Genomic DNA, 144,179 nt, shown 5'->3' with positions numbered 1-144,179 from the left:
GGCTGCCTGCAACTTGTGTCTAACAGAGATAAAACAACCTAATCTGCTACCCACAGCTTGACTGTCATGTCATACCAGACTTTTTGCTGCTGTTGAGCATGAGACAGGTGCTTGTGAGCCATCCCCTTGAGCATCATAAATGTAGACCTGAAGTTCAGGATGTACTCCACAACAGACTCCTTGCAGCAATCACACTCCCCTTCCCCTTTATCATGAACTAATACCAGAGACCCCTCACCCTGTGATGCTGCAACAGCTCAAAGGGTAAAAAACTATTGCTTTCTAAGACACATCATTATATTCAAAGGGAAGATGAGATCGGTACCTTTCCTACTACCTCTTTAACTGGTTTACAAATGCCCTCAACGTGGTCTTTAGTGTACCTGTCCACCACAATATTGGTCTTTGGATGGTAGTCTTTAAATGATGTCCTCTAAAGTGCTCCCACAAACAGGTCAGCAGGTCTGACAAGAAATTACCACCACTGTTGCTCGGTATTTCACTAGGAAAACCTACCCAGATAAACATGGCTAACAGAGTATTTTACCATTTCAAAGCTTCAGTGAAAGACAGAGTCACTGCTTGTTCTTTTCTAGTGATATAATCCACCATCACCAGCATTGGAATATATTTCTTACTTGTGAAAATTGAGGTACATAGAGGTTTCACAATGTCCGCATCTACTCTCTGATATGGTTAGTCAGTAGCAGACAAAGACATCAAAACAGCTTTAGGTTTGTTTGCAATCATGCATGTTACAACCTTTGCAGTACCTGGCCAAAATAATTCTGCATAAGCCACTTTTTATGTTGCTTTATGCCCATGTGACCTGAAAATGAATATTCATGAACTATGAGCTGCTTGTCAGTAAGCCCTAAATCTTACCATCTGCTGTATTACTTCTCTTTCTATTTCTTATCTATGGGTCAATTTACTTGTACAATAACCTTTTGTCCCAATATATGGACTTCCCTGCCCCTGTGTATGAGCAGCCTCCTTGACTGCCTCTGTCAAGTTCTGTATAAATTAAGCCTACCACATCTTATTCATGCCCCATCCCAGCTTCTGTTTCAAAAGAAGTCTGGTACTTTCTGTCAGTGGTGCTTTGAATTTAGTCTTACTTTTACTAACTACCTCTCACTTTGAAATAATCTCTTCCAGTAAACATGCTATGGCATAGAGAAATAAAGTCGAAACTACAGCTCAGGTGAAATAGGTTTTGTTAGTGGTGCAGAAATCTACAGCAGGAGAAGGATAGGCATGCCTATCCTAGGAGAGAGGGCCCACACCTAGACAGTTCTCATATTAGATCCCTGACAGAGGCTGAGAATGTGTAGGGGAGAGTTGTCCTAAGAGTTGTCCTGATCTAACCAGCATATCCTATAACTGAAAAGTTCATCTCTACTTGATTCCCAAGTAGACTATTCTCTATCTGTAAAGCCTAGCACTTACTCCTACAGTACTTGCACCTTGATAAAGCACTCTTATTATAGATAGTACCCCACCAGCCTAAAACCCACTTCCCCCGGAGTCCTTTGAAAGTCACTTTATCTACTACTTCTAGTATGTCGAGGGATCAGTTGCTAGTGTCCTCTCCAGCTCAACTGGTGAACCTGGGAATATTGAGGCAATGTTACAACTGCCTCATGTACACAGACAATCCTCTCCTTCTCCCACAAAACACAAATACATGCGAGAGATGCAACTATACGGCCAAACTGGAGGCTGAGCTCTCTCAACATAGGACTGGCAAGACCAGACAGGAGGAGAAGGTAACCACACACAATACATACCCAGTCACACATGGTACCATCACAACTTCAAATCATACACATACTCACACAAAGACATACTCGGAGGCTCTGATCAAAAATTTACCTAAACAGCAGAGGCCACCAAAGCAGACACCCAAACAACTACCACCTCACGACCCAACACATGCAACACATAGACCACACAGTCAGAGTGTCAAACAGTCACAGCCCTTAAGGCCAAACAAAATGCCAGACACACTTGTCATTGGTGATTCCATAGTCAGACACACTGACCGAGTAAGCTCACCAGACTGAGTAAAGAGAAGGTCACAGTAAGCTGCCTGTCGGGCGCTAGAATCCGCCACATAACGCAAGCACTCAGGTCTCTCAACAGCAGGTACAAGTACGACTCAGTCATTGTCCACGCTGGTGTCAACGACCTGAGACGTACCTCTTTGGACTACATGAAAAGGGACATCGAGGAGCTCTCTGATTATGTAGCCCAGGCAGGTATGACCCTGACCTTGAGCAGTATCCTACCTTCACCTAGAATGATGCCACAATACAGTGATAAGATGATCAGCTTTAATAATTGGCTTAAATTCTGGTGTCATTCAAAGGGGATCCAATGTCTGTCTGCCTGGGATGACATGCTGGACAAGCCACGCTGCTACACAAGGGACGGCTTGCACCTGTCACCCTGGGCTTCGGATATTGGCAAAGGCTCTTGCCACCCCATAGTGCCTTTTTAGGCAAGGCTCAAATTCTAAACCTACCACCCTAGAACACCAAAAGGAAAAAAACTAAGGGTAATGCTGCTCAATGCCAGAAGTCTCAATCTCAAGATGCACTTTTCGAGGCCCTTCTCAATATGGAGAACATCGATGTCTGTGCTGTGACAGAAACCTGGTTCAAGGCTCCTGAGAGCACCCCAGCACTAACAGGTTTCACCTCATATCATGCGTTCGGCCCCAAAATCCGGACAACACCAAGAAAGGAGGGTGTCCATATTCATAAAGGACACCCACACCTCAAGGTTGGTGGCAACGCACGATGCATCGGAGACCATCCAGGTGCAATTAACCATAGGCAAGACTGCTCTGCAATTTGTAGCATGTTACAGGCCACCCTCTCAAACTCAGGAACCTCACATGGCCTTCCTGAAAACATTGGAGGGGATAAATGTATCTCCAAACACCATCATACTAGGTGACTTCAACTACCCTAATATAGACTGGGAACACTACTCAAGCCCGAACACTCTAACCCAAAGATTCCTGGAGTTCATAAACTCAAATGCCATGGAACAACTAGTCACCATCCCCACAAGATGAGAAAACATACTTGATCTCATCATCACGAACATGGGATCAAAATGTTCAACACCGGAAGTATACCCCTCACTGGTGAGATCAGATCATAAACTAATCTCGCTGGAGGTCCTCATCCCGCCCCCACCTGAAACAAAAAAGACCACAGTGAAAAACTTCTCAAAAGCCGATTTCACACTTCTAAAAACTAGTGTGGTCTCCTTTAAGGCCCCTGAGCCAGTGGTAAAAATTACTCAAACCGCTGAATCACTTACAAATGCCTTCTACCAGCACCTACAGGACTGCATGGATCAGGCAATCCCAAACAAAACTAAGACTCTCTGTACCAAAGGCAAGCGTCCAGTCTGGTGGACCCCAGCCATAAACAAGCTCTACAACAAAAGGAGGAAGCTACTACAAGATAGAGCAAAATCCTTGAAAGGTAAGACACCTTTGATCATTATAAGTAAAAACTAAGAGCTCTCATAAAATCATCCAAGGCAAATTTTGAGAGAAAAATCGCCAAGGACTCTAAAGAGAATCATAAGGCCTTCTTTAGCTATGTTAGAAACCTAGGAGGAAACTCCCAGATATGCTCAGAATTAGTTCAAAATGATGCGAAAATTACTGAACCTACACACATTGCCAACATACTGGCTGACAGGTTCAGTGCAAACTTCTCCCCTCCCCAAAAGGAGAGATATCTATTCCAGAGGATTGTAGCCCCCAAACATCTCCAACGCCCAGGTGAGAACTGCCTCACTAAGGCAAAAACACAGCATCCATGGGACCGGATGGTGTCCCCGGCTGTGTGCTTCATGAACTCAACGAGGAATTAAACCCACAGTTAGGACAGCTGTTTAATCTTAGCCTCACCTCAGGATACGTACCCAAGGAGTGGCGCCGCGACTGTGGTCCCACTTCATAAGGGCGGTGCCTCCACAGACCCTGGAAATTACCGCCCATTAGCTTGACAAGCCTTATCTGCAAAGCCATGGAGAGGATCATAATGGAACTCATAAATAAAGACATAGGGAACTTGCAGACTTTGGATCCAACCCAGTTTGGCTTTGTCAAAGGCAGATCCTGCCTCTTAAACTTGGTTGACTTTTTCGAGACAGTCACCAAGGCCATTGATGAGGAAAGGCAGTCCATACAGCCTACCTCGACCTGGCAAAGGCCTTGACACAATACCCCACTCAGGTATCATCGAAAAACTCATCAGCTTGAATGTAAACCCATACATCACAAGATGGGTTGCAAACTGGCTAAGTGACAGAACCCACAGGGTCAGAGTTGCTGGAGCCATGTCAGACTCAAAGCCTGTCACAAGTGGTGTCCCACAGGGCTCAGTCCTGGGTCCACTCTTGTTCGGCATCTACTTTTCTGAAGTACAAGCAAACACAGGAGGGTTATGGCTGACAAAGTTTGCAGATGACTGCAAACTGGGCGCCATAGTCGAAAACACATCTGACACAGATATCCTCCAGAAGGGCCTCACAGAAACGGATAACTGGTGCCAGAGCCATGGCCTGAAGTTAAACGCCAAAAAATTCATAGTCATACCCTTCGGGAAAAACAAGGTTACCCCTAGCTACCATATAGGTGGCAATCCACTGAGCACAGAAAAAGTCATCAGAGATCTGGGGACCCAGGTTGACAGTAGCCTTCGTTTGACACTCATGTTGCTAAAGTAGTTAGGAAAACCTTCTATATCACCCACCTGATCATGAAGGGATTCACATCTAGATCAAGGGAGGTCATCGTCCCCTGTACTCATCACTCATTAGACCTATGATTGAGTACAATGCCCGTTCGGAATGTATCTGACCAGACACCTGCTGCAGCTTGAAAGGCCCCAAAAGTTCCTCACCAAAAGGATAAAGGGTCTCAAAATATGTCTTATGCTGCCCGACTGAAAGAACTCCAGCTCTATTCAGTCTCATACCGCTTGCTCAGAGGTGACCTGTGCCTGACATATAAGGCCATGTCAAACCCAGATTTGATGAATATGCTTCACCTCAAAAAATCTAGATCCCTCAGAACCACAAGGGCGGGAGACTTAAACCTTGACACGGTTATAAATAGAACGTGCTGGAGGGACAGATTCATCACCCAGAGACTCCCTATGCTGTGGAACAAAATCCCGGTACATGTGAGGCAGAGCACCTCTCTGGCCTTGTTCAAGAGGAATCTTGACCAATGGATGGGAGATTGCAGATATACCCCAGGGATTACTTCAGTGTCACTGCTTGACAGAGGCACAGCAAAATGATAGGCATAGTTTTTATTCAAACTAAAGGGGTGGCGAAAGCCACATAACTATGGGCTAGGCTTATAAATGCCCTTGGGCAGATAGCCTAGTATGAACCAATGAACCAAAAAAAAAAAAAAGTGGGAATAGGCAGGGGACATTGGCTGAGTTGCCAAGAAAGTGAAATGATATGCCACACATCCAGCTATTGGACACTTACAGGCTTGCTCAGGAGGGAAGTGGGAAGTTAGAGCTTAAGTAAAAATCCCCTCAGTCAGAGGAAGTCTGAGGGTATATAGCAGAGCATGGTAGACTGGATGAATGAAAAAGTTAATCAATGGCAGCCAATGGTCAGCTACGAGGTGAAAAAATACTGGAAAAAGAAGCAACCCCTTCCAAGGGAAGCCTAGTACCCTTAAACAGCTGTGGCTCTGTTCCTAGCTCGCTGTTACTGACCAGCTTCTCCAGTAAATTAAACACAGCACCAGCCTTGGTTGAAGGTATGAAGCCTGGCTGGGTCCCCCCTCTATTACTGTCTCCACATATTTACTTCCTGTCTGGCTGAGTGTAACTGCAAGTACACAAGATATACTATATTATCAAAGTCATTCCTATCAGGACATCTGGAGGGATATATGTTCCCTTGCCCCCCATCCCAGTCCATCCTAGTACCCTAACAGAAGTGGATCGTTCAGGCAAGTAATTTTTCCTTTTTGATCACTGCAATGGTGATGTCTGAGGCAACATCCCTCTTGACAATGGTCTCTTTTCCCTCTATTGGGATAGGATATAGATTTTTGTGGTAGATTGGTACAGCTCCTGTCTCCAAACATCTTACCACTGTCATACTACTCACTCTGCTTGCTGCTTCCTGAGTCCTTTGTTCCTCACTCTGCATCGATGGACAGTGAGACTGCATATGACCTCTTTGATGACTTTTTATAGCATTTATCCCCAACACTTGTTTGTGTGCCAGAACCTGATGGTTCTTTCTTTTCCTGTTGAACCTACTGTGATAGTTATTCAGCCCCCATGGGCTCTGTTAGAGCCCTGTGCTGTCCTGGTGCCATTTCTTTGCAATGGCAACCTGCTGGCTAGATAGGGGTCCCTCTTCCTCCCCATCTCCCCAACAGTGTTACAATCCTAGTCTGCTAACCAAATCTTCATGCCTACAAGCAGCACACATAGGGTGCATTAATATATCAAAAGAGTGAGTATTTCAGATATGGTGACTTTACATCAGCTCATCAATGTATGAAGGGTAAGTGGTGATATCTGCAGTATATTCATTCACACTATCATGTGCCTTTCTTCTCTGCTCTCTGAACTCTTTTCTATACATTTTAGGTGTCGGTTTAAAATAAGCAAGTAAACATTTAATTTTAGCAGAATTTAAGTAAGCAGCATCAATAAGTTTGAAAACTGCATGCATTATTTTACCCATGAGCAAAACAGATAAAAACCTCACTCACTGCCTTTAATGTTGATTACATAAGCCTCTAAAATGTATGTATAAAAACTATCAAAATCCTCCTACTCTTTATACCGAGGAAAAGGTGTTATACTGGCCTAAGTGTTTAGGGTTCGGCTACCTCCATGACTCACATGCCCATAGTGAAGGACGATCATCTCTTTCTCTCATTCATGCTGGCACTGCTTCTCTCTTTTCTGTCCCCAGGTGCTACATTCTCTCGCCAACTTTGAGTTCCAGACACTTCATTTACAGCACCAGGCTCTAAAATTCCAGTTGGGATTTGAGGTCCTCCAAGGATGGAATAGATCACCCTCTGTTGGATCCTGCACATCCAGAGCAAGGCTAAGTTGTTTCCAGGGTTAGAGGGCTGTGTTGTTCAGCATTAAATCACAGTTGCAGTCACATATTGCTATATGGGATGTATCCTGCCAATAATCAAACATCCAGCCAGTATTCTACAGCTTTTGGGTGCCTTTCATGTGCAGTTGTCCAGGGAAGTACAAACAAAGGTGTACTGGTATAAGAGCAGATGTGTAGGCACAACATTCAGAACATTCTTGTTATTGAAGATTTCATTCAGACTTTGTCTTCACTAGATTTTCAGTGTTTCAGTTATCATTTTATTGAGACATTTGGGCAGATAAGTACCACTCAGAGGACTTTCATTCCTTTTTTGTGAAAACTTATGTGAAATATTTCTTAAGTCTGGGAGTGTCTCTGTTGAAGAATTATGCCTTATAAAGATTCCCACACAGCGTGTTTGTTTTGTATAGTACAGATGGACAACATCTGTGATTGTAGCATCTGTTTGCCCTTTATCCACTACACTATTAGAAGTTAGCTTAGCAGCCTTAACATTTACCTCAAAAAACAACACCTTAAAGCTCTTACTTGGATGTCTATGGATACTTGCTCGAGTGTCATCCCTCTTCTGACTCCCAAGAGACTTGAATCTGTTAAAGAGGCATTGAAGTGGCTTCACCTTAGACCTCTGTTTGCCAGTCTCCTGATGGGATGACTCTGTTATGGCATTATCAGTGTAATCAGACTATCGATCGCATACTTCCATCCCCTTTGGTGCTGCTCCTAGGGGTACTGCTAAGTGTCAGGAGTCTAGCACATCATCAAACGCTGGACATATACCTACAGCTAAGAAGGGAGAAGAAGCTTATATAGTGATTTTGGAAGGGATTGACTGTATCCCTTAAGTGCTGATGAGGGAAGAGGTAACAGGTTCAGTTATAGAAGTCCACATGTCAGATATGACTAAGAATATTACTTTAAACAACCTAGAAAGAAAATTCAAAAGACTAAGCATCTTTCTCATTCTTTGATTCCAAGAAAACCAAAGAGGAATGGTACAGTCTTGCCTAATTGCTTTTCAAAATCTTTCACTCTTCAGTCCTCACAGTCTGCTTCCCCACTTTCTTCTAATTTAAAAAGAAAAAGGTCTTCTCCATCTTCTGGCAGTAACTCCCAGATGGATGTAGAAAAGTTATGACAATGCTTCTAAGATATCTTCTCCTGATTCTTTGGAGCCAGTCCCTGAGGAAAATAAGTTTCCAGATTCTCCTGTAAATGAGATATCTTTTTTGGACACTGTATCTTGGATGAAGTACCTCTTCCAATGGGAAGAGAGAGAAGTCTCAGAAACACACAAAAAAAAATACTACAAACTCCTTCAGGTAGCTACCACCCCCCAAAACCCTCTTGCCATTCTCCCTGCCATTTGTGCTGTGAAGGATTATTTTAATGCTGCATGTGCTTTTTTTCAGAAAGCAGCCTCCTGCACTCAAAACGCCCAACAGGCTTTAAATGGTACCTCAGTCTCACAAATTCCTCTTTCATAACCCTTTGGCAGATCCAGAAGGGATTTTCTTATTTAAGGACATTAGTTCCAAAAGTTAACTACCAGTAATCATCTCCCATTGGGTAAGGATGGAAAAGCTTTTGATAGGCGTTGGAATAAAGTCTATATATCTTATACCTTAGTCATTAGGACAGTCAGTTGGCAGGGTCATGTGGCTAAATACCTCCTGGCAGAATTTGCAGATATGACTAAATTTACTGCTGATTTACCTTCCAGTGAGGTAAAACATTTTTTTACTCAGCATGATATCTTCATTCTCTCAAATAATCAAGTATTCCTTGAAGTGCTCATAAGATGCAGCTGATGCAGTATCCCAAATAGCTGCCACTATCTCTATGATGTGCAAGTATTCATCTTGGGTCATAAAATCTTCCTGAAATGTAAAAGCCCAAGCCCAGAAACTTAATGCTTCCTTGGATAAAGTGTTATTTGGCATCTCTTTAGCTGAGATCCTAAAATGGTTTTATGCAAGTAGGAAGCTTATCCAAGGGGTTATGCAGAATTTTTTTTAGTCACCCATTCCTAAGTACAACATGAACTACTGCTGATGTTCTGGGCCCTTTTTAGGGAGTTCTTTAAACAACCCCAACAGAGAGCTGGCAAACATCAGTATAAGAAGAAGTGGCAAAGAGATCCAAAGAAAAAAGGGAGTGGAGTTCAAGCCCAATCTTATGACAAGAAAAATGTATGACTATGTTTTCCTTCTACACCCATCCCCACCCTGGTCCTCCTCTCAGTGTAGCAGACAGTCTTTCTCTTTATTTCTTTCTTTGGAAAAAACTTACACAGATTCCTGGGTGGTAGAAATAGTTCATAATGGATAAAAGCAGCACTGGAACACTTTCCCTGCAAATCTTTTGAGTTCCTCCTCACCCAGAAATTCAAACTTGTATATTTCCTCCTATATGTTATCTCACAGCATCAGAAAACTAGTTCCAAAATTTCACAAAACAAAGGATTTTATTCCAGGATATTCAAAGTACCAAAAAAGAGGACACCTGGAGACCTGTGTTGGACCTCTTTTTTTTCTCAATGTTTTCATAAAGGTTACAAAATTCAAAATGCTCACCCTTCAGACTTTCCCCTTACCAGAGCACTAGAGCCCCATCAGCCTTATAAATCTCAAATGCCAAGCTGTGGAGCATATTATAACTGACCTCGTTAACTATGGCATTAAACATTTCATCAGGCTAAACACATAGTACTTTGGCTTTAATGGTATATCCTGTCTAATGAATTTGGTTAACTTCTTTGAAAGAGTAATGCAAGCTGCTGACAGCAGCCATGCTGTACACATGGCATACCTTGACCTGGTTGTGGCCTTTGATGCTGTCCCCTGCGTTAACATAATTAGTAAGTTAAATGCATTACAAATAGATCTATATGTGGTAAGATGGATATCTAATTGACGAAGGGATAGAACCCATATGGTGTGGATATCAGCTGCCTCATCAAAAACTATGAAGGTAACCAGGGATACTCCACAGGACTCTGTGTTGAGGTTGATTTTATTTGGCATTTGATTTTCCATCCTCCTGACCACAAAAACAAGTTTAAGGACTACTGAAAATTGGAAGTTATTAACAAGTCTCCTCCTTACCCCCATGCCCTACAACAAGATCTTGAAAATACTGAGTTTGCTAAAAAGTGGAATGTAATCACATTTGATAAACCATCCCTCCTACTAGTATATGACATAGGCGATACCCCACTCCAAAATGAGAATGTTGTTAGAGGTCTTGTTACTTGGGTTGATAATTCTATCTGTCCTTTGATCATAACATAACAACAGTTGTCAGGAAGGCCTTATATTTAGAGCAGCTGATCACCAAGGAGATAACTTCCTGATCCAGAGAGATCATTATCCTGTTATATTCAGAGATCATAATCATAATTCCCTTTTCTTTGATCATCATATCATGTCTGACACAGCCCTGTTAGAAATGTTACTCCTAAAGAAATCCCAATCCCTCTGCACCATATTCTCCAGGGACCTCAACCTCATTACCACAATCAACAGAACATGCTGGAGGGACAGATTCATAACCCAGAGACTGCCCATGCTCTGGAATAGACTTCCCATACATGTCAAGCAGAGCACCTCACTGGCCCTTTTCAAGAGAAACCTTGATGAGTGGATGGGAAATAGAAAGTTCACCCCTGGGATCACTCCAGTGGCTGTACTTGATAGAGGCACTTTGAACTAACGGTGGCATGATGCCAGGGCACCTCTATTGGCTAGGCTTGTAAAGGCTCCAGGGCCATTGGCCTAGTACACACCTATGAACCTATATAACAACTGTAGTCAGGGAGTCCTTCTACTTAGCCCAACTGATTTCCAAAGGGATATCGTCTAGATAAAGAGAGGTCATTGTCCCATAATATTCAGCATTAATTAAGCCAATCTAGGACAGACCCCCACAAGTGGATGTTACACCCAGGGGTCTTCTAGGAGAGTATCTTTCTGTTGACAGGAATGTTTTTCACTATCCAACTAGCATATGTTATCATGCCAGGGCTATAGCCACCCTTTTCCTGTGGGCAAGGAAGTGCTGAAGTTTTGATGCTCATACAATCATTTTTTTTTATTCTGTCTCATTCATGAGCTCTAACAGACATATAAGAGCATGGAAAGCACCCTAAAGCTATGGAAGTTGGCCAGAGGTCCAATCCACATATAGCTTAGGCTAAAGCAACAGTGATCTACTTGAACATCTAATGTTATGGTCAATATACTTACACAGCTGTACTTTCTACCAACTCCACAGGAAGCTGAAGCATTTAATATTCCCTGTTTACTCTCATTTCTGGCTTAAGTCTGATTGTTAATCTGGAAAATGTAGTAAAAAAACTTTTTTTCTGCAAATTGCTTTTTTGTACAATCTTATTTGCTTTGGTTACTATTCTAGAACCATCTATGTTCTGAAAGTGTGTAGCTGCGAGTACTGTTATGGAATTTCAGGCATAAGGTTAAATTGATAATGTAGCACTGTGAGCTGCACAGAATCATGGGAATACTGTTTGGTAACAACTAATATATTTTAGTCTACTTCTTCATGTGCAGTGCCTCACAATTGCTTTTAAGCTGTTGCTTTTCACTTAACTTGGGGGTTGGGCCTGGACATGTGGTCAGCTGAAAAGCCTTTCCATGCATCATGATATACTAAGTAGTTTAGGTAGCGGATCTAATCATATTTTAGGTTTTTCAGTCTGCCCTATGCATATCATTTGGAAGACTCCTGTTGTGCATGTTTTGTAAGACCAAATGCTTCTAGCACATTTTCTATAACAGTTTTAAAAAAGAGGCTTAGGAAATGTATAATCAGTATTTCATTGTTGGAACTGTATGGTAACTTTCAGATTCAGATTTTTAATGATCACTTCTAAGTTATGGATGTAATGTGTGTGTGTTTGTTAATGCGGTATGTATACAATGTAAAAAAATATATGTTTAAAATGAGATAAAACAGCTGCAATAACTAACTTTGATATAAAGTACATTGGCACTACTCATATAATTTGGTAAATGGCAACATTTTGAATTTTCTATTCTTTAGGCATGTGGATTTAGTACCTTAAAAACTTGCCCTTCATTTTTTAGAAGGATTAACTTTTGTATTAGTGTACCTCCTTGGAACTCAGAAAATTGGATGGTATGGATGTACCACACTATTAGGGCAAGGGGGAGATGTGGAACTAAAACAAAAAAGTAGCAGGGAATGGGGAAATACGAGTACCAACTGAAAGGGGGGTGGCTCAAGACCCACTTGTGGGAGCTTTATCTCACCAAGACTGTGATGGGGCTCTTGGGATATCTTATTACAGAGGTTATGGAAGAAAGTATCACTGCCAAAAGTACAGGATTACATGTGGCAGACAGTCAAAGGGATGTGATACAGAGAGAGGAGATGTAGCTATAAAGGGGTTATTGCAACACTGGAGACGGCCCTGAAGATGATGTCTTCATCTGTCACTGCCTCCATATTTGTATAAAAGATTTGCAGCCTGACTGAAGAGAATGACTTGCAAAACAATTCAGAAGAGCAGGCCCTGTGGTGATGCAGGTGTTTTCAAGTGGGGTTAGGGTATCAGTAGATATTACCTCATTGCCAGGATGCTAACACCATCTTATAATTTATGAAATCAAGCTCACTCTGGCCACCTGATTTACATGTCCTCTAATAAATTTAATTAGAATAACCTCAGCTTTTCTCCCTCAGATCCACACTCTGGGAGTTCCTTCCAAACCATTTGAAAAATATCACTTCATATCCTGTTTTCCGATCTCAACTCAAAAAAACATCTATTTACAAATGGAAAATACAACTGTCTACAATCAGATCATATAATCTCACTCAGTTTTTCTTCTCATTTTTAAGTAAACTCCTAATGTTAGATATTTCATCAGAAAGACCAAGGCACGTACGTTCTCCCACAGACTTATTTCCCATTTCCCACCTACTTTCACTTTCTAAACTCCACTGTTACTAAATCCAGTGTTGTACTTGTTCCTCCTCCTTCACTCTTCATTCTCACTTTTCAGATCTATTTATATGTACTTACCTTTTTCTTTGCCATTGTGTCATAGTGTTACATAAGGTAGTCTTACATTTGAACATTGGAGTTGCTAGCGACCTGCTTCTTAGTTTATCTGGGTTACTTATTTGTGCTAATACCTTTATTTATACTATACTTATTACTAATCTTGATGGAATTACCTAATATAATTTTTCTATTTGCTGTGGTGTATATTTGTTATTACTGCACCAGGCCCCACAGGCAGACCAGTAATTTCTAGGAGAGGTGCCTTTATAGTACCCATTTCTGAATTCTTTGAGGTTTGCTTTAAACCATTATTATAACATATATAAGCACACATTGAAGATACTAATAATCTTTTGTTCAATTAATGCATGATTTACAGGTAGAACAAGATATGATTTTTTTGTGAAAACTGAATCTGTATTAATAGTCCCCATTAAATTAGACTACTGGCATCATAGTGTTGTATGGAATTAGCCCACATTTATCCTTGTGAGTTTATAGATTCTTTACTGGACCTCACAGAGAGAGAGTTAGTGAGAAATGTATTTCAGTATGGCCATGAAGTGTTCAGTTTCAAGGTACAGCAATGGAGACCTCATTTGCCTTCATAAATGCTGACTATTTCACAGGATGTCTTTATATATGATGGAAACACCAGTCCTTTTCTCCCACTTTGGGAAATGTGGCATTGTTTCTGGATGCTGGGGAAATAGGAAATGGGCAACCTTAAATTTTTTCAGAAAGTTGTTAGCAGTACTGTTGTTTGCACTTTACTTTAAAATATGAGAGGTTCACATAACATACTCTTGATATTTTAGTTATGCAACTATTGAACAGGTCTGTCCATATATTACTTTAAAGAAATCTCTTTTCTATGAATTCTTTATCGAGTGGTGATAGCTGTATTCTAAGTCATATGATTAAGAACATTCCTAAGTCCCTGTTAGATATATATATATTTAGTTTATAAGTGCATGTATTTCTATTTACTAGTTCGATGCATATCCACATCTGTAGCTATAATATATTTAGGAATAATATAGTCAGATGCATACATTTATGTTTGCTAAAGAGTTAACAACATTCATCTGAAATGTAACATGATTCAGGTTCTGGTATAGCTTGAGAAAAATGCTGATAAGAATAAGCTAAATGTTCAGCTGTGTGTAACAAGCTTCAAGGAAAACAGATAAAGACACAGGTGCAAGACATAATTCACCTTAAAATAATAACACAAAGGAGCTTATTAACAGACTGCATGACATCATTGAAAGATTGCTTTCACGCAGAAACATTCTCAAACAGAAAAGACTCCCTAAAAGTTTAATAAACACACTGTATGACATCAGGAAATGCCAAAGTACTGTTTTCATAAGAATGTATGTGTGTGTGTGTGTGTGTGTGTGTGTGTGTGTGTGTGTGTGTGTGTGTGTGTGTGTATATATATATATATATATATATATATATATATATATGTATATATGTATGTATATATATATATATATATATATATATATATATATATGTGAGATCTAATCTGATTTTTTTGTGAAATTTGCTTAATGGAGAGCACCTTTCATGCTGTATGAAAAGTAAACTTGAAGACAGTAACCCTGCAAACTGTACAGTGTTGTACATTCTGTCTGTTATATAGACAGGTTATTAAGTACTGCGCAAGAAAGATCATAATAATAATATACTGCTGAAAAGGTTAATAATCGGCAAATTTTATGTGCACTAACCAGACTTTTGTTTTTTACAAGGCACTAAGACTAAGCACTAACACAGAAGCTGCAGTTGGCAATATCAGGCTAGTAAGACAAGACTAGCAATCAGTGTCATTCAGTCATTTTAAATAACTTTTCAGTCCCAGTTCATAGGTATGTGCTCAGCTAGCTACTTTAGTAGGCCATTTTAAGCCTAGCCATTTTCCCTTTTGGTGCTTAAATTAACCTATCGCATTTAGTGTTAGATTGGCTTTATGCATCCCATGGTCAGTATGTATGTATTACCCCTAATGAGAATAACTTGGATCATACCATAGATAATATGAAGGGACCCATACATAGGATGAAGCAGTTAGGAGCTGCCTCTGTCCATTAGTAGTACAGGAAACAGCCCTAGGGTAAATTTTCTTTTTCTCATCCTTAGATCTAAGTTGCACTTGAATATGAACAAAGATCAGCTTTGTTTTCCATGGATGAGGAGTCTGTTCAAGAGCAGTGGTGTCCTCTGCAAGATAATCCTGCCCATCCAGACCATTCTGTTGATGTTGCAGAGCAGGTTTAGATCCCTAGAATGTGCATTTCTGATGCTATTTGACTTGCTGATGTGCAGTAAATCTATCAGTAATGGGTCGGAGGATGTCTTGTATGCTTGACACATATCACTACTTAGCAGTCTATAGGATACTGAGTATAGTAACAGGGCTTTGAGTTGGTCCATGTAGGACATATTGTTTAGGCCTTGTATCCTTTTAGTAAGGTATCTCTGTGGGCTTTCCAGTTGTTGCATGTGTCTGGACAGATACATGCCAAAGTGAAAATCATACACAATGACTGGCCTAATGAGGGCTGAGTAAAAGGGGGCAATGACATCCATAGATCTAGACACAATCCCTTTGTTTATAAGCTGTGCAATGCAGAGGAACTTTATTATGACAACAGACACGTTAGTCGATAATTAATCACTGTCCACATAAGTTTACAAATCATGAATTACTGATTCAGCTCTTAAGGAAGTATTGTCATTGGTAGTTCTCCAGGGTAGATGACTTCCTGAAGGATAGGATAATGCATTTTTTTGGCATTTAGTTTCAGTCTATAATTTTGGCACCAGTTATTTATTTGGGACACAACTTCCTGCAGGATGGCATAAGTCATTTGGAGATTCAATGACTACTCCTAGCTTGTAGTTATTAACAAACATTGTCACCCAGAGCCGAGTTCATGAAGTTTAATGTACTTTGTTCTTCTTAAGGTGAATATTCTAGTTTAGTTCAAGAACTGAAACACAGATTTACACGTAAGGTTTATAATTTTGGATGGGTGAAATGATGTGGGTAAGAAGTCCAGACTTTAACGTTTGGCAAACTTATAGAATAAGAACAAATGCAATTTTATTTACTTTCTGAAAAGTTGTGCTTTATAACTACACAAGGCAGTAGTGACTACTGAATTAAGCAGCTTATTCAGAGAAACTGAACCACCTTCAAAGGGGTTATATTTGTATGGTTTACCTAAGTGCTATAGAAGTACTTCTTTTCGACTCACCATTTGCAAAAATTTAAAACCTAAAACAGTGAGTCGAAAAACAGTAATAAAAGTATTTTTTTTTTTTTTTTTGCAGAGCAGGTGACAAACCTTAAAGACTTCAAAAGTTAGTATGATCTTGCAATGTCACTATTGTAAATATAGTTGAAAAAAATGTAATTTAATATTATACTGTTTGTCCTAATTTATTCACCAGTCTTTAAGATAATGTTGTTAGTAAAGGTCTTAGTTTTGGCATGCAAAGCCATGATGCTACTTCTCTGATAAAGAAAACTCATTTGATGCCCTTCTGTGTTTTATAGCCTTGATACGACGTTTTTTGTAATGCATTGAATGGAACATGATTCGGTTGTCTTGCTAAATGATTTTAGAGTCTTTGGTCATGCTTTTTTCTTTTGTGTGTTCAGTTTCACAGCTAGGTTTAGTTAACGTATTTAGGAATCTGTTCACAAAGTGGCTATACTTAACTATAAATCTGTATATTGTATCTTTAGAGGCAGCTTGTGCTACTAGACTGCAGCCTCACTGTTAATTATTTTTTATTTTCTTTAATTTAATTAAATATTTTAGTTTTCCATTTGTTGATCATTGCATTTAATTCATGCAGCTCACAGCTCCTACTGTATGTGTGCATTTCTGAAAAGGTTAAAAATAAAAAGTTGTGCTGTTTCTCCATTCAGAATGTCTGTAATACCTTCCAATTTATAAAGGTAGTGCTTTTATGAGAGTCAGTCGTTCTGCCAGACAAATCATCATTTATAAAAAAAACATGATTGGCTGTAGCTGTCTGATGACGCCTTGCCTATGCAGTACTTGAGATGAAGTCAGACTGAATGAGGCAGACTTGCTGATGAATTGTTGGCAAGCAGGGATTGCTGTTATTACATTTACAATAATATTCCTGAGTTTGTCAGTTGGAAAGGGAACAATTTAAGTGTTTGTTTTATGTTTATATATTATCAACACATCCAAAGACAAGTTTACTTGTTTTTACTTCACTAGTTGGTAGGCACCACTGCCTACTTGATTTCACTTTTAACACACTCAACATAGCCACTAGCTGCCTTTTGGGGTAGGGGTGAGGCTGTATGCTTTGTGTGAAACACAAATTATTTATATAATCAGTGTTCTGAGTAAACAGCTTCCTAGATTTATGGTAAATTTTGTCAAATTAATTAAAACAGCAGAGGTCATAAACAGGCGTACACAGCTTTCTGAATTTGTGGGTCATATTGCCAGAATGCAGACAAGTATTTGGTCTTTTCATATGCATAGGCTTCTGTTCCATTATTACAGATCTAATTCCCTTATTTATATGTAATATTCAAATTATTATTTCTTACTGTTGTAAGGCATTGTGCTACAGTAGCTTACCACATAATAATGAATATAATATTGTGTAATTCTTCTCAGTGATCCAGACGTTGCTGTGTACTAGATGTAACTCTTGTGATAAGTAAAAAAGGAGCAGAAATAATTCCTAGACTCTAGTGTTTTAATTTATTACCACAGACAGTAGAGATATGGTCATGAATTGCCACTATCATTATTTTCATTATACGATTTTCTATTGTGAGTTTAATATCTAAATACCAGAGTGTAGCATCACTAGTGTGATGATAGCACAGTTATCCTGTGTCTTGTGTTAATAATCAATTAAGCATATATTTATGATGCATATATCAGGCTTCCTTGTGGTACTTTGTACTGCAGCTTACTGTTAAGCATTACCAACCTGTGTAGTCATTGTTGCTTACCACCCCAGAACTGCTGTGGATATTTATTAGTTACTTGGCCTTTTTTCATGCTTTATAAATATCAGAAATATTTTGCTGCCATATCTTACTACACCACCAGGTCCTGATGTATTGCAGGGCAGGAGTTAAACAAAGAAGTTGCTTGTCGTAGGTTATTTTGTGTGTTTGTCTGTGTATGAAGAACAAGTTGAAATACATTAGTGTAGTCATTGTATATTTCACACCGTTCACAATGAGACATCAAAATCATCTTATTAGAAGACAATGTATGTGCGTACATGTCTAACAGAAACAACATGAAATACATTACTGTGGCCATTATGTCTTTCAGTTTTTTCATAACCACTAATGATAAGTGTGTACAGAAAACGGTCAGCAATTTAAGGAGAAATGAAAGGGCAGTTACATGATCACTGTTAATTGATCATTGACGTAACTTGTCACTTGGCAGTGAATGTCTAGGTATTACTGAGCAACAAGGTGAAATGCATTACACTGGCCAAATCATTTGTGTATTTAAATCTTTAACCATGCTCAGAGTTCATCACATGCTAATATAGCTCCATGTGGCACCATTCTATCATTTTTTTTTTCTCTGAATGCACCAAAGTGTTTGACGAAGTGCAGACTGATGTGTTTTATCAGTATATGTGAATGGTTACGTTCCATTCACATATACTGATAATTTGAGAGTGGTGTATGTTTTGTAAAACTGGTGGATAGTGGGTAAGAGATTTCTCCTTTTCGGCACTATTATGCAAACTTGGAGTTGGTACAATTAATGTAACAGGGGTGTGGGGGATGCAGGATGTTTTCATTATGTTTAACGGGTTTTGATGGGGCCGATAATTTCTGAAGTTTTATGTTTCACTATATCAGTTCTCAGTGTAATACACACACATGAATTCATATAGATCCATATATTCATTTATATGGGTGTCGGACAGTGTAACAGCAGTCTGTCTGAATATATGTTCAGGTGGGTAAATGTAGTGAATTATTTAACTGTCAAATGTCATTTTGTATGAGTGGCAGGAGGTTTGAACATTTGCGGATCAGGTTAAGTTGGATTGGGTTGAAAGCGTGTCTGTGTGTTTGCAGCTTATGGTTGGGGTAAGGGCTGGGATAGATTTAATGGTGTATGCATGCAAGCATTTGTTATTTAGGGTTTAATGCAAGAGCTAGATAAGGAGATAGTTTTAGAGGCCATCTTAAACATGCATGCGAACTATAAAACTGGTACAGCCCCACTCCTAATAATACACATTCATTTATGAGAATACCTTTCCATAATAGTACCACTATTCAGACTAATTTAGTCTGAAGTTACTGTTAGGGTTTGGGTTTAGCTATTAGAAAAGAAAGCAGTTTGTTTTCCTCTTTCTGTCACTTAGTGTGCTTTGTTTTCATTCAGGTACATTTGTCTTTGAAGAACCAGCATCATTATATTGTGCTTCACTGCTTCTGCACCTCAATGTCTTACCATATAATTGTGTGTGTGTGTGTGTGTGTGTGTGTGTATATCTATATATACATCTATCTGACTGTATATATATATATATATATATATATATATATATATATATATATATATATATATATATATATATATATGGCATGCTTTAATTAATATTGTAGACTGCTACAAATGTTGACAGCTTTCCTACCTACCCAGTTTGGTCAACAAGAAAGTTATTGACGGTGGTGTGAGATTGCTTTAATACCGAGTTCGGGAATTTGCCCTTTACCTGGAATTATGCATTGTTTTAATTACATGCTATAAGATTATGTCTTGGTGCATGCACTAAGTGTAGTTGACATTTTTTTTTTCATATTTTTTTGGTTTATGTCTTTCACATCAGCCTTTTGCAGTCTCGGTAAGGTTAGGTGTGTGTGTAACTGTGTGTGTGGATATTTTTGGAAACTCAATCATATTGTCTCATCCGTATGAATTTCAGGTTTCTGAAAACTCGATTATCTGACATATGTATATATATATATATATATATATATATATATATATATATATATATATATATATATATATTTAGATTCCCCATTGTAATTCTGAGACTTGTAACTATGAGCCCTGGAATTACAAAAAACAGCCTGAATATACAGGAGAACAGCGAATGTTGAACTTCACTGTTCTCCTTTGACACCCTGTCCACTCCCTGAACTTATATATACTAACTCATGGATTGCCATACATTGGAGAAAAGGGAATATTCCAAGAAATGGTATTCTCACTCTGTTTTGGGAATTGCACTAATGAGTCTCAGAATGTCAAATGTTTATTTTATATATATATATATATATATATATATATATATATATATATATATATATATGGGATCACTACTGAATCCCGAGCATACGGAATACCGAACTTTAAAATACCGAGACCAAAAAACCGAAAATACAGAATTTCGAAAATTTAAAAACGTGAATTACACAATACCGAAATAACAGCGCCAAAACATATGTTAAAGTACTTTCCGTTTAGGTATAAAACACATATACTATACCTTTAACAAACTGTTCAATAGCAAGCATCATCGCAGGGTATGACGATCATTCTGATGCACCTGGCGTTCTAGGTGAACTGTATCCTAGGGTGCACTCGCAAAAGAATAAACATGTTTTGGTTATTCAAGGTTATGTATACCATCTGGAAAAAGGAGGAACGGAAAGGCGCTATTGGTGCTGTAAATTAAAGTGGTGTGGGGGTTGCAAAGGAAGAGTAGTAACCGATTCACTGTCTGAAGGTGAGAAGCTACTAAAAAGTATGCCACACAATCATACAGGGGATCCATTTGAAGTTCAGAAATACTCTGTGTGTGGTAGTTTGAGAGATAGGGCAGCAATATCCAGAGATCCACCCTGTATGTTAGTGGATGATTCTATGGCTTCCACTGCAATAGAATGTGCTCCCAGTTTACCAAGTAAAAAGGCAATGCTCCAGCAGATTAGAAGAGTGAAGTGTAAAAGAAGCTCAAAGAGTCATATTTACAATCTGACTCTAGATACTATAGATATGCGTATGTTTCCGTTTCAGTCTGGCACTTTTATTGAGAAACGTCTGTCAGATTCTATGTCCGGACATACTGTTATAGTGTTTACTACTGTAAATAACCTACATGATCTAAGCGTTGCAACTATATGGCTTATGGATGGGACATTCTTTTGCAAAGGTTCACTATGTCGGCAATTATATAGTATACATGGCATTGTTAAATGTGGAGCATATAGCAAATCTGTTCCTTTGCTATACTGTTTAATGTCGAAGAAATCTTTGAGAGCGTATAACATGATGTGGCATTGCGTTTTGTATCTGTTCTCATTGCATGAATTTCGATTAGCATTACAATTCATTTTGTGTGACTTTGAAGTAGCATCTAATAAAAGTATAAGGCTGAACTTCAGTGATGTAAAATCAAAGGGGTGTCTGTTTCACTTTAGTCAAAATGTGTGGCATAAGGTTCAGCAGCTGGGACTAGCCTCTCTGTATAATTCATCTCACACATTTCAAATTGCTGTGAAATGTTTAGTAGCTTTGGCTTTTGTTAAAGAGTGTGACGTGCTTTTTACTTATCAAATACTACAAGATACCTTTCCTGATGATGGTAAAGAACTTTTGCGGTATTTCTCAGACTGGTATGTGTTAGGTCGCCCTTGTAAATTTAGTACCAGATCTCATGCAGTGACACGGTTTCCACTGTTATTTCCTATAGAGTTTTGGAATGTGTCTGAAGTGAACAGATTATTTTTACCACTTACTCAGAACTCGTTAGCACGTTTATTATGGATTTAATTGTGAAGATGCAATTGAAACTAATTGTGAAGATGCAATTGAACCAGATTCTTGTGATTTAATTTTCACTTTTGGGAATGGTATCAGTATTTATATACACAGATCTTCACTTATTTCTTTATTAGTACGTCCTTTACGTAGATAACACTTAGTAGTGTAAGAAGTGCTGGGACTTGTGTTGTTTTGGTATCGCTGCACAGCTTTGTATCTACACTTTTGTTTTAATACACCGGTGGCATCCGAGATCATCAAGTAGTGTTTTCCGATATTTTGGAATTTCTGTATTGCAGTATTCGCGTTTCTGACACTTCGGCATTTTGGTCTCTGTATTTTAAAGTTCAGTATTCTTCATATTCGTGATTCAGTAGTGATCCTATACATACATATATAAATATATATATATATATATATATATATATATATATATATATATATATATATATATATGTGTGTGTGTGTGTGTGTCTGTGTGTGTGTGTGTGTGTGTGTATATATATATATATATATATATATATATATATTCTAGTGTTAGAACAGGTCCAGCAGTTTTTTTGGAGATTGCAACACACTACTGGAGCTGAAGGAATTAAGATGGCAACTCCTCCTTGAAGCAGATACCCCACCAGGGCTCAATGAGAATCTCAACATTAAATGTGCATTAAAGTGGTACAACTAAAAAGTTACAGCACGCCCCCTAGTGGCAGGATGTTAGCAGATAAAACCTTTTGTTTTATAGCAGTGTCTCTCATTAGTCCAAATACTACTGCATTGGCGTAGAATATCTACCAGTCATAGTGAAGTATTTTTTACACCAGTTAGACTATTTAAAGCTCGCACAGTATTGCAAATGCATTACATTTTGCTCTGATGAAGTTTGATTGTTACCAATAAAGTGAACGAAAGCGATCCGCAAATAACAGTTCTGGCTCAGCGTCTATTCATTGGATTTCTGTTTTTGTTTTTAACAGTTCGGAAGTTTTCAGTAGTATAAGTTTATTTCTTCCTAGTCTTATTCGGTTTTGTTTTTCTATATATATATATATGTATGTATATATATATATATATATATATATATATATATATATATATATATATATATATATATATATATATATATATATATATATATATATATATATATATATAAAATATATATTTATACGTACATACACACACACACACACATATATATATGGAAGGATAACCTTCTAATGAATGGAAAGTAGTCAGTCCAGCTTTAATTGACTATTTTCCATTGAGAACATAAGCATCGATCCACAAAGGATCGAAAAAACAAAATAGTTTTTGCAGGCCTCTGTACATCATGCAAATTATATAAACCAACTCTGAGATAACACTACAGTAAGGAAATGTTATATACCCTGATCCTCACTGTACTGCAGTCTCTTAGTGAAAAAGTCTTTACTTTTTGTTCACTTGATTTTCAGTCCATCTATGTAAAAGCCAATTAGATGTAATATTCTGCACCTATATGTATGTTTTTCTATCTGTGTATGCATGTATATATATATATATATATATATATATATATATTTATATATATATATATATATATATATATATATATATATATATATATATACACACACACACACACACACACACTCACATATATACGTAAACACAGGATAGGAAAAGGACAAGGATAACAAACACTTTCAGTATTAAGTGTGGATACTCAAGTTTTCACATACTCGGACTTCAAAACTGACAAGTATTTTGTTATCTGTTATTTTAAACGAGTAAATGTGATATCAGATCATAAAAAGAAAGCAAGCACCTAACTGCCTTCTTCGATTTTAAGAATGCAAACACACACACACTTGCTTTCTTACACTGATGGAAGGTATTTCTTAGACTTGTTTTTCATATCCTATGCTTAGGGTATAATGCAAGTTAAGTCATCTCACTCAGGCAATAGATGACATGGACAATAGTGCCAGCTGCAACATTTGCTTTTTAATGTCCATTAAGAATCTTTTATAGCCACAAGTCATACCCGTAGTATAATTCAATGCAAAATGCCAAATATAAAACCTCAGCACACCTTGGTGATTTGTTTCTGCACATGAGCATTACTGAGAAGTTTGTCCCTATAGTCAAAGAAACCCTGAGCACATGCCATCATGTTTTAAGCAAATCAGCAATGATTCCATTCTTGTTTTTTAGCCGTGACTAACTCCTGAAATTACTTTCAGCCCTAGAAGAGGTATCAAAGAGGTATCAGCTGCATCATAGCTACACTTGATGGATTGTTGAACCACCTGGGAAGACGTCCCTAGAAGTCTTTTAAGTGGAGTAGATGACCAAGGTGGAGCTGGAACAGAACCTCCGTGAGGAGGTTTCAGTGCCATCAAAGCATTAAACAAACCCTGAGTGAAGGCTTGCCATTCATTTTGTGGATCCCTAAGAACAGGAGAGACATGTTTAGTTTTTTTGTTTTTTCATTAATGGGATGTCAGCCCTGTAAAACATTGAAGGCTCGGACCCAGGATGGCATTCAATAACAGTAGTAGGGACTTCTTCCCTAACTAAAATCTGAGAAAACCCCCTAGGCCCCTCTGAAATAATCAACCATGGTTCCCCCTGAAATGTCCAAAACAGATGTCTGCAAAGCCTCATCAGATGTGCTGAAAGCTGGATCCCACCAGCCTCCAACCTGGTCGCAGCTGAAGAATCCAACAGCAAAGCTGGGTGAATCTCTGGCTTCTCACTCACCCCGAGAGAAACATCCAGCAGAGGCTGGACAGTGGAAGATTCCGGCCTAGGTTTCTTAAGCTTTTTCTTCCCTGATGGTTGACCCTCGGGGCAGGAAGTTACTTCCAGAGTGTCCTTAGTGAGAAGTTTAAGTTGCTGATTCTCCAAATATAACACTAAGAAAGCAAACCTGTTATGAAGAGTCTTTGGTACAAAAGCCTGACAAATGGAGCAAGACTTATGATGTGTGAGGTACCAAGGCAAAATAAACACTGTTTGTAGCAGTCTTTATGGGGAATCTGTCTTCTGCACTGGTGTTTACCCTTCCTGGATGACATGAAACCCCAGAAGCAACCAAACGACAAGAAAAAAAAAATGAAACTCCAATTGGGCACCTATCTGCAATGGCTCAGAAATTAGCAAATAGGACATAGGCATTCAGACTGAGTCGAGAGATGTGAACAGACTGGCTGCAAATGAGTTCTGAGGGTGGTACATCCAGACATCACATTCATGCCCTATGCTAAGCAAGGAGCATATGTGTGATAAAGCAACTTAATGATTTTGTATACTGGCCGGACATCAAGCTACCCAAGGTAGGGAATCCCAGATGTAAGCAATACTGCAACAGTGAAGGAAAGAACATCTACTGTTATGGTAAGATATTACACAATTCTACTTTATTTTGTCCATCTTAGGTGGTAACAGTACCAGTTCAGTCAGCCAGTGAACTGACTTCGAATGAAGTGGTTTGACCACCATTCTGTTTTCTCCTTATGCATTACATTGCATTTACAGCTTGATTAGGTGTGAAAGTTTTCATTACTGCATGGTGTTAACACATGGGTTAATTAGGAACACCTCAGTTTGCTGGAAACTGGCTTGTTGACCTTTAAAGTAACATGTATGTTTATGCAAAGTATTGGAGTGTCCATGCTTCAGTGTGTCAGCTGTTAATTTGTTGCATTTACTTGCAGTAAGGGGAAAATGAGTTTTGTTTTTTTTCTTTACCGTCCACTTTGCTTCAAGTTTGTGCTACCTCAGAAGTAATTGTATGTGAAGATAAGAGGTGTGGGGGAGATGGGTAGAGTAGAGGTCTCATACTGGGAAGGTCAAGGTACCACTCACTTGCAAAAACATTTATTTTTGTGTGATGTTTTCACTTATGACATTGTGCAATTTCATTGTTACATGGTTACAGTGCCTTAATTACATTTGGAGTTTTGTAAGACTTTCATTATAGATTTGTATTAATCCTTTATTAATACCATTCCTTTTTTAATTGCTATACTGTACTTTCTGAGTCAAATCTGTAAATAAGGGAATTTTAATCATTACCAGAACTATGTTTTGGGATTTTCAGGGGTAATGTCTAAAAAAGGTTATAGGATCAGTGCATGTAGTTAGTTAATAAATAATTATATAACAAAACACTTGTTCTTGTATCACTGACAGTTTGTCAGATCACCTTTGTCACTCCCAACTGGACCATTCCTTTAAGACAGCACTGTTATTTCAGATACACATGCCAGTCTTGTAATGATACTGTGGATACAACATGACCACTAACCTAGTAAAAGGAGGCCGAAGGATTTCTTTAAATTTCCCAAGGAAATCATCTTTACTATGTTTACTACAGTCTTGCTGATACTTGATGGCCATTTGCTTCCAGGGTGTTGCCATAATGAGAACTCTTACCTAAAGTCACTTATTGACTTACTCTTTTACATTTCATACACTGTCATGAATTAGACAACATTTTAGATTACATTATATGAAACATATGACATGGTTACTTTTTCACTTAAGAATTTATAACCTTGCACTGCTTGGTAGTAAGTCACAACTGCCATGCTTTCTGACAGTCTAATAATTTCAGGTCTGTAGCAGCCCCTTTCACTCATCAGCAGTACTAATCACCATCTCCATTTTTATGACTAGATACAAGCTAAATCCTATCTTAGATTTCACATAAGATTGCCAGGTATAGCATAACCCAGACAGAGACCTAGAACCTGTTTTTGTGGTTCCCTGTCTTTGTGTCTTAATGCTACCTTTTTGTCCCTTAGTCACGTAGTCATCTATTTAATATTGGCAATTCCACCGTGCAGGTTATAGCTTTCTGGTCAGTTTGTAATGAACAAAGACCCAGAGAAAATCTGATACGGACATCTGGCTCTTGCCTATTGCTCATTTTCTGTTTTTAGTACTTACAAGTTATTTTGATGTACTGAAAAAGAGATCTACACTAGTACATTTCTTGACATCTACTGCCTTCCAAATCAGTCCCTGATCTTTGTTTCAGTATAGTTACCTCGGAGCTGCCTATAAGTGATATGAGGCTGCATGGTTTGTAATTTCTTGTTTCGTACTTCTGACATCTTGTGGATGAACACTGTGTCATGGACTCCCATGTTATATATTCTATAAGCAAAGGGCTGTAGACCTCCTCACTCAGTACTTAACTGTCATGTTAACTAGTTCTGCAAGTGCCCTTTGGTGAATGTCGTTTGTGTCAGATGAAATGTCAGCCCCAGATGTCTTCCATTACATTGTCCTGTGATTGGTAGTCTTCCAGTCTGTCACCACCTTTTCCTTCTCTGCTGACAAGTTGTGGTGCCACTATTCGTACTGCTTTACTTATCCTCATTAATGCCTTTGCTGAACCTTATTCAATCCTCAGCCTTTTTTATTATTTTCCTTTGGTTGCCATTGCTATTTTTTCTCCTCTGTGCCTAAAGAAATTCCATTCTCCATGTTTCATACTTTGCCATGTATATTAATATAGTCTAGGTCATAAGTGGAACTTTTAGATTATATTAAAGTAAATATATGGAGTTGTGACATTTTATTTTGCTTGGTTGCATAGTCACACTATGTGTACCAAAACTACTTGGATCCTTATATCTGCTAAATCATGCTTCACTGTAGCTTTCTGCTGTATAAAATGCTTTAGTATTCCGTATACTCTGCTCTGAAAATAAACTCTCATTTCTTCCTCCCATTATCAACTTAAATGTTGAAAAAACAGCATTATTTTAGATAATACTCTACTTCATGCAATTAACACATGCTAGGTACGTTTTGTCACATTTATATGTGTTGTTAAAAACTACCTAAAGGAAACTGAACTACAAATGTTTTAAAGATGTAGACAAACTAAACTAATTTGTCTCTGTTCATGATAACTAGTATTACTGGAGCTCACAATGGAACTCCTGTGCTGTTTATTGGTGCTAAAAGACTGTTACTTAGAAGAGATTTTAAGTTGCCTGTAAACTTGTCTGTATTTGATTTAACTAGATATTAATAATTTCTATTTTATTTTCTTTGTAATGAGATGCTAATATTGTATCTGATGTTGTCAATCTTCGCATATTCCTTGACTGTCAGGCTGATAAAATGCAGACCGTTTATTAAGACAAAAAACATAAAAACAGGTAAGCGCTTTCGGGTTTACCCTTTCATCAGACAGTGCATTTTACATTGAGGCTCTGTTTTAAATGAACAATAACCAATCCACCGTACTGAACCCTACTCCTCTTTAAGGTGGGCTTAATGGGAATAATCCCATTCAAACCAAGGGCTCTGTCTGCTCTTAACTCAATAATCCATTTAGCCTCATTGTACTCAGTTAAATTTGTTATATCACCACCTCTGGCAGTTAACCTAACTATCTGCAATACAATAAAAACAAATGTATGACCAATATTCTCTCTAATATGTTGATATAAAGCATTATGAACATTCTTTACCCGTATGGCTGATAAATGTTTCAAAATTCTATCCTTTAACCCGTAGTTCGTTTTGCCTACATAGAATGAACAGCAATCTTTGCACTGGGCCAGATATATAACATCACATGTCTGACAATCAGCATACTGTGATAGAGAATAACCTCTACCCGTGCTGGTATTCTCTACCCGTGCTGGGGTGAATAAACAGATTATCCTTCCTAATAAATATGCAAGCCTTACAGTGTCTGCATGGAAAGGTACCCTGCCGACAGAATGATAACTTTCCTAACCATATTCTGTTCATTGCATAATAGGTCTTTCAGATTCCTATTGTGCTTGAAACTAAAGAAAGGTTGACTTCCAGTCATATTTTTAAGTTTCTCATCAGTTAATAAGATCTTCCAGTTCTGTCTTATTACGTTGCACACTCCCCCTATGTTGTTACTGTATTTTAAGGTGAAACATAAATTATCATCCATAGATGAATTTTGTTGTTGATTTATATTTGCTGTTGTGTTTATATCAAAGAACCATGGCTTAGCCTTGAGTAGCCTATCTTTGCTACTGTCATCCACCACTCATTGAACAACCTCCTTCTTATACCCTCTTTTGTTAAAGTTATTAACTAGACTGTTCAATTCTCTCCTAAATTGTTCATCATCAGTGCATAATCTGGATGTTCTATATCCCTGCTCCTGTAAAATGTTCTCATCTAAATGTCTGGGGTGCATGTTATTGAAAGCCAGGAGACTTTCCCCAAGCATATCCAAAAAATCAATGGAAGTGTCAGAGCATGATACACTGAACCTTACAAAATCTGTAGTAGACTCCAAATAAGGAATGAACATATGTAATTTATCTTGGTTGCCTTTCCATAGCAAAAACACATCATCCACAAATCGTGCATAATACCCCCAAAATTCCTTCCAGCGATGTGAGGTATTAAAAATCACCCTATCCTCCCAGTATGCGAACACCATTTTTACATATGAGTTTGCACAAGGCGTAGCCATAGCAACATCTTTCTTCGGCCAATAACATTCATAAAACATAAAAACATTATTATTCAGTATGCATTTGAGTAAAATGCAAATAGTAGTCAAAGTGTCGTGGTCTAAGGTTGCATCTTGACATAAAAAAGACTCAGTAGCTGCCATCCCATACTCCCCTGTAATAAGAGTAAACAAATTATGTCTAAAGTTACAAATAAATAATTGTCACAATCAATTTCAGTCTTAGCATATAAATAAAACAATTGTAAAAAATGTGCTGTGTCCTTCAGAATTCTCGAGACAGTTGTCAGTACCTTTTTTCAACTTGGATTCCACCTGTATGGATGCATTATCTGTAACCCAGCGCCTGCCTGATACAATAAGTCACAGAGGTGGGTTCTTAGGGTCCTTGTGTATCTTCGGAAGAGTCTTAAACATTGGGATCACTGAACTCATACCCATAATTCTCCTCTGTGAATTACCTCAGATCTCGTTTGCTGCTTCATGTATCAGATGCGTCTAACCTCTCTTGAGTTTTGGCAGTAAGTTAGTGTAAGCTTTTTCCTCTATTTTCCTTCATATTTTCTCAATATAGGTGTTTTTTACTTTCTACCCACTCCTCTGTTTACTCGCATGTGAGTGATCTGTGTCCCTGATATATATAAAATAATATATAATATATATAAATAAAGTAATAATAAATCTTTTTTTCCTTTTCCCCTCTTTGTGAGTGTGTGTGTGTGTGTGTGTGTGTGTGTGTGTGTGTGTGTGTGTGTGTGTGTGTGTGTGTGTGTGTGTGCTAGCAGCACTACGCCTTATTTTATCTGGCATGGCTGACAAATCTTCCAAAGCATCTCTGGCTTCAAGAGGTGCCAAAAGTGGAAGATGCCCAATTCAGATGGGCATGTCTGTTGCATTTATTGTTTAGGCGCTGTCCACCTTCAAGAGGAATACACCATCTGTCATGGTTTCTCCTCCAGGACTTTGAATAAGTGGAGAACCAAGTTGATTTTGAAAGGTCTGTTGAAAGGAGACTTTGAAGAGGCCATATTTTGTTCGAAAACCGAAGCCAGCTAGTCATCCTCTTCTTCTTCCTATTCTAAATCTGAGAAATAGTCTCATTCGGTACCGAGAAGTTTCTCAGAACTGCCTGCCAAATTGTTTAAACAGCCTATTGTGTATCCATGGCACTGACAGGTAAGAATGATTCAGCATCAACCATTGCCTCAGAACAGACACCTGTAGCTTTGGTACCAGAGATTTTGTCAGTACTGAAGCAGACTACTTTGAGGACTTTACCAAGAACTATGTATTCCTCTTTGGTCGATCCATTTGTCCACCGACCACCTAGCTTGTTCATGGAATCCAGACCACCTAGATCTCCTTTCGCATTGTCCATTCGATCCACTAAGAGTCTCTCAGAATCGGACATCATAAAGCTAGTGGACCAGCTCCTGATGGCGAGGAGTTACCTCTATCTTTGGTCCCCAGCCAACTCTGCTCTGGAACCTATCATTCTTCAAGACCATCTCACCTTCCTCTTCCAACTCCAGTCAAGTCTTTGGAGCCCCTAACACTGACTTGCCTGGCTCTGACTGTCTCGGTTCCAGTTAAAGTCTCTTCTCTGGAACTGAGAATTGCCTTGAGATCCTCTGGTTTGTTGGAACTGGAGACCTCCCAGGGTCAAGGCTTCATTGCTGGTTCATAGGTTCATAGGTTCATACTAGGCTATCTGCCCTAGGGCATTTATAAGCCTAGCCAGGGTGTGATTGGCTTTTGCCACCCATTTTAAATTAATTTTGCTATGCCCTTTTTCGAGGTTAGTATACTGTGCCTCTGTCTAACAGTGACACAGAAGTGATACCCAGGGTAAACCTACGATCTCCCATCCACTCATCAAGATTCCTCTTCAAGAGAGTCAATGAGGGACTCTGCCTAACCTGGACTGGGATTTTATTCCAGAGTGAAGGGAGCCTCTGGGTTATGAATCTGTCCCTCCAGCATGTCCTATTTATTTCAGTGCTGAGGTTCAAGTCTCTCGAGCACGTAGCTCTATGGGATTTGGGTTTTCTGAGGTGCAGCATGTCCATTAATTCCGGGTTGGACATGGCTTTATACATCAGGCACAGATCGCCTCTGAGCAGGCGGTATGCCACTGAGTAGAGCTGGAGTTTCTTTAACCGGGCAGCATATGGCATCTGTTTGAGCCCTTTGATCCTCTTGGTGAGGTACTTTTGGGGTCTTTCCAGTTGCTGCAGGTGTCTGGTAAGGTACATCCCAAAAAGGGCATTGTACTCAATTATGGGCCTGATGAGGGATGAGTAAAGAGGCATGATGACCTCCCCTGATCTAGATGTGAATCCCTTCATGATTAGGTGGGCTATTAAAATGTTTTTCTAACCACTTTGGCCACGTGGTTGTCAAATGAGAGATTGCTATCAACTTGGGACCCCAGGTCCCTAAGTACTTCTTCTGTACTTAATGGATTACCACCTATGTGGTAATTTGTGGGCACTTTGATTTTGCCAAAGGGGATGACTATACACTTTTTGGCGTTTAGCTTGAGGCCATGGCTCTGGCACCAGTTGTCTGTTTCTATGAGGCCCTTTTGGAGGATGCTTGTGTCGACTGGAGAGTCGATTATGGCGCCCAGTTTGCAGTCATCTGCGAACTTGGTCAGCCACAGTCCTTCCATGTTGGCCTGTACCTCCGAGAAATATATACCGAACAAGAGAGGTCCCAGGACTGAGCCTTGTGGGACGCCACTTGTAACTGGTTTGGAGTCTGACATGGCTCCAGCAATTCTAACCATGTGGGTTCTGTCCTTGAGCCAGTTTGCAACCCATCTAGTGACACAGGGGTTTATATTTAAGCTGGTGAGCTTATCTATAATGCCCGAGTAGGGTATTGTATCGAAGGCTTTTGCGAGGTCCAGGTAGGCTGTGTGGACCACCTTCCCCTCGTCAATGGCCTTGGTGACTGTTTCAAAGAAATCAACCAGGTTTAAGAGGCAGGATCTGCCCTTAACAAAGACGAACTGGGTAGGATCCAGTGTCTGTAGGTTCCCAATATCTCTCTTTATGAGGTCCATGATGATCCTTTCCATAGCTTTGCAGACCAAGCTACTCAGGCTTATGGGGCAATAGTTTCCAGGATCCGTTGAGGCACCACCTTTGTGGAGAGGGACCACTGTTGCTGTACGCCACTCTTTGGGTACATATCCTGTAGTAAGGTTGAGATTGAACAGTAGTTTTATGTTTGGGTTTAGCTCTTCTTGGAGTTCATGTAGGATGCAGCCTGGGACACCGTCTGGTCCCATTGATGCTGTGTTTTTTGATTTGGAGAGGGCGGCTCTTACCTGAGCATCTGAGATGTCAGGGGGGCAGCACTCTGCTGGGATAGATATTTGCCCTTTTGGTGGGGAGAGGGGGGAGTTTGCGCTGAACCTGTCAGCTAGGATGTTGGCAATGTCTGTGGGTTCGGTGTATTTTTTGTCATTTTGGACTAATTCTGAGCATATCTGGGAATTCCCACCCAGGTTCCTAACATAACTAAAGAAAGCCTTGTGATTATCCTTAGTGTCCATTGCAATTTTTCTCTCGAAGCTGGCCTTAGACGATTTTATGAGTGCCCATAGTTTTTTGCTAATACTGATCAGAGATGCCTTCCCTTTTTGGGATTTTGCTCTATCATGTAGTAGCTTCCTCCTTCTATTGTATAGTTTGTTTATGGCTGGGGTCCACCAGACAGGACGTCTGCCTTTGGAGGATTGGTTCTTGGTTTTATTTGGGATTACATGATCCATGCATTCCTGAAGGTGTTCATAGAATGCGTTTATAAAGGATTCTGCGGTCTGGGCCGTATTTTCCACAGGCCTGGGGGCTTTGAAGGATTCCACCTCAGTTTTGAGGAGTGTGAAATTTTCTTTAGAGAAGTTTTTCACTGTGGTTTTCAGGGCAGGGGGTGGAGTCGGGATGTGAATATCCAGTGAGATTAGTTTATGGTCTGATCTTACCAGTGAGGGATACACTTCTGGTCTGTAGCATAGAGTCCCCATGTTGGTGATGATCAGGTCCAGTATGTTTTCCACTCTTGTGGGAGTGGTAACAAGTTGTTCCATAGCATTTGAGTTTATAAATTCTAGGAACCTTTGGGCTAGGGTGTTGGAGCTGGAGTAATGCTCCCAGTCTATGTTAGGGTAGTTGAAGTCGCCCAATATAATGGTGTTTGGAGAGACCTTCATATTTTCCAGTGTTCTCAGGAAGGCCGAGTGGGGTTCCTGGGTTTGGAAGGGTGGTCTGTAGCAGGCTATAAACTGGAAGGCAGTTTTACCCACTGTTAGTTGCACATGGATAGTCTCTGATGCTTCGTGCTGTGCCACCAACCTGGAGGTGTGGGTATCTTTGATGAATATTGATACTCCCCCTCCTTTTGTGGTTCGGTCCAAGTTTTGGGGCCGAAAAGCATGGTATGAGGTATAACCTGGTAGTGCTGGGGTGCTCTTGGGAGCCTTGAACCAGGTTTCTGTTACTGCACAGATATCGATGTTCTCCATGCTAAGGAGAGTTTCGAGTGCATGCATCTTGAGGTTTAGACCTCTGGCGTTGAGTAGCATTACTCTTAGTTTCTTATCCCTTGTGATACCTATGGAGGTGGGTTTGTCTATTGAGCCTTGCCTAAAAAAGGCACTATGGGGCAGCAAGAGCCTTTGCCAATATCCGAAAGCCCAGGGGTGACAGGTGCAAGCCGTCCCTAGCTAAGCATCGTGGCTTGTCGAGCATGTCATCCCAGGCTGACAGGCATTGGATCCTCTTTGAATGACACCAATACTTAAGCCAATTGTTGAAATTAATCATCTTGTCTTCATATTGTGGCATCATTCTTGGTGAGGGTAAGATGCTACTCAAGGTCAGGGTCATACCGGCCTGGGCTACATGCTCAGAGAACTCCTGTATGTCTCTTTTCATGTAGTCCAGGGAGGTACGTCTCAGGTCATTCACACCAGCATGGACAATGACTGAGTCATATTTGTACTTGCCTTGGAGTGACCTGAGTGCTTGTGTTATGTGACAGATCCTAGCACCTGACAGGCAGCTCACCGTGACCTTCTCCTTGTTCAGCCTCGTGAGCGGGACGTCAGTGTGCCTGATGATAGAGTCACCTATTATAAGTGTATCAGGTGTGTTGTTTAGCCTTAAGGGCTGTGACTGTTCGGCACACTGGCTTTGTGAGCTATGTGTTGCACGTGTTTTGTTTTGGGGTAGCGGTTGCTTGGGTGTCTGCTTTGGAGGTCTCTGCTGCTTAGGCAGATTTTTATTTAGAGCCTTGAGTATGTTTTTATGTGTTTATGTGTCTGGTTTGCTGTCGTGGTAGGTCTATGTGAGACTGGAATTGTAGTGAGTGTGGTTTCCTTCTCCTCCTGACTGGTTACACCAGTACTGAGTTGAGAGAGCTTAGCCTCCAGTATGGCTATATGGTTGCATCTCTCACATGTGTTGGAATTTGTTGGGAGGAGGAGAGGGTTGTCTGTGTACATGAGGCAGTTGTAACATTGCCTCAAGATTCCCAGATTCACCAGCTGGACCGGAGAGGAGATTGACAACTGACCTTTGGACATGCTAGAATAGTATTGGGAATTCCTTTATAATTGAAGAAAAAGGGCCAATGGGGAACAAGGTACTCAAGGGGAGTTTGTGAGGGTGTAGTGCTTTTAATTTTTTAGTGCTGACTTATATAATTGCTTTAGTGAGCAAGTGCCAGGTAACTTAAATGCAAAAACGACAAACAGTAACTTTCTTTCAAGTGAAACAAGGAAATAAGTACAGTAAGCAATGCAGATATCACTAGGGATCCACAGAAGCGCTGAAAAGCCACGTTTTAGGTGGAATTAGCATTTCAGGGAAATAACAAGCAAACAAACAACAAGCATACAGGTTGAGGGGCAGGGTTCAACTTCCATTCTTTCTGAGCCTTCCATGCCCTTTGGTGCATCGATGTTCATTGGCTCAAACCAGGCTTCTGCTTTGGTGGAGGGTGGGACCACAGTTCCAAAGGAGTCCATTTCGGTTCCAGGCTCCAATCCCTCTATGGGGGCGGCCAGACTTCCAAATCATGGAGAAGGCCTTGTCCATTGTGGACACCCAATCTTGCCATCCCTGTTGGACCAAATATCTGTATCCCCTCAACCAGAGCTTCCTCCAGCCTCATCCCTGGGACAGGGGACACAAAAGCCTCTGGATAGATCCACCTTGGTGGTTTCCTCTTCAGATACTTCCCAGAACATCCCCCAAGGAAGTACCTTCAAAGCAAAAGTGCAAGAGGAAGCACTTATACTCCCTGGATAACTCCCTGGAGGAGTCCTTCAATGAGGATATCTATTTCGATGAGGCGGAAGGTTCCCCGGTGTCACCCCCAATGATGTTTCATTTGGGGACATCCTGGAAATCCTGAAACAGAGCGATGGCTGGACTTCCCTTCAGCCTTCCTGTGAGGAATCAGTATACCTGGAGGCTTTTCATGCCCAGCCCTTTACCTCTTGGATCTCTCTGCCTGTTGAAAAGCTAATTAAACTGATTGCTCAGTGGGCTTGGAAAATTCCTGACTCCTTTGAGCCGATCACCAAGAGGCCTGACTGTATCCTTTCTGCCCCTAAGGATGAGTAGCATTGTGCTAAGGGTATCCCTGTAGATACCATGGTGATAGCAGCAGCCCCAAAAAGGAACTTGCTGTGGAAAGTATGACTGTCCATCCTCTAACAAGGAGTCTAGGACTATGGATAGGTTTTGGGAAGTGCGTTTACGCTTCATCGACCTTCGCTCTCAGGTCTTTGAACTACATGGTGCACTTTTCCAGGTTGCAGAAAGAACTCTTTAAAGAGCTGTCAGATACTGTTACAGGAGCAGTAGCCATAGGGGTTCAAGCTTGCCACCCTTGAATCAATTTCCAACTCATCCATTAGGCTAATTGCCCACATTGCTAAAGAGACAACATAAGTGGGTTCAGGTATAGCCATTAGGAGACACGCCTGGATGCACTTGTATGATTTTGTGGAGGTATTTAAATCTTCTTTCATTAATGCTCCATTTAATGGATCCCTGTTTGGACCCAAGGTAAAAGACACACTGGCCAGATGTGAGAAAGATGGGAAGGCTCTTTCTGCCATAGGCATGTGCTCATTCACTCCTCAACAGCCCTACTCTAGGAACCAGAGAAGTGGGAGACTGTGATTCAAAAAGTCCTAAGGGCCTTTCCTGGACTCATGTGGCAAGGACCCCTCCTGGGGAAGAGGGGCAGGTAACAATGGAAGATGCCATTTTAGAAGCAGAGGTGGCCCAGAGAACCAGGGGTCTGGAGATTATTTCTCTGTTAACTCCAACCAGCACTCCTGAATGGAGGCCTGATTGCCTTCCTTTGGAGGCAATCGGGGGATGATTATCCCAGCACCAATCTGCTTGGCAACAGATAACATCAGACAAATGGGTGCAGGGGATCATTTCCAGAGGCTACATTATTCCCCTTTCATCTAATCCAAAAACACAAAAATGACTCCCAGATTTTCCACCCAGTCACAGGTAAGCAGCAGTCATAGAAATTCAAAAACTGCTTGAAAAAAAAAGAGAGTCATCCAAGAAGTGCCACCAGACCAGAGAGGATCTGGGTTTTTTTTAGCACCCAAAAAAATGGGACTGGAGACCCATTTTGCATCTCAGCCAGTTCAACAAGGCAGCTCAGCAAACCAAATTCCAGATGGTTTCAGTTCAGTCAATACTTCTTTTCTTGGAAAAAGATGATTGGATGTGCTGTATAGATCTTCAGGATGCTTATTACCATATAAAAATGGACAAATGCTCCAGAAGATTTCTGCACTTCATTTTCAGTTCAGAGCACTGCCCTTTGGTCCCACCACAGCCCCCAGGGTGTTTACCAAATGCATGGCAGTGATAGCAGCTCATCTCAGACTGCTGGGATTTTGAGTTTTTCCTTATCTCTTATTTTTCCTTATCTTGACGACTGGCTCCTTACTGCTACCACCAGGCATCAACTCGAAAGGACAAGAGATTACGCCATGCATCTTTGCACTTCATTAGGTATTGCAGTATACTACGAAAAGTCAAATTTGCAACTACTCAACAGCTGGAATTTATCTGAGCTCTTTTAAACACTGTTACAGGAATCTCTTTACTCCCTATAGAGAGGCTCCAAAAGTTCAGATCACAAGTAAACCATATTATTGAGAACAGAAGAGTTCCAGCCAAACTCATTCTACAGGCGCTAGACTCAATGACACCCTCAATAAATCTAGTTCTCTTGACCAGATATCACATGCAGATTCTCCAGTGGCTTCTGGCCTCCCAGTGGTCATTAATGAATCAACCGATGTTGTATCACATCTTGATCACCAATCACTGCAAACAAGACTTGTCTTGGTGGCTGCATTCCAATGAGATTCTTCTGGGCTGTTCATTTCTCTTTCCACAACCCCAAGCCATAGTGACCATGGATGCTTCCCAGATAGGATGGGGGGCGGGGGTATTATCTGGGAATGACTGTCCAAGGCACTTGGTCCCAACTGGAGACCAGTTTGCACATCAGTGTTCTAGAGAAGAGGGTGGTGGATTTACATTGCAAGCATTTCAAGATACCCTCCCCCTGGGAACAGTGGAAGTCTGGTACATCAACAAACAAGGGGGAACCAAGTCTTATCCATTTAGTTGAGAAGCCCTCAGAGTTTGGAAATGGGTGATTTCTTTCAACCACTTTTTTCTCAGCAGAGTTCCAACATGATTGCAGACAAGTTGAGCAGAACTATTTTGATGCTTCATGAGTGGTTTCTCAATCCTGCTGTGATGGAAAAGATTTTCCGCCACTAGGGCCAACCTTGCTGTGATCTGTTCACGTCCCCCTGAACAAGTGCAGAAGTTTCTTTGCCCTAATCCCCCCCCCAGGATAGTCGCCAGAGATGCTGTTCTCCATGATTGGCCCCTGGTCTCCTGTACGCCTTAACCCTAATTCCCCTGATATCTCAGTTTCTAAAAAAGCCAAGAGGTTGGAGAACACAATTATCCTCATTGCCCTGTTCTGTCTTTGACAGGTTTGGTTTCCCTTTATTTGGCCTCACCTACTTTGGAAACCTTGGATTTTGGACCCAGGTCCAGATCTATTATCCCATCCAGAAGGAATGGTTCATCCAAATCTCCAACATCTCAAGCTCACTGCATGGCTTTTCCAATTCCCATGATTGCCTGGCATTCTTCCAGGCCCGACAAATCATTTTGGCCCATCATAAACCTACTAGAAAACTGTGCCATAGATGGAAAAGATTTGCTAGATGGGCTCTTAACAGTGACATTGACCCCTTATGCAGCTCCTGTGGATATCGTGTTGGATTTTCTGGCCATTCTTTATCATTATGGCTCTTCAGCCTCTACCATTCTGATCTACCTGGCTGTGATATCTTCACTTCCATATTGGTTTGGATGGTTCTTCACTTATGTCACATAAACTTTGTAAAGCCTTTTTGAAAAGAACCCTAATATTAAGGCCTCCGTTTTAAAGAACCCACTGCTCCATGGGATTTGCCCTTAGTCCTACAGTCTCTTATTGTATCCCTCTTTGAACCTTCAGCTACTTGTGACCTAAAATTTCTAACATGGAAAACTTTGTTTTTATTAGCTATTACTTTGGCAAGAAGAGTATCAGAAATTCAAGCTTTGTCCTGCAAGCCCCCCTATTTAATATTCCACTAGGACAGGGTTTCCCTCAGGACTAATCCTTCCTTCTTGCCAAAGGTAGTTTCAGAATCTAATATCAATCAAACCTTGCACTTTCCAGTCTTTTTCCCTACTTTCTCCGATAAGGGAGAGTACTGTCTATACTTAATAGACGTTCACAGGCAATTACATTTTTACCTTCACAGAACAAAGGATATCACAAAATCTGACCAGCTGTTTTTTTCCTTTTCCTCACTTTATTTAGGTAACCCAGTTTCTAAGGTTACCTTATCTAAATTGGCTTAGGGATTGTATCACCTTTATTTATCATTCAGAGGGTCTCCAACTGCCATGCCCTGTGAAAGCTCATTCAACTAGAGTTGTAGTGGCTTCTGCAATTTTTCATGCTAGAGCTTCCTTGGATGACATTTGTGCAGCAGCTATATGGGCATCTCCTCATACTTTTATTACTTATTACAAATTGGACCAGTTCTCTAGGGGACGTGCATCATTCCATTCGATGTTGCTCAGGAATATTCTTTCATGAAACCTCCAATATACAGGTAGCTAGGGACTCTGTCCCACAGTCAAGGATTATGTGAAGATTGACAACATCAGAGGATTATGTGAAGATTGACAACATCAGATAAAGAAGTTATGTCTTACCATAACATTCCATCTGTGTTGTCGATCTTCACTAATCCTTGACATTCCCACCCTCCTTCCCCCTGCCAAAGACTCTTAGTGGACCGAATATTTCCAATGACTGGCTTCAAAACAGAGACACAGATCTGGTCTCTTTATGAGGTGTCACTTTTTGTCTACTACTATATTAGGAAAAGTAGATCTGAGGTAATTCACAGAGGAGCATGATGGGTAGAGTGTAGCTCAAGAGTTTGGAAGGCTCAGTCAGTTCCAAGGCTCAGAACTGAGCCCACAGTCAAGGATTAGTGAAGATCAACAACAAAGATGGAACGTTATGGTAAGACATAACTTCTTTTTCATATTGCTTTGCTGGTTAACCTCACCATGATAATTCTACAGCTCAGGTTAGTCTTGAAGGTATGCCTCAGATATGTGATGAAATGATCAAGTCAAAAATGTTAATTAGATAAATATTTGTAGTACTTGCTTGAAGCTTGTCATCCTTTTGTTATGTTAGTGATATACATAACATGATCGTGTTACCACTGTATAATTTACCTAGTTGTTTCTTTGTGCAAGGGACATGGGTATAAACTCGCCCTAAGATGACTTGACTTAACTGGTTATCTAGTAAATAAATACCAAATCTAACCCATCTACCCAGTTAACAAATTAATACAAAAGCGTCAAAGTTACCCGCACTAGTCAGTTCTATGGCATCCTACTTCACATTAATGCTGTAACTTATACCTGCCACTACTGCCTTACCAAAATTCACTTCATCTTTTTAAAAATATCTTAGCTAAAGTCAGTTATACTGTCATAAGAACTGTCTCCATGTAATGTTAGTTGAAGACTTTCATTGGAGCTCATTTGCCATTGATAATACAGTGTGCTATTAAAGTACATAAAAAAATAACATGAATATGGTCACTGGAACTAAATTACTAGCAGGGTGTATTAGTATTATGACAAAAATTAAATGTATCTTTCACGATAAATTAAAAGGATAGCCTCCATAATGACAGAGGTCTTATGCGATATAAAATCCAATGTATTAGCTACTGTGAACCTACTGGAATCCGTCTCCACACTGTAAACAGAGGAACTTATCACAATGATCGTGCAATTATCCATCACGCGCAGACTAATTTATAACTTCAACCTAAACTTCACCCTATCCTTCATCACATCCTTTTTCATACATAACCCTTCTGTCTAGACCTTCGCCAAACACTGCATATTTTTACCGTATACAAGTCCCCAATTATAATCTGTCCCTAACACATTATATATTACCTTCTTACTTACCCCTCATCCCTCTCATTTCCCTAACATCTTTACTACATCTACTTTCTTCTGGTCCCACCAACACCCTATGCTTACATAGTCTACATACTTCAAATTCTTTGCCAGCAAATTTCCATACAAAACAAATTGATTATTTCCTAATACAGTATAATGTAATACAAGCTAATTGTAAAATACTATATAATGTACCACAAGCTGAATTTTACTTGCATGTTTAAACTCTTGTCAATTAATAGCTGTACATTTTCTTTGCTGAGCAATATTGTTAAAATATATATATGTATATACCCATCACTGTACTAATCTTCAGAACCTAGGTTGGATAGAACTACCAAATCTACTTCTACAGAAGCAACTTATTATTGCTTACAAAATACTCTCTCAACCTGAAAACACTCCCGGCCTGTCTGGAATAATTACCCCTTATACCAACCTAAATAGACTAAGATCATCTCACAGATTACTCGCACAGACAATCAAATCCTGTAACTCAGGAAGTGACTCTCTGTTTTCAAACACAGTGGGTAAAATATGGAACTCTCTTCCACCTAGTCTCACCGAATCAACCTCCCTAAATACTTTCAGAAATGGCCTCTCCCACCACTTCAAATCCCACTGGCTTTGCCAATGTTCTAATCCAGACTAACCCATAGCTCCCCTCAACCTCCTCAGTGAAATTACTATCCTCCTAGGCCTCAAGCCATCTACTCTCCCCTGAAACTAACTACTTGTAGGTTTGTTTCTTATAATAATTGTTCACTGTACATCCTAATGTAACTTTTTCTTACCTGTGTATACTAACTATATGATGCTTTGTTTTTCTCTTTATAATTGTTATTGTACATACTAATGTAACTTTTTTTTCTTCCCTGGGTATTTAGTGCATAACTACAATCGTATGTTAGCTGTCAAACATTGTTGTAACCTACTATGTACTATTGGAACTTTTTGTAACCTACTATGTACTATTGGAGCTTTTCTCCCCGGGCCTCCGCTGAAAATGGACATGTGTCCAGTCGGACTTTCCCGGTCAACAAATGTAAAATAAAATAAAATAAAAAAATAAAAAAAATATATATATATAGGTATATATATTTGTATTATTCCTGTATATCTGTGTTTGCCTGTACTTGTAATATTGGAGCCTTTCTCCCTGGGCTTCTGGTGAAAATGGGTTCCTAACCCAGTCAGACTTTCCCGGTCACCAAATGTGAATAAATAAATAAAATAAATAATATGATGTCTACATATTGCTTTACTGCAGAATAGCATTTTTGAGTTGATTCTTACTGCAGAATAGCATTTTTGAGTTTATTCTAGTCTAAGATACAATGCCTGCTGGCCTGCAATCATTTTGACCAGTGAGTAAATGAACTGGCATTATTTATGAGATGGTTCTATACTTGTTTCCTTCTGAGTAGTTCACTTTTGCTCACATTACGTATAGGTTCATAGATACTTGCTAGGCTATTGATCCATGAGGGCAAAGGTGGCAAACCTAGGGCAAATTTGCGGTTACCCATCCTTTCATCCAGATTATATTTGCATAGTGTAAGATCATTTCTTTGCTTTATGTGGTAAGGAAGGCAATTCCAAATATATGGTATTCTCTGTGATACATGTCTGTCCTTCCAACATGTTCTATTTATGCTGCAAAAGAGCTTTAGATCTCATATGGATACATTAATATAAGACCTCTAGAGGCTTACTTGCTGACCTTATTTATGCTGTAGCTGGTTTTGTACTTGTTTCCACCTGAGTAACTCACATGCAGAGAGACATCATAGTACTTGGCCAGATATTGCATGTCCTTGCACCCACATTGCCCATGTTAGACCATACTGATACATAGGTCCTGGAACTAACCAGTTTGGTGCTAACACCCTGCTGTTTAAAATATTTAAATCAAAGGTTGATGTATGTTCAGCAAAAAGAGCAAGCTCCCAACATGCAACTGCTGTGGATTTTGAGCATTTCATGTCTTGAACAAATGACATTTCAGTGACAACCACCATAGGACTACATGACTTCCATTTAAGGATCTTGGCACTGAATCTAGCTGCATTAGTGTTGGCTCTAGAATTGCACATTTGTATATATAATTAGTAATGAGATCATAACTGCATTCTCATATACTTGACTTTCAGTACTTGTACGATGACTCTTCACACAGACTGAAGCATTAAATTTGTTTATTTTAATGCTAATTCCTTACCAGGGAAGGCTGATACCTGATCTGTCTACCCTGTACAGTGATTTATTTCAAAATTTTCAGGTGTTCTTCGTGTTTCACTGTTCCAGTCATCACACTTGGGTTATCTACCTGCAGGTAGCCCTCAGTTGGCCCAAATACCAGAGTCTTGGGATTTCTGCATCGGATGCTGTCACTTCTTCCATGACGTCAGGTCGTCAGGGGTATAAAACATGCAGCCAACGTCATTACATCAGCTTTTCTGGCCGTGCAGAGCCTGAAGCAGAAGCAGTTCACAAGTACCGGTCGGCTGCCTCCTGAAATTTTCGTTTTTCGAGTTTTAGACCTGAAGTCTTCTAAAAGATAAGTACCCCGTTGGGGGATCCTTTTTTCTTGCTCTAACTGATGTCAGAAAAAAATAATAATTGTCTTGCCTGTGGAAAGCAAATACCTCACAGAGATTTTTATTCTTACTGCGTCACCTGTTTAGGCTCAGACTACAACGTTCCTCGCTGTCAGTTTTCTGCCCTGATCAATGCCCGAAGTATTTGTTGTCTGGCTATTTTTGTTGCTAAATTATTTCACTCTTGTTCTCCGTTTTCCACAATGGCTTTGATAAGCCATCCGACTACCGATCTTCCGAAAAAGCGTAAGGATAAAGACAGAGACAGAGCACATAGGTTCAAAACTGCCGACGACGCTTCTGCTAAACTAGTCACCAGTCCGCCGGTACTCAGTGAGGTGCTTTTGCAGACCCTGATACCCACTTCTACTGATTTTCAGGCCTCTACTGAACCCATTCGGAGTCCAGTATGCCACAAGATGCTTCTTCGACTATGGAACCTGCGGATGTCTCTACCTTGGATGGGTCCGGAGCCGCTGTGCAGGCACTGGCTTCTGAGGGTGTATTCAGGCCTTCTGATGTTCATATTAAACTGACTACTTTGTTTCAAACCAAAAATACCATATTTCCCAGGCCCAGAGTTCGTACTACGCCTAGGAAACCGATGACCAAAGTGCATTCTCAGGCCCCCATGCCACAGAAACCAATGCTTAGAATGGCTGAAGACTTCATTAGTTTAATTAGGGGAAGCCAGTCTTCCCCCTCCAAAAGACCAAGAACTGATTTTTCTTCTGATTCGTCAGATCATGAGTCCGATGACTCTGATCTTTCTGATTACCAAGACATACCTTTATCTACCTATGAGGATTCTGATGCAGAGGATTCCATTCCCTCTGCTTCCCCACCAGAGGATTTTTCTTTCGGTGAAACCCTGCATACTCTGAGAGCTTTTCCACTGGGAGTGCCATAACTACCCACAGTCCAAAAAGAGACTCCGGGAATTTTTAAACTTGCCTCAGCACAGGCCTCTAGCTATCCCTCCTGTTCTAGAGATTGTAGATGATGTCTTCATGGAATACAGTCTTACCCCTGATACTTTGCCACCAGCTCCCAGGAAACCTGACAGGTACTACAGAGTACCTGACTCTCACAAATTCCTATTTAAGAATCCTACTGCGGATCCAGAGACCATTTCTCAGGGACCTAAAGGCATTAAAGCTACTACAGCCAAAAACCCTACCCCTTTGGACAGGGATTCTAGGGCTTTAGACAGATGGGGTAAGAAGGTATATACCTCTGCTACTCTTGCCATCAGGGCTTTAAATTGCCAGTTTCACATGTTAAAGTATCAGTAACATATCATGGAACTAATTAAACACAAAATGATGTTGATTCCTGATTGTGTAGAACATAAAGATTTACAAAAGTTAATACATTCTGCTAACCAAGTTGGAAAACATACTTTGCAATGTGGTTTTGATGCCTTAGAAGCATCTTGCAGGGCTGCTGTCACTGGGTCTGTTCTTAGAAGGCATGCTTGGCTTAAGGAACAAATCTTCCCAGACCACGTCAAAGCAAAATTACCAGATGCTCCATTAAACCATGAACGTCTGTTTGGCACTAAAGCAGAAGTCTTCCTCAAAAAGATGGAGGAAAAAGCTAAATCTATGCAAACAGTTAAAGATTTCCTACAGGTACAGCCACCTAGATTCAGTAGGCATTAGCCTTCTAAAAACTGTTTTTTTCCAGTCCCTCCCGGACCTTCTCAGTCCAAACCAAGGGGCAGCAGACCACCAGGACTACAATCCCAGGGTATACACAGATCTAAACAATGGAGTGCTCCCACCTCAAAAACAGGGAGTAGTAAGCCACCATCCTATGGAAAAAGTTCACAATGACCTGTACTTCATCCATCCAAGCCTTGCCCAAGTACTTGCACCCTTAGGAGGAAAACTAGCCCTGCACACACAAAAAATGGGAGTACATTACCTAGGACAGATGGGTCTTGAACTTTGTATCCCAAGGATACAGATTCTACTTCCACTCACTGCCAACCCTAAGTGGATGGCCAGACCTCCCCCCAAACCAGTGGGCAGAGGCCCAAAAGCAAGTACTTTCTCTTCTCAGTATCAAGGCTATTCAACCTGTCCCAGCAGAGCAAAGGGGACAAGGTTTTTACTCCAGACTGTTTCTGGTACCCAGAAAAGAAAACTCTTGGTGCCCTGTCCTGGATCTGTCTATTCTTAACACCTTCCTGGTGGTTCCAAGATTCAAAATGCTTACTCTCCAACAGCTGCTTCCTATGCTAGCCAAGGACTCCTGGCTAGCCGCCCTAGACTTAAAAGAATCGTATCTGCACACCCCCATAAGGGAATCTTGCAGGAAATATCTACGTTTCAGAGCAGGCTGTATGCACGATCAGTTCTCTGCACTTCCCTTTGGCTTATCTACTGCGCCCAGGGTATTCACAAAATGCCTAGCTCTAGCCACTGCATATTGCAGGCAGAGAAAAATTTACCCATACTTGGACGATTGCCTGAGTCAGGTGGACAGTCAGGATTTGCTACTTCAGCACCTGACATTTGTAAAGAGACTTCTAACTTCACTGGGGTTTACCATCAACCAAAAGAAATCACATCTGGTACACAGCCAAAAGATTGTATTCCTGGGAGCAAGCTTGAACACAACTTCCCAGATGGCATTCCCTCACTCCAGAAAAAACGATTTATTTGACAAACTACTTCAGTCTACTGGCCACCCAAACCCAGCTATCTGCAAGAAAAATACTGCAAGCTCTAAGGTTCATGGCCTCTTGCATTGTACTAATTCTATATGCAAGACTACATATGAGGAAACTTCATTGGTACTTAAAAAGTCTCTGGTGTCAACATTCTCAGGACGTGGAAACAATGATTCCTATCATTCCTTGCCTAAGGACAGAGTTCCTTTGGTGGGCAGAGGCCTGCTACCACAAGGGACTCCCTTTCACTCAACCTCCCCACCGCACAAACCCTAACAACAGACGAATCAGACTATGCATGGGGGGCTTACATGGCAGGAAAATGCATTCAAGGCAAATGGAGCCCAAAACAAATGCACCTGCATATCAATCAAAAAGAAATGTTAGCTGTACAGAATGCACTGACAGCCTTCAAATATGTTATTCTTCCAGGGCAACTATTGATAAAGACAGACAACACCACAGTTATGTGGTACATAAGCAGGGGGGAACCCATTCCTACCCACTCTGCAGGTTAGTCATGGCTCTGTGGAACACAGCCTTGAACAATCAAGTGCACCTGCAAGCTCATTTCCTGCCAGGCAAACTAAATTCACTGTCAGATGACTTAAGCAGAAATCTAATGGACAAACACAAGTGGAAACTGGAACCCAAATCATTCAAGCTTCTGATCCACAGGTGGGGGTGCACCAGGGGTAGACCTTTTTGGTTCCCCGCAGAACTATCAATTGAGCAAATATTGCACCAGAACTCCCCACAGCCAAACATGGAATGTGGATGTCCTGTCCTTTACATGGGAAAACCTCTCAATCTATGCCTTTCCCCCCCTCTGCCCCTCCTCTCAAAGGTTTTACTAAAGATCAGACAGGACAAGCCAAGGACAATCCTGATTGCACCAGATTGGCCACGCCAGCACTGGTACCCACTTTCGTGCAGTCTGACAGTAGTGCCACCATGGCACCTGCCTCAGACCCTTTCCCTGCTGTCCCAGCAGGAGGGCCAGATTTTGCATCCTCATCTGCAAACCCTGAACTAGCAGCCTGGCTCATGCCCTGAACACATCACCAGCAACTCTCAGTAAACAGTTGCTGGATGTCATCCTTGAGGCAAGGAGGCCTAGTACTAGGAAATCCTATTCAGAAAAGTGGAAAAGATACTGTTCTTGGAGCCAGTCTCAGGGAATGGACACAACCATGCCCAGCTTACCTCAAATACTAAATTACCTAACAGAACTGCTCCACAAAGGCCTATCCTTCTCTTCAATTAAGATTCATGCCTCTGCCATCTCAGCTCATTACAATACTGAGCCACCCCTCTTCTCTCACCCTCTGGTCAAACAGTTCCTGAGAGGAGCCAAAAATTTAAGACACCCCAGGAGAGCTCCCACTCCAGCCTGGGACCTTAATTTTGTACTGGAGAAGCTCATGCTTCCTCCCTTTGAACCTGCAGCTACAGCAGAGTTAAACTTCCTCTCTTGGAAAACAGCCTTACTTCTAGCCATCACTTCAGCAAGAAGAGTGTCTGAATTGCAGGCCCTTATGGCCATGGAACCCTTCATTATCTTCCATGCGGACAGGGTTTCCCTCAGGACTAACCCATCATTTATGCCCAAGGTGGTATCTAGTGTGGCTTTAAACCAATCCATTCATTTCCCAACCTTTTTCCCTATTACTCAGAATAAAGGGGAAAGGATCCTGCACTCCCTGGACGTGCACAGGCAGCTTAGGTTCTACCTGGACAGGACTAAACCTTTCAGAAAATCAGACCAGCTGCTAGTCAGCTTTGCTATAGGGGCAGAGGGCAAGGCCATTTCAAAGCAAACCATTTCTAAATGGATAGCACACTGCATCTATTTCTTCTACAAACACAATGAAAAACCTACCCCACAGGGGATCATAACTCATTCCACTAGGGCTTCCTCAACCTCTACAGCATTTCTCAGGGGAGCCCCTACCAGGGACATCCTGGAAGCTGCAACCTGGAGTTCTGTACACACCTTCACCAAGCATTACCACTTACCTATCTTTTCTAAATCCAGAGCTGGATTTGCCATAGCAATCTTACAAGACCTGCTAGCCAGCCTTAATGCTTCTTGACCGCCTCCACCCTTCCTCAGCTTTGGGAATCAACCCAAGTGTGATGACTGCAACAGTGAAACACGAAGAACATAGTACAGTTGTGCACACTTACCATAAATGTAGATGTTTGAGTGTATTCACTGTTGCAGTCCTGGTTACCCTCCCTCCAGCTCCCTGACTTCCATATACTTTCTACCTATCCTTTTTTTATTTGGCCATATCTTATAACAATGGTATTTACTTTTTACTGGGGGTATTCCACACCATGTAATTGCTTTCTATTTTGGGAGCTCCTGATATCTGGGGCAAGAAAAACTGATGTAATGACATCAGCTGCATGTTTTATACCCCTGATGACCTGACGTCATGGAAGAAGCTACAGCATTCGACGCAGAAATCCCAAGACTCTGGTATTCGGGCTGACTGAGGGCTACCTGCAGGCAGATAACCCAAGTATAATGATTGCAACAGTGAATACACTCGGACATCTACATTTATGGTAAGTGTACACAACTGTACTTTCTGTCACACATATTGTCTTTAACAGTATAGATACTAACTTTGCAGACTGTGGCACTGTATCTTACTCAGAACCAGTATTGAAGTTTCCATTCTGATGCCCAGTCATACCATACTGGCAGTGGTACACGCCATAGCTATCCCAGAACTACAATACTTCACATCACTAATGGTAATGCACTTGCAATTCCCAGTGCCACATTGTTCCATAGTGTTGTGAGTTACAATTTCCTGGTACTGATATATATTCAGTTAGTAATGGCAATGGATAGGAAACAGAAATGAGTATCATATCTTTCCACATTCACTGTAGATTGAAATTCTAGACCTGGATAGGTCTTTCATAATAGTGCCAACACCAAACTAGAGCCTGTGTTCTTATTCATACAGTATTTGCAAGTCCATATACAAGATGTGCATTTCGTGATACTTCTAATGGGCCATTTTGTATTAATTATGATATTGGACCAGCAGTACCACATATGAAGTAAGTCACATGACAACATTTGCCATACTACTTCTGGTACCAGTCTTAGAGTATTAGCTCAGTCTAAGTTCTGAAGTTTCAGGTCTATACTTGTTCTGCAGTCTGTAGAGAGTCACTATTTATAGGTCCCACATTACCAGGAAAACAGCATCCTTCACAGATGTAGCGTAGAATGCATAGGTAAGCAGTGCCTGAAATCACAACAGTGATAATAAGGAGAGCCAAGGCCACATAAGACTCTGTTGTCTGGTCCTGAATCAGTGAAAGTAAATTGTGTCCTGCAAATGGTCCTTCAATCATTTCAGGTTGTCCTGCAAAGATACAAAAAGGAAAATCATCTGTTAAGTTTGTAAATCTGTGCATCATGTACAAAAATATTGTACTCACTTCACATTATATACCACCAGGAAAAATAATTGATTATATACTATATAATTTCCTTGATCTCAACATAATCTTATGGAATTCTCAGTGATCACTAGAACAAGCAATGCCTTCTATATGGCCATGCATTATCAGCACAGCCACAAAATAAAAGAAAATAAAAACTTCCCCATCTTGCAGAGTTTAAGATGGCATTTCTGCAGTTCTCACTCATAACAACATTAATAGTAATATTAAACTGGCATGCATATACCCTGCTTGCTTCACTGCTAAAATAGTAAACACTCAGAGGTGCTGCAATGCTTTTTTGATAGATCAGCACATATACTGGTGGAGAGCCACCTTCAGCTTTTAAAATATCAGTGCCTTTCATCTTGAGCTAAGAAACTGTTCATGCAGACTACTGTGCTTTGATACTTCAAGTCCACAATAAACAAGAAAAGACTGTCCAAACAATTGAGACAAAGCTAACTTGATACATGTAATATTGATAGTCTAGACCTGAGGTGTGTTTGGGATTTCATAGGGCTGGCCATTAGAAAGGAAAGGAAAGAGGTAATGAGAGACATAGTAAAGTTTCACTCTTCTGTGGGAGAATGTGTTCTCTATTCCCCATTGAAGATGAGGTTCCCTATTAGAAGACTGAAGACGCATTCTTTCAAATGCATCTTTGTCGAACTCAAAAGCCTGAAACAGCAAAATATCAAAGCGGCTTTTAAGCAAATTCTTTCCCTGGGAAAGAATTCTCTTGGCTGCTTCGTTACATGGCCGTTTTCGGCACTGTAATGCGGTCTCTGAGTTGGTATATTTAAGTAGAGGGTGTGGGGGGCACAGCCCCCACTTAATGTAATGTTTACAGTATTTTATTTATTTATTTATTTATTTTTTGTTGTTGGAACAGCGATTTTTTTTCCCTAGGGAAAAAAATCGCTGTTCTGACAGTTCGAAATTGTAAGCTTTTGCTTACATAGGGTTGATTAATCACCGTTCGCTTTTTTTAAGTGTTCGGTGATCTAATATAGACCCGAAGATTAGAGTATGTCCATCAGGAGGTAAGTAAGAAATGAGGTGGGATAAGGAAAGGTACCTTACAATAGATATGAACTGATGTTGTAGGTCTATGCTAGCCCGTCAGTTGACAACTTTTGAGTGTCCCATCTGGGGACAAGATATAGGACAGGTAAGGAAACACCCACAAACCACCTGCATAATATCACTCCTTACTGCCCCCTTTCCAGCCCACTACCTCAAAAGCAGATGGACCGACAAAATTTGTGTGATTTAAAGTAAACATGTCTGTAGAAAGTATCATATACATATTAGTATGCAAATGTAAGAATATCAAATTAGATACTACAGTTTATCCTAAACCCACAAGTACGAACACATATCTTCATAGAAATAGTATGCATCCTTTGCATGTTTTTAAAAATGTAGTTAAGTGACAGTTTCATAAAGTATCAAGACTAAATACAGAAGAAAAAAGGCGGATGAATAGTTAAAAGTCTTAGCAAAAGAACTGAAGTACAGAGGCTATGCTGAGAGTGAATTAGAAAGAGCACTTCAAGAGATATTTCAAACAAAGAATAGAGTTATATACTATTCAGAGAGAAAGAATGAGGGAAATGAGCCTTCAGCAGTCCTAAATAATAATAATAGTAGTATAAAAGACAGGAAAGTAAGAATGACAATCGCACATAATGGAAAACCAAGGATGTTATAGGAAAAGTTAAGAAGAATTGGAAGATTTTGCAAGCCCTGAATTATGAAAAAATATAGTTCCAGAAGTACCAAGTATTTCTTATAAAAGATCAGATACCTAAAGCAAAAGTTATGCTATCAGGAACAGAATATGCAAAAATGAAAAATTCCTGATAAATGTAAAACTTTTCCATGCTGGAATTGTCATCTATATATATATAAGATTACATTACAAATTCTTTTACAAAAAATCATTTATTTTGAGATGCACAGCAGCATTTGATGCACAAAATCTAGTATATATGGAGCAATGTAAAGAATGTGATGTCTTTTATAAAGAAAAATTAACAGAAGGTTCAAAGGTAGAATTAGTGATCATATCTCAGAAATAAACAGAAATGTGGTAATTAATGCTTTATTTGACCATATTAATGGATAGGGAGTGCCAATCAGGCTGAATTTACTGATTTAGAAACTGTTAACCTGGGTATTAGGAAAGGAAATGTAATGACACGAACAGAAGAAATAGAATCTAAATGGCTATGCAATTTCAAGGCAGATCATACCCCAGGTCTTAATGAAAAAGTGAGTATAGTGCTTTTTTGAAATTGTAGGGAATAAGGAAATTATCACGTCACATAGTTTTAGTGAAGTATAAAAGCTGAACTTTTTAAAAACATGGTGTAAACACTTGAAAAAGTGTTTTGCATAAATCAGTTCAAGCTCAGCTTTGGTACAAGAGATGGCTTCCAGTAATTTAGAGGAGAAGTAATCAAATGTACTCAGAGGTGATTAAAATAAATGAAACATTGAAGGGATATTTCAAGTCAAACAACAGAAGGCTGGAAACTAGAAAATCATTAAGTAACTGTTAAGATGAACTGATAGAAGTGCAAAAATCAGAGGTTGAAATAAAGAAAAGGAATGCTGAGTATGAAGTTTCTCAGGAAGAGATGCTTCAAAAAAAATTGTAGAGTTGTTAGAGCACACAGAGAAACTTGGGATTTTTCTGTTTTACCAGAGAAATTGGAAGGAACGGACTTAATTTTATGAAAGCACAAATAAGCAACTGGACTGATAATTCCACAGCAGGGCAAATTGATTGTTTGCTCTAAACTTGGCTATGAGAAAGCAGCCAAAGACCTACATTAGTAAAGATGCAGTCATACCAACAGAAAGAGTTGATCCTGACACAACTATGGCAGAAGGGAAAAGTATTAAAAATTGGAGACAACAAAGTGTTTTTGGAAAATTATTTTTCAATGTACATCAGGCAGCAGAAAGGCAAATTTAGCCCAACAATCAGGGAATGTCAAGAAGCAGGTGTGAGATTCAAGCTGTTGTATCCAACTATCTTCAACACTTCTTGTGGGTTCAAAGGCATTTTTGAATGTATAACAGGCTAAAGAAGAAGAATTAAAAACATGTATCCAACAAAATGTGAGTCAGCAAACAGAAGGGGAGGCTTTGCTTCTTCTTATTTTGTTAATAAAGCTCTTAGAGACACTTTACCAATGAAACCTTTTCCAACTTCCCAAAGGAAAATACTTGATAGAGACTGAGAAAAGCATAGAAGTTGACTAGAAAAGTCGGTAGTACCTTGGACTTGAACCAGAGTCTGTTGTTGGGATTGGGGGTTGAACAGGATCAAGGTCAGCAACACTGAAATTAGTGAATAAATGGAGCAATATAAAGCATCAGTCACACTTGTGAAATATGGATTTGAAAAAAGGGGCTAAGATAGATTGGACTTTTGCTGACTTTATGCTTGTGGATGGACTGTAAAGCATATACCCCACTTTAAGCCATTAATGTTTAGAAACACACTAAAAGGAAACCATAACAATACTAAGTAAAATGTTCTTAATATTTGTTTAACACACTTCATAACATAAACTACACGTTATATAGTAAAGCAGTTTTTTATAGTATAAATCAGGGGCATTTTAAATCAGTGAATGCTCTATGTATTAAATGTATTAAAGTAAAAGTAAACAAGTATTTTTCAGTTGGAAGAAATATAGCCTTTACAGTATAACAAGAGAAAAAAGGCTGGGCAAAACAAGACTGAGTTAATATGCTGTACTACTGGGCTGCTGCAGTGGGGGTAAAGGTTCATTGATTATGCTATATGTGGAATGAAGATATTTACATTTTATAAGGGTGGATGCCTATATTAATGCCCTTGGCTTAAAATATAAACAAGTGTTTTTGTAGGCAAGTAGGCTTGAAATGTAAGACAAAATGATGAAAACCATGAAAAATGCCAAATTCCTTGTTTCTGCAATGATGTTAGCCTGTTTTTTTTTTTCAATTAGAAAATGTTCTCAGTGGGATTCTAGATGTCTGTCGATGGTGGGAGTTGTACACTTTGTTCTGAGTGAAATTTACAAAGATCCTTTCATGCATTTTCAGACATGTTAGCTATTTCTCCCTCATTGCTGACTACTTTTACATGGAAACAAGCTTTCTGTAGGTGCAAGTGAGCGTTCTGAGCATCCTTTGCTGAGGGAAATGAAAATATTAAAGGTACAATGACAAACAGTTCAGTGAAAAATAAAGTTGGAAATTATAGGAAGTGAATAAGAGATAGCAACCTTCCTAGCAGCCAGAATATTTAATGTATTTAAAAGAACAGTGTGCAGTTCAGTTTTATTTAAACATTCAGTGATTTTCCCAGAGCTAACTGTTAAAGTTTTCTGAAAGCATGCAACCTGTTTTTCACATCTGGGAGGGGAATGGAGATCAGAAAGAAACAGACAACAATCATTGTAAATTGGAGCATACACTGTAATTTGCACTTTAGCATAGGTAACCTTAATTTTAGATTAAGTAATGACTGTGAGAGCAGCTCTCAATTTTGGGCAGTTGTGGGGCATTTTTTGAAGATGTATATAATTTTGTGTGTTTGTTTTAAGTTAACAGGCTGTGAGTATTCTGAAAATGTATTTTTGTTTGTTTTGGGTTTCCATTAAAACAGAAAGTCCTGAAAAATTTTGACTAAGGTTGAAATGCAAATATTAGTGCATGCATGTAAGACTGAAGTAGGAAACATAAATTCAAAACAAAAAAATTTTCTTTATATTAGGTGGGAACAATAGCTTTTTGTCGTCATTGCTAAAGTATCCATATTATATTGGAATGTAAATGGCCTTACAGATAGAGGCAAAAAGGAAAGAACATTGAATTGTATTAAGAAATGCAGAGCACAAATAATAACACTGCAGAAAAAACATTTGGAAAGAAATGAGCATGTGAATTTCACAAAGAAAGGCGTTCACGATGGATATTCAGCAAAATATCAGGGACAAAGGAAAAGGGGAATGATTCCAAGAAGTGTTTTTATAGTGATAGAAGAGAAAAAAAGACAATAATAGTAGAGTTGAAGTAGTAAGGGTTATTAGCAAGGGATGGGGATTATGTTGGCAAGTATATATATTCCACCAAAAACTGCTGTTATGGAACTTATGAAACTTTTGGGATAAATAATCAGTTTCTGCAGGGAATATTACTTGTATGTGGGGACTAGTAATTGATTTGCAATATTAAGGATGTATCAGGGGACCTAGAAGGGAAATATTACAAAAGATGGTAGATTTATGAAGAAATTCCTAAAAATATTTGGTATGGATAATATGAAATCAGAAGCAGGAACTCAGAATTTGCATATTATTCCCCAAGGCACGATAACTGGGCCAGACTGGGAAGAAATTATATATGAAATTCATATTGATCACTGCTGCAGTAGCCTTAGCTATATGGGTTATATCCTGCCAAGGATGTAACAGCAGGATGACTTCCAAAGTTTCAAGGCATCTTCTATGCACTCAAACTGTCAAGCAGTTTGAGATGAGCTGATTAAACGACAAGTTTGGGCATGAAGCCCTTCAGAGCATTACTGCTGCTGAAGAGTCGCATCTCTGAAGCTTTTGAGGATCGATGGTTGGCTTTTGCTGTCCTTTGCTGGACAGATAAGTTACCTTTGGGGAAAAAAAGTTCCATTTTCTTAATATTTACTGATGTTTTATTACTTTCCTCTTCAGATTCAGGAAAGTTATTTTAAAGCTGGGAGTGTTGTGTTTTAATGGACTATCCCAAGACTTTAACATACTTTTAAATGGAGCACTCGTTTTTTTCTGTCAGTTTTCAGATGGTGTAAACTAACTGATAACACATTTTCTGTGGAGAAATTGTACTTAATTTTTCATTGTGGGGCAGCCATAGTGTTTGAAAGTGTTTTTTACTGTGTTTATTTTTGTCAGAAAAGTAACTTCTGTGGACTGGTAGTTTTACTGGCATTTACTGCTTTTCTTCTGAGGGAAAGAAGCACTACTTTTGATTTGACCATGGAACAGATTGTCCTTCCCATGGTCAGTCCTTCCAGCAAAAAAGAAAATGTTAAGCAAACAGTGTTTGCCACCACAGCAGGCTAGCAATTTGCCTCAGTTGCAGGTGAGTGACCCTGCTGTAGCCATTTCTTGTATTCAGACCACTCATCTTTTATCCCAAATTTCCATTTTTCTAAGCTTGTTTCCTGCCTTTCCTGTAACTAGTCTAATCCAGATACAGATTTGCTGTAACCAGGACTGTTTGTAAGCTTCTGAGCCCCCATAGCCTTTCTGTGTTGGAGGGAAGCCTTCTAGCTTAGAAAGTTTAGTTTATTAGCTGTTTGGGCAGTTTTTCCATCTCTTTCAACTTTCTGGATTAAAAGCCAGCATTTGCACTTGTTTCCCACCTTTCCTGTAACTAGTCTAGTCCAGATACAGATTTGCTGTGTCCAGTACTGTTTGTAAGCTTCTGAGCCCTCCAAGCCTTTCTGTGTTGGAGGGAAGCATTCTGGCTTATCAGTGGGAGTGATAATCACTAGGTAGCCTATCTACCACAAGATCCAGGTACAGATTCTTAGTTTTAACACTTGAATTTGCTTATTCGTGCTCAGCACTTGTTCAGAACTTGTTGTTAGCACTAAATAAGCTACAAATTACTACAGCACTCAACCTTCCTCTCTACCTAGAGGAAAACAGTTTTTGTACTTACTTTCCTCACTTGCTTAGAGAAAAACAGCTCTTATACTCACTTTCCTCATTTGTCTAGAGGAAAGTAGTCTTTTATTCAGGCATGTCCAAGGGTCAGCTCCCAGTGTTCTCTCCTGTCTATCTGATGAATCTGGGCATCTTGGGGCAATGTAGCAATTGCTTCATGTACACAGATAACCCTTTCCTCCTACCACCCAACACCACAACCTGTGAGAGATGCACGTATCTAGCCAAACTGGAGGTAAAGCTCTCTCCAACCAAGACTGAACTTGACAGTCAAGAGGAGAAGGCAAACACTTGCACCACACCACACTCATCACATAGTTCCACTAAACCTACACCACCAAAATCCATACATAGAAACACAAAAACATTTGCAGTGGCTCTCAATAATAATCTGCTCAAGCAACAGAGACCTCCAAACCAGAAACGCAAGCAACCTCCACCCCCATCACAACCCAAATGACACATAGCACACAGACTCAGTGTGCCACTCAACCACAGCCCAAAAGGCAAAACAACGTACCCAACACACTAGTCATAGGTGATTTTATAGTCAGGCGCACTGTTGTCCCACTCACTAGGCTAAACAAGGAGAAGGTTACTGTCAGCTGCCTGTTGGGTGCCAGGATCCACCACATAACCCACACACTCAGGTCACTCCACAACAAGTACAAATATGACTCTGTCATTGTCCATGTTGGTGTAAATGACCTGAGACGTACCTCCATGGACTACATGAAAAGAGACATGGAAGAGCTCTCCAGTCTTGTAGCCCAGGCAGGTATGACCCAAGCCCTGAGTAGCATCCTGCCATCGCCCAGAATGATATGCAGTAGAAAGACAAAATGATTGACTTAAACAATTGGCTAAGCTTCTGGTGTCATTCTAAGGGGATCCAGTATCTATCTGTCTGGGACGAATTGGTGAACAGACCATGATTCTTTGCCAGCAATGGCCTGCACCTGTCACCACTGGGATTCCGGATACTGGCTAAGGCTGTTGCTGCCCCTGTAGTGCCTTTTTTAGGCAAGGTTCAAATGACAAATTCACCACCGTAACGGGAACAGGCAAGCAAAACCTGAGAGTTATGCTACTCAATGCTAGATGTCCAAATCTCAAAATGCACTCCCTCGAGGCACTCCTTAAAATGGAGAATATTGATATCTGTGTAGTGACTGAGACCTGGTTCAAGTGTCCAGAGAGCACCCCTGCATTACCAGGCTGTAACTCATACCACACTTTTCGGCCACCTAACCTGGACCGGAGCACCAAAGGCGGAGGTATGTCCATATTCATTAAGCATATCCACACCTCCAGGCTAGTTGCTCAGCATAATGCATCTGAGGTTATGCAAGTGCAACTAATTCTGGGCAAAACTGCAACTCAAATTGTAGCTTGCTACAGATCCCCCACCATTCTCAGGATTCCCACTCTTCTTTTCTTGATATACTGGAAAATATTAGGGTTCAACCAAACAACCTAATAATGGGCGATTTCAACTACCCCACCATTAACTGGGAAAACAACTCATGTACAACTCCTTTGCTCAACGCTTTCTGGAGTTCATAAATTCCAATGCCTTGGATCAAATTATCCACACCCGCACCAGGAGCAACAATATCCTAGACCTAGTCATTACCAACATGAGTGACCGGTGTTCCACAACTGAAGTCAACTCCTCGTTGGTCAGATCCAACCATAAGTTAATCACCCTAGATATCCACATCCCGCCCCCACCCCCCATTAAGGAAATCATGGTAAAAAAATTCTCCAAAGCCAACTTCATGTTTCTTTAGACAGAAGTGGCTAACTTCATGACACCCATGCAGATGGACAATACAGTTCCGATGCTGAATCCTACACAGATGCACTCTATAAGCACTTAGACAAGTGCATGGATCGTGCTATCCCAAACAGAGCTAAGTTGCTATCCTCCAAAAAAAGGAAGCCAGTCTGGTGGTCCCCTGCCATAAACAAACTCTACAACAGAATGAAGAAACTGTTGCAAAAGAGAGTAAAATCTCATGAGTGGAGGAGTTCCCTGGTCAGCCTCAGTAAGATGCTAAGATCCCTTATAAGATCCTCCAAAGCTAGCTACGAAAACAAAATCTTCACTGATTCTAGGGACAACCACAAAGCATTCTATAGCTATGTCACGAATCTCAATGGCAACACCCAGATCTGCTCTGAGTACAGCACAATGTCATAAAAATTACAGAACCAACTGATATTGCCAAAGTTCAGGCAGATAGGTTCAGTGCTAACTTTACCCCCCCTCTCACGTCGTAAAGGGCCCATATCTATACAGGAAGAATGCAGAGTCCCTGTAATCACAACTATGTAGGTAAAAGCTGCACTCTCTAAAGCCAAAAACACAGCATCCATGGGACCGGACAGCATCCCAGGCTGTGTTTTACATGAATTTCAGAACAAACTGGCTCCCCACCTAAGCACCATGTTCAATCATAGTCTCACATCAGGCTTTGTGCCCACTGAATGGCTCACAGCAACAGTTATTCCATTTCACAAAGAGGGAGCCACCACTGATCCCACGAACTATCGCCCTATTAGCCTGACGAGTCTGGTCTGTAAGGCCATGGAATGTATCATCATGGAACTCATAAACCAAGACATTGGTAACCTCCAAACTCTGGACCCCACCCAGTTTGGGTTTGTGAAAGGCAGATCATGCCTCCTGAACCTGATCGACTTCTTTGAGGCAGTCACCAAAGCTGTAGACGAGGGTAAGGTGGTTCACACAGCCTATCTTGGCCTCGCTAAGGCTTTCAACACCATCCCCCATTCTGGAATTACAGTTAAACTCCATAAACTAGGTATAAATCCCTATGTCACAAGATGGGTTGCCAATTGGCTCACTGACAGAACCCACACTGTAAAAGTTGCAGACTCCAAATCTTCAAACCAGTGACAAGTGGAGTACCACAGGGTTCAGTCCTGGGACCTCTCCTGTTTTGTATCTACTTCTCTGAAGGACAGGCTAACACAGAAGGCCTTTGGCTAACGAAGTTCACAGATGATTGCAAACTAGGAGCTATAGTTGAGTCCCCAAATAATGTGGACATATTACAGAAGGGCCTCACTGAGACAGATGCCTGGTGTCAGAGCCATGGCCTCAAGCTCAGTGCTAAAAAGTGCATTGTCATCCCCTTTGGTAAAAACTCTGTACCCATGAACTACCACATAGGTGGCAGTCTACTTAACGCCAAACATGTGATAAGAGATCTGGGGACCCAGGTGGACAGTAGTCTCTTCTTTAATAATCACATCACCACAGTAGTCAGGAAATCCTTCTACGTGGCACACCTCATTACAAAAGCATTCTCATCTAGGAAAAAAAGAGGTTATTGTTCCCCTCTACTCAACACTCATTAGACCTATTATAGAGTACAATGCCCCTTTTGGAATGTACCTTACACGACATCTGCAGCAGCTGGAAATGCCACAGAAGTACCTCAGAAAGAGTGTTACTGGCCTCAAACAGATGCCCTACACTGACCGTCTCAAAAAAAACTCCAGCATTACTCCATAGCATATCGCCTACTCCGAGGTGATCTCTGCCTAACATATAAAGCTATGTCAAGCCCAGGGCTGTTGGACATGCTACACCTAAAGAAATCCCAATCCCTCCGAGCTACACACTCTAGGGACCTAAACCTTGTCACCACAATAAACAGGACATGCTGGAGGGATAGATTCCTGTCCCAGAGACTTCCCATACTCTGGAACAAGCTACCCATCTTTGTCAAGCAAAGTTCCTCATTAGCACTCTTCAAGAAAAATCTTGATAAGTGGATGGGAAATAGAAATACACCCCAGGGATCACTTCTGTGTCTCTGCTCGACAGGGGCACAGGAAAATAACTTTCTTGGGTGGCATAACCCAGGGAACCTTGTTGGCTAGGCTTATTTAGGCCCTTGGGCTGATAGCCTAGTACCTAGCTATGAACCTATGAATCCCGCTGGTGTAGCACCTACAACCACTACAGACCTGGGGTTAGCCATGTCCTCTGTGGCTGCTGGAGTCCCTTCATTGAGCAAGGGAGAGCCACGTTTGTTGGTGCTGGGAAAATGAACAGGGAAGGTGTCCCCCATTATGTTAGAATACTATGCCCATCCCGGGGGCAACAGGGGCTGCCATTAGTAACATGATTGATCCCATTTTTCTTGTCAAAATCAAAGCAGAAAACCAAACGTATCTACTCCTCCTCAAATTTCTTTGGATAGGAATAGTTTACTGGGACTTGCTCAGGGTATACCTCTTTTCTTAAAAAGATTCGAGATTCTGAAACAGAACAGAAAGACAGAGAGATGAATTTAGGGTTTTGTTCACAAATTTCTGATTCAGATTCAGGGTAGAGCTCAGTTTCTGGTTCTTCTTGTGTGGGTTTCTCTTTCTCTCAGACTTTTGCTAGAATGTCCCAGTGTTTTCAGTGGAATAACACTGAGGTTTCTCAGTCCCTCAGAAACTGCTAAACGTTGTTACAGAAGGATTTTTCCAGAATCTATGCCCATTCCTTCTGACCTATCTGCTTTAGAAGATGTGTATCTTACTGCCTCCACTTTTCCTGATAGTCAGCCAGCTGTCCCTAAAAAGGCAGATGGGATGCATCAAGTTCCTCAATCTTTTAAATATTTTTACAGTATTCTCAAACCAGACCTAGCAGCTATAGCTTTAGTTGACTTCACTGCTGCTAAGCACTTAGTTAATTCCAATCCAACACTTTCTAATAAGGATGGAACAATGTATTTACAGTGTTGGGTATACTTCTGCAACTTTGATTTTCAGAATTTTAAATTGTCATGCTCATATGTTAAAGTTTGTTCTGGCATATTGTAAAATTATGAGGAATGTTTTATCTAAAGTTTCTTCTTGTGAAAAAAAAACTGTTTTAAGTAACATAGTTTCTTCTATTGCACAGGTTAGTGCCATTATTTTTGCAGTGTGTGTATGATTTTGTTGATACTTCTTCCAGGGCTATGGCCACTGTTACTGTTTTAAGGAGGTTTGCTTGACTGCATTCTCAGAACCCCCCCCCCCCAATGATTTAAAAATGATATTTTAAATTCTCCATTAGACTGAGATTTAATATTTGGCCCCACTGTTGCAGAGGTGATTAAAAGTGTGATGAAAGGGGCAATCTGGTCCAGGGATTCTTCAGCACTCTTTTTTTCAAATTGTCCAAGGGATTTTCTTTCTCCTCATCCAGTTTTGGCAAAAACCACAATAAACATTCTTGGCAGAATTCAGGTAAACAGACATTTAAGAAGAAGTGGCAAGGGGGTTCCTAAATGAAGTCTCAAACCTCCCAAAACTAGGGACAGTCCAAAAACTCTGAATGACTGTTCAAAAGAAATTTGACCCTCTTCCCACCCTGGCCCTTTTTCCCTTCCAGAAAGTCCAAATCTCCATTTTTCTGTCTGTCAGCAGATTGTTTCTGAGAATTGGGTTTTGAAAAATCATTCAACAGGGTTACAGATGGCAGTGGGAGGAAATTCCACCTTTCACGGAGTCATTCCTCCTCCTGCAGATCATTCCTCCTGTTCTTCATCACATGCTGTCTGAAGGAGTGATAGTACCAGTTCATCCTTCCTAGGTGGGGAAGGGGTTTTATTCAAGGATGTTTTCAGTGCCAAAAAATGAAGAAATGCTTGGAGACCAGTTCTGGATCTTTCTTTCTTAAACCTGTGTATGATATTGTCCAAATTCAAAGTGATGTCATGTCACATGGTGAAATCAGAAGATCAGTACATAGAAAGTTTGATGATGGTGGACAGTACCTTTATGGGAATAGTTGCCACCCCCCCTCCCCCGCCATTTGTTGTGTGCTTTGTCGTATGGAGAATTTTTGTGGTTATATAGATTATGCAGTAAAGATTTGGATTTCTCACGGGAAGTCCAAAGTACTGTTAATATGTTTTTGTTCAGGGGTTGTGATAAAAGTACAGTTAAAGGATCACTCGGTAGAGCTATGGGGGATCAGTACTTTGGTAATATAGATTATTGGAATCACGCTAATGTTTTTGTTAGCAATAATGAAATGTCTTTATTGGGCAATAATGTGAATCTGAAGACAATATATTTTGTAACTACATATAATGTGTTTAGGGAACAATTGATATCCCTAGTTAGATATTACTGGAGTTTTTATTATAATTAAAATATTTTTCAACAGTTTTATGTAGATTCCCCTCATCTCATATAAGGGTGGTAGAAGTGTAAAGATATGTTAATCCATAGTCATTTTTATATATCAGTTAACCCTATTCAGAGGGACCCTTCCTCTTTTGGTACTTTCCCTGTGGTAATTGTTCCAGCTGCTGGTTTATTGTAAACTCTTTCCACAAGATTAATGGGGTAGTATTTAAACCTATTAAGAGATATAATTGTATATATAATTGGCAGTATTTATGCCTTAAGATGCCCGTGTAATCTTTTCTATGTGGGGGAGAGCAAAACAGCCTTTAAGTTAAGGCTACAGGAGCATGTCAGGGACATTAAAAAGCTTAGATTTGAAAGTCCCACTGCACTGCATTTTAAATTAAATCATCATAGTGATCCGGCAGGTTTACAAGGTACTATTCTGGAAAAAGTGTTATTTAAATATGAAGAAAATGTAGGGATCAAACATAAACTTTTGTATAAAGAATCTATTTTTTTTTAAGTATGGTACTTTAATCCCCCCAAGCTTAAATGCAGAGTGTAACTGGAGGCTTTAAAATTTAATTAGTTTAATTGTTTACTTGATCATGTGTTTCAACTTGCTTTTAATATATATAATGGTATTTTGTTTAGTGTTCTTTTACTCCATGAAGGCTGTGATGTCCCTCCTCTGGACAAGTAATCAAGAAGCCTCAATCCTCCCCACTTTCACTGGTGGGGAATGTTCATCTTAGAACAAAAATAGATACACACAGTATTTTCAGATATACCTCTCTGCACCAAGCACAATTTCCCTTAAGAGCTCACAGGGAGCTCACTCCAGAACTGGGGCTAGACTTCCTCTCTAGGCCCCAAATAAGACTGCACCTTTCTCTTTGCAGAAACCAGTGCTCTGTGTCCCTTTTACAAGTAGATGACACACACACTGTATGAGATTTGATTTTCACACACACACACACACACACACACACACACACACACACACACACACACACACACACACACACACACACACACCTGGGAAAGGCTGGCACAGGTTTACTAGCTATGCCATCTCCACCCAGATTTAAGGTAGATTCACTGCCACCAGCCAGATACTTTAAGGCTGTTACCAGGTTACCCAATTATTCTTAATAAAATTAATACTTATACAAATGGTAGTGTTTCCAAGCGGCAAGTCTTTCAGAAGCATGAAGCCACAGTGTCACCAAATAAATGCATTTACTCTCCAAGGTTAAACTATTTTCTGAAAGACCAGTTGCAGTGAAAGATATAGATATATTTCATAATAAATAATAACATAGAAAACATGAAAATACTGAATATCTATTTACAGTAAACACCAGAGTTTCATTTCACAGGAAATATAAAAAATAACAAAGATGGAAAGACTCATACAGATACAGAAAAACAATATTTACCTAGTCTCACCTATTTTCCTGACTGAATGAAGAATTACTGTTCCCTACTTATTTGTTAGAGCAAGGCAGGACCACTGTTGATACATTTTTAACATAAGCAACTTTACAAATACATTTTTTAGCACATCTGTACAAACAAGTTTGATATTCAAATGACATAAAATTATTTACAAAACTCCAGATAGCTATGCTGACATATGTTACACATGCACTGCCCTACTCCCTGTGGCATAGCTGGCAGTACTTCACATAATCACAAAACCTTTTTTAGCCGAGGCACTAGAGTTTATAAAGTTTTATTAAATTTCTCTTTGGATCTGTTGTGCCCAGTTTGTTGTTTTCAATGATGTTACATCACAACCTGTTAACATTTATTACTCTTTCATATTTCCTGGTAACACTAGACTTAAAAGATGCTTATCAATACATCCCTATTTATCCAGACTTCAGGCATTTTGTAAGGCTTTGTGTGTCTGGATCATATTATCATTTCTCTGTCTTACCCTTTGGACTATCCACTGCACCAAGAAGGTTCACAAAGTGTCTGTCTAAAGTTACAGGTCATTGTACGCTACAGAGTATACACATTTTTCCATATTTAGACAACTTGTTTATCTGTGCTGAGTCTTTTTCAAAATGTCAGAAGTCTCTGTCTTGGGTGAGAGAGCTCTTGCACAAGCTGGGATTCCAAGAGAACATTCAAAAGTCTTTTTTGACTGCCTCATGCATGATTGTGACCTAGGATGTCAAATAGACTTCTCAGTTCAAGGAGCTTTTCTTCCACAGGAAAAAAGTAGATATTTATTCCTAAGGTTTTCCACACAGACCTTAGCCACTGTGAGGGAATACCTCAGAATTCTGGGTCTCATGGCATCTATGATTCTTACAATACCCTGGCAGGGCTCCACATGAGAAAGATACAGTGGTATCAGAAGTTTCTTTTGTTCCAACATCAACACCCTTTATCTTGTCAGATCCCAGTGCTGAGGCTTGTCAGAAGATAATTTTTTTGGTGGAGACAGCAGATATACTTAAATCCAGGTCTCCCCTTCTCCATCCCTGCTTCAAAGCAGTCAGTCACCATGACGCTTCAGACTTTGATTGGGGAGGAGTTACAGGAGGGAATAAAAGTACGGTGAGGTGTGGGACACCAAGGACAGATGCAAGCACATGAATATCAAGGAGATGCTTGCCTTGATCAAGGCACACAACTCTCTGAACCATCTTTGGTACCTTGAGACCTCTTCAAGTGGTTACAGACAATACAGTCATGGTACATCAACAAGCAAGGGGGAATCAGGTCATACCCCCTTTGCAGACTAGCCATGTCAGCTTTGGATATAGCTGTGCAGCACAATCTCACTCTGCAGGCATCCTACATTCTGTCAGAGCAAAATTGTGTGGCAAACAAGCTGAGCAGGACCAGGGCAGACCCTCATGAATGGAATCTAGATCAGGTGATCTTCCATGATTTGATCCATCTGTGGGGAGACATCCTTTTCTCCTCTCTGAACAATCAATTGACAAATTTCTGTTCCAGAACTTCATGCAAGAAGGCCTGGGAGACAGATGCCTTTTTTTTTTCTTTGGATGGGAATGTTCCTGTATGTCTTTCCACCGTTTACACTAATTCCAGAGCACTTTTGAAGATTCAGAAGGAATTCCCCAAGATCATTTTGTAGACTCCTTTCTAGTCTAGGTAACTGTGGTTCTTCCTTGTTTTGGAAATAGCCAGGACAGTTGCCACAAGCATTCTGAAAGAATGGGTCTACTCAGACAAAAATAGTGGTGTTTTCTGTTTTCTGATGATGTGCAGCAGGTACTAATGGAGGCAAGAAAGCCTATTACTAGAAAATCATATATTAGCAAATGGAAGAGGTTTTCTAGTTGGTGCCATCAACATAAACAGCACCCTTCCAGGGCCAGTTGTTTTCTGGTTTTACAGTATTTGCATGCGTTACTATCCTATGGCCCTTCTTATTCCTCTGTCAAAGTTCATCAGCCGTTACAGCATGTCTTCACATGGATCCTTCACTTTCAAGACAGTCTAATGAGAAAATGTTCTTGAAAGGGGGTTTAGATAAGAGGCCTCCAAGTAAACCGGTGGACCCTCCATGGGATCTTAATTTTGTGTTACAGAAGATAACACTTGCTGCATTAGAACCAGCTAATCTGTCTGACTTGAGGTTCTTACATGGAAAACTGTTTTAGTGATTGCTCTGACCTCTGCAATGAAGGGTATCTGAGTTGCAAGCTCTTTTGGTGAAGCAACCCTACCTCATTTTCTGTAGGAACAGGGTTTCTTTGAGAATTATTCTTTCTTTTATACCTCAAGTGGTATCCATGATTACTTTAATCTAAACTAGCCATCTCCCCATTTTCTTTCCTGCACTTAAAAATGAGGGAGAAAGGGTATTCCATATATTGGATGTCTAAAGACAACGCGGGTACTATCTTGACAATTCTAAATCTTTCAGACCTTCAGCTCAATTGTTAATTTCTTGTGAAGGTAAGAAGAAAGAACAGCCTGTGTCAAAACAGACTATTTCCAAATGGTTGTCTAAAACTATTGCCTTTTGTTATACTCGTCATGACAAATATATTCCAAGCCAGGTCAAGGCCTGCTCTACCAGGGCCTTGGCTTCATCTATGGCTTTTTGGAAATGGTTGGATTCTAGAAGCCATTACTTGGTCATCTGTTTATACTTTTGCAAACCACTTTAAGTTTGATTCCTTTTCTAGGTCTAGATCATGTTTTGCTAGACTATTCTCCAGGGGCTCCTGGACCCTTCTCCTCCCTCCTCCCAAATGGAATTAATGATGGTAACTTACCCAATAGCTAAGACTACTGCAGCAGTGATCAATATGAATACAGTTGTGAGGGCTGAACATAGCAAGATCAGATATTTGAATTATCATTGATGCAGTATCCCCCCCCCCCACCGTGTTTTTTGGTGTGTTTTTATGCCAGCATGTGGAAACTTGTTTTTTTGTTATTCCTAGCATTGTCCTTTCAGGACTTGGCCTCAATCTGTTTTCTGCCAGCTCTATAGGGCTTTGCACCCAGACTTGTCTTTTAGTCAGCTCATCTCATGCTGCCTGACAGTTTGGATGCATGGAAGGCGCCCTGAAGCTTTGGAAGCTGGACAGCTGCTATATCCTTGGTTGGATATATACCATATAGCTAAGGCTACTGCAGCAGTGATCATCTGAACATCTGCTGTCCTGGTAAGTTCGGTTTACACAACTGTACTTCCACAGGAACCTCTGTTTTTGAATGAAAGCTTCAACACTCATCCAATAATTGTTTCAGATTGCGCACAAATAAAAATTAAGATAAAAATGCAGGGTAATGAAGTAAAAGCAGGACTTTGCCAATTTCCCACCTACCTTTTAAGAGAGAAATTTAATGAATGGGTAGTAGAAATTATTCAACAGTTATTTGAGAAGGTAGAAATGTCTTCAGAAGTGATAGTAAGTGGGATAAAATGAAAATCGAGTTTAAAAATAGGGTAGACATAGACAAGAAAGTGATACGGACAAGAAGTAATATGAAATATTTAGAGGTGCAAAGTATTGCAGAATAAGGGAAATCTCTCCGAACAAGAAGAGGAGCAACTGCAGTGTGCTAAAGAGAAAAATAATAAAGTATTTGGATAATATGCATGAGTTTTGAAAGATTCCTGTTCAGCTACAATTTTTTGACAACTCCAGAACACAAAAAATTTTAGCACAATGACTTAGGAAACAGAAAATAAAAAGGGTCATCATCAAACATAAGGACCCTGTTACAAGAAAAATAACCAGAAATCCTATAGAGATATTAGAAATTTTCACAAATGTTATGCAAATTTGAATAACGCAGAGGAATATGGAAATCAAGAAAGAGCATAAATGAAATATGGAAGACTTAATTATACCAAGGTTAGAGTTAGGCAAGTCTCAACAACTAATAGTTAAGATAGGAGAAGATGAGATAAAAATGGTGACCTATTATCAATCTACAGGAAAGTCTCCAGGAGCAGATGGTATGTATTCCCGTAGAAGCTTATAGGTTCATAGGTAAGTACTAGGCTATCTGCCCGAGGGCATATGTAAGCCTAGCCAGAATGTGTTGGCTTTCGCCACCCCCTTAGATTAGTTCCCTGTGCCTCTGTCCAGCAGAGCCACTGCAGTCATCCCCGGGGTAAATTTTCTGTTTCCCATCCACTCGTCAAGGTTTCTTTTGAAGAGTGTTAGTGAGGGGCTCTGCCTAATGTAGATTGGAATCCTGTTCCAAAGCATGGGGAGTCTCTGGGACAGGAATCTATCCCTTCAGCAAGTCCTATTTATCGTTATGGTGAGGTTTAGATCCCTAGAGCATGTGGCTCTCGGGGATTTGTTTTTTTTTTAGGTGGAGCATATCCAACAATTCTGGGTTGGACATGGCCTTGTATGTCAGACAGAGATCACTTCTGAGTAGGCGGTATGCAACCGAGTACAGCTGGAGTTTCTTCAGTCGGGCTGCATAGGGCCTCTATTTGAGACCAGTAATCCTCTTGGTGAGGTACTTCTGTGGTCTTTCCAGCTGTTGCAGGTGTCTTGTAGGGTACATCCCAAATGGGGCATTGTACTCTATGAAGTTAAGAGGGGAAAAAGTGATAATGATCTGGAAGATTTTGTTTGAGTATTTTAAAAGGAAGACCCATTTCAATTTCAAATTGTGATTATAAAGTGTTTACGTCTATACTAGCTAATGGAATGGCAAAGTGTGGTTTTGTGGAGGGGAAACAAACATTTGACAACATTACTTGAACAATGATAATGCAGAGGGAAGCAGCATATAGGAAAATACCACGGTTGTTGGTGAGCCTAAATGCAGAGAAAATATTTGACAGAGTAAGCTGGTATGTTATGAGTAGGGCAATGGAAGCAATACTACATTATGGTTAATTAGAAGGATATATGAAGGATCAGAGGCAAGAATTAAAGTGGGAGGGTTCCTCTCTAATATGATGTGTTTGAACAGAGGAACCAGGCAGTGGTGTCCTTTTTTCTGCTTTATTATTTGCTTTATATGTAGAGCAATTGGAAAAGTAAATAAGGGACTCTGAAATTCAAGGATATAACTGGTATGGAATCGAGAAAAGTTGGCTTATATTGCAGATTATATTATTTTGTACCAGATAAATCCAGGAAAGGGCATTTCACTATTCTGAGACAGTTTCAAGTTTTTTTTCAGGATATAAAATTAATGAAGATAAAACAAAGGCTATGACTGTAAATGTACCCACACACAAACTGGTTTGGCAATACCTATATATATGGGGACACAATAAGATTAAGTATTTATGAGTTTGGATTAAAATGGCTTCTGATATGGCAGCTAAGGATATGTGGGAAGAGACTAAAATTATAATACAAAAAATGAGAAAAGTGAAGCTGTTTTATGGATATGGGTAGTAATATACAAGAAGTGAAAATATTTTAGTCCCTTTAGCTTTATGTATGGGTCAGGCATACTTTCCTCAACCAGAGGAGAAGTTGTGGACATTAATAAAGAGTTGAAGGAATTTATTTGAGGGGGGAAGAGAGCAATAGTGGGATAAGCTGATCCTTTCAATAGAACAACGTGGTTTATGATTACATGGTTTGAAGGAGTATTTTAGAGCTACACCGTTAAGGCTTATATGTATAACACAAGCAGAGGGTTATAGTTCCAAGTGGAAAAGAACGATGATAAAGCATTGGGGCAAGTTCAAGAAAAAAGGAGAGAGTGGGATTTTGGATGCAGATCCTTAGGGAAAATAGTAGCAACCATACAGAATATTGTATTCATAAAGTAGCAGAAAGGATTCTAAGAACTAAGCCAACATGAGAACAGTGAAAGGAGATTTTGCAGACAGGGATGACTGCTAGTAGGAGTACAGAAAATAGGTAAGAGAGGATGAAAATTTTCTGGAGAAAACTGGCAACAGAATTAAGATATTGGGGGGAAATAACTAGAGAGGGAAAGGTAATAGAGTGGGATGCAGACAAGCAGATGTTTGGATTGCAGGCTAGAGACTGTCTTCCCTACCAAGGATTGATATCAGAGCATGGTCAAAGAGAAAGCAAGAGGGGAATCCTAAGTGAAAGACCTGGTCTAGTAGTGTTTTTAGTATAGAACAGAAGATGTTGTTAAAAGGGATAATTAGTAGAACATATAAAAGATTGCATGATAACTATAAGAAACAATCAGAGGAGGTTAGAAAAGATTAGGAAGAGAGACTGGAAAAACAATTTCCAAGGGAACAATGGGGAGCCATATGTATGGCTCCCAAGTATGCAACAAAGTCGAAAAGGTTTAGGATTTTTGCTTGGAAGTGTTTGTATAGGTATTTTTATACCCCAAGCAGAATTCAACATTTTTTTCCTCAGGTATACAGCAAATGTTGGAGGTATGATGGAGAAGAAAGAGGTAACTGGTAACCTGAGTTTCGGAAGAGTAATGAGTTGGCAGATTTCAAAAGTTTTCTATAGTGTATTCTGTCAGAAATATTGGGTGAGCAAATGGCTGTAACTAAGGAACTGGGACACAGGGTTTGAATTTCCTAGATGTAATAAGGCCTTGTTAAGATTAATTCCGTTGTCTGCCAATAAAAGCAGTTATTAGAAGATGGAAATCGAAGTTTAAACCAACTGCATTTGATGTATTGAATGTTATAAAAGAGATAAAAGAACTTGAAGTGTGATCTTTAGTAAATGGAAGGAGCAAATTACATAGAAATAAATGGAAATTGAGGGAACAATGCATGCAGAATAATGTTCAGGAGTAGGAGTGAGGTTTAAAGGAAGGCAGGAATTGAGCAAATTATGTAATGCTGGACTTGAGGATAGTTATAAGGAAAGAAAAGGTTTGTTATGTATAATGTATGTAAAAGGAAAAATGCTAATATGGCTTGTTTTCTTGACTCTTAATGTATGTTTGACAATGTTTTAAGTGATAATTTATTGAGCACAAACCTTAATGGTTTGCCAGAAAACATAATTTTTATGAATAACATTATATATATATATATATATATATATATATATATATATATATATATATATATATATATATATATATATATATGAGGCAATAATCTGGACATTCTGAGAAATTCTGGAGAGTTGAAACTTGTGATCTTGAGTGATTTAACAGAAAAATCAAACATTTATATGAGGGGCAAGGCAAAATGTGAAGCAAAACTAGGGAGGTTCTTCAAAATTCTAGACAGTTTATTTATTTAGTTGCTTACTTATCAATTTCTATTTGTTTACCAGATAAGTGGGCTGCCCTTTTCAGACACAATATGGGATCAATAACAATAAAGACAATAAATTACAGAAGTCTAATAAGACATTGAATTAATGTACATACTTTGTACAGTTGAGATGTTTGCTCTATAAATAGAGTGCAGTTTCCATAAGATGGAGTAGATCTGTATGTTTGTTTCTTTTCACCAACTGAGTACCAAGATGGTCTTTGGCTGTCCTGTCTAGCAGTCTGTTTTATGCAAAGTTTTCCACAGTGGTACATTTCATTTGAGCTAGACTGACTTCCAATGTAGTAATCATTTTGCTGTATTTAATTCTCCATTCATTTTCTTACAGCCAGTTTATGCTGTTTGGGATCATCATGGGGGTAGACAAAGGTTTCCTGACAATCTATAGGATTAAGCCATAAAAACATTTTAAATTCATAGATATTCCAATGCCAGGGGATCTTATCACCATTCATGCCTTGCCAGTATCCTTCTTCAGGCAGTGGCTAGGACGGCTGTACCAGTAAAACCAAGAGTAAACTTTGGGATATCCATCCAGATATTGGTTTATGTTTTAATGAAGATAATGATTCACACTGCTTAACATGTAGGGGAAGTTTATTCCAAAAGTTTGTGAGGTGCTGCCTTATAAGCATGCCTGGTCACTGTGCTGTATTTATCTACTGGTGAAGATTTAGGTTCTTGGTTCTAGTACTGGTGGAGGTATTGGACTTGTGAAGAAACAGGAGGGCCAGGACAAATGTGTCTCTAATGGTGCGGTAAGCAAGACTGATCTCCCCTTAAAAGTTTAACACACTGAATAAAGGCATACAGCTTCCAGCATATCTTGGTAGCTCAGGGAATTTAGACCTGTGATCTTTTTGATTAGCAACCTTTTGTATCTTGCTAACTGTTTGATATGATTAATGAGATACACCCCAAAGTGTTCATCATAGTCAGTAATTATCCTGATCAATGCTGAGTATAAGGAAGTGATTACCTCTTTAGACTGTGATGATGTCCCTTGAAAATTAGGTGGGCTAAATAAAACTATTTCCTGACAACCATTGTCACGTGATGATCAAAACAGAGGGAAGTATCGGCCACTGCAGTGGTGTACTGGCTATACAGTATGATGAGGGGTAGAATTGTCTGCCAAAAGTGATAGTACACATTTTAACATTTCATTTGAGCTCATTTTTAGTTCACCAAGGGTTTATTAGGGAAAGTTAATTCAGGAGAGTTTGGAAGTCTTAGGGTAACTTAAAGACCTCCAGTTTGCAGTCATCTGCAAACATTGTTAGCCAGAGGTCTTGGTTCTCCACATGGAGATCTAAGAAGTGAATACCAAAAAGTAGATGTCCCAAAATTGAGCCATGAGTGACATTAGTGGTCACTTTCCTATATATGGTTAAGGCATATACAACTCACATTTTGTGGGCTCTGTCTTTTAGCCAGTTTTGCTATCCATTTTACCACATATGGGTCAATTTTTAAAGCATTCACCTTTTGTATGATGCCAGCATGAGGAATGGTGTTGAAAGCCTTTGCCATGTCAAGATACACCACTTCAACAGCATGTCCAATATCTGCAGCCTGTGTAGCCCTTTGAAGAAGTTTACCAGGTTAAATAGACAGGATCTACACTTTACAAAGCCAAAGTGTTGGAGATCAAATCTAACAACTGTCTTGATATCACAGTTTATGAGTTAAATATAATACACTGCATGGTTTTGTAGATGAGACTTGTAAGCCTGATAGGACTTTTAACTACCCAGGTCAGTTGTAAAGTTACCCTTATTGAGGGGCATCACCATTGCAGTGCTCACACATCAGGGACAAAGCCAGTGGCTAAACTTAAGTTAAACATCTTGAGGAGTGTGTCTGTAAGGGCATGTTTAACACAATTATGCAACCAGATATATGATAATGTAATAGTAAATAAAGATGCAATCTAAAGGATTGTTGTACACCAGATCTGAAACAAAACAAGCATCTTGCTTGATTTTTATTCTTATCCAGGTGTTAGAGTGATAGAAAATGTTTTAATGAGAGTAACAAACGATGTTCATCATGTTTCACTGTTGCAGTCATTACACTTGGGTTATCCTGCTGGCAGACTACCCGCAGTCGGCCTGAATTCCAAAGTCCTGGTCCGGCGTCTGTTGCTGTCGTCTCTTCCCTGACGTCAGTGCGCCAGGTGTATAAAAGATGCAGCCGACGCCATTTTCTTCATTCTTTCTTGCCACGCGGTGTCCGAAGCATAAGCAATTCGCAAGTGCCGGTTGGCCAACTCCTGAGATTTTCGAAAACGAATTTCAGATCCGAAGTCTTCAATAAAACAGTACCCCATTGGGGAAACTTTTTTCTTGCTTCAGACCGAAGTCAGAAAAAGTTAACAATTGTATTTTTTTGTGGGAAGCAAATACCTCATAAGGATTTCCACTCTTACTGTATTCCTTGCCTAGGCCCTGACCACGACTTTGCTAGTTGTCGGTTTTGTGCTAGATTTAACCAACACACTATTAAGCGTAGGTGCGATTTTGCTTTTCATTATTTTGGCAGAAGGTTTAACTATATAATGCCATCGGAACAACCGATGACCGGAATTCATAAAAAACGCAAGGATAAAGACAAGGACAGGCATCCGAGGTCCAAAACCGATGACGAAGCCTCTTCTAGGCCAGTCGCTGGTTCGCTAGTGCTCAGTGAGGCGCTTTCGCAGCCCCTGACTCCCGCTACCTCAGAGCCACAGGCCACCTCCAACTCCCACGTGGAGGCAGCTAGGCCTCTGGATACTCAAGGTATTGGCCCTTCGGAAATTAATCCCTCAGATGGGTCTGGAGCTGCTGAGCAGGCATCGGATCCTGAGGGTGTCTTCACACCTACACAACTTTATATAAAGCCTACTTCAGCATCCAAGACAAAGTCTAAAACAGTTTTAAAGACAAGGAAACCAGTACAGCATTCTCCAGGACAGGCTTCTATGCCTAAGAAACAGATGCTCAAAATGGCCGAAGACCTTATTAGTCTGATCAGGGGTTCCCATCCCCCTCCTGATAAGAGGCCTAGGCAAGACACTGAATATGATTCCTCTGATCAGGTTTCCATTTCCTCTGATTCCTCTTCTGATCAGGGATATTCTGTTCCTCTCTATGAAGATTCTGATGCTGAAGATTCTATTCCTTCAGCTTCTCCTCCTGAGGGCTATTCTTTTGGGGAAACCCTACATACCATGAGAGAGCATTTCCATTGGAAGAGCCAGGATTATTCCGAATCTAAGAAAAGACTTTAGAGACTTTCTTTTGCTTCCTCAGCACAGACCTCTTGCAAGTCCCCCTGTTCTAGATGTAGTGGATGATGTTTTCTCAGAGTCCGGCCTGTCTCCAGACTCTTTACATCCTGCCCCTGTTAAACCAGACAGATACTACAGGGTTCCAGATACCCATAAATTTCTTTACAAAAACCCTGCTGCTGACCCAGAAACTATCTCACAGGGTCCCAAAGGGGTCAAGGCTGCTTCTGCCAAAAACCCTGTCCCCTCAGACAGAGATTCTAGGGCTTTGGACAGATGGGGGAAAAAAGTTTACACTTCTGCCACCTTGGCTGTAAGGGCTTTAAATTGTCAGTTTCATATGCTCAAATATCAGCAATACTTAATGTCTTTGTTAAAACAAAAAATGTTGACAAATTCTGAATGTACCGAGAACAAGTGGGAAAGCATACTTTGCAATGTGGCTATGATTCACTGGAGGCCTCATGCAGGGCTGCTGTTACAGGTTCTGTTATTAGAAGGCATGCTTGGTTAAAGGAACAGAATCTGCCTGATCATGTTAAAGCAAAATTATTGGATGCTCCATTACAGCATGATACGTTGTTTGGTGTTAAGGCAGAGGAGGTGTTAAAGAAAATGGAGGATAAGGAAAAATCTATGCAGACAGTAAAAGATTTCTTACAGGTACAGCCACCCAGATTTAGCAGGAACTGGCCCTCTAAGAATTGGTTCTTTCAGTGTCCGACAGACCACAAAGAGGCAGATTCAGACGCCCTAGAGGTAGGCAACAGCCCCAGGGCTCATACAGGCCCAAACAATGGGGTGCTCCTACCTCCAAAAGCGGAGAAGACAAATCACAGCCTTATAGAAAACAGTCCCAATGACTTCCCTCTGCCAATGCCAAGCACTTATTTTTTGGCAGCACCCTTAGGGGGAAAGCTAGCATTTTTTTTACAAAACTGGTACAAGATCACCCAGGACAAATGGGTCTTAAATATAGTCTCTCAGGGTTACAGGTACCACTTTCACACCCTTCCAAAGTCAAAAGGCATGCCAAACCTGCCACACAATCAATGGCATGAGGCACAAAAACAAGTTTCATCTCTCATGGACATGGGGGCTATTCAGCCAGTGCCACAACAAGAGCAGGGACAAAGATTTTACACAAGACTTTTCTTAGTACCAAGAAAGGACAAAGCCTGGAGACCAATTTTGGACCTGTCTATTCTAAATACTTTTCTGGACGTCCCAAAATTCAAAATGTTGACTCTACAGCAACATCTGCCCATGCTGGACTAGAAGACTTGGCTTGTAACTTTGGACCTCAAAGAGGCATACCTGCAGGTCCCAATCAGATAATCTTGCAGAAGATACCTCAGATTCATAGCTGGCTCAATGCACTACCAATTCTCTGCACTGCCCTTTGGCTTATCTACTGCGCCCAGGGTCTTCACAAAATGCCTGGCACCAGTAATTGCATTTTGCAGACAAAGAGAAATTCAAATATACTCATACTTGGATGACTGCCTTATTCAAGCAAAGGACAAAGATATTCTACTACTGCATCTGGCGTTTGTAAAAAGATTACTAATTTGCCTAGGGTACACAGTAAACGAAAAGAAATCAAAACTAGTGCCCTCTCAAGAGATAATATTCCTGGGTGCAAGCTTAAATACAGCTGCCCAGATGGCTTATCTCATGCCAGACAAACAAAGGCATCTGACTTCTTACTTCAAAGACATGACAACAAAGACCCAGTTATCTGCAAGAAAAAGTCTGCAGGCTCTGGGCTACATGGCATCCTGCATTCTACTAATTCCATGTGCAAGACTGCATATGAGGAAGCTACAATGGTATCTAAAAAGTGTTTGGACTCAACATTGCCACCGCCTGGAAACAGTAAGTACTCTTATTCCCTGCCTGCAACAGGAATTTCTATGGTGGGCACAGGCCTGTCACCACAACAAGGGACAGCCATTCACCCTACCCACTGCCAGGCAGGCATTAACAACCGATGCATCAGATTGTGCCTGGGGGGTGCACATGGCAGGAAAATGTATTCAGGGCACATGGCCCACAAACCAAATGCATCTTCATATCAATCAGAAAGAGATGCTAGCTGTACAAAATGCCCTGACAGTCTTCAAGGGCCTACTTCATCCAGGACAACTACTGATAAAGACGGACAATACTACAGTCATGTGGTACATAAACAAGCAAAGGGGCACACATTCCTACCCCCTCTGCAGGCAAGCCATGACTTTGTGGATCACAGCATTGACTTACCAAGTACATCTGCAAGCACAATTCCTGCCAGGAAAGACAAATACTTTGGCAGATGAACTAAGCAGAAACCTCATGGATCCTCGCGAGTGGAAACTGGATCCACAAATCTTCGACATGATAACAGGGAAATGGGGATGCCCAGACATAGATCTATTTACCTCCCCTCACAACTGCCAGCTACAGAGATTCTGCACTCGGACTTATATTAAGCAAGCATGGAAAGTGGACGCCCTTTCAATCAGCTGGAAAGCCCTTACAGTATATGCCTTCCCTCCTCTGCCTCTCCTCTCCAAGGTACTCCTAAAGGTCAGACAAGAAAAGCCAAAAATGATACTGATTGCCCCAGACTGGCCACGCCAGCACTGGTACCCAATCCTAAAGAGCTTGTCTCAAGGCCCAGCCTGGACATTGCCTCTAATACCTCATTTGCTGACCCAACAGAACAATCAGATCTTGCACAGCCAACTCAGAACCCTAAACCTGGTTGCATGGCGGATAATGTAATAATTCAGAACACACCTCTCTCTAAAGCAGTTATGGATGCTATTTTGGAGGCCAGGAGGCCCAGCACCAGAAAATCTTATGCAGAAAAATGGAAGAGATTCTGTGCTTGGAACCAAACGCAGGGAATTGACTCGGTTGAACCTAATATTCCTCAGATTTTGCAATACCTAACTGAGATGCTGGACAAAGGCCTATCCTTCTCATCAATTAAGATCCATGCCTCTGCCATTTCAGCTCATTACAATACGGACCCACCTATTTTTTCTCATCCACTGCTAAGACAGTTTCTCAGAGGGGCCAGAAACATAAGACCTCCAAGGAGAGCTCCAGTACCTACATGGGACCTCAATTTTGTCTTGGAAAAACTCACACTGCCTCCTTTTGAAACAGCCAATACAGCAGAGATAAAATACTTGTCATGGAAAACTGCTCTTCTCCTAGCAATAACTTCAGCAAGAAGAGTCTCAGAGTTACAGGCACTAATGGCTGTGGAACCTTTTATTATTTTCCATCAGGATAGGGATTCTCTAAGGACAAACCCGACATTTATGCCTAAGGTAGTGTCTAGCGTGGCTCTTAACCAAACCATACATTTGCCTATCTTTTATCCAAACCCACAGAATAAGGGGGAGAGACTTCTGCATACTTTGGACATACACAGACAGCTACGCTTTTACTTGGACAAGACTAAAGCCTTCAGAAAAACTGAGCAACTCTTAGTGGCATATGCTGCAGGTTCCCAAGGAAAAGCCATTTCAAAGCAGACTTTTTCAAAATGGATAGGCCACTGCATTCGTTTCTGCTATTCTCAACATGGCAAATCAGTGCCCAAAGGCATTAGGCCACATTCTACCAGAGCAGCAGCCACTTCAGCAGCCTTCCTCAGAGGAGTACCAACCAAGAATATTTTGGAGGCTGCAACTTGAACTTCAGTGCACACTTTTTCAAAACACTACCATTTACCTCTTTACTCTAAATCCAGAGCAGGCTTTGCCACTGCAGTTCTGCAGGGCCTCATAGCCACTCCAAACTCTATTTAGGTCCAGCCACCCAACCTCAGCTTTGGGATTCAACCCAAGTGTAATGACTGCAACAGTGAAACACGATGAACATAATACAGTTGTGTACCTACCATAAATGTAGATGTTCAAGTGTATTCACTGTTGCAGTCCAGGTTACCCTCCCACCATCCCCCTTTTTTCTTTGCTGGGACTTATCTGTACCTCTCTATTCTATACAACCTATGTGGTGTATTTGCTTGTAGATGAAGGTTATGTGCATGCTTTTTTATGATCATAATTTTTACAGCCTACCCTTTTGGGGGCACCTGACATCTGGGGCAAGAAAAACTGAAGAAAATGGCGTCTGCTGCATCTTTTATACCCCTGGCGCACTGACGTCAAGGAAGAGGCAACAGCAACCGACGCCGGACCAGGACTTTGGAATTCAGGCTGACTGCGGGTAGCCTGCCAGCAGGATAACCCAAGTGTAATGACTGCAACAGTGAATACACTCAAACATCTACATTTATGGTAGGTACACAACTGCACTTTGTTGACATGCTGTGTAGTGTTCTTAAATGGGGCAGCCCCTGGCAGCACTGGATAATTTCACTCTGTTCTTCAGTGAAATTAAATTCTAGGAAAAGGACTCTATGGGTCCCTTGCTTTCCACTGTCACCTCTGCATACCCCATTGTGCTGACCAACTTTTCCCCCTTCTTGGCCTTCCACACCATTCAGATTATTATTTTTTTTATTTTCTCATATTTTGTTGTGCTCTTCAATTTTTCCTGCATTTTTTTCAAAATAACCTGATTAATAATAGCCAAGATCACACCATAATAAGTGAGGAGGAAATGGTCAAATTAAGACACAGGTTTCAGGCCCCCCACCCCCAACGCCATTGGGTTCTACATGCTCTGAGTTGCATTTTATAGTTTTTTCCCCAAACCTTTTGAGCCATAGATGGCCTGTGCAAATATTGTGGCTAAAGAAAAAACATTCTTACTCTTCATTTTTTTTCTTTCATCCTTGCACTGCTCCCTAAATGGCCAAGACTGCAGTATAATAATTGGGGGTAAAGTAATAGAATTGAGCTGATAGTCTGATGACTGCTTGGGCCTCAGAAAGCATGGGATTCTAGATATTGTGAGGTACATTTTAGAGACTTTTCCTTCAACCTTTTGTTACAGTTATGGCCTGGATAGAAATCATAACTAACTAAAGAAATTTAGTTTTATGGATAGAGGGACATGAATTGGAAAAGAAGGAAAGGGATAACAGAGCAGGATGTAGGATTTTTTTTCATCAGATTGGTAAAATTAAGGAATGATAATGTTTTGGATCCAGATGATGACCTTTCTTCTAGAATGATGAGCCAAATGACAGATTATTTGCTCACTACTTAAGGATATAGTGCTGGCAATGTTGAGGACTAGAGGGTAACATGTTGTGCTAAGATCTAATGATAAGTTTACAGGACTGTTGGAGAATTATGGACTAGTAATTTTGATGTATATGTTAAAGGGTTGATAACATCTATCCATATATCTATCCAGAACCTCTTTTTCCCATTTTACACATGAGGTCGGGGTCTCCCTTCAACAGTAACAGTCATTTAGAGCCAGTGTACCCACTACTGGGTGGCTAACCCTGCCACTATTATTGTTTAAAAAAAGCAGGAAATTACTTCTAGTAGTATTGATAAATGAAAGCTAAGCATGAAGCAGAATCAAGGCAAGCTAGACTATTGAAGTTTTAGAAGGTGTATTGATAAGAAACCAGCGTATGTGATGTATTTGTATTTTAAGAAAAACTTGATAAGGTTTCTCAAATGGCATAACTGAAGATGTTAAAAGGTGAATTTGCATAAAAAGTGCTTTGACAATATGAAAGAGACTATAAAAGTGAAGAGTACAATTTTAGGGATAAGGAAAGTTAAAATCAGCTGGCTTCTGAGATCTCTTTTTTGGGGTACTTTTATTTGATATGTCTGTCATTTCAAAAGGAATTGAGAGTAATGCTAACCTTTTTGTCTATGATTTCATTATCTGGCAGCAACAGTCATTTGTCAAATGATAGTAATCCTAGTGATGGGATTGGCTAGAGGAATAACTGGTGGGTTTACTGGCCTGGAGGAATGGTTAATTCAAACTTAACGACAATCACTGTCTGACAGTGGAATCACCATGGGAGCAGCCATGGCCCCATGTCTGGCCAATATAGGGTTAGGGAAATGGGAAAAGGAACATATCTGGGACTGCTTGCACCAGCAATACATCAGCCAATACCCATGTTTTATAGACAACATATTTATCACCTGGAATGGGAGAGAATTGGATATGAAACATTTCTGCAAGCATATTAACAACTCAACCTTGTTTCTTAAATTCACCACCTACCACAGTCGAAAGATGGTCAACTGTCTGGCTCTCCAAATAAGCAAGACAGACACAGGCCAGCATCTAACTAATGATCTCTACAGAAAATCTACCAGAGTGAAGTGACTACTACACTGGGACAGCATGCACCACTTCAACTGCAAGAAACACATGATAAAAGCACAAGGGCTAAGAATGGCTAGAGTATCCAAGGATCTTAGAAGCTTTATGAGCAAACTAGCAGAATACACCCATAAACTGATCATAGGCCTTTACCATGCCATAACTGAAGGCAAAATCAAACACCCAAACTTTCCACTATCACAAGATCTTATCTACCATGACCCAGACCTCCAAAGAATTGCAAGAAACAACATCAATGGATAACACAAAATTAATATGTCAATCACCTACTCCTTGGATTGCAATGAACTAGCTTGATCAAGAGTAATTGGTCCATGATCAGCAAGAACAATACAATCAACAAGATTTTACCAGCTTTTCCTAGTTTCATGATCAAAATAAAAATATTCATGGCCTTGTAGCTCAGAAGTTTGAGCACTGGTGGTGTAGAAAAGAGAATTACACCAAAGGACAACAGCTTAACACAAGGCAGACTCCCTTGTGGACCCCCTTCCTGCAACTACTGCCATTTGATGAGAAACAAAAGGGGGATTTAAATGTCCCAACTCCAAGAAATACTATACGAACATTTTTTATGGCAACAATGCACAATGGAAAAAGTGATATACAGAGCTTGCTGCAACAAATGCAAGGCTTTCTTTTCTGGAAAAAATATTAATAAATTAAAAACCAGGATTGCAAGGCACCTTACCAGTCTATGCCAAAGTCTCAGTAGCAACACCCTGGTCAAACATGGACAGGAAAAACCTTGACACAACTCTTTCCACTTCCACATAATAGACAGGATAGCCATGACAGCCTTTGATGGACCCATAAATGATCAACTCAAGGAAAAAGGAACTGGAATGGCAATTAAGATTACTTAATTAAGATTAATTGCATACAGCTCCATTTCCATTAACAGTGTTCTCAAAAGGAAGGAAGGAAACTCAATCTCATGGCTTTTTATTAAAAGACATTCCCATTCTTCTTTGACTTCCCAACAGAATATATATTCAGGAGTTATGCACTACGGACAACAGTTATTTTAGCCTTTTAATGATAATGTGGCACGATTCCTTACCGGCCACTGATTTTCTGCTGGCTTCTAAAGATTGCAGAGTTCCAGCTTCTATGGCTTTAGTATCATTTTTGAATAATTTTTAATTATTATTTTTTAATTTTTTATTAATATTAAATCTATTTTTCATCATATGGTACATAATGTTGTAAACTCCTCTGCTTTTAGATTTGTAGTAGTGAATAGGTTTTAAAGATTTTTTTTTTTAAAGAAGGTTTTTTGAATCTAATCCTTATACATCCTAATTTATTTATCATACGGAACATTACGGTTAGAACTCCTCTGCTTTTAGATAATTGAATGTGAACCTGTTTTTTTTTAAAAGAAGGTTCCTTGAATCTATCTCCCAGTTTAGTTCCCGTAAGTCTGAAATCTCCCATAGGCCCCCAATAATTTGGAGCTTTATGAATTTATATAGAAACCCTTGACTCTCATAATTGAAGCCATTTCAGCTACCACAATCCTCCACTTCCGCACCTAATATTATTATATATATTGGCTTTTCTTTATAAGAATTTTTTCAAAAAGAATTAAGATATAGTGCCCCCAGTATCCAGTTTTAGAACGATCTGCTCATCCAAATTAGTAACAAAATTAACTTGGTCATTTTTTTAAAAAGCTGAACAAAGGACCTTTGATAACTGTTCTCAGAATTTACCAGACTGGCCCATTCTTGCTGATTATCTATTATTTCTGGCAAGCAATTGAAATACCACCATAACTGATGCCTCATATTTTCAAACTGAGACCAAATTAATGATGATATCCCAGAATCCCCTCAGGCACTCTCCTGGAGCCTAATGAATACCCATTACCATAGGGACTTCTAGCACAGCCTAAAGCAAACTTATGAGCTACCAATATGGTGGCCCAATTAGACCAGTTTTTCAGTTGACTGTTCTGTTATCTCTAAGAGACAGTGATTACCGATTTAGTTTAATTGAACATAACGCCCCCTTCGTTTTCACATTATTCCATAAATACCCACTTCCACCCCACCACTGCAACAATGTATACAAATTACGTCCAAACATGCTGAAAATTTTCAACCGTTATAGGGTGGTCTGAATGACTAGCCCATGCTGACTTCTAATACACCCTAAAGCAAAATTATGAACTACCCATATGGTAGCCCAGTTTGACTAGGTTGGGTCACATCCACCTTTCCTCCAAATTCTTAATGGCCATTAAACCTTTACTAAACCTGTAAAAGAAAATAATGAGATGTCTAGGAAACCTATTTTTTGACTGCAGCCTAAAATAGTTGCAAAGATCGTCAGTGTCATCCTATTATTGCCACTCGGCTAATTTACCTCCTCAAGGACCATAGTGTTTCACCGTGCACTCATTAGACCACCAATATTAACTACTCTGATATCTCTGAGACAATGGTTACCCTTTTAGTTTAAACATATTGCCCCCCGTTTCACATTATCCCATAAATACCCACTTCCACCCCACCACTGTAACAATGTATATCTGCTATTGCTACACATAACTCAATATAGTCTTTTCTCAATCTATAAAAACACCACAATGTGAAGAAAGGCCTCAGAATGAAAATGGCAGCCAACCCTTTTTTATATTTTCCAGTTTCATCACAAAAAATATTGAGCCACATGGAGGGAATTGCAGCAGAAGAGTGCATCCTATGACTTTGTGTGTGGGTGTGTATTTGTGTGTGTATCAGAGGACCCCTTGTGTTTACAAAAGCAGAAGACAGTCTGACATCTTTAAAAGCATGGTGAGGAATCTACCTGCTGATGTACACAGAGTTATGGCACTGTTTTAAGGAATGTAAGATGTGAAGACAGAACCATCAACTGCAAAACTGACCAAGCTTCTCTCAGAAAAGAAAGGCACATGAAGAGGGCTCTTTAAGGGACCTGGTGACATGACATGCTGCTGACAGCTTCATCAGACTAGAAGTGAACTGACAGCAAAGAGCCATATCTGAGACCAGATTGTAGCTGCTAGCAAAATGTTATGCATAAATGTAGCTTTCTTTTGTGCAGAATACCACAGACATTTCCCAGGTCATCAGTGGCAAGACATGAGATGGGAATTTGTGCCTTGTTTGGTAAAATGGCTTCTGCTCAGCAGTGTCCTTAGATAAAGATGACAGCTAGCTAGATGCAGTGCCAGACCTGTATACTGCTACACCAGTGAAGATGCTTCCTGTTGCAATATACTCTCAAAACACAGGAGCTACACAGGAAGCTGTTTCTATAAATTGTGGATCACTTGGACACAGTGGTATATGGGGGGAATGAAGATTACAGTGATGATGATGACTAATACTGAAAGACGAAATGAGAGACAAGACTGGAAAATTTTGTTTTGTTTAATGGTAGTATAATTTAATATGGGAGCACTCTTAGCTAACATCAAATACTGAAGCAGTGCTTATTTTATGAACTCTAATAATACCCTGATTTAGGAATGGCATTCATTCCATCATGATATTAGAAACCCAAAACACTAGACAAAATTAAACCCTGGGGATTTTATTAAAAGTTAAAAAAAAAACAATGTTTACCAACACTATATACTGTAAAGGAGGTATGGACCTCCACAAAATTGACTACATATATAGATCTACAATCATGGGATTCCATATGTAGCAGCTGACCTCATCAGGTCCAAAGATAGTGAAAGTTTTAAGGCATGAGGAGAAGAGGTCTAAAATGACATCTTTGCCTAATTTAGCATAAATGAAAATCAAACCAGAAATAGACAAATTTCAGAAAGCAACTGAAAGTGCCAAAAACAAAACAAAAAAACAAAACAAAGAATATAAGGAAGAGGATCAGGAGGAATGAAAAGAAAATGAGAAAGTCCACGAACGTACTGGAAGTATAGAGATCTTCTGCAACAATCTCATATTGACCAAGATTTGACACAGGAATTCTTAAGGAGACGTGAATTGAAACCAAAAAATGAAAGGCTAATAATGTCAGCTCAATATAGTGGGCTTTGTACACGTTAGTTTACAAAGTCCATTGACACATGGGAGAAACAGACAAATGCAGGTTCTGTGAAACAGATCAGGGAACAGTTGTACATCTTGTTGCTGGATGTGGTGCACTCATGTCTGGGCGTCTGTATACTGATAGGCACAATGATGTGGCAAGCTACAATATAAAAGTAGCGGAGAAGCATTGGAAATAGGAACCACAAAGCATTATATAGAATGATGACGCTTATATTAGATGGAGTGACTCGTTGTCAACAGTTCAAAAAACTGATACAAGAAAACCTGTTATAGTACTCCATGAAAAAAGACAAAAGTAGTATTGATCACTGAAACTGCTTCACCCAGTGGTTATACTGCCTTGAGTACACACAGGCACAGAGTCATAAAATACCATGATTTGCAAACAGAAATGAGAGCAATGTGGAAGAAACATAGCTGGACAGCTGCAGTAGTAGTGGGGACAACAAGTTTAATAAAAAGAAATTTCAGTTGTACTTAAATATGCTACCAATACATGTAACCCCATATGAACTGCAGAAGGAGGCAATTCTGGGTACATTACAGATGCCGAGAAGAGTGCCCTTGGCTAACATCAAAGACTGAAACAATACTAGTTTAATGAACTCTGATTATATTCTGACTTAGGAATGAGGTCCAGTATTATCATGGTATTAGAAACCCAAACTGGGAATTTTTAGAAAACTTGCACTTCTTCTTCTTTCGGCTTTTTCCCGATTAGGGGTCGCCACAGCAGATCACCTGTCCGCTCATGATTGGCAGTGGAGTTTTTTTACGGTGCCAGTCCGGCACCCAACCTTCCACAGAAGGCACACGCACGCACACACTCACATCTAGGGCCAATTTGGAGTGTCCAATACACCTACAGCATGTCTTTGGGATGTGGGAGGAAACCGGAGCATCCGGAGGTAACCCACGTGACCACAGGGAGGACATGCAGACTCCGCACAAGAAAACTTGCACTAAATGTGCAAAATATATAGGCAGGTTGTGAGAATGGACCATAAGAAGAACAGTGGTTAATAGCACACTATACATTTTTATGACCAAGTAAGATGCAACTGCAGACTGCTAAAACAGACCTTGGATTTGGTTGATGTTATCAAGCTGCTTCTTAGTCTATAACTCCCAAGTCCTACAGCACAAATCTGCCGTTTTATTTTTTATTTGTTTTACTTACCATATGGATTAAGTAGACTTCAAGGGCCCCTTTTCAGTCATAACCTTGGCTAAAAGAACAATAAACAGAGCATCTAAAAAAAGATGCAATATGTACAAAGAGCAGTAGAAGGTAAAACAGGATAGAACTATATACACTAAGAATAGTTAGCACTGCTCATGACCATATATGCTCCAAGGAATGCAGTCCTGTAGGGGATTTTATAGAAAGAATGTTGTGCAATAAACGGTGTTGTTACTATGCAAAAAACCTCATGTTACATGCACTCACTTTGCTGCTCAAAGTGCACTTAAGCTGCTTGGCGAGTGAAGGCTGGGGTGCAAAGCTGGAAAATAAAGTTAGGGAGTAAGTTCTAAGTATGAGGACTTAGGTTGGAGAAGGTTCTGTCCATATAACCTAGAGACAAGTGTGAGATGTTAAGTATAATAGTAATAGAATATAAGGACCTGAGAGACAAAGAATATTGCTTAACAAAAGCAAGGTGTGATGTAAGACCTTGTAGTGACCCATGCATTGTACCTTGTAAAGAGAAATTCTAACAAGAAGAGAAAGTCCTCAGTTAATTGGCAGCCACCCTACCTGTTTGATTGCTTGACAATGATGAAGCCTCCTACCTACATTAGTAATAAAATGGCTGATGTCATTCTGCATTGTTTACAGTTTTTATAGGTTTGGGTTAGACATGCAATAATGGTCAGAGAGTATTCAGGGGGTGGGAGGAAAAATTCCTTTTGCCAGTGACATGTTTGACATGTTTGTCAGATTTAGTTAGAAAGTTGTTAATGTTGTTGCATCTAAAAAGCATACTTGTATTTTTTTACAATATTCTGAATATGTGTGGTGAAAACAAATGATAGGTCAAGCCAGACTGAGGAATTTTAAGGACTGTATGTACCACCTTCAGAAAATTATCATGGGCCAACTAAAGTTCATTTGTCAGTGGATAAGCTAAAGCTGTTCTTTACCGTTTACAGCCAGATAAGAATGTAATGTTAACTTTAATGTTAATGATTTCTGTCTCTCAGAAGTGGATATCATTCTCCTTTTAGATCTTCCCTTCCTTTAACTGCCTATATATTTGCAGTATAGAAGACAAATAAAATTTATAGTGACTAGCCTATAAGAATCTGCCCAACAAGGATTTATCTCTGTAGCTCTGGGTCAGTATCTAGTTAAGAGTCTATGACGCATGTTTGGTCTAAGGTTTCAGTTACTAGACATACATGGAATTTGTCCAGGTATGCAAGACTGTATCCTTGTCACAAGACTTCATTAATGTGGTTGCATGTGAGCAGAGATAGTATTGATATTTTTGAGGCAGCAGGCTAAATGATAATACAGAATGTCATGTGTTGCTTACCCTGCAGGGCAGTAACATGCACTAGAATAGATATGTGATATGTGAATTCTAATGTCATGTCAGAATCTGAAATAATGAAGCTGCCAACTGCAATCTACTATCCAGTAAGTATTCTGATAAGCAGATAATTACTGAACATCAATACAAAAGTAGCAACGTGTGGTATTCTGAAAATATATATTTTTTATTAATGACTGTTAACATATTATATTTTTTATCTATAATTTAAGTGCACTGTTAAGGTTATTACCCTTCCTAGTATTTAACAGTAGACAGGTACTCGTGAATGATTCAAATATCTTGATAAATAAAAGCTTCACAGAGTAAATAGCACTTTAGACCCACTATGGATTTTGTGGAATCCCTGTTTTTATGTACCCGTAATGAAGAATAATTTGATTGAACTATCAGAGAGTTGTGCATTTAAATATTTTCCCACAGAATTATGTATTTATCTCTTGACATAAAGAGATAAAGCTATAATTGCAACCCAGTCAACTTAGTTCAAGTAGCAGCTCATGTGCCTGTTGGACTGGGAAAAGAGGAATGAGCCTGCATGCCTTGCCAGGGGGAAGGTCAAGCTGTTGGGACGAGGCTACACATTCTATTTCTAGAAAAGACCACAGCAAAGAGTGGTATTTAGGTAGAGTGAGTGAGTGAGTGAGTGAGTGAGTGAGTGAGTGAGTGAGTGAGTGAGTGAGTGAGTGAGTGAGTGGAAATGGGATCTACCACCCCCTTTGGGTGCAGCCTCACCTAGTAACCATACCTCATTGTTCAGTAGTGCCTTCACATACAATGTTAACACCTACTAAAGGATAGAGACAGCAGTGAGCAAGCCATTGCCTTCCTTGTCTACTTATGGTGGCTCTCTGACCAACTCACCTCCTGATTACCCCACTTCAGTTAAGTGGGGAGCTGGTGACCCTGACTGGCAAGGCAAATCCAGCCAACAGGATTAAACAAACAGGTGGCTTGAGGTAGAGAGTGCTCATAGGGTGCTACACCAGTATGGAAAGTAGAACCCAACCTGAGTATAGCATAGGTTTGCAATAAGAATATAGAAGTATTCATCTATTGCAAATATATATATATATATATATATATATCAAGCATTTTTCACAAAAGCCTAGTCAAAATGTTTACTTGTCTTTATAAGTTAGGCGTTGTCATTTACACCCTACACAAAATAAGAAAAGTAGTTCTAGATGATATCCAGTTATGCCTTAAAATGAATGAGAGACAGTTTTTGCAACATTCTGCTTTATTTGCTTTAATTTTATTAAAGTAACTGCTCACTAAGTATTTTTGGGTTGGTTTATCCTCAATGAATATGTTGTTTTGTAGTGCAGTGAACCAGATGTCCAAGAGCAGGTGATATAGTTTGGAACAGAGAATAGACATACATTTCCAGCAAAGCAAGACTGCAGAAATGATATTATTTTTTCCATTCATTCACATCTAGAGTCACTTAGAAAAGAGCACTTTTCCAAATCTGTGCTCCAATATGAGCAGTATCAACAAAGGGAATAAGGACAGACCTCAGAAAAAGAATGATTTCTCATAAAAAGAAAAGGCATCAGAAGATCACATCTTTGAACTGATCGTCTTTGTGAAGGAGATTTTGCATATAGTTTTATCAGACTCAACTAAAGTTGAATAAGTGGTGAAAGGCCTGAGTGATTTCCTCCAAAACCCATGACTTTTAGATTTTGGGAAACTGTAGTCAGCCAAGTAACTCAGACCAAACTGCTTCAGCACAACATAAATACATAAACAAAAGCAGATCCAAGAAAAATAACCTTGCAGTGTTTGACTTGCCAGAAGAAGAAATTAGCAAACACTGTTTTCTACTGACTGAAAGCATCCTGAATAAAGTGACTTGTCTCTCTAATATTAACTCTTAATACACTGTGGAGCATTGTCATCATTCTTTGATATCTAAGCCGCTGCCCAGTTTCCTCATTGAGACCATACATAATGAAGTTTGTGAGTGTTGTGGAAAACTAAGAGATGGTGTTTGCCAGTAACAAACATGCTCAAATAACTTGGATTAATGAGCAAACTATAGTAACAGAAGACTTGCCACCAATGATCCAAGTTAAATACTGCATATGCAACATATACTTGACATGCAAGTTTTTGTAGCCGGTTTCAGATATTCTTCTTATGATGATATGAAATCTGCCAAGATTAATGTTGCTTTCCCTGAGCTGTTTAAAAAGTGGTGCTTAAGTATTAACATGAACATTTTTGTTCCCTGGTTTGTCAGTGTGTGTGTGTCAGTGGGGTGGGGGGGGGTTCAGCAGGCTAGAGAAAACTGATTTAAAGATGTGATGTATTATTTAGCTCTCTTATTTAAACTGGTACAAAATTGTAAAGCAATACATAGACTTCCTTTCATAGGAAAATGTGTAACCTTGAGACTTTTTTCTCTTTACATGTAAAAAGATGAAAGGAAATGTATGATAATTTGCTTGCAAACCAGTTTCCATGGGTAAGGGACACTGGAAGACACTGTGGTTCACAGAGAGAGTGGCGAGATAGAGGCCTGGGATGCTAGGCTGAAAAAAAACAGCTCTACAAGTGATCAGTGTGCAGTCCTAGTCTGGGAATGGATGTTGGGAGCACATAACAAGGAAAGCAGTGTAAATTTCCTTTAAACTGGTAAGGCCAGGTTGTATGTGATGAATTGGTTACTGAATCAGACTAGTGTGCACTTCTCTTTATTTTAACCTGTTGCAAACCAGTGGTTTAACTTGAGAGACATCCTTTTGGTAGTCAACAGATGTATTTAGAACAGTGAAGTGGATCCAAATCAATAGCCTGTGTCCCTACCATACCTGAGTGCCATCCATGATATCGTGGTAGGTAGTGGTGGGGTTCAAACTCCCAGCAGTGCCAGTGATTTTGTCACAGTCATTGGTAAATGTGTATGCAAGTGTTCTTTCATTAAATTATACTGTTGTATTGGATTCATATTTTAAGTAAAGTAAAAATAGATTCAGTATTTTTTTAATGTAAGGGACTTAACCCTCTGAATTTAGGTAATGTGCTTCACTGTAAAGACGTGTTTAGCCCACCAGAACTTAGCAGCAGCCAGAAGCTTCAGGCAACAGATGACCTTTATAGTAGTAAATGAAGCCATGTAGTATCCATGACAAATTTTTTGCAGTCATGGATTCATACCACGCATTGCTTCATAATATTGCCTCCTTGCATGTGGTTAAGGTTGTAAGGAAATAACTGATTATCACCTTTCCTGATCTCCTATAAATAGTAGGTTATATACTGCTGATTGTGAGTACATATCCAATAAGACTGATGGAATATAGTTACACCTCAAAGTGAAGAACTTACCAACTAGTTTCTCATTATATATATCCATTTATTCTAAGCCCTCATAAAAATCCACAGCAGACATCAAATTCACCTAAGGGGATAGAACTGCTGAGAAGTATATATCTGTTGGCATCATCCTTAAAACATGGCTCAGACTGTGATTGTAACTATTTGTGACTCCCTTACATGTATGGTAAATACTGGCTCCCTACTGAAATGCTGAGTGGCGACACAACAAAAAAGACAAAAAACCCAGGAAAAGAGAAAATTTCAAACATTGCTTTTCTGCTTTAAACTTCCTCTTTGCAGGGGGCAAGTCCTCCATACCCCCGAAACTTATATATACCAACTCTGGCATCACTGTCCCTCAGAGAAAAGGAAATATTCCAGCAAATGAGCATCTCAGGCTTAGTATTTATAAGACCATTTTTTTCAGCAATAAGTCTCTGTGTTTCAAGACTTGATCTAGTGAGAAGCATTATTTCTAATGGTTACCTAAATACTTTCAGTTGTAATTCACCCCACTGAATGCCATGTAGTAGACCTCCAGCCTTTCAGAGTACATTATAAATGCTGATGCCAAAGAAGTGTCTCTATCTAGTTTGTTCCTTTTATAGGTTCATAGGTGTGTACTAGGCTAATGGCCCTGGAGCCTTTACAAGCCTAGCCCATAGGATCACCCTGACATCATGCCACCCAACCTTAGTTCCCAGTGCCTCTTTCGAGTAGAGCCACCAAAGTGATCCCTGGGGTGAATTTTCTATTTACCATCCACTCATCAAGATTTCTCTTGAAGAGGGCCAGTGAGGTGCTCTGTTTGACATGTAAGAGAAGTCTATTCCATAGCATGGGCATTCTCTGGGTTATGAACCTGTCCCTCCAGCTTGTTCTTTTGATTCTGGTATTGAGATTGAGGCCTCTGGAGCAAGTGGTGTGGAGGGAATGGGATTTCTTTCAATGTAGCATTTCTAACAAAGCTGGATCAGACATGGATTTGTAAGTTAAGCAGAGATCACCGCTAAATAGGCGATATGAGACAGAGAATAGTTGGAGTTTTTTGAGTCTGTCCATATAGGACAAGTGTTTAAGGCCTAGGATCTTTTTGTGAGGTACTATTGCAGCCTCTCCAGTTGTTGCAGGTGTCTAGTGAGGTACATGCCAAATGAGGCATTGTACTCGATGACTGGCCTAATGAGGGAAGAGTAGATGGAGACAATGACCTCTTTCTTCCTGGATGCAAAACCCATGGTAATGAGATGTGCCACATAGGACTTTCTGACCGCAGTAGCAATGTAGTTGTCAACCTGTGTTCCCAGATCTCTTATAAATCCTTTTGTGTTCAGTGGACTACCATTGATATGGTAATTCATGGGAACCTGTTTTTTCCCAAAGGGGTAGACGATGCATTTTTTGGCATTTAGCTTAAGGCCATGGTTCTGACACCAGTCATTGATCTCAGTGAGGCCTTTCTGTAGGATGTCAGCATCACTTGGGGAATTAATAATAGCTCCCAACGTGCAATCATGTACAAACTTTGTCAGCCAGAGTCTCTTCATGTTGGCCTGGACTTCAGAGAAGTAGATACCAAACAGGAGAGGACCCAGGACCGAACCCTGTGGGACTCCATTCGTGACAGGTCAGTAGTCTGACTTGGAGTCAGCTACTTTCACACTGTGGGTTCTGTGAGCCAGTTTGCAACCCACCTAGTGATACAGGGTTTGATGCCTAGCTTAGTGAGTTTTTCTATGATTCCTGAGTGGGGAATGGTATCAAAGGCCTTGGCCAGATCAAGGTAGGCTATATAAACCACCTTGCCTTCATCCACAGCTTTGGGGACTAATTCAAAGAAGTTGACCAGGTTGAGCAGACATGATCTACCCTTCACAAAACCAAACTGTGTGGGGTCCAGAGTTTGGAGATTCCCTATATTCTTGTTTATTAGGTCCATAATGATGCGTTCTATAGCTTTGCATATCAGGCTTGTCAGGCTAATGGGGTGATAGTTCCCAGGGTCTGTAGTCACTCCTCCTTTGTGGAGAGGGATGACTGTAGCAGTGTGCCATTTGGTAGGGAGAAAGCCTGAGGTGAGGCTGTGATTGAACAGGGCACACAGGTGAGGTGCCAGTTCACTCTGTAGTTCATGTAGAACACAGCCAGGGATATTGTCAGATCCCATAGAAGCTGTATTCTTGGCCTTGGACAGTGCTGTTTTAACCATGCAGCAGTAATACTGTGTGTACCTGGTAGTCTACTGGTATTGTGATTGGTCCTTTGGTGGGGGGGGGGGTAAAGTTGGCACTGAATCTGTCAGCCAGTATATTGGCAATACCTGTTGTGGCTCGGTATAAGAGGTACCATTGTGCAGTAGCTCAAAGCAAATCTAGATATTGTTGTGGAGATTCTTTACATAACTATAAAAGGCCTTGTGGTTGTCTTTACTATCTGCTGCAATTCTGTTTTCATAGCTAGCTTTAGAGGATTTGATAAGGGATCTCAACTTTTTGTTGAGGCTGATAAGGGAGTTTTTCCAGTCTTGGGACTTCACTTTATTCTGCATCAGTTTCCTCCTCCTGTTGTAGAGTCTGTTTATGGCAGGGGACCACCAAATTGGCTTCCTTTTTTTGGAGGAGAGTGTCTTGGTTCTGTTGGGTATGGCGAGATCCATGCATTTGTGTACATGTTTGTGTAGTGCATTCATGTATGATTCGTCGGTCATGCAACTATTCTCTATTTGCATGGGTGCCATGAAGTTAGCCACCTCTGTTTTTAGGAGCCCAAAGTTAGCTTTGGAGAAGTTTTTCATGGTGGTTACCTTTGTGGGGGGGGGGGGGGGGTTGGAGGGATGTGGATTTCCAAGGTGATTAGTTTGTGGTCAGATCTAACCAGGGAGGAGTTAACTATTGGTGTAGAGCAACGGTTGCCCGTGTTAGTAATGACCAGGTCAGGGATGGTTCTACCTCTGGTGGGGGTAAGAATGAACTGGTCGAGGGCATTGGAATTAATAAATTCCAGGAAACGTTGGGCAATTGTATTGGTACATGAGTAGTTTTCCCAGTTGATTGAGGGGTAATTGAAGTTGCCCGGTATGAGAGTGCTAGGTTGGACCCTAATATTCTCCAGGGTGCTTAGGAACGTGGAGTGTGAGTCTTGGGACATGGTTGGGGACCTACAGCAGGCGACAACCTGAATTGCTGTCTTACCCAATGTTAGCTGCACCTGAAGTATCTCTGATGCATTATGTTGGGCTACCGGTCTGGAGGTGTGTGTATCCTTTATGAATATGGAAACACCAACACCTTAGGAGCTTCGGTCCAAGTTCTGGGGCTGAAAGGTGTGGAATGAGTTATAGCCTGGTAGTGCAGGGGTCCTTTCTGCTGCCTTGAACCAGGTCTCTGTTACAGCACAAATGTCGATGTTCTCCATTTTAAGGAGTGCTTCGAGCGAGTGCATTTTGAGATTTAGACTTCTAGCATTTTGCAGCATGACCCTCAGATTGCATTTGTTGGTGTTACGGTGGTAATTTGGACTTTGGAACACTGTATAAAAAAGGCACTATAGGGGTGGCAAGAGCCTAGGCCAGTATCTGGAAGCCCAGGGGTGACAGATGCAGGCAATCTCTGGCAACGCATCAAGGTCTATCAATCATGTCATCCCAGCCAGATACTGGATCCCCTTTGAATGACACCAGAAACTTATCCAAATGTTGAAATCAATTATTTTCTGCTTGTACTCTGGTATCATTCTGGGTGATGGTAGGAGGCTGCTTAGGGCTAGGGTCATAGCTCCCTGGGCTCCATAATCCGAGAGCTCCTCCATGTCTCTTTTCATGTAGTCCAGCGAGGTACGTCTCAGGTCATTCGCACCCTCATGTTCAATGACAGAGTCATATTTGTACCTTTTGTTGAGGGACCTGTTTTGCACTATTGTCTTCTGTTTCCCCACATTGTCATTTTTCTATAGTCTTTTACCTATCCCAGGCTCTACAGTCCACAATTCTTTCTGGTAGTCTGTTCTACTTGTCTGATACTTTCTCTGAAAAGAAATACTTTCTGAATGCCAGACTGAAGTCTGTGCCTTCACACTGGTATTAGTGCCCCCATTATGAACTTTTATTTTTCTCCTTTAAACTTAATTCTTTCTGTGGCCTGATCATACATTTATGGACATACACCATCACCCCCTGTCTCCCTCATTTCCTCTAGGATAAGAAAGTTTCACTTCTTCCAGTCTCTGTACCTCTTGTTCTTCAGACATATCATCCTGATGGCCTTCCTTCTTCTGAACCCTTCACACTCGCTTGATATGTCTTCCTATATGGGCATCAGTACTGTACAAAATACTCCAACTGCAGCCTGACAGAAAAGATCTCTAGGATAGCAAAGCATGTCTGCTTCCCAGCGCTGTTCTCTTCAAATCAGCTCAACATTTGTTTGGTTTTAGCCATTGTCTTTTATTTATATCTGCATTTTCATCTCTGCGGTCACTTTACTCCCAAAGTCTTTTCATGTTCTATTTTGCAAACCATGTTGAAACCTGCTCCAGGACTGCTGAATCCCAGGAGATGAACATTACATTTTCTTGCATTGAACATAAGTTACTATTTTTAACTCCACATTGACAGTTTTGCTTTATATCTCTACAAGGTTTTCCTTATCTCCCACTGTTACCCTGTGTTGGTACCTTTGGAAAAGAGGCTGATTATGTTCTTATTGTCCCTTGAGATGTATACAGTGAAATAAAACTATTTGAAAAGGGAATGAACTAAAGCAAGTAATCTGGAAAACTCCCCTTAATGTAAATGTTGGATGCAGGTGAATATAAAATTTCTTATAGGTGACTCACTGTTATTTAGACATACAATATCACACATTTTAATTCAGATATTTAATTAATGCCTCCTTCAGAAATACTTTTGGAATGCAATCTGAATGTTCAGGCACACTTCTTTATATGATCTAGCTATCCTTTTTTTTTGTCAGGCTGAGTACAGGCATTACATTTGATAGTCATAAACGTGGGTACTCTAAGTAGCAGACATAAATCTCTCACTTCTATTCCTGTTTCCATGTTTATTTAATTGCAGTAAAGAATTCTTACCATAAATTTGTGGCAGAATGAGGACTGCAGCAAAAGTGAAGATCTTGGCAAAGACTGATATCATCTTTCATAATTTTCACTCCCCCTTGTAAGAGACAAAAAAGGAAAACAATAACACATTGAGAAAAACTGCATATAAACTGCCAAATGGAAAAAATGCTCATCACAGCAAAGTCTTTCATTCTGAGAAAGCCCTTATTACACTTACAAGTGTCTTCACTCATCCATACAGTAAGTTGCCAGAATAGAATGCTGTCCTATTTATTAGAATGACACTAAAGACTATTAAAACCTAGCAGTTTAATTTTCTACATCCATTTCTACTTTTGCATTTGTAATCCTGCATGACTAGAGCGGACTAAATTAGCAAAGGAACCATTTCAGAATGATTTAACCTTATAACACACCTGCAAAAAGGTTTGTAATGTGTGCGTCTCCTCAGAAGTATGTAGAACATATTTATTTTGATATTATTCATTCACCACCTGGGTAAACCCACTAGATAGACTTGCTTCTTCATAAGTGACCCAGGAGGACTATCTAGTTAAGTGATTTATTCAAAGTCACAGAGTAGACAAATAGACCTAAGGAAATCAAACTCAAGATGACGGGATGAAACTTATTATCAGCTCATACCATTAAACCCCCACACTAAACTGCAGTTATTACTAAAATAGTGACAGCTTGCTCTACAGTTTCAGACGGAGTGCAGATATTTTTAGAAAACTACTTCTGGCCACCACCACCAGTGCAATAGTTGAACATCTGCGTAAGTTTCGACCCACATTAAAATATTATAGCATTGATTACTGTTTTCTTAAATAGTGTCACCTCATTACTACCAAAACCTTTATGAGTATTGCTAATGGTAAAACAAATAATCTAATATTGTTAATCTTCGTTGCTTACTGACGGGTTATCGGTTCCATCCTTGGAACCGAGCCGACCGGCCTCATACTAAGCTCGCGTCAGCCAAAAACTTTCGAGCCAAGATCCTACCCAGAATGCTCTGCTCCCTGTTACCTCAGATCTTGTTTGCCACGTTGTTGTACAGCCGTGTGAAGCCACTCTCTCTCTCAGCTAAGTGAACAATTTTTTGAAGTTTCTCTATTGTTAGTGTTTAAAAAGTTTTCAGTCAGTTACTATCTCTATACTCCTACCCTATCATAACTTTAAGACTCTCTCCCTATAGTTTTTCCCTTTTATTACCTTTTCTTACCTTTGAGGCAATTGTTCATTACTATCATTGGTAATCCTTCTTTTCTCCCTTTCTTACCCTTCTGGGTAGCTTTCATAACTTCTTGGTACTGTCATTCTTCTCCCTTCATATCATTATGTTGGATAAGGAAAGTGGTGCTGGTTTCAAATAATGTACGGAATGCGGCAGTCAGTTACCGCTTTCTGATGGCCATGATTTATGTGTCTATTGCTTGAATGTCTCCCACCTTTCAGTGGACCCCCCCCCCCCCCCCGTGTGGGATTTGTAAAAATTTTTCAACCAGGACTCTCAATGAAAGGAAGAATAAATGAATCCAGAAAGGCCTCCTTAAAACTCCTTTCTGCAAGGCTGTCTCTGGGTCGGAGGGCTCACCCCCTCCTGCTAAACCCTGTAAGAGGCGTTCTTCTTCTTCCTCCTCGAGGTCACTCACTTCATCTCCTTCTGGAGATCGCAAGGAGTTGACTCATAAAAAGGTGAAAATTTCGAGCCCGCCGCTGCCATCTGTGGTCCTCAGCCTCAGCACCACCCCAGTTGATTCTTACTCCAGCTATGTCCTCTTTATCGTCACCCGCACTGGATTTCCCAGTGCAGACACTTATGGCTCTAACAGTTTTGTCACAGCATTTATTGGCACCATCTGTACAGGTACAGTCCCCTTTGGCACCATTGGTGCAGACTCCTTCGACTCCATCCTTGCCAATGCTGTCAACCTCCAGGATACTGTCCTCTATGGTGCAGACACCTTCGGCACGAACATGCTGTTCGGTGCAGTCTTTTTCAGCACCATCATTACCAGTACAGACACCTTCCTCAACAGCACTATATTCATCGGTCCAGATATTTGCCACACCACCCTTTACAGTGCAGACAACCTTGACTTTGTTGGCACAGATTTCCTCGACACCATCTCCTCAGTGCAGACACCCTCGGTTCCGGGCTGTGCACCACACGAACTAGCAAGGACTAAGTATTCTTCTTCCTTGGATCCATTTGTGGGAAGCCAATATAGCCCTTTTTTAGAAAGGCTACAATCTCCTTCAGGTCTCTCTATGTGGTCGACCAGGACCCTCTCAGAACAGGATGTGTTGTGGCTTGTCGACCAGTTGCTTGTGGCCAGGGGTCTCTCAACTGTCTAAAGCTATGTTCCCTCTTCCAGGTGACCGTATTTTCTCCACAGACTCCAACATACACTCCTCCTTCAACTTCCAGGGAAGCATCGAAGCCCCTTCCTCCAACAGCAGCTTCCCTTCCTTCGGCACCAACAGTGGACCTCACTTTGGATCCGGAGTCATCCTTGTGGCCCTCGGTGCACTGGGCACCAGGCTTTTCTCAGGCTAGTGGCTGTGCCATGGGAGTAGGCATTCTTGGTTCCATGCCAATTTTTTCTATGGCACACTCCAGGAATCCTCCTCCCCTCACACTCCACAGTTCTTTTGAGACTCCTGGTATGGGGGTCGGCTCATCAAAGTGAGGTTTGACCCCTGTTCTGAGGTTGTCGTTCTCTGTTCTGGGCTCCCATCCCTCTTCAGGCAGTCTGGCCTTCCAGGCCATGGAGAGGGTGCTTGCCTCCACTGGCAAACCCTCCCTGTCGGAGTCCTCACCCCCCTTTGTGCCACAACTGTCACACGCCACAACCAATGGATACTGGGCACAAGGGCCTCAGGTTTCTCCCCCTCAGGAGATCCCCTCTTTGCAATCTTCCCCAGAGCTCCCCACTGAGGAAGTCCCTTGCAAGGTTAAGTGCAAAGGGAAGCACATGGACTCCACTGAGGAGTCTTTGACCGAAGATATGGACTTTGATGACTGGGATGGGTCCCACGGTCACCCTCTAATGAGGTGTCCTTTGGTGACATCCTCGAGATCCTAGGACAGAGGGGTGACTGGAAGTCCTCCAACCCTTCCTCAGAGGAGTCTGTATTCCTGCAGGCCTTTTGTGCCTGGCCCTCTACCTCTTGGGTACCCCACTGTCCAATGAACTTGTCCAGCTCATTGTCCAGTTGCATGGAAGGCCCATGACACTTTGGAAGCTATACCTTGGAGGCCTGACAAGATTTTATCTCCCCCTGCTGAGCACCCCCATTGGTCAAAAGGTCTTCCAGTAGATGCAATGGTGGTGGCAGCTACAACCAAAAAGGACTTGGCAGAAAGCCAGACTGTTCATCCACCCAACAAGGAGTCTTGGATGATAGACTCAGGAACCATGTGTTTGCTTCATTGACCTTAGCCATAAGGTCCTTGAACTACTTGGCACACTTTACAAGGCTCCAGAGGGACCTTATCAACCAACTGTCTGAAACCTTAGCAGGAGCTGTTTCTGATGAGGTGTGCGACAACGTAGCGTCTCAGATAGCAACCCTAGAATCGATATCCAGTTCTTCCATGCACCTTATTTCACACACAATGGAAGGAGCGGCTAGAGTGGCAGATGCAGGTATAGTCAAGAGATGGCATGCCTGGATGTGCCTTTGCAACTTTGCAGATTCCTTTAAGGCTTCCTTTATGAACACCCCCATTGAGGCCGCTTCATTGTTTTGCCTTAAGGTTAAAGATACGCTGGCAATGTACGAACAAGATGCCAAGACCCTGTCTGCCATTAGTGTCCAACACTCTACCCCTCAATGATTCTACTCCAGAAATCAGAGGAGCGGGAAGATGTGGCACAGAAAATCACAGGGCTCTTTCCATGATGCATGTGCTGAGTTCTCCCCTAGAGGCAGAGGGGGAAATTCCAATGGAAGACTCCCCTTTCAGGGCAGGAGAGGTCCGCAAAACCAGGGTTCCAGAGATTCTGTCTCTGGGCAACCCTACCAGCACTCCTGAAGCTTTGCCTGACTGGTCACCTCTGGAAGCGGTCAGGGGTCATTTTTCCTTGTACTCCACTGCCTGGAGAGCCATAACTACCGATTCTTGGGTACAATGGATAATATCCAGAGGCTATCGCATCCCCTTCCATCTCTGTCCCACCTCACCCAGAGACTTACCTGAAGTCCCACCCAGTCAAAGGGAAGCAGCAGCAGCACAATATCCGAAAGCTGCTACAAAAAAAGTAATCCAAATGGTCCCCCCAGACTAGATAGGATCCGGTTTTTACTCAAGGTTCTTTTTAGTGCCAAAAAAGACAGGAGACTGGAGACTGATTCTGGATCTCAGCACACTGAACAAATTTGTAAAAACAGAGAAATATTCCAGATGGTCACGGTTCAGTCTATCCTTCCTCTTCTGGAAGAAGATGATTGGATGTGCTCTGTAGATCTTCAAGATGCGTATTACCATATAAAAATAGACAAGTGCTCAAGAAGATACCTCCGCTTCTGCATAGGAGCCAGTCACTACCAATTTTGAGCACTGCCCTTTGGTCTCTCTACAGCCCCCAGAGTGTTCACCAAATGCATGGCAGTGGTCATCACTCACCTGCGACTTCAAAGATTCCAGGCATTTTCATACCTAGACAACTGGCTCCTTACTGCCCCCACCAAGCGTCTACTGAAAGAAGCCCTAGACTACACTCTTCTCACATCTCAATGCCTGAGAATCACTATAAACTGGGAGAAATCCAACAAGACCCCAGCGCAATCTTTAGATTTCATCGGAGTTCTGTTGGACATAAAGAATTACACAGCATCTCTTCCTGATCACAGACTTCAAAGAGTAAGGCAACAGGTTCAGCCACTAATCTGTCACCACAGATCCCCTGCTCTGTCCATACTGCAACTCTTGGGGTCGATGGCAGCCTCGATCACCATTGTTCCTCTGGCCAGATTCCACATGAGACTTCTCCAGTGGCTACTTCTCACTCAGTGGTACCCTCGACAACATCTTTTGTCTTTTCAGATAAGTGTGACTCAGAGATACAAGCAAGATTTGCTCTGGTGGACGTCTCGAAATCCCTAACAATGGTCTCGCCCCTTCAGCCCCCATCAGCCAAAAGCCATGGTGACCATGGATGCCTCCCTGATGGGGTGTGGGGGGGGGCTATGTCAGTGAAACTTGGTCCAAGGCACCTGGTCGGAGACAGAGGCCCATTTGCATATCAATGTCCTGGAACTGAGGGCGGTGCTATTAGCACTGCAAGCATTCCACTCGATCCTTCCATCAGGGACTATTGTGATCCAATCAGACAACATCTCATTGGTCTGGTACATCAACAAGCATGGGGGCACCAAATCTTATCCATTATGGTGAGAGGCCTTGAGAATATGGCAATAGGCGATAGCTTCCAACCGCTTTCTAACTGCAGCGCACATTCCCGGGAGCTCCAATGTGATAGTGAACAAATTGAGCAGGTGCATTCTACAACCTCATGAGTGGTCCCTCAATCCTGTGATAGTGGCAAGAATTTTCAACCACTGCGGCCAGCCTTGCTGCAACCAATTCTCCTCCCCAATCAACTACAAGTGCAGCAACTATTTTGCCCTGATCCCCTCCTCAGGGACAGTCACCGAGAGACACACACTAGTCCACGCTTGGCCCTTGGGTCTGCTTTATGCTTATCCTCCTCTTCCCCTCATCTCCCAGTTTCTGAAGACAGCATGGCAGATGAAGAGCAAAGTGATTCTCATTGCTCCATATTGGCCTCGACAAGTTTGGTTCGCCTTCCTGTGGCCTCACCTGCTAGATCAACCATGGATTCTCAGTCCATCCCCAACATTGATCTCCCATCTGCAGGGTCTGACTCACCCCAATCTGACAAGGCTGAAGCTGACAGCTTGGTTTCTCCACTTTCTATGATTGCCAGGCAGGATAACCTCTCTTCCCCAGTATGCAATATTCTTATCGCATCTCATAAATCGTCCACCAGGCTAATATATCTCAGCAAATGGAAAAAGTTTACATATGGGTAGCGAAAAACAGTTGGACCCCTGTCAGCCCCAGTTTCGGTGGTTTTAGATTAGTTATCACATCTTTTTCAATCTGGGGTGTCAGCCTCTACTATTCCTGTTCATTTAGCTGCCATTTCTAATTTCCACATTGGCTTTCAGGATTCTTCACTCATGTCACATAGGTTCTGTAAGACTTTCTTCAAGGGTGTTTTTCACCTAAAACCTCCCTTTAGAGAACCATTACAACCTTGGGATTTGGCCATGGTTTTACAAGCCCTAACAGCTCCCCCCTTTGAACATGCGTCTTCATGTGATTTAAAGTACCTCTCTTGGAAAACTTTGTTTCTGGTTGCAATCACATCGGCCAGATGTCTGTCAGAAGTTCAAGCCTTATGCATCAAATGTCCCTACCTTATTTTCCATAAGGAAAGAGTATCACTGAGAACTAATTCTTCCTTTTTACCGAAAGTGGTGTCAGAGCGGTCTGTCAACCAGTATATTGACTTCCCAGTATTTTTTCCTAATCATTCTAACAAGGGAGAGTATTGCCTGCACTCCCTAGATGTTCACAGGCAAATTTGATTTTATCTGGACAGAACAAAATCTACTCATAAATCAGAACAACTATTTCTGGCCTTTTCTGGACCAAGGCTAGGTCATGCTGTCTCTAAAGTTACATTGGCATCATGGTTGAGAAATTGCATTACCTTCATCTACAGCAAGAACAACATCACCTTGCCACACAAAGTGAAAGCTCATTCTACAAGGTCTATGGCAACTTCAGCAGCTTTCCATGCTATGTCTTCCCTCAATGACATTTGCTCAGCTGCGACTTGGGCCAAACCCCATACTTTTATCCTTCATTACAAATTGGATTTGTCCTCCGGAGGAAGAGCTTCTTTTGGTTCCATGGTGCTCAGGAATGTCCTTCCATGAGGGCTGCCCAGGGATACAGGTAGCTGGGGACTCTGTCCCATTAGTAAGGAATGAACGAAGATTAACATCATCAGATAAAGAAATTATGTCTTATCATAACATTCCATCTGTATTCTTGATCTTCATTCATTCATTACTCCCCACCCTCTGTCCCCCTCCGGAGGTTCCAAGTTGATCTCATATACTCCTTTTTTCCATTATTGTAGGTCTGTTATGACCAGAGGTAGCCTCTACTTTTGTCTATCAACTTGCAAACTCGATATGAGGTAACAGGGAGCAGAGCATTCTGGGTAGGATCTTGGCTCAAGAGTTTTTGGCTGATGCGAGCTTGGTATGAGGCTGGCTCGGTTCCAAGGACAGAACCGATAACCCATCAGTAATGAATGAACGAAGATCAACAACACAGATGGAACGTTATGGTAAGACATAACTTCTTTTTTCAATTCTTTTACTGATGAACCATAACTTTTGTTCACCTTTTTTTCCACAAAAATGTCTCTCTTGTTTCATGTTGATAGCACTGATGAAACATGTTAACATTGACCAAAGCTGATACTGCAGTTTTACCCTTGCAAAGATAGTTCTGAGTATAGAAGCTAGCTAATAAGTGGGCCAGTTTTCTAAACCTTTTTAGACGATGATACTGTCTAAAATATATGTTGTTGTTGTTTGTCTTTCGGCTTTTCCCGGGTCGCCACAGCGGAACTCCGGTCCGCTAATGATTGGCAGTTGGTTTTTATGGTGTCGAGTTGCCAGCCTGATGCCCAACCTTCAACGAAGGCCTGCCCATTCAATGCATGTCTTTCGAACGCCCACTTGACCGCGGGGAGGACATGCAGACTCCACACAGAAGGCACTCCCAACCCAAGCCAAGAATCGAACGGGAGAACCTCTTGTTGTGAGGCAACAATGCTACCGCTCCACTGTCTAAAATATATATAACAGGTTAATCCCAGTTACCTTGGCATTCACAGAATTACACTATTAGTTTAAAGGGTTCACAATCCTTCAGTATGTGAAAACATCAAAACCACGCAAGTTTAACTCAGATTTATAGATTAGCACATTTGGCATATACATAACATACATCTACACAGGTACTATTATTTTTGTAACTCATTGCCTTTTTAAACATTGTTGCATATTGAATTTACTGTATTAAATTGTGCTCTTGTTTTTCCACATGATAGCATATCTCAATGCAGGTTAAAACCACAATACCTCCTTAACAAGGTTGTCGTTATCCAAATGTAATTTACATAATGTATATAATGTATGACTAATATATGGCTAATGGATTCATAAACTATTTCATACATTTAATGAGCAATCTTTCCAAGCAACCTCAAGGAAACTCTTTTGTCAGTGGTTGCAGACAGAGGATAAACTTCTGGAACATTACATTTTGCTCCAGATGACCTTTCTGTAGGCAAAGAAAATTTGATTTCCAGAACATGAGACACTTCTTTTTGATCCTTGTTGTTCTAGTGTATGGTTCTTTGGGACAAACACATCAAATCAAATGAATATTATATATAATATATTGAGAGAGAGAGCACTTCTTATAAGGGATATATGAATACATTGTTTAAGACTGGTAGTGAGGTAGCAGAATTATGGGGTGATAAACTATATGCACATATTCACAAAATTGAAGTAAACTTTATTGTCATACAGATCAACACAGAGGAAAAAGTGGGTATCACTGCATGAAATTTCAATACTCAGGCTCATGCCATAAAAATGACAGCTTACAGAAGGAAGAAAGATTAATTTAATAAAAACTGAAATAGTAAAAAAATAAAAATAAGATACTAAAAATAAAGCAAAAAAATGAAAGCTTTTTTACAACAGAAAGAAAGCAAATACAGCAACAACAGGAACAGACTCAGTAGAAATATAAAGATGTATAAAAAAAAAAAACAGTACTATAAGTAAATAAAAGAGGCACACATGTAAAACGAACCCACCACCAATATATGCCGTAAACCTACACTTTGCAGTTTGCACAGTGCAGCTAGAGATATATAAAGTGAACTGTGCAGAGAGTTATATAAATAACAATGACATATCGCACATAAATAATGTTTTACCTATTTAGCAGGTTAGGCTATGGGTTTGTTGTTCAGCAATCTGATAACATGTGGAAAGAAGCTGTTATGGAATCTGGATGTCCTGCATCTAATGCTTCTGTAGAGCTCCCTTGTTGGGTGGAGTTTGAACAGTCCATAAGCCAGATGGTGTATATCCCTCAATAGTTTCAGACTCTATCATAGCATTGGTTCATAGGTAGGTACTAGGCTATCGGCCCAAGGGCCTACGTAAGCCTAGCCAACAAGGTTCCCTGACTGACACCACCCAAGAAAGTTATTTTCCTGTGCCACTGTCGAGCAGACACACAGAAGTGATCCCTGGGGGATATTTCCTATTTCCCATCCACTCATCAAGATTTTTCATGAAGAGTGCTAATGAAGAACTTTGCTTGACATAGATGGGTAGCCTGTTCCAGAGTATGGGAAGTCTCTGGGATAAGAATCTATCCCTCCAGCATGTCCTGTTTATTGTGGTGACGAGGTTTAGGTCCTTAGAGCGTGTAGCTCGGAAGGGATTGGGATTTCTTTAGGTGTAGCATGTCCACCAGCTCTGGGTTTGACATAGCTTTATATGTTAGGCAGAGATCACCTCGGAGTAGGCGATATGCTATGATATGGTTTGAATATATGTCCTGTAGAGATTGAAGGTTGGAGGCAATGAGAAAAAACTGCTTTAGATACTTTGTGTAGAAATTCTGACATTAGAACTATGAAGGCGGACAAGGATGGCAAGATTGTGGTTATGAATACCAACCAATACAATAGTTCTTTGTTAGAAATGTTGGAAGACAGTACTACTTATAAAAAGTTAACATAAGAGATGTAAAGCACAGTTTTCAAAAAATTGATGTAGCATTGTTTGATATGTTTAGCCAAGGTGAGTTGGATTATGAAAGTTATGACTACCTTTTGGTAGAACATCCCAAACTGGCAACTTTTTTCGGTATTCCAAAAATATAAGTGAACCAGACAAATCCTCCATTTAGGCCTATTATTTCAGCCAAACATTCAAAAACTGAAAATATATCTGTTTGGCTGGATTATGTCCTAAATCCAGTGGTACAGAAATCAAGATTCTATCTAAGGGATTCTTGACACCTTTTGGAGCAGTTGCGTAGTTTAAATGTGCCATTAGAATCTACTAGTTTTGGTACCCTAGATGTTAAGTCCTTATATACATCAATTAGTCAAGACGAAGGGTTAGAGTACCTAAGAGAATGCTTGACTGAAAATACAGAATTTGCAAGTGCTAAAATAAACACCATTTGTAGTTTAATGGAACTAGTTCTAGACAATAATTTCTTTAGATTCAACAAAAATATTTACCAACAAATTTCAGGTGTAGCCATGGGGGCAAGGGTAGATCCAGCCTTTGCAAACCTCGTGATGGCAAATTGGGAGTTGAAATTTCTTACAAAACATTATAGTTATAGTAAAGTACAAACTTACTACATATTCATTGACGATTTATTCTTTTTGTGGACAGGTACCTATGAGGAGTTTGCAAACATGGTGAAAGATATGAACAACACCACAAATTTTTTAGAGTTTAAAATTAGTGGATTTGGAGAGTGTATTTCATATTTGGACGTACAGTTGAGTATAGACAGAGATAATAATACATTTATGAGTAGAATATATAGGAAAGAAGTGTTTGCAAACCAATATTTACATAAGGATAGCCTGCACCCACAACATATGAAAAAGGGAGTCGTCAAGGGTCAAATAATTTGTTTGAGTAGACTCACAACAGACGACAACACATTTTCAAACGAAATGCTGTTTTTGAGATCATTATTCCTTCATAGAGGGTATGATATAGACTGGATAAGAAAGACAGAACAGGAAGTTATAGGATTGAGGCAAGGAGTAGCGAAACCTATTCTCTTGTCAAAATATATCTGCACAAGTCCTGTTTTGAAGACTCCCAATGTCAATAATAATTATTATATTGCATTTCCGATACCTATAGTTAATGAGATGTGGTTTGTAAAGGATATTATAGAAAACAATTGGAAAGTTTTGTTGGGTAATAAGGAATCGATTGCTAGAATAGGTAACATACCTAAATTTACTTACAAAAAGGTGTTGAATATAAAGTCACTGTTAGAATTTGACAACAGGAAACTTACTACTATTACTAGGACCGTTAGTAACAAAAAGGGTACCTATGCTTGTAAAAACTGTAAACAATGTAGATACATTAGTAATAGTTCTTTTGTGACTTTAAAGCATTTGAATTATACTATATGGGCCAAAGAGTATTTCAACTGCAATACTGAATTTGTAGTTTACATTGCTTGTTGTGTGTCATGTAACCATTATTATATAGGAAAAACAAAAAGGGCTTTAAAACGTAGGATATACAAGCATAATCTGGCCATTAAAAACAAAGACAAGATGAATTATTTGGCTAAACATGCTGCATTATGTTCAGATTTTAAGAAGTTTGAATTTTCTGTGGTGGAAAAGGTAGATGAGGTGATGTTTGGAGGGGATTTAAATAATATTTTAGAATGCAAGGAAACACTATGGCAATTAAGTTTAGGGGCTGACAAGTTACCAGGATTAAATGAGTCTATAAATTTGAAGTGTTTTTATTAAATATGTAATATTAGTATATATTTCGACAAATGTCATTATATTTTATGTATTTAATTTATATGTGAAGTGATTATTGTATTTTTTGTGACTTTGATATGTTCTAAAACTTTTTTACAAGTTGAAATTAATTGTTTAATTGTGTACTATTTTTTAATTGTTTGATGTCATTTCCTGTAATTTTAGTTTAAAAGGGAGCATGGGCAAGAGTGTTGGTTTTTCTGATGAAGTTCATGTATTAAATGAGTGAATGAAAGCGTTAAAAAACTAACTTGTTTCTTGTGGTCAGTGGACAGACACCTGAAATTTGCTTTTTGGAGGCAATGATGTTTGTGGCCTTTTTAATGATCTTGTCCATTGCCTTCCGATCTGCTTGAGAGCAATTTCTATACCAGGCAACGATGTTGTTTGTCAGTATGCTCTCAATCGTGGCTCTGTAGAAGGTAAGTAGGACCTGTGGGGGAAGGTTAGCTCTACGAAGTCTCCTAAGGAAGTGGAGACGACGTTGGGCTCTCTTTATATTGTAGGAAGTGTTTGTGGCCTAGTTTAGGTCTTGCGAGATATGTACCCATAGGAATTTGGTGCTACTTACTCTCTCCACTGTGGCACCATTGGTGATGATAGGGGTGTGTGGCTTATTCACCTTCCTAAAATTGATGATGATTTCCTTGGTTTTCCCAACATTTAGAGCTAAGTTGTTTTCAGTCAACCAATGAACTAGTTGGTTCAGCTCCCCCATGTAGGCCCCCTTGCCTTCCATCTTGATAAGACCAGTTACTGTGCTGTCATCTGCAAATTTCATGTTTCTATTTGACTGATGCATAGCTGTGCAGTCATGTGTTAGAACTGTGAAAAGAAGTGGACTGAGTACAAAACCTTGTGGGACACTGGTTTTTAGGGTGATGCTGTTTGAGTGATGTTTTCCTGCTCAAACTATTTGTGGCCTTTTATGCAGGAAGTTGAGGATCCAGTTGCATGTTTTGTTTTCTATGCCTAGATTTCTAAACTTACAGTTGCTGTAGAATTGCCGTATTGAAGGCAGAGCTGAAGTCTTTTGCATATGTAACAGTCCTTATTTTCCGGGTGATTAAGGTGTAATGAAATGTTAAGGCTATGGCATACACTGTAGAACAATTTGGCCTGTATGTGGACTGTAAAGGATCAAATGTAGCAGGTAGGCAGGAAGTTATGTGATCTTTGACCATTTTTTCCAAAACACTTCATCACTACTAAGTTAAGTGAAATTGGCTGGTAATCATTTAATGATGCTGGAGATGGTTTCTTGGGCAGAGGGATGATGTTGGAAGTCTTAAAGGATTTGGGCACTTTTTCCTGGATGAGAAATATATTGAAAATGTCTGTGAAGATTGGTGCCAGATGATCAGCACAGTTTTTAAATAGCCTCCCTGGGATCATATCCAGACCAGCTGCTTTGACCGGGTGAACCCTATGTAGGTTCCTGCATACCTCTTCCAAGTTGAGGACTGTCTGCACCAATTTTATGAGAAGGGGCCATTGACTGAGACACTGGAATAATGCCTTAAGTTCTTTTACTTCCAACTGGACATCTAAATAACAGTGTTAGTATAGGTAGAGTAGAGTCCAGTTTAACATTTTATCTTGCATATGGCATATCTCATGAAATAAGCAAGCAATAAAGCCTGATAGATTGAGCATTATAGAAAAATAACAGACCACCCAGAGATATTTTAATACCTGGCACTACAGGAGTGTGCCTTCCCACCCCTGGAAGGTCCATTATTTCTAATGCCCATTCTGAAGGGCTTTATTGCAATTAGAAGGTGGGCTCTCTCTTTATTCATTTGTTAACAAGATACACCCACTAGACACAAACCTCTTTTTCAGGAGTAACCTTGAAATACTGTTTAGTTAAGTGACTTTCTTAGAATCACACAGTAGGCAAATACAGTCTGAAAGAATCAAACCCTGAACTAAAGGATGAAGTTCAATACCAGCTCATAGATTAATCTTCCACTCCATATTAAATTGCCCTCTTACTAGTTTTCTTTTATACTCAAAGTAGTTTTTGCAAGGTTAAAACTGCAGTATCAATTTTGGTCAATGTTTCATCACTGCTATTAGATGGTTATATCAACATGAAAGAATAGAAGGATTGTGATTAGTATTTTGTTACTTACATACATGCAAATATTTCAAGCATGGGCATTAATGCCCTTCTAGTTTGTCAATATACCAAAACAGTTGTTCCCATAATAAGTGTCCATGCTGTTCTTAAAAATATCTAAACTTAGTACTTGCTTTAATGTAATTTGGTAGTCTGTTCCATGCATCAGCTACTCTGTTGGAGAACCAATTAGTACACTTCTTATTCCTATAGAATCTTCTACATAGGTTGTCTGATGATTCTCTAGTACTTTTTGATAATCCCAAACATTCCCAAGGTAGTTGTCTCTAAATGCCCTATATACCTGAATAATATCTCCTCAATCAAACACTGTACAAGTTCAGATATTTTAGTCTTTCATAATAACTTAAATTTTCACATCCATGGATGCCCTTGTTATATTTCAGCTGTACTCTTTTCAGTTTACTTATGCTTGTTTTCTTAGTGTTTCCATATTGTTATTCCATACTCAAGTTTGGATCTCATGCAACTAGCAAACAATGACTTCATCATTTTTGATTTCCTAGACTTTATAAATATTTTCATACAACCTATAGTTCTGTAACTATCATTAACCAATTGGTTGATATGATTAGAAAAACTTATAGCTGAGTTTACCCATATACCCAGATCCTTAAATGAGTCTACAGTTTCTATCACTGTGTGCAGTATTAAATATTCACCTTTCAGTTTATATCTGCCAAATCTCATATACTTAGTTTTTGATGTATTTATCAGCGTATTATTATCCTGCACCCAAATTATCAATTTAGTCAAGTTATTTTGCAGACATACCTTATCTGTAATACATGTAATCAGTTTATCCAATTTCAGGTCATCTCCATGAAAAAGTCATGTCTGAAAGATGCAGTCTAAACAAGTAAGGGCCAAGGACAAAGCCCTGTGGGACACCCTGACCATAACCAAGGATTTCACCTATCCAGTTGCTGTATGATACTTGCCATGTCCTATTTGTAAGCCATGCAGCTACCCATCGTATCAAGAATACATCAATACCTAGTTGTACTAATTTATTGATCAGTGTTTTGTGTATGACCCTGTCAAATGCTGAAGTTAAATTTATATAAATTACATCACAGTACAATTTTTCATTCATAGCTGTTATTATATTGTTATAGAATATCATGTTACAGGTGGTAATAGATCTGTTTTCAACATATGCGTGCTGATAGGTCTACTTGAGATTACCGAAATCTCAGCAGACCGACATTTAAAACACCAAGCAAAAAGCACTACATTTCACATGAGTGAAACTTCAGAATGCCAACTTCCGAATGCTCGACAGTCCAAGTTGAGCAGAACAGGAAATCCGCTCTTGTGGATGTTGTAATATGATCTCGGAGTTTGTATCTATAAGTAGCAGGGGGGTCGGGGGCTCAGGGGGTGTAGACCCCTGCAAAAATGTGAAATGTAAAGGTTTGTACATAAAGTTTTTTATTTAAAGTGTATTTTATGTATTAATGGTAAGGGTTTAGATTGGTTTAGATGGTGGGTGGGGTGTGGGTGAGGGGAAGTAGGTAGTTTTATTTGGAATGTGTTTTTTTTTTATATGTTTGTACATTGTAGGGAGGTTTGTTGGGATTTTGTAGTGTCGAGTGTGTGAGGTGTTGGTTTTGTGTAGTGTCAGTGTTCTGGGCGCAGTGTTTTAAATGTTGATCTACTGGAATTTTGGTAATCTCAAGTAAACCCATGCTGATGTATGGTTTCAAGTCCCAACCTATACAGCTCTGACAATAACTTATCCAATATTACCTTCTCCACTATTTTTCCACAACATAAAATTAGACTTAAGGGTCTTTATATATATATATATATATATATATATATATATATATATATATATATATATATAAATATATATATATATATGACTCTGGATTGGATTTGTCCTACTCCCCTTTCCCTTGAAAACAGGTTTAATAAGCGCATGTCGCCAATCTTAAGGAATCTCCCCATATTTATATGACCTAGTGAATAATAGATATAATGGCACCGTTTGTTCTTCCTGAAGTGTTCTCAGGTCATTGTTACTAATTCTGTCTCCTCCCTGTGCTTTGTTTGGATCCAGTTTGCCCAGTTCTTTTTCAGTATAATCTAATTTGATTCCAGTATCTGGGGTCACCTGGATGTCACTAGGACAATTTATCACCCCTGTTGTAGAGCCAAATTGTTTTGCATAAGATTTTGTAAATATATCTGTAACTGTTGTGTCTGAGAATACATTTTAGAATCTGCACACAGTTTACCAATTTGTGTGTCTTTACTCCTTCCATATCTTATGTATCTATAAAAAGGCTTCTATTATGCTCAGTATCTTTATATAAATTTTCTTCAAATTTTACTTGAACTTGTTTCACACTATGCTTAATCTGTTTGTCCAGCTTATTTGTTTTCTTTTTTTTTCAAATATAATCTTTGTTTTCATAAGAGTCAAAAGCAACTTAGGTAATGAAGTATTACAACAATGTTTACAATTGTCTGGAAACTTGTTACAAGTGACATTGTGTTAAGAAGAAGGATACATTATTTGCATTGAACATTGCTTGAGAAAAAAAACACTGACTGCAGCAAGATTATAAGAATTATGCAAGGTTATCAAAAATACACAAACAAAAACAGTCATCTAACTGAGTATCTTTAGCAAGGCTGACCAGCAATGAAAAACTACACTGCAATACTATATACATTATTTATAATATGATGGCACCTCAATATCTGTTGACTCTAATATGACTTAGAAAATATAGTATGCGAATATTCTGAGGGAATAAATAGTATAAGAGAAGAATGATGGTTATACTAAGGTCCATAGCACTATCAATAAGGCCTGTACCTGTTTGTTTCAGTTTTCAGAGTTGTAGTATTACCTGTCTTCCATTTCTTATATATTTTTTGTCTCTCGCCTTAATCAGATATCTTGTTCTTATGGAAATATATTCCTCTGATGTATGCCTATATCCTGATGATAAACATTTTTTTTTATTTTTTGCACTCAATTTCTTTTTCAAAACGTTCCACATTCCATCTGTAATTTTTTTCCACTGAACACCTCACGCCAGTTAGTTTTACATAGTGACTGTTTTACTTCCATATAATCTGTAATTAACCTTCTGTGCATTGATTTAGATTTCATTTGGCAGAATTATCTAGCAACAAATTAACCTTTATAGTCCATGATCACTGCACATCAATGGTGGTAAAACTTGACTTGAAGTAACAGTCATTTTTTTAGGAACACAATGTCTAGTAAGTTCTGTCCCTGGTAGTTTTTTGACAATCGGAAGCAATTGTTGTTCCTGAATATACGTTGTGAATAATTTCCTTACTAATGTTGTTGAATCAGTATTATTCCAGTCTGTTTCTGGTAAATATAAGCCCCCAGCTAATATTATTCTTCCCACCTGTGTTTTGTGCAAGAAATGTATAAATTCCTCTAAGTCATCTGCACTTGACTTTGGTGGTCTGTACATTCCAACAATTGTTATATGTTCCAGGGTTATCTTTATTGTCACAGTTACACAGTCTGTAGTATTGGTGTTATCATCAAACATGTAATAATCACAAGTCTCATAATTATCTTTAATCCCTATCATAACACCTCCACCTGATTTTTTGTTAGAATGTCTGTTACAGTAAAAACATTTATACCCTGACCGAGCTGGTTTCCAGTCATTGTTCTTTAACCACATTTCACAAATAATAACAACATCAATGTTGTGGGAACATAGCAAATTTTCCAACAAAAGGACTGTATTATTAATGCTCCTAGCATTAACAACCATCAGAGATGCATAAAATGTTGCTATCTGTGAAGTGTTAAATTTTCGACCTGGCATGATTTCTGTGTGTTATCCAATTTATCTGTTTAGTTACCTATTTATTTATTTATTTTATTTACTTAGCTTTTATTATGTATTGTTTCATCTTTGTTTTAAATGTCAAAATAATGATTTATACTAAATAAGCAAGGCAACCATGTTCAACTTAAAGTATTTTTCTCATGTTTAAATTTATTAAGACTCAGAGCTATAGGCAATTGCTGTATAGTCTGGCAGGATAAAGAACTCTGACACTTACTGTGGTTGCAGGAATGCCAGTAAGATATGGTGCTTTCCAAATACGTAAATACTTTGCCAGGTAGCACTGGCTTAAAATTCCTCATAGTTCAATGACAAATCCAAGAAGTGAAAAACGTAGACATATAAGTCATAATGCTTCACCCTCCTAATCATTTTTCTTACATTGGTTTGGCTGATGTTGTGCTTGTCACTTTTACTCTGTTCACTTTCTGTATTTAATTCAGCAGTATCTTGAATCCTAGATTGTACCATTTTAGGAAGGACATGGTGAGGAGGTTTTTGTGACAGGGATTTAAGAAATCTGATATACAGAATGCCTGTGACTCAATAAAGAAATTTGGTAGGGAGCAATTATTACAGTGCCAACCAAGAAATGATTTGATTGGACCCCCTAGGGTTATCACAAGTTTTGGTTGTAGTAATATTTTTTTTCATGGATGTAGTTCAAAAATACTGGTACATTCTGTTGATGGATGTCTTTTTGCTTTTAGAAGGGGCAAAACTTTGGGTAAATGGTTTAATCATTATAAGAAAGGTGAATTAGCTAAACAATCTTTGGGACAGTTGACTTTAAGGGGTGCAGTAGTGAAAGGTTGCCATCCCTGTGGTCATTGCAGTTTTTGTAAATATGTTCCTAAGGCTGTATGCTTTTCATCTTCTAGTACATCAAAGGTTATCAAGTTAATATTTTTGGGAATTGTGATACAGACTGGATTATATATTTGGCCACATGCAGCTGTTCTGCATTCTGTGTTGGACAAACTACTTCACGTTCATTGAAACTCAGGATTTCTGAACATCCCAGTGACATTAGATGTGCCAGAGGATCTAATGCTTTATATAAACATACTTTACAGCACAAAACTGCTATGTTTCATTTTATTATTGATAAGATTGTATTAAACAGGGATAACAAAGGAGGCTGGCACACAATGTTAAATAGTAAAGAGAAAGGTTGGGTTATCAGGCTGAGAGTCTTGTTCCCTCCTGGACCTAATGAGAATTTGTAAGACACCAATCATTTGCAAGGGGTATGTATTTCAGTCTTGTAACACTGTTTGTTGGTAATGAAGCACTGATGAAGGCTAATTAAGCCAAAACCGGTATGCAGTTATGGCAGAATAAAGTTATGTTTACTTAGTAAGGAATTGTGCTATTTATTAACTATCTATTCACCATTGTGTGAGGAGTGCTGGCTGCAGTGTTGATGTATATTAAATGGTCATATTTGAACTCAGCCAGCCTGATATCAAATCAGTAACAAATTGGCAGTGTATTGCATTGAATAGCCTTGAAAGTAATACTACCCAAACAAAATCTATAAATAGCATTAAAAAAAATACAGTTTTACCAAAGAGGAAGAAGATTACTCCACTGAATTAGTTCATTTCTTTGGGAATGTGACTAGACACTTTATCATCATTCATTACACACATATTGATAATATAATTAAAAAGACAAAGACTTTGCTAAACACGTGCCAAAATATAACGTTTTAACTAAGCAAGCCAAACAAATGTGTGCAAAGATTTTGCTAACCCAATAAAATGTACTGCTAATTTTAGCTAGAACTTCAAAAATATGAATAAATTATATTACAAAGCAGAAACTATCACTTTATCACAGGGTTTCCAAGAAAACTACAACATAACTGTAAAAAATGTTACTCACTTGAAATGGCTGTCCATTATATATAAAGCAAACTATAAAAGGGAACTTTGCTTTTTAACCTACTAAATTCAATCAACTGACTTAGATTAATCCAGTATAATTATTTAAGAATGATAATGACATTAAGTCTTATGCAAAAGCATTTTCATCAAGGTCAACTTCATCAAAACAGCTCAGCATGCCATGACATTTCTTTAGAAGTACCTCAATACCTTTTTCATTAATAGCACCAAAACCCTTCTGACAACTTTAGATCACTGCCGTCTTTAAAGGAATTTGTGACAAGCTTGAAGTAAATAATGTACAAAGATGCTGAATGTTAAAAGTAGCACAGCAATAACTTGGATGAACATTTTGTTACACACAATATTTAATCGGATAAACACTTGGTAATGAACGGTGATGCTAATTAAATAATTTTGTATTCATTATTACTATTATCTATTATTAATGTTATTTGCTCATTTGGCATAATGGTATCACATTATTTCAATGTTATAACTGGCTATTTTGTCTGCTGCATGGAATGCTTTACAGACGATTTTTAATATCCATTAATGGCATTATTGTCATATCTGCTGCTTCTATGTTTAACCTTGTTCTATTTTTTTCTCGTTTGCACTTTTATTTTTTGTAACTGCATCATGCTTAAAGATAGACCCTAGTGGTCCAACTCAGCATATAAAGTAAAAACTAAAATGTAGTAAAAAAAATCATATGATTTATGCAGTGTACACACAGAATGTATCTGGTATATATGCACATTTTAATTTAGATTGAGTTAGCAGCAGCATAGCGTTGCACACTGAAATCTTAACTGAATTTTACCAAAAACTTCCAAATATTTTAATTGTACCTGTTCTCAGAGCTTTTGCTGTTATTTAATACTGTTTCTATGCTTACCTTTGTAAAACAGCACTGTCTTTCAGAGCACATCTTTACTGTATAATAATAATAACAATAATAATAATTGTATTTGTTGACTACGTAAGCCTGTACTATCAGTTCATTTTCAAGAAACTTGTTTTAGCAGCATGGTGTGACATCAGAGGAAACTAAGGGTGCAGCCCCTCCAACTACTGAGGTTTATAAATACATCACTGCCCAAAATTAATCCACTCCTGTATTGAAATAATAGTTTTCTGAACTGCCATTATTCAGAGGACCAAGCTACATTGCCACTTTAAATATTGGAAATCTTTCCCTTGTTTCATCATCCCAAAGAACTAACCCTCCCTTACGATAACAATTAGTTGCATTTAGGTTCATAGGTTGGTACTAGGCTATTGGCCCTAGGGCCTATACAAGCCTAGCCATAACAATTCCCTGGCCATTTCTTCCTTAGGCCATTTCCCTGGCTATTTCTTCCTTAGGCTTCTTTAGGCCATAAAATATGGTATCACTTTCTGGAAACTTCATAACTTCAGTGGAGATAAGTATATAAAAATAAGTTGGTTCACACCCTCACTCTTCAACAGGTCAGGCTACTATCTGTAAACCCATACACGGATGTCCTACCAGGTGAGATCTTAATAAAACTACATTGATTATTAGAGCAGGACTGGCTACTGGAAAAATTCATTTTAGGGCAGTTTTCTACAGAGGCTTAACCACCAAACAGCTATTTGATACAAGATTTATATTCTGTTGTCTTCTTTTTCTCCTCAGTCTGAAACATCAGTTTTGCATTCATATATACATACATACTTGCATTTATACACATACTCATGAGCACTGCCAGTGGAAGAAGAACGTTACTTTATCTCATTTTACTTAATTGCTGCAGCTTTTGAGCAATTATCTCACATTCTTCCCCTTCCACCTGTCCCATTTTCTTTTTAACACCTGTTGATGAGACACATCATAACACTTGTCTAAGTCAGCCATGTAGCCAAGTAGCAGTAAGTTATTGTAAAACATGTAAGTTTATGCACTGTGAAGCATGGACTCAATAGAAAACATCCATTTTGATGAGATGATCTAAAGCAGTACATAAGAGGACAGCGCTTGTAGAAATAATCAGTCCAAATGAAATCATGCTATAAAATGTAAAAAATCCAGTGGGGAAGTCAACCAAGATGCTGTGATATACAGCACAACAGTTGGCTGATTGGTTCATAGGTTCATAAGTTCATAGGTAGGTAATAGGCTATTGGCTCTAGGGCCTATACAAGCCTAGCCAAAAGGGTACCCTGGCTTTTGCCACCCAAGAAAATTATTTTCCTGTGCCCCTGTCAAGCAGGACCACAGAAGTGATCCTCGGGGTGAATTTCCTATTACCCATCCAATCATCAAGATTTTTCTTGAGGAGTGCTAATGAGGAGCTCTGTTTGACATAGCTAGGTAGTCTGTTCCAGAGTGTGGGAAGTCTCTAGGACAGGAATATATCCCTCCAGCATGTTCTGTTTATTGTGGTGACAAGGATTAGGTCTCTAGAGCATGTAGCTTGAAGGATTGTGATTTCTTTAAGTGGAGCATGTCCAATAGCAGTTTGACATAGCTTTGTATGTTAGGCAGAGATATGTGACGGAGTAAAGCTGGAGTTTTTTGAGTCGGTCTGCATAGGGCATCTGTTTGAGGCCAGTAATCCTCTTTGTGAGGTATTTATGTAGCCTTTCCAGTTGTTGTAGATGTCTTGTGAGGTGCATACCAAAAGGGGCTTTCTACTCTATAATTGGTCTAATGAGTGATGAGTAGAGGGGAACAATGACCTCTTTTTTTCTGGATGAGAAACCTTTTGTGATGAGGTGTGCCACATAGAAGGATTTCCTGACCACTGTGTTGATGTGATTATCAAAGGAGAGACTACTGTGTCCACCTGTGTCCCAAGGTCTCTTATCACACTTTCGGTGTTAAGTAGACTACCGCCTATGTCGTAGTTCATGGGTACAGAGTTTTTACCAAAGGGAATAATAATGCACTTTTTGGCATTGAGCTTGAGACCATGGTTTTGACACCAGGCATCTGTCTCAGTGAGACCATTTTGTAGGATGTCCACATTGTTAGGAGTTTTGATTATGGCTCCTAGTTTGCAGTCATCTGTGAATTTAGTTAGCCAAAGACCTTCTGTGTTAGCCTGTACTTCAGAGAAGTAGATACCAAACAGGAGAGGACCCAGGACTGAACCCTGTGGTACTCCACTTGTCACTGGTCTGAAGTCTGATTTGGAGTATGCTACTTTCACAGTGTGGGTTCTGTCAGTAAGCCAGTTGGCAACCCATCTTGTGACATAGGGATTTATACCTAGTTTAGTGAGTTTATCTATAATTCCAGAGTGGGGGATGGTGTTGAACGCCTTGGTGAGATCTAGATAGGCTGTGTGAACCACCTTACCCTCATCTGTGGCTTTGTTGACTGCTTCAAAGAAGTCTATCAGGTTTAGGAGACATGATCTCCCATTTACAAACCCGGACTGTGTGGGGTCCAGAGTTTGGAGATCTCCATTGTCTTTGTTTATGAGTTCCATGATGATACATTCCATGGCCCTGAAGACCAGGCTCATCAGGCTAATGGGGTGGTAGTTCCCGGGGTCTGTTGTAGTCCCCCCTTTGTGGAGAGGGATCTCAGCTTCTTACTGAGACTGACCAGGGAGTTCCTCCAATCGTGGGATTTTACTCTTTTTTTGCAACAGTTTCTTTCTTCTGTTGTAGAGTTTGTTTATAGCAGAAGACCACTAGATTGGCTTCCTTTTTTTTGGAGGATAGCATCTTGGTTCTGTTAAGGATAGCACGATCCATGCAATTGTATAAGTGCTTATAAAGTGCATTTGTGTAGGATTCAGCAGTTGTACCTCTATTGTCCATTTGCATGGGTGTTGTGAAGTTTGCCACTTCTGGCATGAAGTTGGCTTTGGAGAAATTTTTTACGGTTGTTTTCCTAATGGGGGGTGGGAGCGGGATGTGGATGTCTAGGGTGATTAGCTTGTGGTCAGATCTGACCAATGAGGAGCTGACCTCTGGTGTGGAACACCGGTCGCCCATGTTGGTGATGACCAGGTCTAGGATATTGCTGCCCCTGGTGGGGGTATGGATAAGTTGATACAAGGCGTTGGAATTCATGAATTACAGAAAACGTGGAGCAAAAGAGTTGGTTATTGAGTAGTTTTCCCAGTTACTGGTGGGGTAGTTGAAATCACCCATTGTTAGGGTGTTGGGTTGTACCTTAATATTTTCCAGTGTATCAAGAAAAGAGAAGTGGGAATCCTGAGACATGGTGGGGGGTCTGTAGTAAGCTACAGTCTGGATTGTGGTTTTGCCCAGAGTTAGTTGAACTTGGATAATCTCGGATGCATTATGCTTAGCAACTAGCTTGGAGGTGTGGATATCTTTAATGAATATGGACACGCATCCACCTTTAGTGTTTCGGTCCGGGTTTGATGGCTGAAAGGTGTGATATGAATTATAGCCTGGCAGTGCAGGGGTGCTCTCTGGAGCTTTGAACCAGGTCTCTGTCACTGCACAGATGTCGATGTTCTCCATTTTAAGGAGTGCCTCGAGTGAGTGTATTTTGAGGTTTAGACTTCTAGCATTGAGTAGCATTACCCTTAGATTTTGCTTGTTTGTACCTGTTACGGTGGTGAATTTGTCATTTGAATCTTGCCTAAAAAAAGCACTATAGGGGTGGCTAGAGCCTTTGCCAGTATCCGGAATCCCAAGGGCGACAGGTGCAGGCCATCTCTGGCAAAGCAGCGTGGTCTGTCGATCATGTCATCCCAGGCAGACAGATACTGGATTCCCTTAGAATGACACCAGAAGCTTAGCCAATTGTTGAAGTCAGTCATTTTATCCTTGTACTTTGGTATCATTCTGGGTGATGGCAGGATGCTACTCAGGGCTAGGGTCACACCTGCCTGGGCTAGAAGATCTGAGCGCTCCTCCATGTCTCTTTTCATGTAGTCCACAGAGGTATGTCTCAGGTCATTCACACCAACATGGACAATGACAGAGTCATATTTGTACTTGTTGTGGAGTGACCTGAGTATGTACATTATGTGGTGGATCCTGGCATTTCTGCTTTGGAGGTCTTGGTTGTTTGGGCAGGATTTTTTCTGAGAGCCTCCGAGAATGTAAGTTTGTGTTTTGTGTTTCTATGTGTGTGTTTTTATGGTATAGGTTTTGAGGGACTATGTGATGAGTGTGGTGCGGTGCAAGTGCTTATCTTCTCCTCTTGACTGTCTAGTCCAGTCTTCGGTGAAGAGAGCTTTGCTTCCAGTTTGGCTATATAAGTGCATCTCTCACAGGTTGTAGTGTTGGGTGGTAGGAGGAGAGGGTTGTCTGTGGACTTGAGGCAATTCCATTGTTCCAAGATGCCCAGATTCATCAGGTAGACAGGAGAACATGCCAGAAGCTGACCTGTAGACATGCCTGGATAAGTGCTTATTTATTAAGTACTAAAAACTGTTTTCCTCTAGACAAGTGAGGAAAGTTGAGTGCTGTAGTAATTTGTAGCTTATTTAGTGCTTACAACAAGTTCTGAACAAGTGTTGAGTTCAAAGAAACATATTTGAGTGCTAAAACTTAAAAGCTGGCTAGTTGCAAGGGAAATTTTGAAGAGCAGACGTTATGGCGCCAGGAATAGTTCAACCCTAGTTAAGTGGCGGGGGGGGGGGCTCAGGAGCTTAGAAACATAGGGATTTATACCTAGTATCTCGACAAAACTTGTTACAGGAAAGTGGGGAAGCAAGCTTAGAATTTTTTTTTCAGTAAAGTGGAAATGGAGAAAGCTGGAACAGAAGTTAATTCAAGGTTAAGAATCTGAGTGGGTTGGCCTTCACAAATGTTCTCTATTAGATTGAATGAACTAATGACACTAGACTGGGAAGAGTGTCACAGATCAAATATATAGTATGGGTGGGCAACTGCAAAGCCGCCAAGTATAAGAACACCACAACACTAGGTAGGGTGGGTGGGGAAACTATTACAGTTCCTAGCTGTAGCCACTAAATAAAAGTTTTAAAACAGATCAAGCAGACTCTAGAGAATGCTTTTAACTGTAAACAGACTAGATTATAACACATAAACCTAAAAAAATCTAAAATGTACAGAAAAGCTCGGATAGAGCACTCACAAACAGAAAATATAACTCTCAGTATGAAAAAGCAGTTTACAGTTAAGTAATTCAGTAAACATGCAATTAGAGTAATGAAACAGTATCTAGCAATGAAAAATACAGTTAAAACAGTATAAAACAGGATGCACAAAGGAAGTATCTTGAAGGATATGAGGGCAGGCCTTGCATCTGCCACAGGGCTTGCTACCTACAGACAAAGCAGGGGTGATAGGTATACTGGTGTATTCCCCACACAAAATGTCTTTTAGACTGTCTTTCGTTTGGTATTGTCCCTCGAGGAATGAGGGTCCTTTGTATGCCCACACAAGGGGATCGTTATCCCGAATTACTGGCAAGATGGCAACTTAATAACATTAAAATCAGTTTCCAGTATATGGAACTTCTTAATGATTTTTTTGCACCTGAGATTGCTACTTTAAAACAAGAAACAAGTGTTTTACAACATAAATTGTGTAATGATTTTACAGGTAATGGCTATTTGCAAAAACTTGAAGAGGTCTATCGCTCTCTGCATGATAGCGATGATAAACTAAAAACAGTGAAGATGAATAAACTTACTAGAGACTATACAGATTTCTCTAAAGGAAATATTTTTGTTTGGGCTAGACCCAGAGGAGATATGCCCAATAGAAATGTTTCCGCTAACAAACATTTGTCCAAAGTCTCTGCTACAGCCTCCTGTACTTCTGTTAATTCCCATGGCACCACGGAGCACCTAGAATCAGAGCTTTTCCATCTGATGAAGGGTTAACACCCGAAAGCACTAATCTCTCTGAAGTTTGTGTGTTTTTTATGCTATTATTTTATTAAACCTTTGGATACTTAACAGCACTCTTCTAGAGTTTTTTGTTTTTTATAGTAGATTAACTGTATAGCACAATTATAAGTGTTTCAGAAGTGCAGTTCAGTGAAATAAGTGTAAGAAATAACTTATCCTGTTCTTGGAATCTTAAGGAATTTCTGCTTAGTTTCAGTAATGAAATGCCATCCACAGCCTGATAAATACAAGCATAACCTTTTCATGACACAGGGTTTATATACCAGTAACGATGGAAGAGTTAGAAGATCAAATTACTACTCAGTCCCTGCTATTACCCAATCACTCGTACTACAGAAGGTCAGGAGGCCCTGTTACTCTCAATAATAATGAAGACAGACTATCAGCAGAAAATGGCTGCCAGAAACACAGGAAACTCAAACAAAACTAACAGGCCTAGACAACAGTAGGCCTCTATCAAGATTATGCCACCTGAACAGAACACTGAAACCTCACTTTAATAGCATAGAATAAAAGAACACTCACAAAGAGAAAATATAAGTCTCAGTATGAAAAAGCAGTTTACAATTTAGTAATTAAATAAAAATGCAATTATAGTAATGCACACTATTACAGTTCCTAGCTGTAGCCTCTAAATGAAAGTTTTAAAACAGATCACGGAGCAAGCAGACTCTAGAGAATGCTTTTAATTGTAAACAGACTAGATTAGAACACAGAAACCTCAAAAAATCAAAAATGCACAAAAAAGCTCAGAGCACTCACAAACAGAAAATACAACTCTCAGTATGAAAAAGCAGTTTACAGTTAAGTAATTCAGAAAACATGCATTTAGAGTAATGAAACAGTATATAGCAATGAAAAATACAGTTAAAACAGTATAAAACAGTACATAAATGCAACAGTAAAAAAAGCTTTATAACAGTGCAAAATGTAGTAGATTAACTGTATAGCACAACCATAAGCGTTTCAGAAGTGCAGTTCAGTGAAATAAGTATAAGAAATAACTTATCCTGCTCTTGGAATCTTAAGGAATTTCCGCTTAGTTTCAGTAATGAAATGCCATCCACAGCCTGATAAATACAAGTTGAAAGCCTGTAATGCAGAATTATCAAAATGTGAAGGTATGCAGGGTCTAGAGTGTGAGCAGAGAATACATTGCATCATAGGAGTATCCACACATTTTTCTGTGGACAAGAGAGAGTGGTAAGATTGAACAAGAAAGGACTCTGGTGGAGAAGAGGTATTGAGTAGCAGCTGGTGTGAGAACATTGTGTCAAATTTGAGAAAATATTAAGCTGTCCTGGAATGTGTATTCTGAATCAGTGATGTAGCCTGGTGCTGTGAAATAGGATTACAGTCTCAAAAGTACGGAAATGAGAAAGCTCAACCTGTTTAAAACAGGGGGTTGATATCAATCTGTTACATCCAAATGATCTACTAGAGTACAGTCAAAGAAAAGGAGCAAGTCTTAGCTACAGTCCGATCTGGTCAACTTGCTAGAAGACAACTGTTCTGATATTATTAAAGCTGTTTTGGTGAGTGAAAAAGTAAACGGAGTCTTTTAAAAAGAAAATAAAAATTGCTAGAGAGACCCAAGCTAAGCTCAAGTCTTCACTTTATAAAACTCTAAACCTCCTGCACTGGAGGCTGATCCTCTTCAGAAGGTTTAAGGTATTACACAATTAAACTCTAGCTTGGCTGGATCTTTTTTGCAATTTTTACTGAATAGTACGTCTGTGTGGCCTTTTTTACCTTTCGGTTTGGACTTTTAAAAAGAAAGTTGCACAACAAAACAAAAGGAAATGTCATATCAAATGAGGCTTATTGACGCTTACTAGAATAATCAAGCTCGATTCACAATTGCTCTTGCATAACAACTCAAGACAGCAGTTGCTCATGTTCTACGGCTTACTTAATTTTGAAGTGAGACCATAATACTCACAGGGTAGTGAGCTGTGGGTGGCTCATTGTCAGAGCACTTCCTATAAAGAGCATTTCATTACCTGTCATCAATGGCTTTTTCTCAGAGGTGAACAGCGCTGCCTTGGAGTGGAATTCTAAAAATGTAAAAGGCCTGTGAGGTCCAAAGTCTCCCACAAGGGAGCACATGGGGCTTGCCTCTGAAACAAATCCATTTTACTAGTTTTACAATTCATAAAGTGACAAGTTTGAATATATGCATTATTATTATTATGCATGCAAGCTTGTTGGAATAGGAGATTTTCCCTCTCAAGGGGTGCTTATCAGGATCCACAACTGAGAGGGTCAGCAGTGTTTTTTGGAAAACCTTGTCAAAGGTTGCATATGTCTTCCTGATAATCATCTGCTTCATGGCAAGCTTGTCTGGTAAATGTACAATTTTCAGGTTAGCTTTTACAGTTACTGCACTAGTAATTGTAAACAAATGCAAAATAAAATAAAATAAATTGCTGATGGCACATCATTTGTTTTAGAATTCAAGATCCTCTTATCATTCAAAAGTACACCATCTTGGATACTAGCTGCATTAGGAGGCTAGTGGTACTGGAGTAACTTTAGCAGTTCCAGTTTTCTACAGTCAGCGTAATAACTTGTCCATGGCACGTAATTTTCTTCTTTAAAAAAAAAAACACCAGTACCTCTTGCCATTAGCCTTTCTTTCCACAATTAATTTAGGCTTCACTCTCTGACTAACAGAAGTCATATACATTTCACCGTGTATACCAGGACACTCCAAAGCATTGAACATCCTGACAAACTTTCAAAATCCATTTTCTTCTAAGCAGGGTTCTCCACCAAGTCAACACCTTCCATCTTCTCTTTCTCTGCACTATCCATGTACACTCTACCAGCTTTCACTAAATCTACAGCTAAACCACACCCTTTCCTGTTTTTAATAGCACTCTGACAACCTATCAGTCATTCCTGCACAACAGAACAACTGACACTTCAGACTATTTGTTATTTGGAGCAATTGGCAGCAAGTACCTGGGGGTTCAAGCAAATGGTACACAGTCAGTTGCCATAGATCTGATATTTCTACTGATACACTTAAAGTAGAGGAAAGCAGACAAATATATATCTGGGAAAAAAATCAGCAGGGTATGTTTGAAAAATCCTTTTACTAATGAGAAGATGAGCCAATTTTATTTTTTCTGTCTGCCCGAACTTGTGAATTATTGGATCCAATTGTATTTAAAACTGGCACATCATTGTCTTGTCTACAAAGCTGCAACTCTCACATAATGCTGCACCTGACTAAATCTCCTCAGATCTCATTTACCGCTCTTTATTGTCATATGATGAGTACTACTGAAGCTTCATTGACAATAAGTGCTCAGTGACTTTTTGCTCCACATTTTCCTATCTTTCCTGGGTAGTTAGCTAGCATTTGGTTTCCTTCACCACCTCTCAAAAAACTTTCCTAATTCATAGATATATAGTTCTGCAATTAGTTTATCTTTTGGCTGCATGACCTTTGCTCCCATTCACCATCTTACTGGCTTTGTCTTTTTTCTGTGCTCTTTGTTTGTTAGGTTAAAGTTAGTTAGTTAAAACTACTGTTGGAGCTCTTTTGTTTCATCTGTCTTATAAAGTAGTGACTTTTCTGTACTATTAGAGATTGCTGTTTTAGCCTTTTGTCTTTACTGTTGGTTTAGTACAATTGTACTTACTGTGTATATTTCTCTGTGACATTTACGCTGGTGTGCTGAGTTTTTATTTCTGCAGTGGACAAGACTTTGACCTTTTGAAAATGCTTGTTGTGCAGTCATAAACTGCCACCTCATGACTCCTATGACCAATGCATTTATTGCTTGGGGGTATCCCATTTAAATACTGACTGCCATTTCTGTGCTTGTTTCAGAGCCAGGGTGTTTGATGATCGCAGGGCCAAACTGGTAATGAAAGGGCTTCTTCCCACCTCTTCTTCAGCTGAGTCCTAAGCCTCTTGGTTGCCCTATCTGTCTAAAACATCTGTTTTGAAAAAGGAGGACAAGGCTATGGACAGAAACAAAAAAGAGAGAGAAAAGGATAGAAGTAGAGAAGAAGATAAAGAAGTCAAGAGATGCTCTGCTAAGTTTCTACTGATGATATGCTGGTGCAGAAGGCCCCAATGCCCTCTCCCTTCTGGCCTTCCGCTATGGATTTGGTGTCAAAACCAATCACTTCTGCTCAAGTCTCCACCATTTGGTGCTCAGACAAAAATGGGTTAGGCATCTCAATGTCTGGTCAACTCCACTTTTCCTTCCTGGCCATTACTCTGGATCTCTCCCCAGAGCATTTTCCTCCATGGGTCCAGTCTGCCCCTTTCTGATTCTGAGAATAAGACAAACCCCTGCACCAACCCAACAAGCCATCCTCAATGGCTTCTTATAGGTCACCAAGGTCTACACAGAGTATTAGAAAGAGATAGTTCTGGACAAGATGATGAAAAGTTTTCAAAAGGCCCAGAATGACCTGGTGGATCATTCACACCACCTCGGCTCTGAGGGTGAAGAGAGCTCTCCAGCCCATATCTAATTGCTCCTTTCCTTATCCACCCTTTGGTGCCTGCAGCCCTATATCTGACAACCCTTTGCATTGTCCCCTTGTTGGTGCAGACAGATTGGCTGACTTTAGTGTGCTAACCATGACCTTTGATATATTTGACTACATCCTGGAGTCATAGGGTCACTGCTGAGGGTTGAGTTAAGTTCAAAAGCTGTCAGAGCCATCCTTGCCCCTGGGTGCTTTGGCTATGGATAGCTCATTATTGCTCATGGCTTAAGAACTGCCTGGGCTTGTGGCTGGAGTGGTTGTCTTTCCTAAGTCTGTGGATTGAGAAAGGTCCTTCCCCAGTCATTCAGCTTCAGCATCAATATTCAATATCACATAGAGGATTTTGTTTCGCTCAGAGATAGGATCATCACACACAATGTCAGAGCCCCCCCCACAACCTTCTTGTCTCCCTGTGACTTTGGCTTCATATCACCTAGCCTAGGGGCAGCCTGCTTAATGCTTCTATATTCCCCCAGTGGAAGGGCATTAGAACATCAGTATAAAAGGAAGCACTTGGATTCCCCTAAGGAACCTCTAACCAAAGATTCTGACCTTGATGAAGGGAAAGAGTCCCCAACACTGTCTTGTGATAACACCTCTTTTGTCCATCTCTTTGAATTGATGAGACAGCAAGGGAGTTGGACCACCAAAGCACCTTCACCTCCGCAGTCGGTCTTTCTCAAGGCTTTTGGTGTGGGCTCATCCACGTCCAGAGAAGTATCCCCTCCTGACATATTCATCGCCCTTGTGTCCAGGAATGCTGGGAGAAACCCTGATGTGGTAGAACCAATCCTGTGCAAGATTAAAACAATTTTGGTCCCTCCCAAGGACAGGTCTTACTGTACCAAGAGCCCTGGAATTGATGCCATTCTTGTTGCAACAACCAGAAAGAGAAATTTCTCTGAGGAGAATGCATCAGTTTATCCCCTGAACACAGAGTCACAAGCACTGGACCAGTTTGAGAAGTGCACATGTTCAGCTGCTTACACCATCTGTGCACTGAACTGTATGGTGCACCTGACTATGCTTCAGATGGATTTGATCAATGAAGTTTCTAAGTCTGTGGTTTTCCAATTGTTGAGTCCCTGGAGACTCAATTGGCCACCATGTTATCCATGTCAAATGTCTACATGGGTCTCATTTCCAATGTAGTGGATGGTACAGCTTGGGTGGCAGTCACCAGCATTACTTTTCACCAACATGCCTGGATGCACATGTGTAATTTTGTGGAGTGCTTCAAGGCATCTTTCATGAATGCCCCCTTTGATGGGACCACAATATTTAGTCCTAAGATCAAGGAAACACTGACCAAGAGTGAACAGGATGGCAGTATGTTGCCTGCCTTGGGAGTTTGCTTTCCACCACTCGGAGGATATTCTTACAAAATGGGGGGACAGCTGTTCTGTACGTCATAACAGATTCTTCAGGATGCTGCAGATGAAACTGTCCCCCTTTCTGTTGTAAGCACTTCCAGTTTTCTTGAAGGTTTGTCTTACTGGTGCACTCTGGAAGCATTTTGGGGTGGTGCTTGGCTTTCCACCCATGAGCTTAGTAGGCCATCACATTGGAAGCCTGGGTGTTGAGAGTCATTTCCAGAGGCTACACCATTCCCTGTCAATTTACCACAAGTTTAAGACAGAAATCCCTTGCAACAGCAGAGATTTGAAAGCTGCTCACAAAATGAGTAATCCAAGATGTCCTGCTAGATGAAAAGATCCAGATTTAATTCAAGATTCTTTCTGTTGCCCAAAAAAAAAAAGACCTAAGCAAGTTAAAGGTGTTTGTCAGAAAGGCCAAGTTCGTAATGGTAATGATGCAGTCCATTCTACCAAGGAAGGAAGATTGGATGTGCTTGGTTGTACCTCAAGGATGTTTACTATTACATAAAGATTGCAAAGGCATTCCAGGAAGTTCTTGTGCTTCAGGTTGGGATCCAGTCACTAACAGTTTCGTGCAATGCCCCTTGGTCTCACCAGAACTCCCTGGGTGTTCAAATGCATAGCAGTGGTAGCAAATTGTTTAGGCTGCAGGCATTCTTAGTCTCTCCTTACCTGGGCTGGCTCATTATGGTGACCTCAAGGGCATCATTGGTTCAGGTGAAAGACTTGCTGCTCCATCTGTGCCTGTCCTTGGTCATTACAGTCAGTTTTGACAAATACAACTTGAAACTTATTCAAGCTCTAGAATTTATAAGTTGTCATCTAGGCATGACCAGTCAGATTGCCAGACTTCCTCTCTTAAGGCTGTCATCCCTATGTCTTAAGGCTAATCAAATTTTGCTTCTTTAGTGGATACTCACTTCCTACGTTATTCTCCTTCTCAAGCTGATGGCCACTGAAATCTGTCTTGTTCCATTAACCAGATTCTTAATGATCATCCTTCAGTGGATTCTGTCCAGTGGTCTATGTCAACTCACCCAATGAATTTTTCTGTTCATCTCTCCAAGATTGACTGCCATCACATCTCATGTTGGCTGACATGAGACCATGTCTCCTTGGCACAGCTGTTTGTTGTACCCCAGCCCACAACTACAATGATCTTGGAAGCTCCACCCCCCCCCCCCCGAGGGGTGCATTATGAAGGGAAGACTGTCCAATCCAAAGTACCTGGTCAAAAGATATCTGCACACCAGTGTTTTGAAAACAGAGGATGTTATGTAGTCCAATCTTGCCTACATTCTTACCCGTGGGTTCCGAGACGAACCTCGGCTCTGACTCGGCCATACTCTAGCTCAAAGTCTTCAATTGGCTCATGGCTAAGAGGTATCCCATGCTGCAACACGCCTATCCCTAGATCTCATTTGCCACTAATACAGCTCGGATGTGGTCTCTCTCTTGGCCGTGGCTAAGTACAATTTTTCGATTTATTTTTCAATATTGTAGCTCCAAAAGCTATTTTCATAGCTAGTGTGTGTGTTTTGCTTCTGCTGGTTGTGTGACCGGTTCTGTTGAACTTTTATTGGTATCCCGTTTCCTTCTTTAGTGTTTACGGGCTAGGCCCATTTCAGTTAGAGGACCTAGTCCTTCCCTGTTTTTTGTGTAGTAGTCATGTTAGCGGTTTTTTGTTGTGTGACTGTTTTTGGTGCCCTTATTCCCTGGGCTAGGCCCATTTAACTTATAGGACCTAGTCCTCCCTGTGGTTATCTCGCGGTCTCTAGGCCATTTCAGTTAGAGGTCTAGTTTCCCATGCTCTATCTTGGTTATTTTTGGTTGCTTTGGTGAAGGTGTCCCTACTGTTTTTCCCTGTGTATGTGTGTGTGTGTTCTTGCTATCAACATGTCCAAGGATTCTAAAGAGCACAGGCCTTCGGGCTTTAAAAAGTGTGTCATATGTAATAATAAGATGTCTTTGATGGATAGGCACTCAGTGTGTGTGTATTGCTTGGGGGCTATTCATCTACAAGAATCCTGCTTGTTCTGCCACGCTTTCAGTCCCCGTGTGCTGCAAGAGAGGAAGAACAAGTTTATTTTAAAAGGATTGCTGAAACCTTCCTTTGAAGAAGACTTGGAGAGGTCTTCTAGTTCCAGATCCTCTCCTTCCAAACCGGACAAAAAAAACAGACATAAAATCCTCAAAGAAATGCTCTCCAGCTCCGTCAATTTCCTCGGAACTGCCAGAGAAAATCACTAGAACTACAGTTGCTTCTTCGGCTCCACTGGCTTTGTGGCCGACAGAAGGCAGTGCATCTATGTTGTCGACATCGGCTCCCAGTCTATTGGAGCCAGTGACAGATTTATCAGTTTGGAGACGGTCTCCAGTTTTTCGACTGGTTTCTCCGACTCACAGGTCTCCCTCTGCAGGGAGATCCAGATCCACGACCGTGTCCTCTAGAACCCTTTCTGATGACAATGTCGATAGAGTGGTGAGGAAACTGCTCCAGTCATCGGTGCTGGCTAAATTGCTTTCAGCTCCGGCCCAGTCAGCTTCGGAGCCCATCCTCCCTTCATCTTTGGCTGTTCCTCCTCCAAACCTTTCTTCGGAGCCAGAGCTGTCGATTCTGTCGGATGCCGTGAGATCGGTTCCAGTAGCCCCTTTTGGCATCTTGACTGCGATCTCTGCTCTGACCCTGTTGGTGCCATCCATGGGGTCCAGGATTCACAATTCACTGGTCGGAACCGAGAGGGAGGTCTCGGGTCGATCTTCTTCAGCTCCTAGCCTTCCTCTCGGTGCATCGGCTCGGGTGAGGGTGGACCTGACATCGGCTTCGGACCTCATCTCCTCGGCTACGAGAGCTACTACCATATCTTCCATGGTTAGTCGACCTTTGGAGCAGGGGGGATCAGCTTTCGAGGTCATGAGGAGTGTGCTGGCCAGGTCGTCAGCTGCATCTTACAGCACCGACACTCTTTCCCCTCCAGCACCGATATCAGTCTCAGATCACCCTCTATCTAGGGACAGCAGAGACCTAAGGCCTCAGAATACCTCCATGACTGGTCCCCAGCTTTCTGAGGCCTCCCCAGATTTTTTCCCCCAAAACGAGAGTGTGCAAGAGGAAGCACATTGACTCCCAAGATGAGTTTTTCACGTCTGACACCGACCTCGAAGAGTCAGAGGGGTCCCCCAAGTCATCTTCTGACGATATCTCTTTCTCAGATATCTTGGAAATATTGAGACAGAGAGGTGACTGGCCCTCCAAAGCCCCTCCTGAGGAGGAGTCGGTGTTCCTGAAGGCCTTTGGGTCCCAACCCTCTGCCTCTTGGGTTTCTCCCCCATTCGATGAGCTCCTGGACCTTGTTTGTCGAAAGGTGTAGGAAACTCCAGACACTGTGGAACCGGTCCCTAGGAGACCCAACAAGTTTTTGTCTGATAAAGAATTTCTTACAAAAGGCATTCCAGTAGATGCCATGGTGGTGGCAGCAGCCACCAAGAAGGAACTTGCAGAAACTTCATCTACCGTCCATCCCCCTAACAAGGAGTCCAGGGCTATGGACAAGTATGGGAAGCATGTGTTTTCTTCAGCGGCCTTTACACTATGGTCACTGAACCATTTGTCGCATTTTACACGGCTCCAGAGAGATCTCCTAAAAGAGCTGGGAGATTCTCTACAGGGTAACATTTCTGATGCTGTGGCTCAGAAGGTCAGTGCTCAGATATCTACACTAAATTCTGTTACCAACTCCTCCATGAGGCTGATCTCTTACACAGCCGACAGAGCAAGCAGGGCTACAGGTTCCAGAGTCTGTCTTAGGAGACAATCCTGGATGCGTCTGTGCAACTTCATGGAGGCTTTCAAGTCTACCTTCACTAATGTCCCCTTTGACGGTTCATCCTTATTTGGAACCAAGGTGAAGGACACTCTCACTAGGTGCGAGCAGGAAGGAAAAACCCTGTCTGCCATGGGAGTTCATTTTTCCATGCCTTCTAGACCTTATCCCAAGGGCCAGAATGGTGGAAAAATGTGGTTCAGAAAGTCACAGAGGTTTTTTCACGACGGACAGAGTGATTCCCCCTCCAGAGGCAGAGGAGGGAGTGGAAATTCAGATAGATGCTGCCCTAGAGGCAGAGGAAGCCCGCATAACCAGGGGGAACACGATTCCTTTCTTGGTTCTCCCTACCGGCGCTCCTGAGGGGAGGCCCAACTGTGCATCTCTGGAGCCAGTTGGGGGTCGCATTTCTCTATACCCAGAAGCCTGGCGAGACATCACCCAAGATGAGTGGGTATTAAAGATAATTTCCAGAGGTTATCATATTCCCCTTCTTTCTTATCCCCCTCCAAACAAAAGAATCCCAGACGTTCCACCCAGTCAAAGGGATTCTGCAACTTTAGAAGCACAATAGTTGCTGTCAAAGGGATCCATCCAGCCTGCCCCTCAGACCAAGTAGGATTAGGGACTTACTCCAGATTCTTTTTGGTGCCAAAAAGAACAGGGGACCTCAGACCCATTTTGGATCTCAGCCGTTTGAACCTTCATGTAGAGAAGTCCATGTTCCGCATGGTCATGTTACAGTCAATTCTCCCGTTATTAGGGAAAGATGTGTGGATGTGCTCCATCGACCTAAAGGATGCTTACTACCATGTCAAAATGGACAGGGCATCCAGAAGTCACACCCTTCTGGCTGGGAGCCAGTCATTTTCAGTTTCACGCCCTGCCTTTTGGTCTCACCACAGCCCACAGAGTGTTCACCAAATGCATGGCAGTGGTAACGGCTCACTTGAGATGTCAGGGATTCCAAGTGTTTCCATACCTGGACGACTGGCTCCTGTCTGCCACCACCAGGCAACTACTGCTACAGACCAGGGACGCCACTATTGTGCTGTGCCAAAGTCTGGGAATTACTTTGAATTGGGAAAAGTCTACTTTGTTGCCCTCGCAATGTGTTACCTTTATCGGTGCCGAATTAGACACGGTGTTCCTACCAGAAGAGAGAATTCAGGTTTTACAGCAGCAGGTCTACGCTTTGCTACCACTGAAGAAGGTCAAGGCAGAAGTGGTCCTCAAGTTGTTAGGGACCATGGCTGCCATGATTATGCTAGTTCCTCTTGCAAGACTACACATGAGGCATGAGACTTCTTCAGTGGCTACTTTTTGCCCAATGGTCTCTACAGCATCTCCCGCTCTCCCATCTTATTTTGATTACAGACAGGTGCAAGCAGGATCTGTGCTGGTAGCTTCAGACCAGCAATCTCAACAGTTATGCCTTTCGTTCTTCCTTCTCCGGTTGCCATGGTGACCACGGATGCCTCCCAGATCGGGTGGAGGGGCATTATCTCGGCAGGACAGTCCAAGGCACATGGCAAGAACACAAGATCCATTTGCATATCAATGTCTTAGAGATGAGAGCGGTGCTATTACCATTGCAAGCACTTCAAGGCTTTCTTCCTCATGGGACAATTGCAATCCACTCAGACAACATGTCAGTGGTATGGTATCTGAACAAACAGGGAGGAACCAGGTCGTATCCCCTTTGCAGATAGGCACTTCGAGTGTGGCAGTATTTTCCCACTGCTTTCTAGTGGCAATGCACATACCAGGGAAGTCAAGCGTGATTGCTGACAGGCTGAGCAGAGCTATTCTGATGCCTCACAAGTGGTCTCTGAGCGAACAAGTGGCGGAGCGGATTTTCCGCAGATGGGGTCAGCCTTACTGCGATCTGTTTGCCAGCTCCCTCAATGCCAAATGCAGCAGCTACTTCATCCTTATCCCCCCGAAGGGGGAGGCACCCAGGGATGTTCTAGTTCAAGATTGGCCCTCCAGTCTTCTCTATGCCTTCCCTCCAATCCCCCCTGATAACGAAGGTTATTCAGAAAGCACATTCCTTGGAAAGCAAAATGATACTGATTGCACTACACTGGCATCATCAGATCTAGTTTCCTTTTTTCCACCCTTATCTAATGGATGATCCGTGGATTCTGGACCCAGAGCCAGATCTGTTAACTCATATGTCAGGGCAGTTCCACCCCTCCATTTAGACCCTCAGGTTGACAGCATCACTGCTTCAGTTCCATCCCTAGTCAGGCTTCATGATTTTTCACTGGAGGTGATTCATATTCTGTCTTCTTCCCACAAGCCTTCTACTAGGAAGATTTATTCCAGTAAGTGGAAGAGATTCTCCATTTGGTCTCATGAAAGGCAGATTGATCCCTATACAGCTCCCATTTCATCAATTTTAGAATTTCTTTCTCAACTGTTTAGCCAGGGATCAGCTGCAGCAACTATCAAAGTGCAGTTGGCAGCCATTTCTACTTTTCATGTTGCTAATGAACCCAGTCTAATGGTGTACAGACTTTGTAGGGCTTTTCTGAAAGGGACTATGCTACTTCGACCTCCAGTCTTTGATCCTGTAATGCCATGGGACCTTAATTTTGTGTTACAGTGGCTTACCTCACCTCCTTTTCAGCCCGCTGCAACCTGTGACATTAAATTTTTGTCTTGGAAGACAATCTTTTTGATAGCCATCACTTCAGCTAGGTGGGTCTCTGAACTCCAAGCTTTATCGGTTCGGCCCCCTTATTTGGTATTTCACAAGAAAGGAATTTAGCTAAGACCTAATCCTTCCTTTATGCCTAAGGTTGCTTCAGTGGTCAACCTCAACCAGTCCATTGAGCTGCCTGTATTTTTCCCTGAATTCTCTAACAGGGCAGAATTTAAGATTCATCAGCTAGATGTCCACAGACAATTGCATTTCTATTTACATAGAACAAAAGATATTAGGAAATCTGATCAACTCTTTGTCTCATTTTCAGACAATAGACTCGGGACTCCAGTTTCTAAAGTAACTCTATCCAGATGGATTTCTAGTTACACTTCCTTCATATATACTTCAAATGGCAAGGAATTACTCTTTAAAGTGAAGGCTCATTCTACACGTTCGGTGTCTGCTTCTACTGCCTTTCAGGCTAAGATGTCTATGGATGATATTTGTGCTGCAGCCACTTGGGAATCTCCTCACACCTTTATTAGTCACTACAAATTGGATCTGATATCTAGAGGCAGATCTTCCTTTGGTTCCACAGTGCTCAGGAGTATTTTCCAGTGAGCCACCCAAGGTTCAGGTGCTAGGAACGCTGTCCCACGGGTAAGAATGTAGGTGAGATTGGACTACATAACATCAAGAAGTTATGTACTCACCATAACATTTGATGTATGTAGTCCATCTCGCCTCACATTTTTACTAACCCACCCACCTACCCCCTCCTGGAGGACCTAGAGGTCGAGTCTCTGTTTTCAGCACTCCTTTTGATGTGTTGAGGTGGTTCTTCCTCTCAGTGTGTTGGTGTGTGTGTATGTGAGCTTGCAGCAAACAAGATCTGGGGATAGGCGCGTTGCAGCATGGGATACCTCTTAGCCACGAGCCAATTGAAGACTTCAAGCTAGAGTATGGCCGAGTCGGAGCCGAAGTTCGGCTCCGAACCCACAGGTAAGAATGTGAGGCGAGATGGACTATATACATCGAATGTTATGGTGAGTACATAACTTCTTGTTTTCCAGAAAGCTTGAGTTAGGTCTGGTATGTCTCCTATGACCTAGAGGGTAATGGGTCCTACAAGAAGCAGAGTACAGTGGATTAGTCCAGATAAAATCACTTTAGCTAGCAGATCTATGAGACTCTGTCTGTCTGATACCCTCCCTGTGGGAGGAATAAAGACTCCTTGTTGAGATTTCAAGTAGTTTATTCAGTTAAGTTGGTAGATGGACAAGTATTCTGAATTCCCACCCTTTGGCCAGCCTCACTGAAATCTGAAAGCCCTCAGGTTGACCGCTTTGTTCCTCCCCTCAAAAATGACGGCCAGAGATCCCAAGCTACCTAATGAAAGTTGTGCATATCCTTTCTTCTCCTCAAAAGCCATCCACCAGAAAGTTTTATGGTAAAAAGTGGAAAAAAATTACCATTTGGGTCATTTCTAAAGGGTTGGATCCTTCTTCTGCTCAGTTGGGTGCTATTCTGACATTTTTTTAATTGTCCTTTTCCAGTCTAGGGCTAGCTACTGTACTATTAAGGTTCAACAGGTGGCCATTTCCAATTTCCATGTGGGTCAAGACCATCTGCCCACTGCTTCTTTAACATTGTCCAAAGCCCTTTTGAAAGGAACTTCCTTCTTAGACCTCCAGAGAAGGACCTGATTCCCCCTTGGGACTTGCCTCCTCCTCTTCATGCCTTAACCAGAACCCCTATTTTTTCAGCACATTCTAAGGTAGTTATTGAATGAGGGTGGTACAAGAAGCCGTAGAGGTAGGAGAGCACTAGTGTACCAAGAAGATTTCTATACAACAAACACACAATAAACATTATTTTGAAAAACTAAGGTCATTTGTATGAATAACTGGTTATTTAGTGGATCTGTTAAAATAGTGAAGTGTGATGGTAAGACTTTCATATCAAGCTGATGCGCTTTGGCTTGAGGTACATAAAAACAAAGAGGCAGATAAATACAAAATGTGTTCCATTAATACAAATTGTATTTGAAGTTAGAGTGTGAGTTACAATGATTTTGCAAGGAAATTATGGAGGTTATGCTGTAATTTTTAGTATCATTTATTTTGTTATAATTTTATCAGTAGATGGAGATGATATTTGTATACCTTGTGGAGCACAATACATGAGGTTTAGATACATGAAAATGAAGAAGTGATTAATATAAGAAAAGATTAAAATGGTATTAAAGATTTAATTGGCAGACTGAAGTAGACCCTACCCAGTCTGCAACAATGCGGTGACATTCATCCCAACCCAGGTCCAACCACAACATTTTTCCTCCATAATAGCCCAGTGAACAACTGATAATGTAATGCCTCACTCCTCTAACTCAGATAAAACAAGTCTGAAATTTATAAACCTTAACCTTAGAAGCATCTGCAACAGTGTAATTGAACTGCATGCTTTCATATCTCATTGCAACCCTGTCATCCTTAGTATCACAGAAAGATGGCTAAAACCTGAAATCAAAGACACTGAAATCATACCTCCAGGATATAGTATGTTTCAAGCAGACTGTATAACTAAAAGAGCAGATGGGGTGGCTATTATATTTCCAAACCATCTGAACATATCCCTTTATCAGAAAAAACAGCTTTCATTAAATAATGCAGAGATTCATACCGGCTTACTCAAACTAAACTCTTATAAGAACATATGTATTATAGACTTATATATTCCCCTTGGCAATAACATCAGCACAGGGCATACTTTTCTGGGCATCTACCAGCATACCCCAAGAAACCATCATTCCTGGGTCCTTAATGTAGACTGGGCCCCAATTGTATCTGATACTCCCACTACCAGTATTAACCTGTATAATTTCTCTCAGCTCATCAGTACGCCAACAAAACATAACAAGCCCTCCTCTGAGGCTTCTAAGCTAGACAGGATTATCTCAAACGTTGTAATATCTATAACTTTGGTACAGCATCTGACAACCTAAGTGACCACCTGCCCAGTTTTGCTAACAGGCTTGTATACAATCCAGTAAAATATCACTCATACAAGAATGTGCATAGGTTTACTATCACAATGTTTAAGCGGACTCTGTCGAATGATGGTATCATCAACCTGTGTCCGCGAAAGTTGACAATGTCGAATTCCAACATTGTCAAAGTATATCTCGAATTCGACCTCAGAACAAGTGTTAACATCGGTTGAGATAGGGGTGAGATTTGTACTTCGACAATGTCGGGTTCGACATTGTCACCGTTTGGCTTTTGGACTTCATCTAAGTGGATTTGACTGAATCCACTTCAACATTTTGATAGTAAACCATGTGCATAACCTATCCAATTTTAATGTAGACAATTTCATCTCCACTCTCAAGCAGTTCAATTGGAATATGTTAAAAAGTCTTTCTTTGGACAAAGTCACCCTTGAATTTAACAAAACATTTACCAATATACTGAACGAACGTGCTCCCATCAAGACAGAATAAGTTAAACTTAATCCAGCTACGTGGCTGTCTTAAAACAGTAAACAACTAATGGCGCTTAGAAACAAGGCTTGGAAAGCATGGCCAACTAACAAATCCTAGGTAAAAACATCTACACTACAGAGAGATAGTATAAGGCTTGACAAATAACTTCACTACTTTAACTTATAGCAGACACACCAAAGTAATCCTAAAAAATTCTGGTTATCAGTCCAAAACCTACTAAATCCAGGCCAAGGTCAACAACCCTCTCCCTCCCCAGAAGACATTTCATCAACAGTAATTAATAACTTTAACAAATACTTCCTTCATGCTGTAGCCTCACTTATCAAAGAGAACCCTACCATGAAACCAACTACCCACCAACAAATCCCCATGGATGCACACTTCTCACTCAACCTGTCCTTAACTCCACCATAAGGAAATATCTCCTGAAACTAAAAACTGCAAGCTCTTCTGCAGACAACCTTCTTTCTAAATTCATAAAAATTGCAGCTGAAGCTCTGCTATATCCAATATCTATTCTGGCATTTCATGTCCCTGGCATACATACTTCCTCTTTATAAAGGAGGACCCTATGCTGATTACTCCATCTTCAGACCAATTGCATCCTGCCTCTGTTGTCTAAAATATTAGAAAAGTGTAACCATTCGACAATTACTTCAGTACCTTACCACATTCAATTTTCTCTCTCTCCCACACAACATGGTTTTCATCCCAACCATAGCACCACTATTGCTGTACTTCACTTTGTTGATACCATTAAGAAAAATAGACATTTCAGAGACCTAGTGTCATTCTTATTCCTAGACCTGTCCAAAACTTTCAGCAGCATCTCTCACCATAAACTATTACTAAAACTCTCTCCTCCTTGAGTGTCTCGCCCTCCTCCTCCTCCTGGTTTAACAGCTACCTAATAGACCGATAGAATCTAAGCAGTCAAATGTTAGCAAGAATACTCTTAATTTCTAACCATTACTGTAGGAGTAGCATGAGGTTCCATACTTGGACCCCTCCTGTTTAATATATTTATAAATGATCTACACACTGCTTCTAAGCAGGCTGCTCTTGTACAATATGCAGGTGACTCTACACTCTTATGCACAACCTCTAACCTACAAAAACTTCAAGAAATTACTCAAGAATATTTTGTCTACAGAATCCTGGCTAGGCAACTCACAACTCATACTTAACTCTCAAAAAAATGAAATTATTACTTTTAACTCCAAAAAGATTCTCCCAAAGCAAAACGCTTGTCAAAATCACTTAATTAACTAACACCCTGATTGAACACATCCCTTGCACCAAACTCTTACCATTCATAATTGATGACAGCTTGAAATTTGACCTAGATTTCCAAACTGTTATTAAAAAAAACACTAAAAGATTGGGCCTTTTGTATAGAACAAAATCCTTCCTAACAGAATTAGAGAAACCATAACTAAAGCCTACCTCTTACCTGTTCTTCTGTATGCCTCCCTACTTTTTACCAACCTACAAATGTCTACACAAAGTTGTAACAATGCTACAATAAAATAGCTCGCTTTGCTGCAAATCACCCCTTTAGAAATCATCACTGTTCTGACCTTAAACAACTAAATTGGACTGAACTCCCGCATCAGCCCCACTAATACTCAGCTACTTCTAGATCATGCTGTAATATACTACCCTGATAAGTTTTCTAGCACGAAAAACATGCTTCATCATTAACACCCTACCAAAGAAAACTCCTCACTCTAAAGACAAACTTCTCTTCTCTGTCACTAAAGCCCAAAATGCATCAGGAACCTCCTTAGACTCTCTGTAGCTTCCCTCAAAAATGCCTTCCCACATGCTTTTAAAACACATCAAAGAAAACACTTCATAACATCCTGGTTTTGTACATCTTCAGGATAAATACGACATCGCTGCTTTCTTCCTTCTTGTCTACTGTATCTCTGCTCTTCTGTACTCTCTTAGCAACTATCACTTTATCTTCACCCAGCTTCTACTTATGCCTCTCTTAACTCTTTTACCACTCATTTCATTTATATCTCATAGTTAAATCAGCCTTTTGCTTTCCACCCTTTGTAAATAGCTCAATGTTTTATACTTCATATCTACCCTACTGCATAGTTATTTAATTATATCTGTACAGAATATAATTAGTATAATATTTAGTACTGTATGTATTGTTACTATCATATGTATTTTGATATTGTACAATTTATTTTAATTGTATTCTGTCTGAAACTGTCAATATTATACAACTTAAAAGATTTTGTTTGTACTGCATGTACTGGGGCTTTTCTCCCCGGGCCTCTACTGAAAAGTGGCTTTTGTGCCCAGCTGGACTTCCCAAGTCAACAAATGTAAATAATAAATACATTTTTTGGAAGCAGGCCTTGGAAATTGTGGGTTTATGGAATGAATGTTGTGATAGGATGATAATAGGTTCTTAGGAAATTATAAAGGAATAAAAGCTACAGGCCATAATAGGACACTGGTATATGTGAGTTTATTTAATTTAGTGGTTCTGAATTATTTAGTGTCCTTACATTCTCTTCTTTTTTGTGGATTTTATTATGGAAACAATTTTGAGTTTTTATATACCTAAGAAGTAGGATAATCGAACTTCCCCAGTTAACAAATGTAAAATAATAATACATTTTTTTGGAAGCAGGTCTTGAAAATTGTGGATTTGTGGAAAGAATGTTATAATAGTTCAGTAACAAGTTCTTAAGAAATTATAAAGGAATAAAAGAAACAGGTCCTGATGTGATATTTGGTGAGATGATACTAGCTATATGTGAGTTTATTTTGTTTAGTGTTTCTAAATTATTTAGTATCCTTAAGTTTTCTTTTCTTTTCTATGGATTTTATTATGGAAATAATTTTGAGTTTTTATATCCCTAAGAAGTAGGATAACAGAGATATTAATTCATTAATAGAGGCACTACTGTATTGTCATATGAGACCTGGGTACTTACTTGGACAGCTCTCTCATTTGATCATGTTTCTAACATTGGCAGGAAATCCTTCTGTTTGGCCAAAGGGAATACATTCAATATTCAAAGACATCATTCTACCACTGTACTCTTCCCTTATCAGACCCATCATTGAATAGAGTGCCACCTTTGGTATGTATAAATGAAAGCATATCACTCAATTGGAGAGGACCCAAAGACACCTGACCAAAAAAATTAAAGGCCTCAAATCCTTTAACTGCCATGATAAATTATCACAACTCTCCTTATACTCAGTAGCCTGATGACTGCTGTGTGGACATGATTTAATACAAAAGAAAAAACAACATGATAATTTTCATTCTTAATGCCACACAATCCACGTGTTTTCTTTTAAACAATTTTCATTCACCCTGTTGAGCATTTACATTTGATGAAACAGAAAGATAAGTATGCCCATATGACTGCATATGGATACATAGCAAACAACATCAATAAATGTGTGGGCAAGATAACAGCAAAATTATCTCACATTCAGTGCATTGCTACTGCAGTTGGTTTACATGTATACTTCATCACATTTGAAGTACTGGATGTGTTGAGTATTTTATACAATGCAGAATAGCACATCTATATCTCTGCAGTATACACAGTGTGCGTTCTTTGAGAAAGAAGTCAATAATGTGAAAAACCATGTGCAATATACTAAGTGGTCAAATTGACATTATTATCAAACAGGTGATTCTGTAAACATCATTAAAGCTACAAGTAAATAGAATCTTACTTGACAGAGCAGAATGATGTTATTTAGTTTAGTGGGCCATTAAAATTTAGTGTAGGATGTAAAATTACCACAACAATAGATGTTTGAATGATTATTGCTGCAGCAGCCTTAGCTATATGGGGTTATATTCTACCAAGGATATAACAGCCATCCAGCTTTTAAAGCTTCAGAGCACCTTCCATGTGACCAAACTGTCAATCAGCTTAAGCTGAGCTGACAAAAAGACAGGTTTTGGAGCCAAGCCTTTCAAAGCTTTCATGCCAACAGAGAGAGGGAGGTTGAACGCTGAAAGGACAATGATAGGAACAGTAAAAAATTTAATGTCCACACCCAGTCATAAAATGTCCACCAAAAAACTATGAGATGGAGGGAGTGGCTACTGCAGCAGAGATCATTTGAACATTTGCTGTTATGGTAAGTTTACTTATACAATTGTACTATGTTCGTCATATTGATCATTGCTGCAGTAACCTTAACTTTATGACAGTTAATGTCTTAACTTACTACATTTGGTAGATGGAAGAAGAAGAGGAGTCTAGAGCCCCTGGGGAATGGTCCTAGCGAAACCATATCTAGACCTTGAGAAGGAATCAAGCTTATAATGCCTTGTAGACGTATGTACAGAAGACCAAGTGGTTGCTTTTAGAATACTTCTACAATCTATCCCTTTTCAGAAAGCCATAGATGAAGCCAAGACCCTGGTAGAATGAGCCTTGACCCTGCCTGAAACAGTTTTGTTGTGGTGAGTATAATAAAGGGTAATAGCCATCGACAACCATTTGAAAATAGTCTGTTTTATCACGTGTCCCTTCTTCTTATCTTCCCAAGAAATGACAAATTGATATAAAGATCTAAAAGATTTCATTCTGTTCAGGATAATACCCGGGTTGTCTGTGGACATCCAAGCTATAGAGTATGTTTTAAGTTGAGGAAAGAAAACAGGGAGATGGATAGTTTGGCTTAAAGTGAACTTGGATGCCACTTTAGGCATAAAAGAAGGAATAGTTCTTAAAAAAATCCTTTCTGTGTTAAAATGAGATGTGGCTGACTCACAATAAGAACTTCCAACTCAGATACCCTTCTTTCAGTGGTCAGAGCAATCAACTAAACTGTTTTATGTACTAAGAACCTCAATTCATCCAGGTTAGCTGGCTCAGATGGGGCAAGTGTTAGCTACTCTAACACAAAACTAAGATGTCAAGGAGGGGGCACCAGTTTTCTTGGAGGCCTCTTATGCAAAATCTCTTTCAAAACATTTTGACATGAGAATACATTTAAATAGTGGGATCCATGTGTAGATACACTGAAATGGTTGATAAACCTTGATAGAGAAGTAAGAAATCTATAGGATAGCAACTCACACAAATATTGTAAAACCAGAGAACAACTAGCCCTGAATGGATGCTGGTTATGTTGTTGGCACCTACTAGAAAATACGACAAAATCAACTGGAAACCAGCAAGAAAAAATCCAGGCAAGGATCCAAACACAGCTCACGTATTTTATTGTACAAAAAGTCAGCAATTGTTAAGCACTTTCATCCAAATAGATATGGACTTCATCAGAACAACATTACTAAGCCCTCACAATCATTATATACATAAATTTCCCGCCAAAAACCCCAATTATTCCATCAGGAATTCAATTAAAAATATATTGATTAAAAACACTGATTAGAAATACTATATCATACACATCTTGTGTTTAATAAAAAAATCTCATACATTTGGTAATAAATGATTTTCTAGTAGTATGCTTTCTTGCTTCCATTAGTACCTGCTGCACATCCTCAGTAAAGGGAAATCTTTGTAATTTGTCTAATTGGAGGTTTTCTCCCCAGGCCCCTGCTGAAAATGGACATATATCCAGTCGGACTATCCCGGTAAACAAATGTAAAATAAATAAATAAAATCATCCAGGGAATCAGTTGAAGATGAGTGATGTTGGGCTGTATTAAACACCCCTTATCTTGTGTAACTAGATCCATTCTTTGAGAAGGATTGTGATAAT

Source organism: Protopterus annectens, chromosome 14.part0 (assembly GCF_019279795.1).
Source record: "Protopterus annectens isolate FY-2018-M chromosome 14.part0, PAN1.0, whole genome shotgun sequence".
Taxonomy (NCBI): domain Eukaryota; kingdom Metazoa; phylum Chordata; order Ceratodontiformes; family Protopteridae; genus Protopterus; species Protopterus annectens.
Note: the sequence above shows the minus strand (reverse complement) of the source record.